General features: G+C 41.3%; 10 protein-coding genes across 16 annotated transcripts; 7 read left to right on the top strand and 3 right to left on the bottom strand.

Annotated features, from left to right (window-relative positions):
• The first annotated feature begins 23,163 nt into the window (after nucleotides 1-23,163).
• On the top strand, nucleotides 23,164-39,605 carry tlcd4b (TLC domain containing 4b). Its single transcript, XM_030735597.1, is given in 7 exon segments — nucleotides 23,164-23,346; nucleotides 26,339-26,428; nucleotides 33,138-33,196; nucleotides 36,316-36,345; nucleotides 36,348-36,409; nucleotides 36,562-36,635; nucleotides 36,741-39,605. Coding segments are annotated over 7 exon segments (810 nt in total). The 5' UTR covers nucleotides 23,164-23,200; the 3' UTR covers nucleotides 37,090-39,605.
• A 12,140-nt stretch (nucleotides 39,606-51,745) lies between these two features.
• Nucleotides 51,746-64,895, top strand: cnn1b (calponin 1, basic, smooth muscle, b). Its single transcript, XM_030735589.1, has 7 exons — nucleotides 51,746-52,007; nucleotides 59,750-59,871; nucleotides 59,978-60,044; nucleotides 61,041-61,178; nucleotides 61,383-61,499; nucleotides 61,763-61,906; nucleotides 62,543-64,895. The coding sequence occupies exons 1-7, from the start codon at nucleotides 51,948-51,950 to the stop codon at nucleotides 62,786-62,788; spliced, it is 894 nt and encodes a 297-aa protein (XP_030591449.1). The 5' UTR covers nucleotides 51,746-51,947; the 3' UTR covers nucleotides 62,789-64,895.
• A 379-nt stretch (nucleotides 64,896-65,274) lies between these two features.
• Nucleotides 65,275-67,800, bottom strand: elof1 (elongation factor 1). Of its 2 annotated transcripts, none has more exons than XM_030735615.1 (4): nucleotides 67,732-67,800; nucleotides 66,573-66,695; nucleotides 66,424-66,494; nucleotides 65,275-65,957 (listed from the first exon to the last, which is right to left on the bottom strand). In XM_030735615.1, exons 2-4 carry the CDS (start codon nucleotides 66,686-66,688, stop codon nucleotides 65,893-65,895), a joined length of 252 nt encoding a protein of 83 aa, XP_030591475.1. In that variant the 5' UTR covers nucleotides 66,689-66,695; nucleotides 67,732-67,800; the 3' UTR covers nucleotides 65,275-65,892. The 2 variants fall into 2 exon arrangements, with proteins under 2 accessions (XP_030591475.1, XP_030591476.1); XM_030735616.1 differs by having other exon boundaries at nucleotides 67,661-67,774.
• A 2,067-nt stretch (nucleotides 67,801-69,867) lies between these two features.
• Nucleotides 69,868-72,942, top strand: tmem205 (transmembrane protein 205). Of its 2 annotated transcripts, none has more exons than XM_030735608.1 (4): nucleotides 69,868-69,990; nucleotides 71,428-71,535; nucleotides 71,624-71,787; nucleotides 71,895-72,942. In XM_030735608.1, the coding sequence occupies exons 2-4, from the start codon at nucleotides 71,436-71,438 to the stop codon at nucleotides 72,195-72,197; spliced, it is 567 nt and encodes a 188-aa protein (XP_030591468.1). In that variant the 5' UTR covers nucleotides 69,868-69,990; nucleotides 71,428-71,435; the 3' UTR covers nucleotides 72,198-72,942. The 2 variants fall into 2 exon arrangements, with proteins under 2 accessions (XP_030591468.1, XP_030591469.1); XM_030735609.1 differs by having other exon boundaries at nucleotides 69,874-69,990; nucleotides 71,409-71,535.
• A 2,184-nt stretch (nucleotides 72,943-75,126) lies between these two features.
• Nucleotides 75,127-91,653, top strand: rab3db (RAB3D, member RAS oncogene family, b). Of its 2 annotated transcripts, none has more exons than XM_030735600.1 (5): nucleotides 75,127-75,452; nucleotides 78,596-78,834; nucleotides 86,130-86,248; nucleotides 89,864-89,988; nucleotides 90,144-91,653. In XM_030735600.1, the coding sequence occupies exons 2-5, from the start codon at nucleotides 78,598-78,600 to the stop codon at nucleotides 90,329-90,331; spliced, it is 669 nt and encodes a 222-aa protein (XP_030591460.1). In that variant the 5' UTR covers nucleotides 75,127-75,452; nucleotides 78,596-78,597; the 3' UTR covers nucleotides 90,332-91,653. The 2 variants fall into 2 exon arrangements, with proteins under 2 accessions (XP_030591460.1, XP_030591461.1); XM_030735601.1 differs by having other exon boundaries at nucleotides 75,127-75,456; nucleotides 78,598-78,834.
• A 2,062-nt stretch (nucleotides 91,654-93,715) lies between these two features.
• epor (erythropoietin receptor) lies at nucleotides 93,716-97,567 on the top strand. The gene is given in 14 exon segments (XM_030735618.1): nucleotides 93,716-94,007; nucleotides 94,134-94,172; nucleotides 94,175-94,272; nucleotides 94,466-94,583; nucleotides 94,586-94,630; nucleotides 95,002-95,153; nucleotides 95,267-95,423; nucleotides 95,565-95,652; nucleotides 95,787-95,874; nucleotides 96,004-96,432; nucleotides 96,435-96,606; nucleotides 96,609-96,682; nucleotides 96,684-96,712; nucleotides 96,714-97,567. Coding segments are annotated over 14 exon segments (1,626 nt in total). The 5' UTR covers nucleotides 93,716-93,904; the 3' UTR covers nucleotides 96,748-97,567.
• A 2,330-nt stretch (nucleotides 97,568-99,897) lies between these two features.
• Nucleotides 99,898-102,138, bottom strand: swsap1 (SWIM-type zinc finger 7 associated protein 1). Its single transcript, XM_030735593.1, has 2 exons — nucleotides 101,632-102,138; nucleotides 99,898-100,503 (listed from the first exon to the last, which is right to left on the bottom strand). The coding sequence occupies exons 1-2, from the start codon at nucleotides 101,890-101,892 to the stop codon at nucleotides 99,934-99,936; spliced, it is 831 nt and encodes a 276-aa protein (XP_030591453.1). The 5' UTR covers nucleotides 101,893-102,138; the 3' UTR covers nucleotides 99,898-99,933.
• Nucleotides 102,139-102,240: 102 nt separating this feature from the next.
• Nucleotides 102,241-112,867, top strand: znf653 (zinc finger protein 653). Its single transcript, XM_030735525.1, has 10 exons — nucleotides 102,241-102,545; nucleotides 103,089-103,129; nucleotides 104,351-104,668; nucleotides 104,789-105,303; nucleotides 105,396-105,573; nucleotides 108,356-108,440; nucleotides 108,551-108,668; nucleotides 109,159-109,273; nucleotides 109,356-109,455; nucleotides 109,687-112,867. Exons 1-10 carry the CDS (start codon nucleotides 102,241-102,243, stop codon nucleotides 109,862-109,864), a joined length of 1,953 nt encoding a protein of 650 aa, XP_030591385.1. The 3' UTR covers nucleotides 109,865-112,867.
• A 4,395-nt stretch (nucleotides 112,868-117,262) lies between these two features.
• Nucleotides 117,263-124,094, top strand: tspan34b (tetraspanin 34b). The gene is made up of 8 exons (XM_030735598.1): nucleotides 117,263-117,468; nucleotides 119,083-119,160; nucleotides 119,427-119,642; nucleotides 122,758-122,832; nucleotides 122,933-123,040; nucleotides 123,154-123,273; nucleotides 123,385-123,477; nucleotides 123,589-124,094. Exons 2-8 carry the CDS (start codon nucleotides 119,104-119,106, stop codon nucleotides 123,646-123,648), a joined length of 729 nt encoding a protein of 242 aa, XP_030591458.1. The 5' UTR covers nucleotides 117,263-117,468; nucleotides 119,083-119,103; the 3' UTR covers nucleotides 123,649-124,094.
• A 6,105-nt stretch (nucleotides 124,095-130,199) lies between these two features.
• Nucleotides 130,200-139,084, bottom strand: LOC115784345 (uncharacterized). Of its 4 annotated transcripts, XM_030735551.1 has the most exons (8): nucleotides 138,923-139,084; nucleotides 138,073-138,106; nucleotides 136,640-136,716; nucleotides 135,381-135,486; nucleotides 134,289-135,272; nucleotides 133,455-133,607; nucleotides 132,573-132,665; nucleotides 130,200-131,290 (listed from the first exon to the last, which is right to left on the bottom strand). In XM_030735551.1, the coding sequence occupies exons 5-8, from the start codon at nucleotides 135,270-135,272 to the stop codon at nucleotides 130,970-130,972; spliced, it is 1,551 nt and encodes a 516-aa protein (XP_030591411.1). In that variant the 5' UTR covers nucleotides 135,381-135,486; nucleotides 136,640-136,716; nucleotides 138,073-138,106; nucleotides 138,923-139,084; the 3' UTR covers nucleotides 130,200-130,969. The 4 variants fall into 4 exon arrangements, with proteins under 4 accessions (XP_030591411.1, XP_030591407.1, XP_030591410.1 ...); XM_030735547.1 differs by lacking the exon at nucleotides 135,381-135,486; XM_030735550.1 differs by lacking the exons at nucleotides 135,381-135,486; nucleotides 138,923-139,084 and adding an exon at nucleotides 138,602-138,904.
• Between the last annotated feature and the right edge of the window lie 2,703 nt (nucleotides 139,085-141,787).

Here is a 141,787-nt window from a genome sequence, read left to right as displayed (position 1 = left end):
TTTTTTTTTTTAAATAGGTTGTGGAATCTTACAGAAAAAGCAGTGAATATTGCCTGCATTGATTTTGCATTTAGCGCCAATCTGATGTAAATCCAACATTTTCTTTGGGCTCTTTGTATCAGCCGACTATCATCTACTAGACACATCGCCGGTAACAAGACAAAGCTAAATGTGAACATAACTTTGTCATTTCTTTCTCAGGTATCAAGAATCAAGTTAAAATATTCACTTTAATGGTGGTGCTGGATGAGAAGTCGGTCTTATCCTAACAATCGTGACTGTGTGAATTCTCATGGCAATCCATCCAACAGATCAAACAGACATTTCAGCAAAGCAACAAATCTCAACGAGCCATGTATGCCTTAAAGACTGAAAGGGAGAACATCAAAGTTATTATAGAAGGCCAATTTTGATCAATGTACATATACACGTGTTGCAGCGTGGTAAAAATTCTTACTTTGAGTGTAGAACAATTTAGCCAAAAACCTGACAAGCTTTAAATATTTCAGAATGCTACACATCACTCATTCTTCCTGCTCAGTACACAAATTGCGGTGTTCAATTTAAGACAAGACAAAGCCTACACTGTCAAAATTCAACCACGATGCAAGTAAGTAAATCATGCTTGAGATTTTGTTAAAGTAGCCTAAAGTTAAAAAAATAGTAAAGTAGTGGACCAAAATGACCAACAGAGCACTATTGAGCCATGATTGTATATGAAGGAATACATCATAGGCAGTTTTCTATAGTCCATATTCATGAGCCCTGCTACCTCTACTTGCTGTAGCTCAACTCCCATCCCTGTATGTGTACAATCAGTAAAATGACCACATGCCCGACATTCAAATCAACCTTATTTCTTCATCCTTCACTTCCCATAAAGCTGCTGCTGATGAACCTGATTAAGCATACATTTCTGCATTACAATAGCAATCTGCTTCTCAACAGCAATGGTGCTAAACATGGCCGACAAATAGTCCCCCATTACAATCCGTGACTGAGCTTACATCAAAGCAACCCCCATCAGAATCAACAACGTGGTCAGCTGAAGCACCACCCACCCAACCCCTGTCTTCCCCATCTACACTGCCCCCCCCCCCCCCCCCCCCCCCCCCCCCCCCCCCCCCCCACCCCCCCCCCCCCCCCCCCCCCCCCCCCCCCCCCCACCCCACCCCCCCCCCCCCCCCCCCCCCCCCCCCCCCCCCCCCCCCCCCCCCCCCCCCCCCCCCCCCCCCCCCCCCCCCCCCCCCCCCCCCCCCCCCCCCCCCCCCCCCCCCCCCCCCCCCCCCCCCCCCCCCCCCCCCCCCCCCCCCCCCCCCCCCCCCCCCCCCCCCCCCCCCCCCCCCCCCCCCCCCCCCCCCCCCCCCCCACCCCCCCCCCCCCCCCACCCCCCCCCCCCCATAGATCAGTCGTACTACCACAGTAGCCCAACAAAACAGAGACAACAGGCTATGAATGAATAAGTATGCCTCGGGTTTGGCCGCGCAGTGATAGTAAGTAATTTCCTCCTCGATGGGTCACTCCATTACAATTACCCTGGTAATACTATCCAGGCAAACAACGGCCTGGTGTGTGCAGGGGTGGCTGCAAGTATCTGACGGATAGATGGAAGGAGAGAGAGGAGATGCTGTAGGTATAGAAGGATGGATATAAGGAGTTGGGGGGGCAGTAAGGGAGATGAAGGGACGCAGGGAGGGAATCACAGCGCAATAAGAGCCCTCTCATTAGGGCCTGTCTTTATCACTGTGCAGCTCCTATGAGACGTGGCAGATGAGAGGAGGGAACAGAAGGCCAGGAGGAGAGCAGGGCTCAGATTAGGATCCTTATTGCTATGATAATCACTGTTTGTCATCCAATGCGCACGTTTCACACCTGTGGTAAATGCAGATGGGTTAGCTAGTTAAGGTCTCAGCCGCGCTTGTGTGTGCGTTTCTGCGCGCGCGTGTGCGCGTGCAGTTCATGTATTTGTGCTTGTGAGAGCAAGAGGTGAGATGAACAGAGGAGAACTACGAGCGTGTGTGTGTGTGTGTGTGTGCCTTTCTGGTGCATGGAGGGTGCGCACGTGAACGCGAGTGCAGACGCATTTAGAATGAACAAATAGATAAAGATAGAATTAAATAAATAAGTAACAATCACATGCATTGCTCTCGGTGCCTGGCAACCGGATCTCTCCGTTGCCTTGGAAACAGTTGCTACAGAAAGTGAGGTGATTGGCAACCGTGACAACGAGGAGGGAATAACATTTGACCCCGCTCGCTGACGAGGGGAGGCAAGTTGGGGTGGGGTGGACTGGGGGGTGGGGGGGCAGAGGAGAGAAGAAGAGACATAGAATAGTAGATAGAAGATGGTTATCACATGTGAGCACATTAGAAATTCAGCCTTGAAGCCACTTCGCTCTCACTCCTTCCTTCACACACAACACAACCACACACACACACAAAAACCTCTTCCCCCTGGCTCAAACACATATGCACACACATTTACTGATACTGTAAGACCATGCATTTAGACACACACACACACACACACACACACACACACACATACACACGCTCAATGCTTTAACATACCAGCACTTGTGCCAACCTGAACTCACACTTTGCCACCCACCACCATTACACACACTCACACACACACGCACGCACACACACAGTTGTCGTCAGGACTCAACACATTTTTTACACTCTAAATCTACACCTCCCCTATCGCATGTAAAATCTGCACAGGGTGTGTTTTGAAATTGCATGAAGGTGTGTCTGCGTGCAAAGTGACAGCATGTTGTAAAACACAGAACCCACATTTAGGAACAAATATAACCCCCTACGCTATACACTACAGCCACGTATTAATCTGGGAAGCGTTGTTTTGCTCCTAAAGCGAAACGACGCTTCCCTGTGAAATCACAGCCAACTCCCGTGCCAAGAGGAGAGCCTCTCTCTTCCCCCTCTGTCTTTCCTCTCCACTGTTGCACTTTCCATGTCTTTCCCATCCCTCTCTTCACTCTTCCCTTCTCTCTGCCTGGCTAAACTAATAAGGGTGTGATTAATGGTCTGCTAATTGCTGTAATCTCAGTTAATTAGAGTGGAGATTCTTCAGTTGTGGAGTGCTTAGGGAGAAACGCATGTTGATCTGGAGGTAAGGAACTGGCAACACTCCTCATAGACAGAAAACGAGATGCACGTGCAGCCACAGCAACACTGAGTAGTATAGGAAAGTGGTGCTATCTCATTCCAAGGCTGCTTTTGATACATCCACGCATGCACTCAAGTGATTGCTTTTAAAACATGAGAGACATAGATTTCAAAGATATACATACTTTGGACAACAACTCTATGATGTACTGGATTTTGTTTGGCATTCGCCAATCTTCTTGACCAAAAAAAAAAAAAAAAAACCCAAGAGCTCCTCTTTTTTTTTTTTTTTCACCTCAAATATCAGAAAATTGTAAACATTCACGTTTTCCCAGAGCCTTAGGACGAAGATACTTGGACAAAAATCAGAAAGCCAGCAGCAAACATTGCCATTTGAGAAGCAGGAACCGGAGAACGTGATGCAATTAACCAATACATGATTGATCTGGTATCAAAGTATTAGAGAAAAAAAGCAGCGAAATTTCAGCTCTTTGGTCATTTCCGTGCTTCTTATTGGCAATCTGTGACAACTGTTAAATAAAAAATAAATTAGAGTCCTCTGATTTGAAATTCATATTTTGTGATACATGTTTTGTGATATTTGTTTAATCTTTGCAACTGTTGTTGCTGCCTGTCACAAACACCCTGACAAATAGATTTTACACTTCACACAGTCTTCTAATGATTTGTAAAAGACTGTATGACAGTTTTGGGGGTAAAGAGGGGGAGGATGAAAATGCTCTAAACACCTTGGTTTGTCTGATTGTTGACTTCTTGACACTTTTCTAAATAAACCTTGATGACACAGAAAATTTGTAGTTTTTTGATGTTAGATGTTTGTTTGCTTTGATTTTTATATATTTATTTAAATTTTTTTTTTTTTTTAACAATCCGTCTAACCAAACGAGAATGGAATAAAAAATAAATCAGGGCTGAGAAAAATGTTGAAGACACATCCCCGTGCTCTCCTGATCACAATAATATCCGTCACTAGAGAGGAACACACAAACCTCGCTGAAGAGTGATACATACACTCACAACCACTTTATTAGGTACACCTTAGTCGTACTGGGTTGGACTCCCTTTTCATCTTCAGAACTGCTTTAATTCTTTGTGGCATATAGATTCAACAAGGTGCTGGAAGCATTCCTCAGATTTTCATCCATCAGCAGATGCTGCAGATTTGTCAGCTGCGCATCCATGATGTGAATCTCCCCCTAAGGTGCTCTGTTGGTCTGAGCTCTGGAGACTGTGGAGGCCATTTGAGTGCAGTGAATTCACTGTCACGTTCAAGAAACCAGTTTGAGGTGGTTTGAGTTTTGTGACCTGGTGCGTTATCCTGCTTGAAAAAGCCATCAGAAGATGGGTACACTGTGGTAATAAAGAGATGGACAGCAATACTCAGGTAGGCGGTGGTTGTTTAAACAAACTCAGTTGATACTAAGGGGCCCTAAAGGTGCCAAGAAAATATTCCCCATACCATTACACCAGCAGCAGCCTGAACTGTTGATCAGAGGCAGGATGGATTCATGTTTTCATATTGTTTAAACCAAATTCTGATCCCTACCATCCAAATGTTGCAGCAGATGAATGAAGACCAGGTGATGTTTTTCCAGTGCAAATTGTAGCCTCAGTTTCCTGCCCGGTGTGGTCTTCTGCTGCTGCAGCCCATCTGCTTTAAGGTTTGATGTGTTGTGCATTCAGAGGTGCTCTTCTGCAAGCCTTGGTTGTGACGAGTGGTTATTTGAGTTACTGCTGTCTTCCAATGAGCTTGAAGCAGTCTGGCCATTCTCCTCTGACCTCTGACATCAGCAAGGCATTTGCTGCTCACTGGATGTTTTCTCTTTTTCACACCTTTCTCTGTAAACCCTAGAGATGGTTGTGTATATACATCAGCAGTTTCTGAAATACTCAGACCATCATGTCTGGCACCAACAACTGTGCCACGTTCAAAGTCGCTTAAATCACCTTTCTTCCCCATTCTGATGTTTGCTTTGAATTTCATCATGCATACATGTTTCCATTAATAAGCAATTGAATGGTGTACCTAATAAAGTGGCTGGTGAATGTATTTACACATTTGATTGCAAACCTAATTTAATACTGTAATATCACTCACAAATTTGTTTTTTGATCTTCTCACTGCCAAAGCTTTAGAGAACATTTTCAAAAAGCCCAAACTTGCCAAAAGGTGACATATATACAATGGAAATAATAGTTATATATAACATTCATATCAAAAACACAGCGGAAGTCTGTCAAAATTCAAGTTGTTTTCTATGTTCGCTCTGGTGATGCACAATGTAAAATATCTGGAAAAAAGAAACTAAATTCGCTTCAGGTCAAATTCAAGGTATTTGCATTAGAAGTGACACAGCTGGTTCAAATACATCCCCAGCTTGCTCACTCACTTTAACACTAAGACATTACATTATCATTCATAGTACCATAAGTCTTTGTTACTATTCTTAAATATGTTTTTCTTGTTTGCTTCATTTTGGAAGCGTGAGCTTCAAAATCTTCCCTCTGAAGCAAAGTCTTTGACCCATATACACAATGTGGCTACAGTGCCTGGTGTGTCTTTCTGGGTGTGTTTTCAACTGAGAGGTGTGAAGACTGGAGCCTCAGCCCTGAGGATATACATGTACCCAGTGTCACACACACATTCACCAACACACAGCTTCTCACATGGACACAGACACATATACGTGCACGCTCCGATAAGCAGTCTCACACATACACACACCCAGAGCAGATGTGGCAACGTGGATGCACATGTAGCCAGTGTCTCGCCTCTAACGGTGAGGTGGGCTCCAGGTAACCCGGAGTGACAGCTAGGTGTGTGCAGGATGCTGTCCAGACGTGTGAGGAACGGGACAGCTGGATTGCCTCCCAGATGTGGCAGGACTCGTCAAATGCACGCCCGTAAACAGACACACACACACCAGATGTGGCAGCGGGAGTCATAACACAGAAGGCCCCAGCTGTTCACATGTCAAGAAAAAGAAGGGACCAGCTCTTCTTGTCTGATGCCGCTCATCAAACTTCCCAGGATAGAGGACAAGTGGGGTTAAATCATACTGACAGTAGGTGCCAGTCTGGGTAAAGGATGGCAGGTGCATATGAATCTGAGCGTGTGTTTGTACCTTTGTGAATCTGAACACGTTTTGTTTACTCTTGAAAAGCTTTTTCTCCTGCATTTTGTTAGTTGTTACAGTAGTTAGTTTAGTTGTGTGGGTGTAGAATGGAATAGATTGCACACAGCACAACACAAACTTATGGCACCCCCCCCCCCCCCCCCTTCCCTCCCCCCTCCCCTTGTAACGCCTCCGCACACCCCCACACACACACACTGGGACCTGGCATAGGCTGTTCTGTTACCCATTCGAGTCTAACTGCTTTACATTAGCATCACCAATATTATGTAACGTGGCACAGAGATACATGTTAAAATTCAGCCTTGCAGGCTGATGGGTTCTATCTGGTGGGATTTGGAAGTTTTAGGATTTTCTTTGCTCACTCTTTGCTCTCCACTTTCTAATAAATGCAGGCCCTTGTTTAGAGTATTGCACTGATGTAAGAGCTGACTGAAAAGGAAAGCTACCCCTCTCTGGGCCCTCTAAAGTAACGTTACTGGAGGATAGTATCAAGTATGCCATCTTGTGTTCATCATCAGAATAACAACAACTTCAAAGTGTTGATGGAAAATTGGAGGGATTTCTTCTAATCCCACTCTTTACTCTACAATGCGCACTCTTGTTCTCCTTAAAAATGGGTAGGGACAATAAAGAGAAATGTTGAATGATAATGTAGTTTCACTTATTTGGGACAGCAATATTTTTCCCCATGGTCAATAGTGACCACATCTGGATGACTACATGCAATGCTAATTTACCAGCTAACAATAGCAGCGTCCTTAAACTGAATGGATGCAACAGAGAAAAAGGCATACCTGCGAATTAGTGCTAAGCAACAGATTAATAAAAGACTAGAATTTCTCCCACCAAAACTGAAGCATGGACCCATTCAGCAGCCTGTACCACACAGGAGGCCATATTATTTGTCAGATAATTCTATCTGGCATCCTGCGGTCACCTGACAGGTTGGGCAGTTGTTGCTGGAAGTTGCTTCTTGCCGCCAGGTGAAACTGATCACAAAGTGAGTGCTGCACCAAAAACCTCCTTGTGATTGCATCGGTCGCTCGCAGATTGCGCACGTAACCCATAGTTTGAATGAAAGAGGCCAACTTATCTGCAAATGCTTGCTAACTAACAACTGAGCTGTAGTGAAATTTGAAAACGTGCGACACAAAAGTTGTTCCTTACTCTGAAACCAATGTTTCAAAACACTGGAAGAGGAACAGTCTCCGTTTTCAGTTTGCATTGCACTTTGCACAGTTTCACACTTAGCAAGTAGTTGGCAAGTGTTTGCAGACAAGGCGGCATCTTCTATACAAACTACAGGTGACCGCGTCAATCTGCTAGCAAACCACAGCCAGCAACCAATTGCCAACCAGGAATATATATATTTTCCCTAGCAACTGGTGGTCAGCAGCACCTCACTGATGAGTCTCTAGGCCAGCAACCTCTCACAACCAGCTGGACAATACACATCCTTCCCTTCCCTGGTTGCCAGGCAGTTACCAACCAGTCTCTAGGCCTGTGTGACTGGGCCTAAGTTAAATCCTTAAAAAGAGCTATGTACTAGAGCTGTTTCAGTCATCACACCTGTGAAACAAAGCAGCCACACCCATAACTTTAAGCCTTAAAATAATCTACACAGGTGAGTTATTAAAAAAAAAAACAATGAAAATCACCTACTACACATTTATTATGAAGGGGAAATATATTCAGAAGCCAAAACCCTTTTTTGCACCAAGCTATAAATATGATTTTTAATACTGTAAAGTTAGTTTTTTGAATATGGGAGTCTATGAAGATTTACTCAGATTTGGAACGGACCTCAAGTGGCCACTCCAGGAACTGCAGGTTTGGGCAATTGTTCACTGGCTTCATTTTTCAACAGATTCTGCTTCGTATATCCAGACACATTAACATTAAGCAGGAATCAATTAAATTCCAGGTTCTGGATTTTTTATAATACAAGTTTTATAATACAAGTGATAAAAAGTGATAGAAATGAGTCTGAAGCTCTAAAAATGTTTCGTTAATATATTCTGAATCACTCATGCTCCTATTTGGCTAGTTAGAAAGCACTTTGTATTATTCATGCACCATTAGCTGGAGAAGCACTTTTACTTCCAGGGTTCTCTGGACAAAAATATCCCTTTTAGCATGAGCCTAAACCATTTGCATTTTTTTCACATTTTAATTTCAAATCACATCTTCAAATAATCCACCAAATATCATGACCATATGAGCCTTTAAGTAGTGTGTAATATCTGTGAAGAACTGAAGAAGCTGCCGTTAAACTTAACACCTCCTAAATCAGATGAGTGGGATGACTTGACTTCATTCACCTATGGATATAAAAAAAGGTATGAAATAATTTGTCCAAAAGTGCTGCAGCACATCAGTAATTGTGCTTTGAACAGAAATAACTACAAGAAGTAACAGGTTTCCGACAAAGATATTATATCAGGCTAAAATTATCATGATGTGTGCTTTGAGACTGTTGCTACATCTTGACCTTCTCCCACGGCTGAAATGAAACAATTAAACTTAAGATGGATTTAAATTGCATGTTTATTTGTTGAATAATAGCTGTTCTTAACTCACTACCTGCAACAGAGTACCAATTAGTCTCCTCCCGAGATAATGAAATATTTTGAGCCTTGGTAAGTTCAAACACTGCTCAGAGGGCCCAAGGGAGGTTAATAATTACTGTAATTGACTAAGGAAGGCAGCACAATGATTTATTCTTCCAAGTGTTTTCTTGGGATTACAACTAATTTTATTGCTTTATAAATTCCAAACACTCATAAAATGGAGAACAGAGGAGCATTCATGGCATTAATATATTAATAATACACTATGACTACAATTTGCATTGTACTCTCACACAGATAAAGATGTGTTTCTGCACATGTGCACTCATATACACTGCCAGACTATAATATTTCAAGCTGGAAACATGCTGCATCTGGTAAAATATTTAGGTTTCTGCTGTAGATAGCGTTGTCTGTTTCCAAACATTCTGATACTCTTTCCTTTCTGGAACAGATGGCTCAGTATTTCCTCATTATTCAGTATGCTCATCCATGTCAAGTGCAGTTCTGAGTAAACTTTCATCCTCACTTCTATTTTTTTTTTCCACTGGTTTTTTTATGCGTGCTATTTGGATAATTTCATTATCCTTTGTGGCCTTCTCTCAGAGCCTGATTGTGTTTTATAGGTTATCTGAGGAACGATCCAATCAAGGCTCCAAATGCCCCTGACCTGAGGGCAAAGCCGTTGACATTTCCTGTGAGTCTGGACCTCCATCTCATGACTGTGTCTGCTTCAGTGGGAAAGAAAAGAAAGTGGCAGTTTCTCTGCTTTGCCCATTTTTTTTTTAAAGCCATTTCTACTGAAGAAAATTAGCAAAGACTTTGATTACTTAACAGTTCTGAGTCAGACACAAAATTATATCCCTAAGTAGCTTTCTGCACAAGCTGTGCAGTGCAGGGCAAAGGTTCAGAGACAGAAACAGCTTTAATGCAGAAACTACAGTCATGTGAAAAAGAAAGTTTTCAAAGTCCTGTGAAAACCTAAGTGTACCCCGTGATTTAGTAGCTTGTAGTAACTTTAGCAGCAATAACTTGAAGCAATCTTTTTTTTTCTGTGTGACTTTATCAGTCTCTCAGAGTATTGCTGGGGAATTGTGACCATCTTGTGTTTACAGTGTTGTTTCAGTTCACTGAGGTTTGAAGGGATTCGTTTTTGCACAGCGGTCTCACCACAGCATTTCAATCAGTTTGAGGTCTACACTAAGGCTGGACCTTTACAGCACCTTCATTCTTTTTTTTCATCCATTTCATTGTAGATTTGCTGCTTTTGACTGAGCCTCACTATTTCTATTTTTTTTTTTTCTTTTTTTAAATAGTTGTCACTTGCGTGGAAACACTTTGGTATACCGTGCCTTTTCTGGCTTCCTCTTTGGACATAGCTATTTTAGTTTCTTCAGTCTGACTTTCTCCTGCTTTGTTGACTTAGAGGTACAGGCTTCTCTCTTGCAACATCATCACCACTTTCTCCAGTTCACCTGGAGGTAAACATGTTTCCTCAAATAAAGAAATGGGGGTGTAGCAGTGTGCAGATTGTATGCAGATTCCACAAGCCTATTAGTTTATACTATGATTTACTAACATATGCATGGGGTAAGAAGAAAAGGAGGCTGTGCACAAGTTTCATAAATCCCAGGTAAGTTTGTACACAGGGTCGTTGTTCCCGAACTATTGTGGTTTCTTTGGATGTAAATTTGCAAAGTTAAGCCAGCAGAAGGTAGCCTGCTTCAAGTACATTCTCACTAATGGAAATTCTCAATTTAGAAGGCAGGTCACAGGAAAACAACTCAAGTTTACACATTTTCTGTTTGCCACTGGAGTACCAAAGTCAAGTTGCCATCAGGCTAGGCTCTGCTTCAGTGTTCATTCATGTGTATTCCTGGTGATAATTGTCCATATAATAACACGAATTATCACTCACCAGAAGAGTTTCAATAAAATAACTGGCACCTTTGTGATTTTAATAAGGTTGAGAAAAAAAACAGCAGCCTGTATGAATACACACAAATGTTGGCCCCCATCTTAAACTTGGTTCCATATCCATAAATCTCAACAACTTTGTATTCTAGTAGTTTAACTACAGATATGCATTCACACAAAAATGACAGAGAATGTGACCTCAGTGTTCTCAAAGGTGGCTGAGACCCTAGTCAACCTTTTTTAGTTGAGATGTCTTTAGCCATCAAAAACAACAACCCCTGCAGTTACTGCACACCTCCCATAGTTTTTTCCAGTGATGTGGATACACAAGACTCTGCAGGCACTTTGTTCACATCACCGCATCTTCTCCTCCTGCTCAAATAAATGCTTTACCAGCTCACCTCACCACAAGCAAAGGTCCAGATTATAAGTGATCTGCTCTGCACTCTTGACATTTTAATTTGATATATATCTTGCCCTGCTCAGCATATGGATGTCCACTGCAGGACTACTGGAAACCAACTGCCTCTTTGTCCTGGGCTACAAGCCAACAACCTTTCTCCTTCCAGCAATTGCCCTCAAGGTTGAAAATAAGCCACTACACCCAGACTTTATGCTTCATCCAAACAGAACCAACAGGGATGGCAGTGGCCCAAACACTAAGCCGACCTGCAGATTGCTACACTGCCCTGCTGTGGCTTGCCCTTAGACCTTGATGAGAACACCCCTCTGTCCTGCAGAGAGATGAAGTAGCCTGCTGTATTCAATTGCGCTTGTAACATAATAAACAATGTCACTGTTGGACTCATTATCATCATCATTACGGGTTAATTACAGTCAGTCATCAGGGACGTGAAATTTCCACGCTTGAAAATGTAAATTAAGGATTTGTTTAGTGAATCTGACTAAATTAATTAAATCTATCAGATAACAAAAGCTTTCAAAAACCCTTCAGAGATTTTTATGAATCCAGTGGAGAGATGCCTGGTTTTGTTTGTTGATTATTAACAGCCATCTTGTACCTGTTTACCAATTTGGCATCAAAGTGCAGTAAAGAATGTAAATTACATCATTTTTGCACCCAGTTATGAGTCACTCTCACTAATTTCACACCATAGCTGAGAATCAGTTTTTCACACCCAACAACACAACAAGAGTGTTGGAGATCTGCAGCAGGCTATGCAACACGATGAACATTTAAGTGAACCTATCATGTTTTTTTTCCCCATAATACAGTGTTACAAATGTGGATGCTCATATAAACATGGCCAAGCTCCAGATAATGAGTTCAGTATATGTACAAGCAGTCCCACTGAAGTCAGGCTTTAGACTCCGAGCTCATGCCTGTGACCACAGAAGCCCCGCCCAGCTGCCTTTCAAGACTTCTGATTGCGAGGGGCAGCCAATCGGAAGAAGGTTTGCTCAAAGGGAGAGGAGCTAAACCTGCTTGTTTCAGTCAGTGGATAAAAAAAGATACTAAGATTTAATAAATAAAAAATATTTGAACTGCAAATCATGCAAAGCTAATAAAGTCCAAAATTAAAATTAAGGAGCTGGAAATGAGCAGAGCAGGTTTAATCCCTGGTTTCAGTCTTTGTGCTAGATGAGCAAGTAGCTGCTGGCTGTAGCTCCATATTTAGAATTTTTTTTTTGTCATGTCATTCTTGGCAAGACGTTTATCATCCTTATTAACCTGCCTCTATATGTGTGTGTGTGTATATGTGTAGGCTCACCTACACACACTCATGCAGTATGTAGCCAGAACAGCACGAGGTCTCCGGCTGTCTCCACTCTCCCTCTCCTCCGTCAGCAGAAGCATCATTCCTCTTTGCAGTTTTGTTTATAATTATTATTTGAGCTGGGAGTTAACCTGTTTCCAGTCGTGGTTTATAGTTTAGTTTGCTAACGTTAGTTTAAGAGAGAAACCTGAGCCTGAAAGCACGTTGTGTGTTTGGTTTACGGCCCTCTTTCTCTTTTGTTTGTTTTTTGTTGTGGCTCCCATTTTCTTACTGGATTTTGATTTTTGTAAGTAATCATTATTGCATGATTAAACTTTCTTGAACTGCTGCAACGTTGTGCCATCTCATTTTTTTAGGTACCTTTGAGCCATGGATTTAGTGTAATAAAGAATATTGATTTTTTTTCTTTAACGTACGCTCTGCAGGGTCATTGCATCCAAATTTAAAATGCGATGGCAGTTTTGGTTTTCTTTGTGCAGGTTTTCAGATACATGAGATTTCTGCCTTCACTCCCAATATAATGAAGTCAGTAAAAATGTGGCTGCGGGTAGTCACAAAATGCACAGATTACAGCGTTTTCATCAGGACTTTTGGTGGAAATTACATCCCATTAAACCTTCTCACAGCAAGATCAATGAAAAATTCATAGCAGTTTTGATGCTGAGTTCAAAATTTCAAATTGTCAGTTGTTTAGATTGACTTTTCTTTCATACAGATAAAGGTGCCTTAGTACTTGAACAACACTACAAAGAACTTTGAAGAATTTGGAAAAAGTAAGCACACCTTGAGCCTCAGAGGCGTCCTTTAGCAACATTAATTCCGGTTGTTCTTGTGTTTCTGTAAGTTCCCACCAGTCTCTGATGTTGGCTCACTGAAATTTTTTTATTCATTTTTATTCTTGCAAAATTCCTCCCGGTGGAGAGGTCTGGGGGTTTTGTGGTATGTGCTGCTTGTTTCAAATCCCCTCTGCAGAATTTAAATCTGAGCTTTGACCCGGTCATTTCATAACCCTCCGTTTCTTCTTTTTTGAGCCATTCCTTGGTGGATTTGCTGCGAGATTAGGATCATGATCCTGTTAAAATATCTACAGTATTTCTGATTCAACCTTAACGTTTAGAAAGGTGGCCTCACATTATGTTCTAGCACTTATGTGGAATTCATAGCCCAGTGATGACAAGCTGAAATCCCGGAGGCAGCAAAGCAACCCTAAACATTACATTTCCAGCTCCATGCTTCACAGCAGGTTCTTCTCCCAAGGAGCTGTCTTTGATCTACACTAAACATGCCTGTTACTGAGGCCAAACAGCTCTATCTCTGATTCATCTGACCAGAAAATGTTTTTTCTCAAAAGGCCTGCCTCCTCCCAAGTGGCAGAGACAGCAGTAAATGTTTATGTTTTATATATAAGTCTTTAATTCTGTGTAAGCCTGTATATGTGGCTTCATACTGTGGTGTTTTATACATTTGTCTAACAAGTGAAAATTCCCCAGATTGATCCTGTGAGGAGAAACCAATCCCTTTGTGGTTGCGTCAGGAAGGGGAATCCAGCGTAAAATAAATGTGCCAAATCAAACACGCGGAGCTGCCCGCTCTCATGATTCCTCGTGAATAAAGGAGCAGCTGAAAGTAGCTAGCATAGAAGTCTCATACATAAAGCTGCATGTCTCACATTATGATGGTCTCATTAATGATGTTCCCTTTTGCATTTTCTCATACAGAGTAATATTTACCAGGTTTATACTTAATTCTTATATATAAAGAATTAATTCTTAATTCTTTATCTTGCATCAGAAAGATGCAAAAGGGGCCTCTTTAATGAGCGAATCATAGCATGAGACTCATGTGCAATGACGAGAATGCATAAAAAACTTAATATTTACTAAGCTTGTTTTTTTTTCTATATAAGTTTGTTTGCTGGCAAACTGTGAGGAACTTTAATGTTCTTTTTGGAAAGCAGAGTGTTTTCCTGGCCTGAATCCAGTGACTATAGACGTGCACTTTGACACAAGACTTTGCAGCAGCTACCTTCAGATTCTGTGCTGAATTCGATTGGACAGCCAGTCCTGAACAAAGAAATCTATGCCACATGCCAAATCTCTTACCAGACTCATTTGCATTCACATTGGCTATTTGCTATTATGAAAATATATTGAAAAGCTAGTTTAATGTGGTTGTACTTACTCTTTTATATGGTTGTTATACAGCTAGATCCATAAGTATTTGGACAATGACATAATTTTCATAGCTTTGCCTCTGTAGACCACCACAGTGGATGTGATTGAAGTGCAAACTTTCAGCTTTAATAAAGGCGTTTAACAAAAGCGTTGCACTAACTGTTTAGGAATTACACCCATTTTTGCGCAGCCACGTTCAGCTGCTGCTTGTTTGAGGGTCCCTCTGCTTTGAGCCATTATCCATTTGCACTGTGAAGTGCTGTCTGATCAGTTTTGCAGCATTTGGCTGAATCTGAGCAGAGCATAGCGCCCAGTGCACTTCAGAATTCCTCCTGCTACTTCTAGCAGCAGTCACATCATCAATAAACACTAGTGATCTGGTTCAGCTGGGCAACAGGCCTCACCTGGCCATGGAAGTGCTTGCCAGTCAATTGTCCAGTTGCTTTTAAGCTTCTAAAAATGAGGGCTGTGCAGCAAAGATTATACTGTATATGCTTCGCTCAGAGTAGGCCGCTACAGAAGCTAAATTCAGTTGTAATGGTGTTGAGGCACGCAGCTGGAATTTCTGGTAATGACACTGACACACTGTAAGCCAATGCCACTGGGAAACCAAGTGATGGCACATCAACCACTGCTTGCATGCTTGCCCCTGTCATACTGTCTGACATTATTTAAATGCATTACTTTCCCCTTGCCTCTTTATTTCCCTGTGCTACTCCCGTGATTGGCATCTGATCTGCTCTAATTACCAGCTGATGTTTAGTAAATCTGCGAGGCTCTTCATTGTTAGAGAAGGGATTAGATTCATCCTGTCTCAACACACTCTTTCAGTCAACACAAATATCATTTTCCTTCTCTGGATGCTTTCTCACACACCTACTCGCCCAAGCAGTCAGTCGCTATGTCCTTTGTTTCCACTCTGCAAAGCTGAAAATTAAAACCTAATTCTCTATAAATTTTGATTCTTCTGTGTCGCAAAGTAATTTTGTGCTTTCTGGTTGTAATCAACCCGTAATTCCTAATATGGGTGAGATTTCATCTTCATATACAGTCCATAAAACCTGCACAGAAATTTCCTCCTACATTGTTTCAGGGAATCTATCTCTGCATGTGTTCTGGTCTGATACATTTTTAACTCTTTGCTTTCTTTCTTACTGTCTCTTTAACACAAATTCAATAAAAACTATACCTTCATAACTTTCTCATGAATAATGCACCACACAATATAACCCCACGGCTACCGACTATGCGCACCAAACATGCCGGTGCATGAGAGTGAGAAGTGAAAATTCCTGTGGTGCAGGTATTACTGATGTTGTGGGGACCTGCAGCCATTTACTTACTTTCATTATGAGGACATTTCTCCCTTATGGGGACAATTATATAAATCATTACTTTTTAGGGTGAAACTCTTTTATGACAGGGTTAAATGGGTAGTACGTATGCTTAAGGTTGGAGTAAGACTGTGAGCTTTTTTTATCCTGGAAGAACAGGATGGACAACCTCGACTCAACAAAATGACTCAGAGGCCAACACAACGAAGAGGTCAAATAGTCACCGTGCCAAAAGTAACACACTGAAAATAAAAAGAGAAGAAAAAAAAAGGACAATTAAAAAATTCAGTGGGCTGCTTTTGGCATGGTGTCGTTTCGCATGAATTCACATTTTCCTCCAGGTGTAGCCATGTCTTCCTTCAATCCTGAACCTAATGGTGACTGGAGCTGTTTTCCTGCTGTCTGTACAGTATGCTGGTATAGGCTGGACTCGGTTGTAACTGCCCTAGTGTGTCTTTCCAGCTTTAGCTGAAAAAAAAACAAAAAACTATGTGTTGTAGGACTGTCAAACTGCTATTTGAAAAGACCATATGGGTGCTTGTAGCCTGCTTGCAGGCATTTCACTCAATCTGGAAACCTGCTAAAGCACTGTGTGATGTCTTTATATACACACCATGGAATAGAAATGCAATATATCACAAAAGGACTATTTTCTTTTTACAAAAAATAAATAACACATTAATATAACCACCCACCCCACCCCCCAGCAGAAAACAGTTATTACATTACATAAAAATATATTGAGAAATAGAGAGCCGTATAGTAGACAAAGGAATTAACTCCAATCCCCTGGGTGTGTATCGCCTTTAAGTTTCCACAGTGAATCGATCGTCGCATTACCCCAGGAATCTAAGGAAGGCTTTTCAACCCTTTGCCTGTTTGTTTCATTTGTTAAGGATGAGACATGCTGATAGCAACCAGCAGAAGGTCTTTTACATCTGCCAACAGAGAGAACTCCAGTATCTTGCATGTGTAATATGCACAAATTGATCATTTTCTTTTCTTTGTTTGTTAACCCGCTGTCCTCTGGGTACAAATAAAGAACATAATGCTTCAGTCAATGAGGGACTGGTTTTAAGATCATTTTAGAGATACACATTAAATGTTCTTTCCAGAAGGAAGGATTTTTTTTTCATGAGATCTTATTTGCATTTATTTATTTTTCAGTTTACTTAGAGTTAGTGGCTCCATGGTGTGGTGGTTTACACATTTGCCAAGCGAGCGAAAGAATCCCAAAAGGAGACACAGATCCCTTTGGGGATGTGTCAGGAAGGGCATCCAGCATAAAAACCTGCCAAATCAAATGTGCTGCTCTCTTGTGAATAAGAGAGCAGCTGAAAGCATTTTTTATAGTTAGTGTGTTTGCACTTTTTTTATTTATTTATTTTTAATGCTTGGTTTTAGTTCAGTTTTTTATTCGTTTCAGTGTTAGTCTTTTGTTTTAATAATAATATATCTGTTTGGGTGTGTGTCAAATGCAAAATTTAAGAAATTCTAATTATGTATTACAATACAGGTGACAGCACTTTGATTATTAAGTGAAAAATTTGACTAAACTAACAAAGACATTTTTTTAAAAATTGAGACATTTCCTGTGCATTATTACTGTTTTTTTTTTTGTTTTGTTTTTTACATTATATTGTATTTTTTATTTTAAAATCGATTTTTTACTTTCTGCTACTTTATGGAGTAACATAAATCCTCCTGATCCAGTTATGATGATTAGGTTTCATGCTCGGTAGCTGAGCCCTTGAGCATATCTCGGTCCACTCTCTCGCTCTCTGAGAGGGATCTTCTTGCAAGTCCATCGGCTTCTGAAACAGAGCGGCATGACTTGCACACTGTACGTCTCCACTACCTGCGCTGCAGCAGATCATCATCAATCATACTGTACTGTGGCCTTTGTTCACGATGGGTGTAACCCACAGATTGTAGCGTAGCCTGTCTGGTTTTTTTGTTTTTTGTTTTTTTTTGGGGGGGGGGGGGCGTGTGTGTATGTGTGGCGGGTACGTGCCGACGTCACCGCTGGCTGCTTACTGTCAACGCCAAATAAAACGGGTTAAAACTTTTCAAGTGGACTCATGACAGCGGGGGAAACGGGGGGAGGCTTTCTTCTCCGGGCTGTAATGGTTGTTCGGTCGCGACACTGTTCACGTAGCAGAGGAGGTTGTTTTTGTCTCCCTCCTTTCTCGGCTCACACAGGGAGAAGCCTGCGGGCTGCCTCCTATTAGCAGACTTGCTAGCTAACGTCAAGTTGTAAGAAAGTGGGGGGGGAAGACGCCGGGCGAACGGGGAGCTCATCCGCCTACACAGACCTATGCGACGGATAGCAGGTAAGCGAGCTCTCCCTTCTCCTTCCACCATATCAGACACACTGCGGACCAAAGCCTCTCGTTTTTTTTTTATATTAGTTTAAGTATTCTCCCTGCACATACCTTGGGACAGCAACAGCCCTGTGTCCCTCTGTCCTGCTGCCTTTTCTGTGGCGGCAGAAACAACAGGACACGTAGCAGTCCTTACAGTTTTGAGCCTTCTTCTGAGTCAACTTTGCTCTCCTGAAATGAATCTGCTCCGTCTTGGCGGCTGGCTCGTCTGTACAGCTCCTTCCACACCTGCCTGGCTTGTATGTTAAGCAATGTTTTCCCATTGTTAGTAACAACCGTATTTTTCGGCACATTTTCCCATTCCCCTTAGCTGTCTGCAATGCTTTACGATGCATCTGCATATACCCCACCAAACATACTGGATCTATTTGTGGGGGATGTTGCTGTTACATAGCCCCTTTACTTTGAACCGAACCCCGCCAGTTGCCAGCTGGGGTGGTGCAGGCTGCACAACGCTCCAAATCAAAGAGGAGAGCGTTGCTAAATCTGGGCATTTCTTCCAGCTTCAACGGCAGTAGCCACCAGTTATGTATCAGTATTCTTGTCATGGTCCGGCCAGCCTGCTTGCTTGCGGGGTTCGGTGTCATGAAGCTGGCCAAGCCTCAGCTCGGAGCGAGCCAGACCCATCCCTCTGCTGTAGCAATGCGGTAGACAGGGGCCGGTTTAAATTTCCAAATGAATAAGGGGATGGGGAATTGAAGCGCTATTATTTATGTTTGGTCGATATGTCACGGGGTCACGGTTTTGCTGACAGCAGCAGGATAGTCCAGCGGACCAAGGTCGGACGAGGATGGCAGAGCACGTCTCCTGTCCGAGCTGTCAGCCGCAGTGAGGAGGCTCCGTGCGCCGCTCCATCCCATGGGGCGGTATGAACCAGCCTGCCAGGTGAAGAATGCCAATGAATTATTCAGGCACATGCTGCATATGATCAACGTCGCCCAAGAATGTGCGTAGCTGCTTTCTGGGGACAATAAGAGGCTCCCCCCTCCCCAAGAAGAATGGCCCTGCCTCAGCTTCCCTGCTGAACATGCCAGATTTTAGAGAATGGGGCTTTGGAAAGCTGAGTGGAGTAGGAGTTGCACTTCTTACAGCGGCTTTGATTCGTGGTAAATGTGTATATTTACTCGGATCTAGAGTGAAGTTTATTCTGCCGGTGGAAATTTGTGCAGAAGATTACCCCCGGTGGCTCTGAGCAGAGCTGTAATCTTCGGGGTAGATGGTTAAATTGATGCAATTTGCTCGTGGCAGTTGGACTGGAGGTGCTTAGGTTTCTTCAGTAGTTTGTTCTTGTGCTTTTCTTCCTTGTGTTTTCCAGAACAGTGTGTATGCACGGACACTTTACTGTAGAGTAAAAATAGAACTTAATGTCGGGTACATGCTAGTGTCATGGTGCTACCCAGGAGTTTAAACTGCTTGTGAACACAATGATTTAACAAGCTGTACAGCAGCTGCAGTCAAAAGTAACATTTTTCCTGCACAATGCTGTTTAGCATGCATAATATTTGTGATTTTATCAAAATAGGATATACAACCCAACCCAGCAGGGCTGCCTGTGTAAAATGTAAATGCATATAAATGTGTGAATATAAAATTTAAAGTAGTTTCCCACTCTGTTTCTTCTCCTCTTCTTTTATCAAGGAGACCAGTTGCTGTAGTTTTTAAAAGTGAACTGTTTTTCCATTGTGGCTTGATTATAGGATTTCATAATCCAAATGAATTGGACTGCTGTAGGAATATGTGCAAAATATGGTTTGGCTTATTGCTGAAATAAGCAAGGCCTTCTCTGACAGACTTCATCTTAGCAGCTGTATATGATGCTCCAAATAAATAAATAAATGCATCAATAAATAAACAAAAGCTTGGTGTTAATCGTGGCATCTCACACGTGGCATTTACCCATGCTGTTTCCACGAATGCACCCTTATTGGCTTTTGACCTTTGTGCTGATAACAAGCAGCACAGTTCCTCCTCTTTCTGTAACCCTGAGGATTATATGTCCAGAATTTTAAAATGAATTTAAGATTTTCCACTCGGCTTCACTCGATCTTCAATGAGCCCTGGCCCTGAGGATGCATCAGCGAGTATTAACTTACATTTGTGGATGCAGTGCTGAACTGTGTCCACTCACACGGGTTTTCAGTGTTTCTTAGCCCGCACAGTGAGCCCTTCAGTCCTGTATCACAGCCACTCAGTACTGGTTTTCAGGCTTGTCCCTTGACTTCACCTGCTTCTCTTAATTTTTTAGTAACATTAAATAGTAGATGATAAAATGCCAACAATGTTCAGCCGCATCCACATGCATGCACCTTTTAGGTTATCCAGGTGTAAACACAGAAACTACGTTTCTTAATATCTTCAACCTGGAAAGAGTTTTTCAAAAGCGGAGTTGTAAGTGCCTAAAATGCTGTTTATGTATGGGCACATGGACAAAAGCGCACAGGAAAAGCTACATTTACCTAAAATAAAAATAAAAATAAAACTTTTTTTAAAGTTAATTTATCAGTATTAATATTTAATATGTTGTGGCCATTGTAATTTTACAGTCAAATATAGCCTTAAACATTTTTAAATCTAAGAATTGAAATGTCTTTTTGCCACAGCATCCCAGCTTTTTGGAAACAAGGTTACATCAGGTTTAGTTCAGAGTCCAGATCAGTGCTGACAGTCGTGGTGATGACTGATAACAGGTCATGATGTGAATGCACTTCAGTAACCTGTGTTTTCCATGAACTTGGACTGACACCCCCCCTTTTTTTAAATCAGTATAGCTGTAATTGCCATTGTGATGTGTTTAAGGGGAGGAATCTGAGAAATGCAAATAATTTTTGTTTGCAGGAAATGAATAACAGGAACAAGGAACATGCAAGCTGATAAGTGTCGGGACTCCTAGTACCAAGTTCTTGCTAAGTACTCTTGAGAGCTGGGACTTCTATAAATGGTTAGTTTTTTCACTTATGTGGAATGTAATAATGTGTGAATGTCTTGTTCTTTAACATAAAAACCAATAGGATTACAGTCTGAGCTGTGATGTTAGTCTGTAATGAATTGACAAAAGACTATAAGGACTCATTTCCTCCTTTTTTCTCATTAAAGTCTTTTTGATTTAGTGGTTGTAGTGAACATGGTGCCAATCCCTCACTGATTACCTGCGGTTTGAAAAGACAGGTTTCTGGTTTGATGACTTGAGTCAAAGTAAATAAATCTTTAAAGCGACTCAACTGCAGTCTGTACACAGCGTACATTTGCAGTGTGCAGTTTGCACGTGGTTCCCTGGAGCGGCTGCCTTTAGTTTAACTCGCTTTGGTTTATCATTTTACGATAAAGTGTCAGCATATGGAAACAAAGCAGAATAGCTAAGATTGGATACACAAGGTTTAAACACAAATGCAGCCGTAACAACGAGCATTGTTTGAGTAAAATGCAGCCTAGAATTCTTTATGCAATCCATGGAGCTGGACTTGTTGCTTCATCTGAAAATCCTCTTTTGCTCAGGCTTTGTTTTCTTCTCAGGGATTTTTGGTGTGTCCTAAACAAGTCTCTGTAATCCCCTTGCAAAATGTGCATAATAACACAGAGCCTTTTTTTTCTTTCTTTTTTTAAATCCTAATGCTCAGATCATGTATTCACACCCAGTAACTTATTTTTGGTTCTGCCACTCTGTTGCCTTTAAATGCCTTTTACCTCACCCACCCCTTCCACTGTGTCCTCCTTGGCTAAAGCTGGCAGGTCACGTGCATGAGACAGCCCAGGGCGGCAGCGGGGATGGAGGTAGTGGTAGTGGAGTAGAGAGAGAGAGAGAGAGAGAGAGAGAGAGAGAGAGATAGAGAGAGAGAGAGAGGAGAGAGAGAAGAGAGAGAGAGAGAGAGAGAGAAGAGAGAGGAGAGAGAGAGAGAGAGCGAGAGAGAGAGGCGAGGAGAGAGAGAAGAGGAGAGAAGAGGAGAGGAGAGGAGAGAGAGAGAGAGGTAGAGGAGAGAGAGAAGGGAGAGAGAGAGGAGAGGAGAGAGAGAGAGAGAGGAGTAGGAAGAGAGAGAGAGGAGAGAGAGAGAGAGAGTAGGATGAGGAGGAGAGAGAGAGGAGAGGAGAGAGAGTAGAGGAGAGAGAGAGAGGTAGGAGGACGTAGATGAGAGGATGAGAGAGAGAGAGAGGGAGAGGAAGAGAGAGATGAGAGGAGAGAGGAGAGGAGAGAGAGAGAGTTAGAGAGAAGAGTGAGAGAGGAGAGGGAGGATAGAGAGAGGGAGAGAGAGGAGAGGAGAGAGAGAGAGAGAGGAAGATAGAAGGAGAGGAGAGAGAGAGAGGAGAGAGAGGAGAGAGAGAGAGAGTAGAGGAGGAGAGAGGAGAGAGAGATAGAGGATAGATAGGAGAGGAGAGAGGAAGAGGAGAGAGCGAGAGGAGAGAAGAGAGAGAGAGGAGACAGCGAGATGAGAGAGAGAGAGTAGATGACGGCGAGAAGTATATTATATTATATAATATATTATTATCTTATATATATATATATATATATTATATCTATTATAGATTATATATATATATATATTATATATATATATATATAAAAATAATTAGGGTTTTTTTTTTTTTTTTTTTTTTCCTCCATCTGTCTCTTTCCTTTTCCTTTGTGCACTGGATGAACCGCACAGCTTTTCCCCGCTCTTGCTGCCACACTCAATTTCTCTTCTGGCGCTGTCCAGGATGATTGACAGCCATTGATTGAACCTGTCCATGTGTATCAATCCCTGTGTATCCCCCGACCCCCTCCTCCCCCCTCCACTCCCCGCTGTGCTTAGGTGAAGTTGATGGAGACGAGCGAGTTGACCGTGGTAGCTGGCAGCTTTGTGGGTTTCCAGCTTCTCTTCTCAGTGGCCAGCCCGCCGCTCTCCTCCGCCATCACCCCAGGTTACGGACGGCTGCCTCCCACCCAGCTCACTGAATGGAACTCCAGGTATGTCACAGGAAAGCACTGCTTGGAAGCAGGCCCTTTCTATACTTCTTTACACCAGCGCTGTGCCAGTGCTCGGTACTAATACAGACACATTTTAACAGGAAGAGGACCGATTATGTTGCATTACTATCAGAGTTAGATGTAATATCTCTGGGAGGAAAATCATGATGGACAATCATTGGTGAATTTTTTGCCCCTGAACTCAGTAATTTCATCATTTGGGCCCTGCAATTTCGTGCTACCGTGCCAGTGCCACATACGTGTGTGTAATTATTATTTTTATTTATTTATTTTTGGTGGAAATGCATGGAATTGATTCTAGATTTAGCACCAGCACTGCGCTGGTGGAAAATGGGTATAGTAGGGATTTTTTATTTTTTTCTTCCCCCTCACTCAGAATGGGCTTTTGTGAGGTGATATAACATTAAGAATGATCGATAAGAATGATAAATGTTGAAACTTACCACACAAAAGTCTTGCGAAAATCCTCATTTCTATATTTTCCTAGCAAAATATAAAGAAATGAGGGGTGGCTCAAGTGTTGGCTCTGATCATTTACCAGAAATTTGTGTTAAGTTTCAGTAAATTAAACCGCAATTCTTAATACTAGTTAAACAAAATTATTTTGAAATCTGGCAGTTTCCCTTTGACTCTTCACTCTGATTTTCTATGCATGTCAAAATTTATATTTGGCATCATAAAACTGTAGTGAGATGCGCTTCCTCCTGCATAATGTTACAAAGCCTCGACCAAGCTAACCTCTGTTGTTTCTGGTGATGCGGCTCTGCTGAGATGAATCTTGATGTGCCTCGGGCCACCTCATCATTCTACACAACTACAGCTGTGATGTGAACGGCTGGCGGAGCACGGAGTGGTTTAAAGTTTCAAACTGAGACCTCAGGGGTGAAGTTCAGAGGGCAGTATTTTGTAGTTGCATAACATCTTTCACTGACTTTTTGTTTTCCTCTCCATCTGTTTTCTGTAATGTACTGCTCAGAGATAACGCTTTCTTCATACAACTATGGTTTACATTAGCCCGCTTCCCCCTGACTGAAAGAACTGAGTGCACTGACCAAGGAATCTGAGACAAGTCAAAGGCAAAGCACCGACGGTCCGCTCTAGAGTGGTCTGCTGTTGCATAACGGCCAGCTCTCACTGTGTCACTGTGTTGTTTATGTAACCGCAACTTAAGTGCAGGGAGAGAACGGAGAAAGGATTTCCAAGGAAAGGCAGTATGGCTTTGAACAAAGCAGCATATACTAGAACAAAATAATAGTCCATTTATCTCATGTCTTTTTTTTATACTTCCCATCCTCATATTTATTATTGCACATCCTCAAATGGAGTAACTTCTCCATACTGCATCTAGAACTTCCTCTAACAAAAGCACTCCATGACTTTTCTTTTAAGACTAGAGTCATACAGTAGCCTGTTGTCAAGCCAGTTTTGGCCAAAGCTCAGGCTGGCAGCTGCAGCCCGTGGATAGAGGCTGCTGTGCCCCAGAGGCCGCACGGTGACACTGGAGGAATTGTGATTGTAGTAGAGAAGAGATAAGACCCACTGGACCTCTGGAGTATCTCTTCAGTGGCCCAGATAACCACTCCAAGGTCAAAAGAGTTACTCCCTTGAACACAGTGCACAAAATAAATGTAACTACCATAGACCATGTGTAAAAATAAATAATAAAAATATGGGCACAGGCACCATGAGCTCACCCAGTAGGTTCTGGTCTCTGCATTTTGAAGCCACAGTGTTAAATTTAGACATGTTTTTTTTTTTTTTTTTTTTTTTTTTGAGTAAAGTTGATCATATTTAGAACAGATATTGGAAAGCTAAGCTTCGTCCATAAGCTACATGGGATGCAACACACAGACGATTCAATTAGCACCAAGTAAGAGGCCAATGAAATGGTAGAATTTCAGTCACAAAAATTCTAACACAAATCTATTTGTTGTGCTGCAGAAATGGCACATTCTAGTTTTTGTCAAATAATTCTAATAAACATGCATCCAAGGCACCGACATCACAAATGTGTTTGGGTGCAGGGCCCTGCTCCAGAAAGCAGGTTTAGTGGAATCTCTGTTAATCCTGAGATGAGAAAATATGGGGTTTTCTGATTGCTAGAAAGCAAGCGTGACATATCGAGGTCTTTTTGTTTTCTTTTTCTTTTTCTTTTTGCTAGCTGGCTCAACAAAACCTAAATCCCCAGTCAGAGATAATTGGTATCATGATGATAGTGATCAGCTTTTGTTGTTAGCCTAGGCTTCAGGCTCTGTGTATTCATCTAAATGGTGGTTTTTCATTTGAATTGGTCACAGTGATTCTCCATTACTGATGTACATACTCTCCTCAGGTCAGCATACTCGGAGTTGACTGACGTAATTCCGATGAGCTGCTCTGGAACCAAAAATTCAGTTTCCAATCTTGGAGTAAACTCAGAGCTTAGGGTTTAGACATAGTTTAGACTCAGTTTGTTAAACCTGGTTTCAGGAACTGGCCGCGGTTCAGTGACTCAAACCCGAGGCAAAGCCTAGGAGACAGCAATAGCTGCCTGTGTCGGCCCAAGTGTCTATCAAAGTCGCAACGTTCTTAACTTTAAGCCTCAATTAAAATCCAAATAAAAATTGTCTAGTAGTTCCCCCCCCCCCTAATAACAATCTACAGAGACCAAACCATCTTTGTAAAAGGCTGTAAACATCTTATTTTCACGGCTGAAATTGGCATTTTAACACAGGAGTCCATGTGGATGGACTCACTTTTGGAGCCAGCTTCCAGTGGGCATCACTAACTGCACGCTTTAGCGATTCATTTTCCAGCCCCAGAGCTTCCCTCTTGGTAAACATGTGCTGTATGCATGTATGAACAGACATATAAAAGACTGATTGTTCCTGACTGTAAACCTATTAGTCTGTTGTCACCTTTACTAAGTGTGTGTGTGTGTGTGTGTGTGTGTGTGTGTGTGTGTGTGTGTGTGTGTGTGTGTGTGTCACAGGTTGGTGTCTACAGTGCACGCCTTGATTGTGGGCTTGTTCTGTTTGTACATCCTGTGGTACGACGACGCAGTCAACGCCAATCCTGTCTGGTAAGAGGAACAAAAGAAGGGGCGGGGGGGGTTTGCTCATGCATAAGCAAAATATTCGTGAATGTCCTGTCATGTATATGAAATAAGGCAGTATTTGTAGCATGCAACCCATACAACCTTATAAACTTTCATGACTGTAAAAGGCAAAATATTGGAACATTGTTAACGCTCTGGGTGCTTTTTAGAGAAAACTGTGTTCCCACGTCTGCCTTTTCAGACTGGCAGCCTCAACTTTCTCACATGGGAAGGGTGGAAACTGATAAAGGGGTGAAGAGGGAGGCAGGGGTGGCAGTGAAAAATCGTCAGGATTGGTAGTTAATACCTTTTTGGCGCGACAGAGATGGCATTCCCTTCATGAGAACGAAAGGGGGAAGGAGGGAGGATGGATCTAACGTGTCAGTGGAGTCTCCAGAGAGTTGTTGAGTCGGAGGATTTAGACTTTGATTTTTGTCTTCGCTGTCTTCTCTGTCTTCACTCTCCCCACTAGTGCTGACTGTGTTATTTGGATCAGTGAATCCTGAAAAAGAGAAATGGTAATCTCTCTCCCCTTTTCTTTCTCCTTTCTAATATCTCAATCAGTCGTTGAAAGGCATTTCTCCGCAGCTTTCTCCCTAATTTTTCTCACTTACAACACTACTTCGTTCCTTCCTTCCTCCTCTCTCTCTCCTCTTTTCCCTTATTTTCTGTTTCACTTCCTCTCTGACTGTCTAGCAGACGACAAGTCCCACCAACAAGACTTCTTTTCATAACAAACAGCAGCAGCTTAGTCTTCTGCCCAACCCCCCCACCCCCCCAATCTCCCTTATGCCACCAGACCTCACTATCCTCCTCCTGCTTCTGGCTGCCTGTTGAATCAATGCAGCACACCTCCCTCTTTTATTCTCTCTCTCTCTTTCGATCCTGGCTAGCATCACTGATGGAGCAAAAAAGGGGAGAAAAGAGAAAGTGGGAGCAAGTAGGGGACGGGCAAGGGGGATGAGCTCTCTCTCCCTCCCTCCTCCTGCTTCTAGCACCCCCCCCCCCCCCCCCGACCCTTCCCGAAGTCTCTTTGCTTTTACAAATATTTTTTGGGGTGCAGGATTTTTCTTCTATCACACAACTTCTGTCAGCCCCCATGAGGAATAGGTGACAGGCATTTCTCTGTTTAAATCGTTTCTTTGTTCCAACTTCATTTCTTCACTGCTATTGTTGAATTTCTTAAGCTTATCCTCGTCACCCACCAGCACCTGGCAAATTCCCAGAAGTATCCTAATGCCTGAAAGCTCATCTCATTGCAACACCGGAGTGGAGCAAGCCTTAATTCTCCAGTCAATCTGATTGCATTACAGCATCATTAAGGCCTGTCACACAGCAGCATTGTTCTCTCGGTGCTGTGCTAAATGGTGGCGGAGTGGTCAGAGCCAAACTGTTAGAAGCGCGCTTTGTTTGCAGCTGCTGCTCAGGCTCTTTCAGGGTGTCACTCTGGCTGTCAGCTTGGCTTTGGCTGTTATCATAATCCATTCGGTTAACAAGCACCGTGTCTGCCGGCCTCGCCCCTGCTGCATGTTTTTGATTGGCTTATCTGGACATGAACTTAACATGTGCACCTCACTCTGAGGAGAATCGAAGACCACGTTTCAGGTTGTGTGACATTTAGGACAACCCAGTGTACATTTTTGACATTGAAGCTGACGTTGAAGACGCTTGGCGTTGTACAAGAACCTTTATACAGTTATTTTAAAGCGCACCCTGTGTCAATTCTAAGGTTTTACATATCAGGGCATAAAATGGTCTTAAAATGAGGTAAATACAACAACACGTGACATATTACACAGTGTCATTATTTATTTATTTATTTAACAGAAACTAAGCCGAAATGGAGCAGTGTTTGAAAAACTAAGCACTCCCTATGAGTCAGTAACTCGTGGAACGACCTTTAGCAGCAGTAACTTGAAGTAATTGTTTTCTGTGTCTCTATCAGTCCCTCACATCGTTGTGAAGGGTGTACTTTCTTTTTACTGTGACTGTGTTCTTGTGTTCCTTATCCAGGATGTTTGGTTCAGTGAGTCTTTCTGGTGAGATTACATGGATGTAATTACGTAGTTAAAATTAGTTTGTTAAGCAATACATTGGAAATTCCTCACAGTACTGTGAAAGAGGCAATGTCGGCAGCATATGGGCAGGTCTACTGGCAGGCAGCTCACTGGCATATTGTACAAAGAGCAAGCTATAATGTTAGAAAACTGCAGAGGTTAGACACATAATACACGCTACACAGCAACACAGCTTTTGCAGCCAAAGCAGTAGTGTGAGTGCGTGTGATAGGAAAAAGTTGCATCTCTTGCTATAATAAAAAAAAAAAAGTGCTGTATTTATTTAGAATGTTATAGATTGTAGTTTAAAGCAATCAATGAGCCTGAAAAGGCATCAGTGCATCAATCTGATGCAAGAACACGTGTAAGTGCATTAAAAAGTATTTAAACCGTTAAACAAGCTGGCTTGCATATTTTGCAAGTAGCGTCATTCAGTCTCCTCTGCTGAGAATCTGTACCTGTCACTGATGCTAATCAGAAAACGACAAAGGGTTTAGATGCTGTCTAATAGCTAGAATTCCTCCAATGATCTTTCAGGAACAGTTACACTGTTTTTCCCGTGAACCGATTGGTCTCTGGGCAATGGTACGTGTTGATCTCTTATCTCAAGCACAATGTGCCCAGGAGCAGGTTAGGTATGCAACAGAAGGTAGCATGGTGATGTAAGCAGATAAGAGAAGTGCATTTGTAACGCTGAAAATCCAGAGGAACTTACTGGACCTAGCTGAGCCCCCAAACCTGCTTTACAGCACTAGCCTCTTTCCTGAGGAGGTGAGCACGTTCCCATCAGCGTTCTGCTTCGGTTTTATTCAAAGAAGTGTTACCCTGCAGATAAGAGATTTCAGACCACACAGCTTAAGTTGTTGCTTTTAAAAATCAGCAGAGGTGATGAGGCGAGAGGTCCATCAACTGTTTTTTTTTTTTTTTTTTTTTTTTTTTAGATGTCAGATTCAACTCATTGTCATTGTGCGCACAAGGCACACAAAGAAATGATCGTTCCAGATCACTCATCCAGAGACGAGCATCTGCGGTCATGCAGCCAGAGACCGGCGCTACCGTTAGGCAATGTGATTTAAGTGTCTTGCCCAAGGACACAATGCAGCGCAGGGACAGGGGCTCGAACCAGCAACCCTCCAGCTGCAAGGCAAACACCTACCCACTGTGCCACTGCCACTTTTTTGTTTGTTTGTTTTTTGGGTCATCCACCTGTATCCCTGCTCTGTGTGTGTGTGTGTGTGTGTGTGTGTATGTGTGTGTGTGTGTGTGTGTGTGTGTGTGTGTGTGTGTGTGTGTGTGTGGATTTTCTTTTCTCTTCATTCAAAAGTGTTACCAGAGTTTTTATTTCTTAAATCCCTTTAAAGATTTTATTTGTATAAAAGGTCTATTACATTACACTAAATACAAAAAAATCCCAGTGGTCTAACAAATGGAGAAATTTGTACCTTTATTGGCTTAAATTGGACTTAGTAAAGGTCAGGAGTAAAATCTGAATTAAGTATCGGATGGAAGAAGTAGAAATCTATGCTTATTTATGTAGGGTGGATTTCAGAGTACCATCATCATCATCATCATCCTTGGTCGTAAGAGCAGAAATAAAGTTTGCCTCCTGGTTCCTTTAGCCACAGGCTAAATAAGAGTCCTTGAGAATTATCACCCAATAATATGAAACGGTATTTCTTTATTTCCATCTTAGCAGAATCGATATTTAAATAAAAAAGAAAACAGAAAAGGACATTGAATGGAATCTTTCTTGTGAAAGGATGATCTTTGAAAAGTGCTTTGATACATCAGACTCAGAAAACACAGCTCGAAGTCCCACCATTGTGCTGCTGTCTGTTTGTTGAGAGAGACGTCACTCTCATTCTTGACAGTAAAAACCTTGAAAAGCTGTTTCTTTGAATCGAAATAATGGCCCGCTGAAACTCAGAGCCAGCAGACCGCTCCTGATTTGTCTGTAGACCTAAGCTGTTGATAACCTCTCTGGAAAGACTGAACTGAACGGTTCCAGACTAAGGATGAACAAAAAGGTTAAGAGTAACTGAAAGTCTGGCCCTTCTATTTTCATGCTGCCACAAGTTTGTTTCAAGCTGTCATTTGTCATAACAGCTCCAGATCAGCTGCTGGTGAACAGAACTCATAGTCCAAACATTTTATCACACTTCCCTCATTTTTGTTTGACGACTTTCATCTCAGATGGCCCAAAATCACACAGAGCGGGGGGAGTGTTAAAAAGCGGAACAGTCAGTGATTAAGATGGGAGGCAGTCAAGGGTATGCAGCTGCCACAGAGATAAATGATACAGAGTACAGTACAGAACATTGCAGGTAATTCTATACTTTGATGTGCCGGAGAGGATGATCTACTGAACAAAGACAAACTCTGAAGAAGGATTAGCTTTCTTCTACAAACAGAATTGCTGTTGCTGTGCTAAAAATACTTATAAAAGTCAGGGTCGTTTTTATTTTATAAACTCAGCCCTGTTTGAAGTCAAAGAGCGGATATCCCTTATCCCCTTCGGTCATGATACGGGAATTTTGATGGGGGAAAAAAATCATCTTCTGCCTACATAATCTTTTTAAGTGGGAGATGTCAGCAAATTAATATTACAGGACAGTATATAACTATAGACAGTGATGCACACAGTTGTGTATGCGGTGACTGAAAGGGGTTAAGTGGTCGTCTCAGGCACACTAAACCTTCTGTTTGCGAGGGGCAGCTAAATTGGGTCGAAGTAAGAAGAGCTGCTTGTTTCAGACAGTGATTGTTTATGAACTGCGAATAATGTGAAGCTACTCTAGTAAAGTTCAAAAATAAAAATAAACTTTGAGTTTAAGTTTTGCCTTTTTAATAAAAAAGAAATCTAAAAGAACTTAAATATTCTGTTTCTTATAGGAAAACTTTTATCTGTAGCCCCATGAAGAAAGACTGTATTTATCTGACAGTAAGGTAAACTGAGTGCATCGAGCTCTCTCAAATGATTTCTGCTTGCCACTTAACAGCAAATCGTTTGGTTTGAGTGTTTTTTGCACGCGGCTCGTTCGAGTCAGCACTATTGTAGCACTTCCTGTTTAAAAGTTGTTGTATCACTTTCTGGGCCAAATTCCAGTCGGTTAAACATTCATGAAGAGAGAACGTGAAAGAACTGTAGATGTGCTTAATCGAATGTGACGATCATGAGGCATGTGGATTTTCAGGTTCAGAATGGGCATTGGCCCACCTGATAGTTGCTTGGTGCACTTCTGTGCAAGTGTGATGGTTAAGTGATACAGTTGCTCAGTTAATAGGAAGAGCACTAAGATAAAGTAATGGTATTTAAACAGTGTGACCAAGCTAGTGAGAAACTGCTGGTTTAGTTTTAGACCAGGTTGCCTCAAAGTGTCAGTAACGTAAAATACACTTATGTCGAAACTGCTTACTAATACAGAGGTTTTATTTTTACTCATATGTACACAGTGTGTGTACAGGACCTTAAAACATCCCCAAGTTTGACTGGGGGTCCATTCAGTCTTTAAAGAGGTCTGCAGTATTCTGATGGAGACCCTAAAAGTGATGATGAAGAAGGATGAAGGCCTCGATAGCCACTGTGCTCATTAGTCTATGGAAATGGGGATATGCAAGTTTAATGACAAATGGCTTGAGAATAACAATTAGTCTTTGTGGTTAAATTTGGCACCTGGAAATGCTCATAAAGCAAACTGCACTGCTTCCAGTGTGCTTAGAACAGCAATGATATTTTCATTTTTCTTTTCACATTAATAACCATGTTTGGGCACTATTCTTAAACTCAACCAAAATACTCTGACATCAATGTGTCTGTGTCTCCATCACATTTGCTCATTTCATTTGATATTAAAGTGGTATTTAAAAAAATAAAATAAAGTAAAATTCTTGAATTTAACTTGGTTATGTCTCTATACATTCATTGTACTCAGTTAAAGTACTTATATTAAAGTGTGGCAGTCAAAATTTACCTTAGAGCTAAAGAATCCATTTTTGGAAGCAGTGAGCTCAGGGTCGTGTTGTTAGTGTGGGTACAGTATACAGTAGAGCATGTGTGCTGTGAGGTCCTGTTACACAAGCAGTCAGCCAGTCATTTGGTATACGATACTTGTGGCTGATACAAGAATCGGATCTCTATTGAATCAGACACACCTCCGCTGTCGCTTTAAGCAGATGTTATTTGCAAGGACACCTTAACGTCAGTGCAGCAGGTCAAAGGTTTATGGCCTGAAGTACTAATCGCTGTTTAAACAGAAATGTTATCAAAAGGGAGGGGAAACAAAGAGTGTCAGCATCGCGATATCTTCTCTTCGGAGCTATCTCTCGTGGAGTCACCACAAGCATTGCTCTTGTCAACATAGTTGTCTTCTTACCACATTGGGGTTGATTGTCTAACCCCGATGTGTCGTCTTACCACATCGGGGTTAGACGATCAACCTTAAGTGACCTTTCATTTTTAATCTGCTAAGAAATGCAATATTGCTGACTGTCAATAAATGAAGCAATTAAAACATCTTGACGTATTTCTAGAACTGAAACTTCTCTCTCCTGGCTTTTTTTTGTTGTTGTTGTGTTGATATTGAATGTTATGGCTTTGTTGAATGTGCTTTTACACTGTATCCTTTGCTCTTCTACAGGGGTGACCCCAGTCTTGTCAAACTAAATGTAGCCATAACCTGTGGTTACCTCCTATACGGTGAGTTTTTTTTGTTAGCTTTTCTCTCTGTTTAATGTTTTTTTTTTTTTCCCGTGGGGCATAAAGAGCAGTCATTAGTCTTCTGTGTGTATACTCATAGAGGGGCTTTTGCTCTACAGTAGCTTGATTACAATAAAAATATCAGTTTAGATTAAATGCATATTACAAGCTATAAAGGGCACCGGTGGTACATGAATACACAGGGCCACCAAAAAGAACAGCATATTTGAAATATCAGGCTTAACAGAAAGTATTTATTTCTTACATGGATATTTTCTTACCATTTGATTTGAAACTGATTTGAAAGCATACTGTACATAGTTTCCCACAGAATTCAAACCAAAAGGAGGCACACCCACATGTATGTCACAGTGCTGAGCTCATGACGCATCTAAATGACACTCTTAAATGAAAGAAACAAGACTGAATGACCTTAGAGATATGACATTCAGAATTCAAATGTTCCTCAAAAATAATACCAAGGTTCTTGGCAGATGATCTGATATTGCTGGAGAGGGGGGGCCAGTGTAATGACTGTCCGCTTTTAGAGAAATTGTAAGAGCCTGTTACAAGAGCCTCAGTTTTGCCAGGATTGAGATGGAAGAAATTTATAGACATCCAATCATTAATGGCAGAGAAGCATTCTCTGAGGTAGGAGACATGTATCATCAGCATAGCAATGGTGGGAGATGCTTTTTAGAAGCTGTTTAATAGATCACCCAGAAGTAATGTATATAAAGAAAGCACCAAGGACTGAGCCCTGAGGAACTCCACATACGAGGAGCCCTAATGATGACATAGACATGGTAACACAAATTCTGAAGTGTCTGTCAGACAACTTTGATGAGCACCATTTGAGTGCAGGTGCCAGAAATGCCAACCCGATTCCATAATCTGTCAGTAAGAATATGATCAGTGGTGTCAAAGGCTATTAATTTGGTTTGATTTCTTCAAAAACCAGGTTGAAATTTATCTAATATGTTGTTTCCTTCGACCAGTCCAAGTAGAAGATATGCAACAGCTTTCTCAAGGATTTTAGAAATAAATGGGCCTGCAATTTTCTAGAACCGTGGGATCTAGGAGGGTTTTTAAGCAGAAGGATGGCGTTGGCTGTTTTCAAGTAATCTGGTATGCAGCTAGATAATAGAAACTGACTATAGAGAGAAGCCGGGGAGATTACAGGTAGAACCTCTTTAAGAAATTTGGTAGGAATAAGGTCAGTTGCCCAGGAAGAAGTGTGCATGTGAGAAACTATAACAAACAGATTTATCATGGAAATCAAATGAAACTCTGGTAGAAGAACAGATCAGAAACTTGGATAAGTTGATAGGATCCAGGCTTGAACTGTGACCTGATACTATTGAGCTTACCCGCAAATAACTGAGACTGAGCAGGATTAAGGAGTCTGCTGATGGTGGTAAACAAGAACCTTGGATTTTTTTGTTTGTCTGTTTGTTTTGCTAATCGAGCCAGAGAAGTAGAATGTCCATACACCGTGATTTGTAATTTTCCCATCTCTGTTCAGCTTTTCTGCACACTCCTCTTCTATGATGACAAATATAGTCATTGTTCCAGGGGGAGGGATTAAAAGCTGAAGCTAATCTGAATTTTTAAAGGGGCTACATTATCAAGAACTAATGTACACAGATTATTAAACCAATTAAGTGAATCATTGATGTTTTAACACGTGTGCTGAGATGGACATAAGAAGAGAGAGCTGAAAATCTATCTACTGAGTTCTCATTAAAGATGCAACTATATGGTTCTCCTCTTGGAAAACAAGACTGTTTAAAACTGTGCCAAAAATGGTGCATTTATGGCCAGACAGTTAATCGGACATACAGAGAGAGTCTAAAGGTAAACCAAGAGTAAAAAAAATACCATCCACAGTATGCCCACCATATGTGTGGGACCATTAACGTGTTGCACAAAATTAAATGACTTTGCAATATTAAGATATTCAGTGGCAGTACAATTAGAGGAATCATCAATGTGCAAGTTAAAGTCACATACCAAATGTGTCAAATTTAACAGTAGGTGAAAGCAGATTGGAGATCCTATTAAGGAAGTTGGTAGCAGATTTAGGTGGTCAGTAGATGATAATACAGCAAACTGGATTTTCAGAGTCAATTTTGAACAAAAGTAATTTGAATGAAAAGAATCAGGAGGAAATGGAACACAATTTAAGTGACCTTTTGTAAACGCTGCTATTCCCCCATTGCTTCCTGAGCACCTCGGCACATTCAAGAATTTATTTGGTAGGCAAAGTTCCACAAGGTGGCAGGTGTCCCCTGGTGTGAGCCAGCCTCAGTGATGCAGAAGACGTTTATTTTTTTGAGCGTTAACAAAATCATTAAGAATAAATTATTTATTAGATAAAAATCTGCTCTTTTTTTAACAGGGTGATAATTGCTAGCTTAGGAGGCTGGGCACCGTAATGAGGTAATTAAACCTGAGTGCAGAAATTTGATGAATATGAAACCATTTCCTTGAGATTGGGGAATTGGGCATAGCAGGGGCAACTGGAATGAGACTCATTATAGATGCAGCTAAATAACATTGTGGATGACCACATGAGCAGGTTGGTCATCCTGATGGTATATCAGTTCTGTTATTCTCTCAAACAGATGAGGAATAAAAACAAATTGCAGAACGTATGCGGCCTGCCTAAGTAAAGTCTACATGGGAAATGCTGCGTGACTACTGGATGGCATTAAATTTTGTCCTTCACTTTCTTTCTTTCTTTCTTGGTCTTGACGTCTTGATGGCTTGATTGTGCTCATGAACGCATTGTCAGCCCCAGAAGCTTTTTAATATGTTAAATAATGTGTTTACTTGATATGTTCAAAAGTGAATGCTCATTAAGTCAAAGGGAATTTGTGTTTGAATATGAGTCAGTCCTAAATGTTCTGTGTGCATCTCAGACCAAATTCAGACTGCTTTAGACCTTAAGTTAGATTTCAGATGACATTTGTCTTTAAAGTTGTCTCAGATAAGACAACACAAAAGTCCTAAACTTTTCCCTCTTCTTCTGGAGTCACCTCTGGGCTTTGTTCAGCTGTATAATAACATGTAATATTTTGCCAGCATTGTGACCAATGTTTCCTCTTCCTCTCTAGACCTCGTGCTGCTAGCGTGTAACTGGAGCACTATGGGGACAGCTTTTTCGTCTGCCACCACTTGGCGGCGCTCTATGCTTATGGATATGTTTTGGTGAGCCGATCATCCTTCAGTAGTAGGCTGGAACGTGTCATGCTGTTTTTGTGTCATTTTCCTTCCTGAACTCCTGGTCGTGTGTGTGTGTGTGTGTGTGTGTGTGTGTGTGTGTGTGTGTGTGTGTGTGTGTGTGTGTGTGTTCTTCACAGACCCGTGGCGTCCTTCCCTACTTTGCCAATTTTCGTCTCATTTCAGAGCTATCCACACCGTTTGTGAACCAAAGGTGAGTCAGCCTGACTTGTGAATATGTACTTGTCAGGATTCCCTTCACACCATATGGCAGACATATCTTCTGCCCTGACATTTCTTAATCACTCTTTCCCTCCAGGTGGTTCTTCGAGGCATTGAAGTACCCCCGCTCACACCGGTTGGTGGTGTTAAACGGTGTTGCCATGGCTGTGGTGTTCTTCCTGGTGCGCATTGCAGTCATGCCATCCTACTGGGCCAGTGTATTTGCCACTTTCGGCACTCCAGAGTTTGAGCGGCTAGGCTTGGGTGCCCAGGTGGCATGGATCACCTCCTGCATTGCCCTGGATGTCTTGAACACTATCTGGATGTATAAAATCACCCGGGGCTGCTACAAGGTCCTGACTGGGAGAGGAGGGCGAAAGGTCAAGGTAGAAGCAGAGGCAGCATCTTCCTCAGACAAGAAGCACACCAACAATCATACAGACTGAGGAGATGTAGAGCAGAGGATATGTAGACACAAACATAAGCATGGAAGGAGGCTGGACACCCAGGAACCTCAAAGCCTCTTTTGCAAAAGCCTCAGCGTCCCTCTCACCCTCAATCTCAGCCTCTGATCTTCTTAAAGTCAGCTAGTGGCCTGGGCTAAGAGTCCTCAGGTTCTCACCCTGACACGGGACAAGCACCAGCGTTCGCAACCTTTTTCACTGACAGATTAGTATCCTGCTGGGTGATAGCTTTCAGACAGCAAGGTAGAGCTCAAAAGCACACTTTTAACTCCGTCTGTTGCTTCTGTCGCTACCACCAGTCCTCTCTCATCTCCCCCACAGTCTGCTCTCACACTCAACTTCAGCCAAAGCCCAATCTTCTGAAGTGCCTGTGGGGGGGAGGGGGGTAGAGAGGAAAAAAAAAAAAAAACAGGAAAGCAATAACAGTGGAGGAGTACATCACCCATTCTAAAAGAGCTTAGCCCCTTCAAAACAACAAGCATCTCACTCACACTTACAACTAGAGGCTTCCTCTCGTCTTCATTCTCCGTCCACACTCGTGGCTTGCAGAGTGACAAACTCTCACATCAGACCCATACAGTGTGAATCTATAGGGCTCTTGTCTTAAACTCATCAAACCTCACAAAAAAGAGAGAGAGACAGGAAAAACACCATAAATGCCTCTTCTACAGTATCACCTGCTGTGGCCTCCTTGTAACAAGTGGCACCTACGTGTATCACCAGCCATGCCCCTCCAACCTCTTTATCATTTGGAGTTTCTGTGTAAAATGCTAAGAATATGCATGCAGGAGAGAGAAACTCACTCTTTCACATTTAGCTCCTCACGGGACAATTTAGCCTTTTCAGTATTCTTTGTTATGGCTTTTTTCTTTTTTTTTTTTTAATTTAAAACTTGTCATTAGCAGTTAAAGGAATACCATATTCATTGCAACCCTCTGCCTCACTGGGTAGGGCTCCACTATTGAGCTCCAGCATTTTTGTTCTACCTCTCCCCCTGCCTTACAAAGAGTCTGTCGATCCCTTCCTCATGAATTACTCAGCTGTTTATTTTCTTTCCCTAGTTAAAAAAAAAAAAATCCTTCAAGACATGTCCTGTCTCAACATTACTGGCTCTAAGGGACTTCTCCCTCTGTCTTCAGAGCTTATCCCAGCCAATGCAGTGCAGCATCACTTTGCTCGCAAACTGCATCCAGTCACAGTATTTTTCTAGTGGGACACCCCCTTAAGCTTCTCCTGCTTATCCGCTCTGTTTTCAGTGACTCTAATAGTGGAAGGGAGTCAGAAGACTCACACATGTTCACTTGTTTGCACATGCACTGCATAGCGTGCAGTCTATACACTGTATTCGGTGCCCTTTTTAAACACCATGGTGGTGCTTGTCCTTTTGCAGAATCTGAGCAATAGGAACGGTAGCAATATACTTTTTTTTTTTTTTTTCTCCCCTCAAAATTCTGTCAGATAAGGAAATTCATTCAGATGTACCCGTCTGTGAGAACAGAAAGTAATGTGGCAATCTGCATGATTTATTTTTCTCTATAAAACATATCCTCACTGTTGAGCATGGTAAGAGTGACATATTTCTGTAATGCCTTAGTGAATAGGTAAATAGATGACTAACATCTAAATATTAAATGCATTAATCTAATGCTAAAGAGGGTGGGGGGAGGGGGGTGTCTTCCAAAATGTTTTCCTCTCAGAGCATACTCAAAGCATGTACTTCTTGTATTTTTGATTGTTTCTCCACTACCTGCATGTCTGTACAGTGTATACACATACAGTAGGTAAGTTGTGCGTACTGTATGGCTAAGTCATTAGGTGTTTCCACACTTTCTGTAGGCCAGTTGGCATTACTTGGTTTTACTAATTCATCAGTTCTTCTGTCAGCAGACTCTAACAGCTGATTTCATGACAGACAGAAACGCAGCAGATGTTTCAGATTTTGGATTTTAATTTTTTTTTTTTTTTTTTAATTGAAACTAGAAATGACAGGTTTGTACTTTGCCTGCGTGTTTACTCATGTTTCTTCTTTGCTTAAAAGAGCAATCCACCAGTTTAGCATAGCATATTTAGCATTGTTGGACTTATGCTGGGCAGTTTGAGATGACACGGTAACCAGATTTGCCTGAAATCTGCGCAAAAAAAAGTTTCCATATTTGTACAGTAGATAAAAGTACAGTCAACCTCAAGTGGGTACATGGATCCAACAGAAGAGGCCTGATTAAAAGATCAGCAAACAAGTTAATACTGTAATCTGCAACAAAAGTACAGCATTTGTGTGTTCATTTGAGGACTTAGTTTCTTTATCACTCTACACACACACTTCAGTGGAGCCCTTCCTACCCACCATGTAACAGGCAGCTGCCAGTCTCAGCCAGAGATGAGGACTGAGCTACAGTTATAAGCACACCTGTTTCTAACTCCACACCCCCAGTTTTCTCTGTCTGGCTCATTTTAGCCTCAGCTAACCCTACCTCGTGTGACATCACCAGTCCCCCCCCCCCCCCCCCCCATGTTTCACATAATACCCAAACACTACTTTCACATGCAGACTGTGAAGTGTTAAACTGGTGGATTTCTCCTTCAGGACTTTGTACGCGTCGTCGTATCGATGTTTAAAATAGTCTGAGAATATCTGCTGGTGTGTTCACTGTGGAAATATAAAGCACATTCCCTGTGGGGCTGTAACTCTCCTGTGTTTCTGTCTGTCACCGCAAAGGAGGGGCTACAGTATCTTGTGCCTTTTTAGACAAACAGTGGATGTGATGCAGTCAGATTTGAATTAGCATGAACTTTCTCATGTAATATCCAGTGATTATCTCTTCTATATTCCTTATGTATACTCTGTGTATATAGTTTTATAACCTGCCTGCACAATGATTAAACCGGCCAAGTATTATAATCCAAAGCCGACCCCAGCCGGGGAGCCTGTTTCTATGTTGATTTTTGTGCCCTCCTGAAAACTGGGGTATATCTGAATGTTGTGAAGGGTTATTTAGTGGCATTGAGATGATCTTGCAAATGTCTGAGGTGAAATGGAAATCTTTTTATTTTTATTTAACATAAGATCTTTAAGCTGTACGTGTACAGTAGCGGATGGGAAGGCTAACATCTCATTTCTCCAGCCTTCTGAAATCAAAGCTGTGAATATTCAGTCGAAACTACAGAGCAGGGGAGGCTTTACTGAGACGCCGCTGAGCAGTGATGCTGGTATGCTTCTTATTGCAGCGTTTTTTTTTTTGTTTTTGTTTTGTTTTTTTTTTGATGAGTTTAGGCTGAGACTGCTCTCTGGTACATGTCTCGTGCACAAAGTAAAAGGACACAGATGGGATGTTTGTTGCCTGGCTGTTTGCAAACTGGACAAATAGAGTTTTTGTACCTGTCAGGGTTTTTCTACAGAATATATTTCAAGATCTAATGTTTGTGCTTTGTCTCTCACTGTGGGGCTGTTTGGACAGAGACAGTGAATGGAATGATATGAGGCCATGATCGGTGTTATGTACTAATTATTTTATCTGTTTACAGCAACCAAATTGCTGCTGTTTGTTATGGCATTTAATAAACATAAATTGCTCAAGTATATGTATATAAAGTTATCAAAAATCATCTTGTTATCAAATTATTGATATATTAGTGGGAAAATGGCAAGTTTGGCAGTGAACCTCCACCAGTTTGCTGGGAACACGGTTAGGTTATCTCTGAGCCACGTGCTCAGCAGGCACATTTTTCAAAGACTAGAAAATGTTCCGATGAAGTTCGTTTTGGCCTGACAACTGAGCTTTTCCATTTGGGGATGCAAAATAAACAAATTTTAAAAAAGGAAAAAAAGCCCGTTAACCTCCTGCTAATGCTAAATGGGTTGCCTCTGAGCTGGTGGAAGTTTAAATGGTGTGCGTCTCAGTTCCTTCCAGTTACACATGAAGCAAAACAGTTTTTCCTGTAGTTTTGGTCTTCTGGTGTACAATGAAATATGAGATGAATCTTAAGGATGACTGTTTTTGTATAATGATAAAGAACAGTGATAATCAAGTGATGTGCCAGTGTGGCTTCTCCTTCTGCCCCTCTGTCTCACACAAAGCATTTTGTGTTTTAATGCAATGCAGTTTCTTGTTATGATCTTGTTTATGTTTTCTGGAGATTTTAATGTGAAACAGCCTACACTACACACAGACACACAGCCCTTGGGGTCCTTGTCTGAGCATTACCTTGTGATTCAGGCTGCTGTTGTCTACAATGACCACTACTAATGATCATGTAATTGTAGTGCTGAAAGCTGAGACTTACTTGAAGTGTTTTTGGGGTTTTTTTTGTTTTTTTGTTTTGTTTTTTTCCTCAATAAAGCTGAAAACAAAACAAACAAAGATGATGGGCTCTTATTTTGACTAAAGTTATAAAGTTGGGACATTATGTTAACCTGTTTGTTTTTTAAAAAACACAATGATGTCAGCATGAGAGAGACATGATGTTTGTAGTGTAATGCACAGGCATCAGTGTAGTGAACCTGTCCAGTCATTTTTCAGCAAAGCAGCCAGTAGTATGACAGGTCTACTCAGGCAAGCCAAAACCAACTACTGGTAGCTGGCGGCCCTGCACTGTTTTTCTTTTAAAAAGGTGTTTGTGAGTGATGGAGATACTCAACAAAAAAGGAAAAGGTGAAGCGCAGACTGAGACATTCACAGTGAAATAAAAAGGAGGAGAGGATTGCTTGAAATGGGGATGAAAGAGACGCGTAAAGGAGCATGGAAAGGGAAAAATTTTGGAGGAGGGGTCTGAATCGCTGTAGGTCTGTGATTGAAACCATCTTCTGTGTGTGTGTGTGTGTGTGTGTGTGTGTGTGTGTGTACCAATCGGTCAAGGGGCTTGGTCAGAGTCCGTGCTTGAGAAGCTTTACCAAAAATGGTCACATAACAGAGACTCAATGAAAATTTCCTCTTGCTACTACAATGCACATTCACTGTACAGCTCCAGTCGTGCATGGGCTGAATCTCATCACCTGCGTGTTTTGTACACAGAGAAAAACACCTGCATGTTACAAAAACACATCATCTGTCAGCACCTTTTTTTTTTTTAAAAACATAGGCTCTCCACTTTTCATAGCACGGCCAATTCTGCAAGTCTCCTAAGGGTGTCTACCTTACGTCAACTGTGTGTTTGTAAGACATTTTAACTTAATGAATTCATGTCTGTAAATGCCAAGTCTCCTCTTTCCCTGTCTTTACAAGGTCCAATATCTGAGCTTGCTCCTAGTATGCAGCACAAGCCAGACACAACATTGAGTAAGTAATAGTTATGTAAAAATAAATAGATTATAGAGAGATGCCTATTTCAAGAGGAATTTATTCTGAAGACCTTTCCCAGACACAGAGAAACAAAAACAGACATAAAGAAAAAAAAAGGAAAACAAATCAACATTCCAGGCTTTAGAGGAGTTATAAACGGAGCCCACTTTTACAAGGTGCTTAAACCCCTGGCCACAGCATCACTTTCAAGCATATGTTAACAAGCAGCACCTTACTGACACAAGCAATCGTAGCCAAAGGTGTCATTAGCCTGTCCTAGTGTGTGAGTAAGCACAAAGATTAGGACATGGGGAAAACAGCTGAAAGTACGGACAGGCTTTATGTTTTCTGTGGTGCAAGTTCAAAAAGCAGGAGTAAAAGAAATTCAAATTTCAGGTTAAGTTTTGTTTGGTGGATCTGATTAATTGGCAAAGTTAAAGGACTGAAAGGTGTTGGAGGTCCAGTCACGGCAAGCAGTTTAGTCATGAAGAATCCAGACTGCTGGTGCATCAATGCAAAGGTGTCGACTGATATGAAAAGAATAAGCGCTGAAAGCGGTTGAAGTGAATTGTGCATAAGCAGCGGGCGCTGGAGGGGTTTCTATTCACACGTTTGTTGATGGGTGATGTTCGGAGATCTGAATGGATATGAGGTACCATTCGGAGTGTGAACACTAAAAGCAGCGGAAACGTAAGTTAAAGAGTAAAAGCTGAATAAAGTTAACCTAAACTGAATAAGGCTTATAACTGGAATCTGTTAAGAAGTAACCCAGTAAAAGGAGTTGATTTGCCAGTTGATGAGTTGCTTAAATCAATAATGATGAGAGCTAGCTCAAGAAAGCATAGCTGAAGTGGAGTGTCTATAAACGGGGGGTATTAAAGGAATTGGAAGAGTTAAAGGAGTTTAATTTTTTAACCTTATTTTGAAATGTGAAGACCTGAAAGCTCAAACAGTTTGAGGTGTCATTAAAAGGAGACTTACAGTCATCATAAGATTAAGGTACAGCCTCTTTCAAGGTTTTAAGGTTTTATATTTCAGGCCATAATTTAAAAAATTATCTCGTCCTTACCAGGTTTAAAAATTATTTAGATACAACCGCAGATGAACAGCAACACGAGATATTACATGCTGTTTTTACTTAACAGAAATTAGGCCACAATGCAGAAGCAGTGTGTGAAAAACTATGATTCAACAGACTGTAGAACCAGCTTTAGCTCCAGTAACTTGAAGTAATTCGAAGAGATGGATTTTTCATGAATGTTATCAGTCTTTCACACTGTTTTGGAAGAATTTCAGCCCACTCTTCTTTGCAGCGGTGTTTCGGTTCATTGGGGTTTGCGGGCATTTCACCTCTTTTGCGCAGCATTTCAGCTGGGTTGAGGTCTGGACTTTGACTGAGCCACTGCAACACCTTGATTCTGCTGTGCTTGGGATCATTGTCCTGTTCCATGAACCAGTTTGGGCCAAGCTTTAGCTGTCAGAAAGATGTCCTCACATCTGACTCAAAAAAAGGCCCAAATCCTCACCCCTCCACCACCGTGCTTGACAATTGGCAGTTGTTCACAGATTGATGAGCTTCATAGACTGACAGGCAGCTACAGCTGCTTCTATAAGATCATTGCTGATGTTTTTCCTCCTTGTCATTGTGTTAACACACACCTGAATGCTCCAGACCAGCAAACTGTCAAACCTTCTGCTTTTATAGAGGCGCTCACACTCACTGATGATCATTTAGTCAAGTGCATTTGATTATCAGCACCTGGTTGCTACTTTCACAGCTCTTAATTCCTATGGAAGCAGTGAGGGTGGACTTAGTTTTTCCACACATTACATTTTAGCTTTTGTTAAACAAATAATGCCATGCTCTAATATATCATATATATCATATATATCATGTAAATCTAAGGTGTTATTTATCTAATTTTCAAACCTGCTAAGAACCAGATTATTTTCATTATATCCTGATACATAAAGCTATAGAATCTTGGGGCATACTTTCTTTTTACCATGATTGCACATGTAAGTCAATGTGAAAGACATGAACTTAGCTGAGAGTGTTAAATGTTAATGTGTAACCACTAAAAGTAGGTTAAGTGGTAAAAGTAGCAGCAGTTCCGTTCTGCGCTGTGTCAGGTACACTGGCATGTAAAAAGTGAAAGCAGTGGAAGTGAATTGTGTATGAAACATGGAGACTGAAGGTGTTCCCATTGAAATATTGTTGAGCCATTTAGGTGACGTTCAGAGCGTAAGCACTAAAAGGACGTGAAAAGAGAAATGGAAGGAGTGGAAATGTAAGAGTACTGTAAGGATCACTGTTACACTGGCCTGTAAAAAGTGGGAGCAGTTGAAGTGGCAACTACTTTCACTGTTTAGTGCAAATGTAAGCAATGTGATTAAAGTCCCAGAGTTAGTCAAGTCACTTTGAGGAGAAAGTTTTTGTTCTTCATTTTGTAGTTCCAGAAGGAAAGAGATTTTTTTTAAGAATACCAGAGGCACAAATGCAAGAATATGATTGATTGAATAGGTCTGAGCTGACGCCTGGGGGCTTGTTGACCAAATCCAGGTATGTTTGGAGCTTCCTGTCCTACTCTAGCGACAGGTTGGAATTATGATGCCATGAACTCAGCCTTCAAGAAGTCCTCAGAGTTGCGTAGGATCTTGAGGGCTTCTACCATAAATAGCCAGACCCAAGTGGAGCAGAGAGAGGGGTTGGTGGGTGGAGGGACAAACAGCTTACAGTGGAAATGCCCTTCTGAGTTTCCAAAACTGCACTGATTTCCTCTTTCCCTCCCATTCTGCATTTTTGCATCTTTCTTCCTAAACAGTTTCAATCCTTAAAAATTTGCCGTTCTGCACTTTGTCAAGTTTAATGACTCAAGACTTTTTCTCAACCTTAAGAGCATGTCTGTACAATCAACCCAGATCTTTTCAGCCATCCAAGATACCCCTCCAAATAAGTTTGTCCGATGATGTATCCACTGACTTTAAAATACTTTCTCTGAAATGTGTCACGCGTGTACGGTATGTTTCGACCACCTGAGAAATTGCAAACTATAAATCACTGAAGACTTAAACTGTTCCTCTGTCAGGAGGGGGGTGATTGCTTAAAGAAAAAATGTACAGTCATAAAATACGACCCACTAAAATACTTTAAATACAAAGCACATTACTCCGATACTTGTCCTCTGAGTTTATGAAATTGTGACACCATTATCCCTAAATGAGGACTCTAGTCATCTGTTACCATCCACATGACATTCTGTAACACAATAAATGTGCCCAGAAGCAGCCAATTAGCCTAAGTGTCAGATGAACTGGAGCCAGTGTAAACAGTCCACCGTGCAGTAAATACCTGACTGTATTCTGTTATTTTTAGTGTGAGGGATTCCTCTTTCACAAGACATTACATCTCTAGCCTTATCCCAGTCAGCCTAGGCCCTTCCCTTCTCCCATCATGCCCAAATAAAGTGTCCAAATTCCATGTGTGTGCTTCTTCTTCTCCCTGTGAAATGTTTATAAGACCCTCGCTTAGTTTGTGTGTGTGTGTGTGTGTGTGTGTGTGTGTGTGTGTGTGTGTGTGTGTGTGTGTGTGTGTGTGTGTGCGTGTGCGCGTGTGCGTGCATGTGTCTGGGCATAAATGAACACGTCTCATAGGATGCAAAATGAATCCAGAATTCCATATTCTAACAGGCTGTTCATGGTAATCTGCTGTGCTTTGATAAGATATGATTTTGTTTCAGGTTAGGAATGTCACCTTTTGCTGTGTTGATACAGTTTACGGTAGTGCTTTAACCAATTTATGAGGTCCATTATGATGGGGTTTTTGGGGTTTTTTGTTTTGTTTATTTGTTTTGTTTTTTGTTATTTGTTTGGGGTTTTTTTGTTTGTTTGTTTGTTTGTTTGTTTGTTGGGGGGGGGGGGGGTAATCTTAATGTCAAGCCAGTTATTGATGCACAGTGCCCAGCAGGGCCATAGGCAGGATTTTTATAAAATACAAATTTTTTTGTTCCCCTTGTCCCAGTATTTTATTATATTTCTGTACTTCCATGGCATAATTTTGGTGGACAAATGCTAACTATTTTTAGTATATTTTTCATTAAAACTATAGAAATAAAGACATTAAGTCTTACATTCTAGAAAAAAAAATGTTGCTATACAAATTTACTCTCACCTCACTAACAATCATCTGTTTGAACAATTTCAGTCTGGCAGCTGACTCTGGGCTTGTTAACCATACTTGTGCTCCTTGATCTGAGCTCTGTCTTTCATACAATCGCTCATGATATTCTTTTAAAGAGAATAGAATCTGTTGTTTTCATTGGCACTTCACATGTCTGGTTTAATTCATATCGCTCAGCTTATAAACAGTATGTACAGTTCAAAAATTTCAGATCATAAGCTTATCCAGTTGTCAGTGGTGTTCCCCATGGCTCTGTAATGGGCCCCGTTCTATTTATTTTTTTGTTTTTTTTTTGTTCTTTTAACTTTAGGTCACATTTTTAAGAAATTTAGTATACACTTTCATTTTTGCGCTGATGACACCCACCTCTATCTGTCCACTAAACCTAGTACCACTTTCCCACCTTCTTATCTCACTGACTGCTTATATGAGATTAAATCGTTGTTGTCTGCTATTTTTCTCAAATTAAATTGTGACAAAACAGGTAGGAATCAAAACTGTTTTGGATAAATGTGGTAAATTCTCTTGGTGTATTGACAATTCTTTTATATTATTATTAATAATAATAATAATCTAAAATGCTTGAATCAAACTTCAGATCTGTGTATAATCACAGCTAAGGAGCTAATGCTTCACCTCTTTTCAGTGCTTCCCTACCATCTGTAACATCAACTGACTGCAATCCACAGACTTCATTCTCAATGGAGGTTTCATCTTGATTCATTTTATAATTCAAGTGCTTTTATCTCTTACTCCTAAGTGCTGAAAGCAACCAAACTGTTAGTTTAAGACACTTTGAGAAAGCAAACAGCATCCATGGTGCTCCATTGCTGCATTTATGTAGTGCTTTTATCCAAAGTACTTTACAATTTGCCTCTTTTTCACCTGTACTCTCACACACACACATAAAACAGGTGGCAGTAAGCTGCCACACTGAGTGCTGCCTTTGACCTCTAGGACCAAACTGCAGTTTAGTGTTTTGCACAGGAACACTTCCAGAGGAGACTGAATACCCATACCTGCATCTGGGTGCTATAGTTTGCTGTTTGGCAGCACCTGAATGCTTCAGGTGACATTATAGTAAATTAGCTGACAACAAACTTTTTAAAAAATAATTGAAAGTCTTCTCTGCAAATACAGCAGTTAATTTGTCGTGTACAGTTTATATTTTTTCCACAAGCCAATCTGCGCCAAAGAGATATTTATTCCAAAAAACAAATCTGTCTTCAAATCACAACATGTGGAATCTGAGCAGAACACATTCTTTACATCACTGTCTGACCTTATAAATGCTCTTCTGGATGAATGGGCAAACATTCCCACAGACCCACTCCAAAATTTTGAAGAAACGCTTCCCTAAAGAGTGGAAGCTGTTATAACTGCAAAGATGACCCAAATTAGAATGAATGTCATAAAAGCTCCTGTAGGTGTCATAATAGTTCTGTTATATAGTGTACAGTAACAAGGAACTTGTTTTTTTAATCCAATTTGAATCAACACACGGTTTGGATTCCTCCATCAGCTGACACAGCGGTCATCCAAATGATTATGGCTGTGGTTGATGCTGTGAACAATGACTCTGCACGTGCATCAGAATGCTTTCTCGAAACATCCCTTTCAGCTCCACTGCTACAAGGACAGATACAGAAGGTCTTTACCACAATACCTGCATTCATTTTAGATTTAAGCTCCTTATTGTGGGTGGCTGTGGCTCAGGTGGTAGATGGGGTTGTCTACCAATTGGAAGGCTGGTGGATTGACCCCTGACTCCTCCAATCCGCATGCCCAAGTATCCTTGGGCAAGATACTGAACCCTGAGATGCCTCCAGTGCATCCATTAGAGTGCAAGTGTGTGCAAATGTCAGAAAGAGCTGTAAGAAAGTGTGTGATTAGGTGAATGGGTTGCAGTCTAAAGTGCTTTGAGTGCTCAACTTAGTAGAAAGGTGCTATGAATAACAGTCCCTTTGTATCATATTAAAATTTTGATTTACTGAGGTCTTCACTTATTTTTTCTATGTAACTGAACTCCTTCTTTAGTGTAATTTTTGTAACTTTCTAATTTTATTTTATACACAAGGTTATTTACAAAAATTCAGAGCAAAATCAGGAGTAGCCTCTCATTAAAAAAAACAACCACATGGCTCCTTCTCCACATTCATGATGATGCCTTTAAATTAATTGAATTTAAACCATGTCCATGATTAACAGAACCAGTTGTGCCTCCCTGTATATATTTACCATTCTATATGGGGACAATTTTGCCATTTGACCCACTCTTTCCCTTTATCAGACTGGCCCATCAGGATCAATATTATTCAAGTTCTAAACTCCTGAAACTGAGAAAGAACTTTTAGATCTTTTCTGCAGAAAAGGTCTTGTGATGTGTGTTTTCAGTCTTCAGAGTACCATGACAGATCGCAGCTATGTCATGCCAGATTGTGAACATGCCAATCCCATTGTGGTGTGGGAAAGTCTGTCATGCAGGCCAGTGCTCTGCACTAATTAATTTCAGCTGTGTCCGTATAAATCCGCCACTGTCTGATTGAAGCCCTTTGCATTGCTGCGGTGTGACAGTGTATGTCCAGTAGTTATTTGCACTCTTTTATTGTGTATCCCAACCACCACAGCCACATATACTGCCCTGTAACTCTGCCCTCTCTGTTCATCTCTGGCCTTTCCAGAATGTTCCTCTCTGAGTCCGGCATGCCAGCCATGATATTAACACACAAATACACTCAAAAGAGAAAAGAGGGGATGAAACATGCTGTGTGTCCTCTGTCCTCCCTGACTCCCCCCCCCCCCCCAAAAAAAAAAAAAAAAAAAAACTGCTGCATGCCTTTCCTTGTCATCTGCCTGCCTATGGGGGGAAAGAAGAGTTAACACTCCAGAATAAAACAGGAAAACCACCTCATTGTTCCCAGGGTGACATCAGGCACACTACAGTAGCTTTTTTTATGCGCAGTCAAACACATGTCAAGCATGCGGAAATCAGTCCCACAACAGTGTATGGGCATGAGCACTCTGAGCATTCTCTGACATAATGAAGTATTTTAAGAACTTCTCATCCATGTTGGCTTGAAAACTAAAACAGAAACACTCATTAAATACTGTCAAATACTCCAGATCTGCTCTGGAATGCTGTGTCCAAGATCAATAACAAACTTTCCATTTTAGCCAGATCCCAGTCCTTTAAGTTTTCAGATTAGTGGGAACTCAAACAAGCAACAATTCAGTCAGCTGAGGAAGATTGTGGGATCCACTGAAAAAACCACAAACCTTGTGGTGAGGTTGTTTTGACATATTTAAATTCACACAACATGGTTACCTTGAACTAAATAGTTCATTTGATTGATGGTAAATTGACTGGTACTTTTCTACTCTGGCTGAGCACTCTAAGCACTTTCTGCCACAAGCCTCATTCGCCAGTTCTCACACACCTTTCATGCAGTGCTTTTATCCTGTGCCTTTAAGTGCTTTGTCTAACATTCACACACACTCTCTCCAACTTGAGGTTCAGTATCTTGCACAAGGGCACTTCAACATGCAGACTTGAGGATCCATGAGTCAAATCACCGACCTCCAGATTAGCAGATAACCTGCTCGACCTCCTGAGCCTGATATCATGTACAGCTTTCTATGTTACGGTCTTTTCAGTTCTCTACTAAATATGGATACTTGTTTGAGTTAACTGATACCTGATATATGCGCGCAACTATTTCTGTAACATTTTTACATTAATCAGGTCCATTCACTCTAATCTATGACAACACCGGGCTTATGCTGATTTTTGGGCTAAATACAGTCGTGAAAGTACACTCTCTTTTAATTGTAAGGTTTTCAGGGCCTCAGATGAACAACAACGAGGCACATTACACTGTCATTATTTATTTAACAAAAACTAAGCCAAAATGCAGAAGCAGTGTGTGGAAAAACTAAGTGCAAACCATGAATCAATAACTTGCAGAATCATTTTCTGTATGACTTTATCAGTTTCTAAGGTTGCTCTCCTTTACAACATTGCTTCAGTTCATTGAGGTTTGTGGGTGTTTATTCATGCAGAGCTCTCTTAAGGCCCTGCCACAACATTTCAGTCAGGTTGAGGTTTGAGGCCATTGCAACACATTGATTCTTTTCATTTTCAGCCACTCTGTTGTAGATGTGCTGCTGTGTTAGGGATCATTGTCCATGACCCAGTTTCAGCCAAGCTTTAGCTGTCAGACAGATGGCCTCACATCTGACTCTGGAATACTTTGGTATAGAGAGGAGTTCATGGTCAACTCAGTGATTAGCAGTTGGTGTGAGGTGTTTGTGCTGTGTTTGGTTTTCTCCAAATGTGTGCCTGCACACAACAAACATCTCCACTTTGGTCTCATCTGTCCAAAGGACTTTGGAAAACTTTGGAAATCTAAGCCATGCTGCCGTGGTCATTTTAGACAGAAGAGGCTTTCTCCTGTCAGCCCATCCAAACAACCCATGCTTGTTCAGTCTTTTTCTAATTGTACTGTCATGAACTTTAACATTTAACATGATAACTGAGGCCTGTAGAGTCTGAGATGAAGCTCTTGGGTCTTTTGCAGGCTTTCTGAGTGTTGCACAGTGTGAACACATAACATAAACCAGTAGTCTGACTTTGGGGCAGGTTTGCTGGGATGTCCACTCCTGGGAAGATTGGCAGCTGTCTTGAATGTTTTCCATTTGTGAATAATCTTCCTAACTGTAAAATGATGGACTTCAGATTGTTTGGAAATGACCACTTTTAGACACATTAGTATTATCACATATATAAGCTTCTACTTTTTAATGTTTTAACATTTCCCTTTGTCCTGTATTATTGTAATATTTCTGTTGCAATGAAGACTGAATTGTATTTAGGCTATACATTTATAAATATCAGTGCTAAATAAAATGCCTTTTAACACCTTGACTAAAATCAGGAATTCAGCTGAACATAACAGTGACATAACTTTAGCAAACTGCATATTAACACACGTGAGAATGATCCCTGACTGCCCTGAAGTTGGAAAAAGTGACACTGATTAAATCCAATACCCGAGCGGTGACATCACTGCCCTCCGTGAAGAGGCTGCGTCCGGATTGGACGGCGAGCCCGGCCAATCAGAGAGCACACACATGGGAAGAGTTTTAAAAAGATTCCGAAAAGTGCTGGAAAGTTGTCCAAAAGGCTCCACCAGCAGATCCGAGCACAACTGTGACGAACAATAATATTAAGAATAAAAAGAAAAACGAAAATTTGTTGGGATTTGTTGGGGACTTTTTCTGCGCGCTTCCTCTGCCTCGCTCGGACAGAGAGCTCTAACCTGCCTCTCCATTTTTAAAGCTCTCCCCAGCTCCACTGTAAATAGCCCCCCCAAAAAAACGACAGAATGACAACACATTTCAGGAGCGGCCCAGCCTTCGGACTTTCCGCCGAGGTCAAGAGTAAGGTATGTTTACAGTCTTTATATTGTTGGCCAGCGTGGAGACACGCTGTAGCTGAAGCATGTGCTCCTCTGGTGGGAGTCAGAGGTCCACAGAGGGTCAGTGACAGGTAGGTCTGCCCAGCGTAATAGCAAATAAAACCACAGTAAATAACCTCTCTGTGGCTGTTGTGCATAGGTAGCTTAACAGTGGGGTTGTGGTGGTTGCTTTTATAGCCTCACATCCTGAAACTCCTCAAGAAAAAAGTAGAGTATGCTGCAGGATAAATACACTCGCTGTTGGCCTGTAGCTCTGCATCAAACAGCTGAACAGGAGCTCACAAAGTCTCTTACATGTATCTTTGAGGCGGGGGGGGGGGGGGGGGGGGGGGGGGGGGGGGTGTAATTATCAGTGACGTGATCTCATTTCAGTTTAATTTCAGGTTGTGTGCGTGGGGAAAACCGCTCCTGTGACACACTCCTGCCTTTTGGTAGTAGATCACACAGTAAAGGTGATTGTTTTGGAGCGGAGAGCAGGCTTTAGTGGCCAAATTATGTAGGGTCAGGGCTTTTAGTCTGTGCGGGTGAAGTACAAGGTGGAGGACGTGCTCCATTATTCCTCTTTTGTTTGGTCACTGATCTCCCCTCGGAGAACTCAAACAGACTGTAACATGCAGAAAGGTGGGATTTTAATCAGTTTGAGCTTATAGGTACACTGTGCATCGAGAGAAGGGGCACATATGGAGGTGTTTGGATATATTTGTTTTTCCGGGAATGAACAATGAAATATAATCTGAATACATATCCGTCTGCAAACACTCCAAAACAAAACCTAACCTAAAAATCTGGATGGACACAAAAAATAAACACAGCTGATTGATGATGATAATAAAACTTGAACAGTCCCCAGGTCATATAATTTTATCTGTAGTAACTGTTGCTTTGTGATCTCACAAATGGAGTTACATTAAAATTGATATTTTTCTACCTTTCATGAGCTACCTTTTTCTAGTAGGTCTGTAGGTCTTATTCATCCCTTCAAAAACATATGTGTGTAATCTGGAAACAGAGTACATATGCTGTACATCATTGCACGTGACACAAGCTTAACAGGAAGTAGTACATTCAGCAACCTTCTAGAAGAATGTAGTGATTTTTTTTTTTTAAAAAGAAGCAGGAGGTCAGCAGGAGCATTTACTTTGGCCTGTGATGTGGAATATTGTTACAAATATAACAGCTAATACAATATCATATACATCACTAGCAAAAAATAAATTTCTCATTATTTTGGCAGGATGGGGCCTGTCTATGCTGTACCATTGCACATTATATTGTTGGATTTTGAATTTAAATGCACCTTTATGTAAGCATTATGGTGCCCCGGCTACAGCTGAAGCTTTTTTTTTTATTTTATTAGATTTCATAAACTCAAAGATAGGGCAGGCTAATATACCTGAAAATCTATTTGTGTTCTCGAATAAAAGCACTGACTCACATTCCACCTTTAAATCAGGTAGTACCCAGGAAAGCGCAAACACACTCAGTGCTGTTTTCAAGCACTTATGCTGTCACCATTGTTGGCGACAGCATAGGCGACGATCGTTCAGCGAGTGTGAATAAAATTACTGGGATTTTCTGCCTCTGCGGTGACAGTGGTGACTCTGTGTGTTTGGATGAGTCACAGCTGCTAACAGGCAGGATGAGAAAGGTCAGTCTGTGACTGTTCCAATACCCAGATCATCATCATCATTATAATTGTCATTGCCCTGGCCTCTTCCCTGAATGGTGCCATCTCTCAGCTGTGCTTTAGTCTCACGCAGAGGTGCAGCGCACTCTATGAAGCCCACATTCCTTTCAGCAGTCAGGCTGTTATTTCGCTGGCACTGCTGCACCATTTCCAGGCCGATCACGTACACACAGTGAATGGAAATTGAGAAGTGGAGTCGGTGGGGAGAAATAAAATTTTCATTTAAGTCGAAGGGCTTTGTGGGTAATGGCGGGATGCTGCGTTCCAGCGGCGTGACATCAGAGAGGGGCAGAGATGCGGCAGGAAGACTGGCAGGTACATGATGATCATCTAATGTCCTTTTAAGGAGTGGCCGGGCTCTGACTTGGAACTGGAGAAAGTGTCCTCACTCTAAACAGTTTATATCTGAGTCAAGAATGATACAACACTGTCCTGATGGAACACAGGTGGACAGGAGATGGATAGGAGATAGCAAAGGCCACGCCAGCAGTTCACACACAGGATCCAAGGAGAGACAATGCAAATAGATAATTGGGCAAATAATCCGCATATCAGGTACTAACAGCTCGACACGCATATCACTACTGTTATTTAAACATTTATGGCAAATGGTCAGTAATGGTGTACCAAAGCTTTGACCCGTTCTTGTGAGACTGTTTAATTTTCACACTTCAGCTGCAATAGCCCTACTTGGTCTGGAATGACCGGGAGCTCATGGTGGCAAATGTTGGCAGTTTTTCTCCTGCCAACTGCTGTGTGGCTGCCACTCCATGGCGTGGCTTAGTCAGTTTACTGACACGTCTTTCCTTATCCTAATGTTACACTTGTTTTGGAATTCACCTCCACAGAGTGCAGCGCAGCAGCCGCTTGTGCACATTTTAGGCCCAAGTGCCCCATTGTGCTCCAAAGCAGGCTATCAATGAAATGTTTAAGTGTGAAGTTGATATTGGGTGTTTCAGTATCCCACTGAAAGGACTATAGATATGGTTTTTAATAAATCCACGTTTTAGTTTAAAAAAAAAAAAAAAAAAAAAAAAAAAAAGTGCCTAAACACAAGCCAGTGAACAATAAGACTGCCTAAATAAAACTGACAAGATACATTTTTTAAAATGTAAATAATTTGAAGTAGGAAACATCCGAAAAATGATCAGGCATTACGAGGCATTTTACACGCTAAAAAGAAGCAATGAACTTGAAATGCACAATACATCAATAAAGATAAAGGCAGCATTTCCTAACCTGGTGTTCTTATTGATCCCTACAGAAACGCTGGGATTAGTAGGGGGCTTCTTATTATGTTCACTTTTAAGTTTATTGTTCAAAAAATCTAAATATAAAGTAATTCAAACCAAATGAGTCTTTTTTTGTTTGTTTGTTTTATTAATCATCCTATGATCTCTTGTTATTACTTTTTTGATGTCTTGTGGCCGACCCCTGGGTTTAGTATCAGTGTGCTGCACTGCCTGCATAACTGTATATGAAGTGGATAAAATAGGCTCTATCCCAGCTGGCTACAACACTGGCTTTATGTATTAATGCTGGACATCCACTCAGGATGATTCGCACTTGCATTACAATGATTTTATTTAGTATTGGACTTCATTCATTTTACTTTTGGCGCTATATCCGGACACATTTTGCTTTATTACCCAATTCCTTTGTTTCACTTTTTTTTTCTTTTTTTGGAATAAGGGAATGTTTTAAACTGTTGTACTGGTACAGTATTTCAGCTTGTAGTGACACTATTTAAACCTTTAAAAAGAACACACAACCAGATCAAATAAAGAGTTATATTCATTAGAAATGAAACACCATTGCTGAGTTTAGGACAGGCAGAAGCTTTACAGCCACAGCCTTACTTGGTCTGAACAGTCACACATGATGGATACTTTTAGTTAATGCTGGCTAACCTCAGACACCTAACAGATTTTCTGATAATCCTCTCCTCATGCTATGATCTTATAGCAGCTACAGTTTTTTTTTTGTTTTTTTAAATTGCCGGTCATGGTCACAGCGACCGCTCCAGAACGAGTGTAACATGGTCTCGATAATTCCATCAGTAACTGGTCGTGGTTGTTCTGTGTGCCATTTCTCTGTTTGTGTTCACGTTTAAAATATCTTTTACTGTGACTGTGTTCTACAATAATAATAAAAAAAAGACAGCACAATTAAAAACAAATCAAACTACGCCGACTTGGAGGCAGGACCTGTTGACTTGGCGTGCCTTCATCAGACACCAGTTGCCTGAATAGTCAACTCACTGTAAAAGGGCAGATTCTGGAAAACCCAAAGGGAGAGAAGAAGAAGGAGAGAGATTGTGAGAGAGAAATATGAGCTCAGCCAATCAAATACACACAGCGAGACAGTCAGAGGGAGGGGGGGGAGTGTTTAGGAAAGCTGTTTCTCCCAAGTTTGGTGTGATGGACTGGAGTCCACGCCATCCCCTACTGCTTTGAAATACTTGTTTGTGTTGGCTGCTGATCCCAGACTGTGAAGATTTATCTGCAGAATGTTCAGGAAAAGGGGCTGTGTGTGTGTGTGTGTGTGTGTGTGTGTGTGTGTGTGTGTGTATGTGTGTGTGTGTGTGTGTGTGCGCGCAGTGAGGGGGGGGGCAGCCTTAAAGCCCGTGCCAGAATTCCAAGTATTAGGGCAGCGTGTTTGTGCCAATAAGGAAATGCATGGAGAGAAGAGAGAAAGGGGCCGATGTGTTTGTGCATGCAGGAATGTCCACAGGCCTTTCATTTTCATTTGTCTTCCTGTTCTTTTTATACACCTCAGTTCTTAGTTTACAGTAAGACTTTCAGTTATGGTGTGCCATCCTCTGTGAGAGAGGAGTTGGGGAAACTGAGTTATTTTAGGAACTGCAGACCTGCAATTAGGCATCAAAGAAAGTGTTGTGCACGTATTTGAGGATTTGAATGTTGTGTGTGTTGTAAATGACAGTCTTCTATTCACATACTAATTTCTCACATTATCTTTATTGTTCCCACAGATAATTAAAAGCATTGCACTTTATTTTACAGGTGTGTGTGACGTATTTGTAGTTTCCTGGTGAGTTTTCAGGAAAGCACTGCATAATTAAAACCAATTTAAGAGAAAACAGAGGACAGTTTTCAGGTAGTATACTCAAATAATTAATTTTAATTTACTACTACTGTAACTATTTTTTTTTTAACCTTTGTGTGTTTTGTTGTTTTAAATGTATACATTATTATTATTATTATTATTATTATTATTATTATTATTATTTGGGGGTTTTCTTTTTACGTTGGCTCTTTTTCACCCATTTTTGCCCCAGTACTGATACCTGACCATTTTCAGAACTTTAAAAAAAAAAATCTACTGTTTGTTTTAAGCCACTTAAAATAAACACAGGAGGACAAAAGAAGTGTCAAGTCTTAACTAAAAAAAAAAAAAAACTATCTACAACAGACAAACAATATGTGAAAGTCACATCCTTAAGGAAAAGGAAAAAAATCCAACAAAGGGCTGACACAGGACCTGAGAGATGTGTGTGGCTCTTCGGGTGGGGGCTCTGTTGTGGTTCTGGGCTGCATTTCAGCCAGTGGTGGCAGCGGCTTCATTTCATCAAACACACTGCCAGTGCAGTAACATCATACCTGCGTAGAAAGACACACAATGGAACACCATCAGTCAGGGATTCATTTGTTTGCATGTTTCATTAAATCGCTGCACTTATTTCCCATTTCCCTAGAAAAATGTTAAGAAATGTGGCTCAAGGCTTCTGCACAATATTGTATTTACGACCTATATGGAGACAGAAATATGTGAATAAAAGAGGGTTCTTTTTGCTACAAGACAAGTCAACCCCTACTGGTCATTAGAAAGATTGCAAATTTAAGGCACTTCCGCATTAGCTTCACTTTTCAAACCTGGAAGCTAGAACACTTGAACTGCCCATGGAAATGGTTTAACAGGGAACGCAACAAGAAAACCTTGAAACACTGAGTGAACTGAAAGATGCCTTTAGGATGTAAGGGAACTCTAAATTAACACACGGTATAACATTTTTCTGAACACTATGCATCAGTTTACAGTCTTGAGGAGAGAAGGTATCAAATGGATGATCTAAAATAAATAAATAAAACAAGGCTTTAACGTAAACCATATGCAATAACCAAGGGGTGGACAACTCCAGGCCTCGAGGGCCAGTGTCCTGCAGGTTTTACACACCTGAGTCAAATATAGAAGTCATTAGCAGGACTCTGGAGAACTTGACTGCATACTGAGGATGTAATTCAGCCATTTAATTCAAGGGTGTTGGATCAGGGACACATCTAAAACCTGCAGGACACTGGCCCTCGAGGACTGGGGTTGACCCGCTGAATGAGGAAATGGATTTAAGTACATCTAGTGCTGAATAATTTGAAATGGTATCACTTGCAAAGTGGCCGTGATTTTTCTGTTCTATGTTTTGTAATTTGTTTAGATGTTTTACAGTTTTGGCCCTGCATGAGATTGAGCATGGGTGGACCTTGTTTTAAATGCCCAGACTGAATGAAGGCTCCTAATACCCTTGCCATTGCACTGTTTTAGAGTGCCTGAAGAACATTGTCTTAAATGAATATTTACAGCTTGCACACAGTTACATTGTTTTGGTCAGAGCAGGTAGAGTCTAACTGAAAACACTAAACATGATATAATTGTTTAATGTACACTGATCAAGCATAACATTATGACCACTGACTGATGAAGTGAATAACACTGATTATCTCTTCATCATGGCCCCTGTTAGTGGATGGGATATATTGGGGATTAAGTGAACATTTTGTCCTCAAAGTTGATGTTAGAAGCAGGAAAAATGAGAAAGCATAAGGATTTAAGCGAGTTTGACGAGAGCCAAATTGTGGTGGCCAGACGTCTGGGTCAGAGCATCACCAAAATTGCAGCTCTTGTGGGGTGTTCCCGGTCTGCAGTGGTCAGTGTCTATCAAAAATGGTCCAGGGAAGGAACAGTGGTGAACCAGCGACCGGGTCATGGGCAGCCAAGGCTCAATGATGCATGTGGGGGAGTGAAGGCTGTTCATGTGGTCTGATCCAACAGATGAGCTACTGCAGCTCAACTTGCTGGAAAAAGTTCATGCTGGTTCTGATAGAAAGGCGTCAGAATACACAGTATGTAACAGTGTGTTGTGTATGGGGCTGCATAGCTGCAGACCAGTCAGGGTGTCCGTGCTGACCCCGTCTCCCACCGGAAGCTCAACAACAGCGTGTGATCTTCAGACCAGGCCATCTTCTTCTATTCCTTTGTGGTCCAGTTCAAATCATGTTCTTATTTATATCACATATATACATATATCATATGGATGGTCAGATGCGTGTGCGTTGCTTACCTGGGGAACACCTGGCACCAAGATGCATGATGGGGAAAAAGGCAAGCTGACAGAGGCAGTGTGATAGTTTGGAAAATGTTCTGCTGGGAAACCTTCGGTCCTGCATCCATGTGGATGTTACTTTGACACGTACCACCTACCTCAGCATTGTTGCAGACCATGTACACCCTTTCATGGAAACAGTATTTCCTGATGGCTGTGGCCTCTTTCAGCAGGATAATGCTCCCTGCCACAAAGCAAAAATTTGAGGTGCTGACTTGGCCTCCAAATTCTCCAGATCTCAATCCAATCGAGCATCTGTGGGAAGTGCTGGACAAACAAGTCCGATCCATGGGTCCCCCACCTCGCAACCTGCAGGACTTAAAGGATCTGTTGCTAACATCTTGGTGCAGATACCACAGCACACCCTCAGGGGTCTGATGGAGTTCATGCCTCGATGGATCAGGGCTGTTTTGGCAGCAAAAGTGGGACCAACACAACATTAGGAAGGTGGTGATAATATTATGCCTGATTGGCGTATATATGATCCACTTGGTAATATTTCACTGTACACATTAATAGTGGTGCATAATTTAGTTTTAAACTGCCTTTTTTTTTAGTGTCATATTGGTTTGTTACAAAGAAACCAGAAAAAAAGCTGAATTCATATCACTCATCTCTGCTTCTCAGCTTGCAGGAAAGTATGACCCACAGAAGGAAGAGGAGCTGAGACTGTGGATTGAGGATGTGATTGGCAAAAGGATTGGAGACAACTTCATGGAGAGCCTGAAAGATGGAGTCATGTTGTGCGAGTGAGTGTACAGACGCTGGTAGGATGTTCTAGCACAGACACTTGTCAGTAATACTTTTTTTTTTTTTAATAAAAGGAACTTTATGTAATTCTCTCTCTCTTTGTAGGCTCATTAATGTTCTCCAGCCAGGTTCTGTGAAAAAGATAAACCATTCCAGTCAAAATTGGCACCAGGTAATACTCCAGCTCTTAAAGTCAGGGCTGTTTTCTACAGCATATGGAACTTGGTTCGTCTCCTGCACTGGCATTGACAACAAAGACTTTTATTTACCTTCCATAAAGTAGCTGCCATATCAAATGAGGCTCATCTTAGCGTGGCTTTTATTAGCCTCTTATTGGACTGAAAAAGCAAACAGAGCTCTTAAGCGTTGATTAAAACGCCTTTGAAAAAGTTCTCGCTCTGATATTGACACTGCTGCATATACACATAGACCGTCAGTCAGTCGTACACTCCAAGGGCATGGCGCAAATCGTGAGAGTCAATATTTAGCAAAAGTTATTAAACTGGATTCTTAATACTAATAATAGCCATGGTGCCAAGGTAAGCTAACTTCCCACAAGCTGCAGCTTCAGTTATGACATAAGAGCACAAAAAAGCAAGTAAGATCATTTCCGAAACTGCAGAGCGATTGTGTTACAAGATGGCACCTATCACAGATTTTTTTTGTATTGCTATGTAAGGTTTTATTCAAGGTAGAAAAACAAACTAACTACTCAGACTGTTTCGTAATAGGTGTGCACTGATTATGAAATTCAGGGCAATTACTGATGTTTAAAATAACAATTTGGCCTATGAAGACAGGTAATTTTAATTTATTTTAGTTTTGTTGTTATTTGTTCCATCTTTTGTGCCAGGAAAACAAACAAATCTAGATTTTTTTTTTTTTTTTTTTTTTTTAAGAACTGTTTTAAAGTCTTTCAGATCTTTATTACATTATTTTTGGACACTCAGCCAGAGCAAAATGAAATCAGATCAACAGATAAACATTGGCCACTGGCTTTGGTAAATGTCATTATTTGCCGATAGCAAATAGGCTGACAGCTGTCAGCAGGGCCAGATTGGCCAATACCATTGTTCTGCCAATGTATCCATGCATTCCTAGCATGTAAAATGCCCAAAAGATGCACTTCTGATCTTATTCCAGTCTGTCTTCTTGGTCTTTCTCTCAGCTGGAAAACATAGGGAATTTTGTCCGTGCCATCACAGAGTACGGCCTGAAGCCACATGACATCTTTGAGGCCAACGATCTGTTTGAGAATGTCAACCACACTCAGGTCCAGTGCACACTCATCGCTCTGGCTGGAATGGTGAGGACGGCAGCGCACACGCATTCGCATACGTCGGTGTCTCACTGAAATCACCACTGGCTGCACATTATTATTTGATCTTGATACATTTTTGCTTAGATTTCCATGGCAACAGCTCAGATCTAATAAAAGCAATATGGGTATGAAAAGTGCATTCTTATTACCACCATTTTCCTTTCTGTCTCCACCGCTTCTGTTTCTCAGGCCAAGTCGAAAGGTTTCCACTCAAAGTACGATATAGGGGTGAAGTATGCAGAGAAACAACAACGACGCTTCGCTCCTGAGAAGCTCAGGGAGGGACGAAACGTCATAGGCCTGCAGGTCAGAGTGGCCGAAAGGCTAAACATGTAATGTACAATTTTTATGGCCAAGCTGTCATAGTGCAGTGTTGTTCTGCTGGCCAAGGCTGTTCCTTGTGTGTTGTCATTGTGCCCCCTGCTGGACTCTTGCTGAATGAATATTCCCCAAACAGCCGTCTCAACTTCTCAACTACACCAAAGATGTGATCTTCAATTGTGAAATTATTTTTAACTTTCGCAAGTAGATTTTATGTTATTTAGATCCTTCCATTTTGCTCTGTTTAGATGGGCACCAACCAGTTTGCCAGCCAAAAGGGCATGACCTCTTACGGGACACGCCGCCATCTGTATGATGCCAAAATCGCCATGGACAACCCAGACCAATCTACGATCAGCCTACAGATGGGCACCAACAAGGGAGCCAGCCAGGTGAGAAGAGATTGATCATTTAGACTAAAATAATGCGTGTTCATCACACGGTTCGTTGGCGATATGGTCCTCGCATGGTTCTGATTGTAAATGTATCCATCGATACTTTAATTGTAAAGACGCATCAGGAACATGTTAATTAGCACTGCAGCTTGAGTTGATCTGGCAGAGTGTATTCTAACCACAGCTGCTGCACTCCTGCAAGTCACTTTGCAACCCAACTCCACCTCAGCTCTTCACTTTTATTTCGTGTTTGACCGAACTGATGCCACATCTGTTGCCACCGATGTCCGATCAGTTCTGTTTTGCTGCTGCTTTCCCCCATTTGACTTTTTATGAAGACTCAGTCATCCTACCAATATCTGCAGATGGAAATGGCAGTCTTCTTTTTGACTATGGTGGTTGTGACTGGACTACAGTATTCACATTCATTGTAATGAAGAAACCAGTACAAGGAAGTGACAGTTTTTAATAGTATTTGGACAGCTGTGTCAGGCTGAGATGTAGAGTTGTGTGTTGCTCAGATTAATTCATTAGTTTTGGTCATTTCTTTGGCTTTGTTAACACATCTCTGTAATGTATGCAACAATATGCTGTGTTTACATCACCGTACCCTCGTTGTTTTCTGTTCTCCAGTCTGGCATGACGGCTCCAGGAACAAGGAGGCATATTTTTGACAAGAATCTGAAGCTGGAGGACTGTGACACCACCACCATCTCTCTGCAGATGGGCACCAACAAGGGGGCCTCTCAGCAGGGCATGACCACTTACGGCCTGCCCCGCCAAGTCTACGACAACAAGTACTGCGCCAACCCCACCGAGGCCTACTATAACAACGGGAGCGAGGTGGAGTTTGACGGCTACAACCAGTACTCTGACTAAGAAAACCACGGACCCCACCCCCTTCCCCCAACACCCACCCACCCACACCTTCTCTTTGCTTTTACTTTAGACAACCAGCCACGACTGTCCTTGTGACGAGCAAACCTGACCAGACTTTTATTTAACACCAGCTGACGTCACTGTGGGCTTCATTTTCCGTCTCTTCTAAACTCTTCAACTTATTGTTTGCCTTTCCGTGAGTAAACGAAAAAAAATGTTTACACTGACCTTCTGTCAAAAAAAATTCAGTCCAGTTCAGTCGCTCCAGCTAATGTTATTATTACAGCTAAAAATAACCACACTCTGAAGTGGAGATTTTTTTGACCTTTTTTGCTATTTATAGATTTTTTTTTTTCTCCTCTAAAGCTTTTTATACTTGCATTGTAATTTAGATATTTTTATCAATGTAACGCTCACCACCTCTTCCAGTCCAGTTTGAACACTAATGAAGCAAAATATGAAAAGTTCCTCGAGAGCAAACACGTTGGTGCTATTGAACTCCGACCCATTTGGAACACGTCCACATTAGGAGCTCTGCAGGCTCTTGGATGCCACTCCTTGGGACGACAAACAAGCTCCGGGTCCACAGACTGATCACGACGCAGGACTTGCAGCTTTGTGCGGACTTTGCTTTACACTGCGAGCACCTGCGCTAACAAATAGTCACGATAAGTCTGCCAAATTACCCACTGTGCTATTTTTTTGCAGGGCTCATTTACATGTCTTGTTGTGCAGCACTTTGGTTTGTTTACTGAGAAAGCATTTTTGAGGGTTGTGAGAGAAAACGGTACACTGCTTTTATAAAGGAGGAAATGCAGGTGAGGCAGTATCCTGACTGAAGTTCGGTACACTTAGTCGCCAACTGTTTTTATGCTGCAAGAGTCCTGTAACCTGTTCTTCCAGCCTTTAGGACACATTTCTTCTTGTGTTCTGATTTTAGTGACCTTTGGCTTTACTGTTGTTGCTTCATTTGCACTTTTACCCAGCCTCACATTGTGTGCAGTAAACAGCGGTGGACTGTAGGTCAAAACATTTAGTTACACATTTGGGCACTTAAAAATGTTTCTATTTGATGCAACTTTAAACTCCTGCTGTACAGTTCAGATAGTGTTATGGTCCTTTTGACTCCATATTTTTATTATAGTTAAAAGAATAAAATGCAGGTAGTTTACCACACACACACACAGGGACATTTTTCAAAAGCGGGAACTATAATGAAGTATTTATTCTGTTCACCACTGGCTGGAAAATGCAACAGGAAAGCAGACCCATGCGCTTACAGATTTTTCTTAATGTGAATCATGCCAAATATGCAGATGTCTCATTTTAAAGTTTCTGCAGCATACTGTTAACCCACCGAATGTCTTGAATGTAGCGTTGTTTGTAAAGCAATAAGTCCCACTGCCTATCACAGGGTTCATGTGTGCACAGGGTGTCAGCATCTTTTAAAGACTTTTTTTTTTTTTTTTTTAATGCCACTTTAAATAAAAATTAAAACCATACTCTCTCTCTCCAACCCTCACTGATGTCAGTTTGTGCCTAAATAGGCTGGAACTTGTGGCTAAACTCCTGTTTTGCTATTTTATGTCAAAATGACTGCTGTGAACTAGGCCTGCTGTTCCAGTCTACACACACAGCAGTTTGCATAAGCACCAACACTAACAGTTACTCTTAAGTCATTTCTTATTAACCTTCCATCTTCTCATTTCCATATATAAATGGTCAGCAAGGCCATCATCTCTTCATCACCTCCAGAGTTTCTGCAAGTGTCACTGCAACCCCGTTAGGCTGGTGAGCATAACCATCAAGGATTTATTTAGCTATTGTGTGTTAGCTATTGTGCGTACTCCTTCATTTAACACATTCAGAAACACTGTCAAACTACTAAGTGACCTTCCTGGTACAGCAGAACAGTTTGAATGTGCAGAGGGGGTGAAAATGGCAGCATTACATGCTGGAAACTGTTTTACTTGAAAACCTTTCAATCCCATTCAAAATGAATTTAAATTTGTTCCCACTCTGACACATTTTAAATGCCAGTTTAGACTGTAAATATCTCATAAGCTTTCCCAACAAAAAGAATAATAAAAGCATGAGCAATTGTTCTCGCTGCAGCAGACCCCGTGTACAGTTACAGAGACTGCTCACACCCCTGTCCTACACTTTCAGACTGGCTTTGGATTACAGAAAGAGGTGCATGCGTTCCCTCCTCACAGCTCCCCGTCCTTCAAAAGCTTCCATGACTTGTAGAAGTGCGCCACCTACTGTTGTAAAAGCTTTCCAATCCAGCTGATGTTTAAAATACAAGAATGTTTTGTTTTTTTAACAGCATATTAACTTATCATTACTAACGCACTGATGAGTACAGATTCATTAACATTTCACCCTAACATGCTGGCTTTGTTTCAACATTGTTCAAACTACAGCTCTTGGTTTCTTTATATGCTTTTCACTAAATGACATTTGTGCAATAAAAACACACAAAGTACTGTTTTGACTTTATTTTCTCTCTACAGTCAGTACCTTAAAGTACACAAATACAACAAAGTAGTGTACAGAAGTTAGATGTTTTTTTTTTGTTTGTTTTTTTTTTTTAAAAGGAAAATCTACAAATATATATATTGGTCCAAAAAAAAAAAAAACAAAGTTTTGTCAAAAGGTTCTGAGTGCAACAGTGACAGGGTTGGTAAAAATAACCAAAATCTACATGTGACAAACGTAATTTTGCGGTCGTGTCATCAGGATTTAAAGACATCTACATCTAATTGTCATCAGAAAAGAATCAATTTCTTTAAACAGGCATTACAAAAAAAATGGTTGGATGGATTCTATTTTAAACTATTATTTGACAGTTTGGTCCAGGAGGGGGTCCTAAACTATGTCACTATATGAAATTGATTTACGGAGACATGTTACTGTCAAAACAACATAACCACACTCTGGCCCAGCCAGAGAAATGTGTCATAGTCGGCAAGAAAAAAATGAAACTTAAAAATCCAACGCAACTCGAGAGAAAGACAAAATGTTTGGCTACATTGTGCTAGCTCAATAGGAATTACTTCAGGGAGCAGAAAGTGAGGTTAGAGAGAAGGTCGTTAGGAACACTACTGGTTGGCTGCTTCACAGGCATCGATCCAGTCGCTGTAAACATCCACCGGTTCAGACAGATCTGTTGTGAAAAGGTTAAGAGCCAAGCCAGGTGCACAGAGATATGACACAGACACACACTGCATCAGAGTTAATCCATCCCTGACTTTATTACTTAGTTAAATAAGTGTTTTTCCTGTGCATCCAGAAGTGTACTCAAGCACAGAGTGCACTAGTAATATTGTTTTTAACCTTCCAAGGTCTAGGTCATCATCACTGGCAACCCTAACCCTAACCCTATGCATTCAGGACACATTTTTATTCATTTGTTCTCCAAAGTTTTGTCAGTCAGGGAACACAGAAACTAATCGTTCTCACTGACACGCCAAAAAATACTCAAGTTTTTCACAAAAAAATATCTGTTTAAAATATATAATTAGTGTAGGGTTACCACGTGCAATAACTTAGACCTCTTGTTATGAATAAAAAAGAAGCAAAAACAAACATCCCTAGCAGCAGGCAGCATCTTTTGTTGGTTAAAAGGATACAGGTTATAGGAGTCTGAAACTCCTCCAAGCAAACGCTGCAGGATATAATTCCGGTGTTGCGGGTTCGTTCCCTAGAAAACAGTCACTTTAGCCGCAACGTTCCTGGTTCATGAATGCTTCGAGGATTTGGAGTGGCAAGAGATACTTACATTTTGACATCACAGGATTTCTCGTGGTTGCAAAAAGGGCAAGTGAACTGGGTGTCCAGGTTACCTGTCATTTTTTTCTTGGGAGGTGGCTTTCTTTTTGACTTTCTGCGCCCCATTGAATCTCTGCAGAGACAATAAAACAGCTGTTAGACTTTCACATACTATTTCCTTTGAAACACTTTCTTAGATATGCATCTATGTGTGTGTTGCCTAATTTACGAGATTCTCCACAAGTTATGTAACTAATTACTGCAGGAGTAGCTTGCAGACACTCCTCCCCTCCATTTACCGTTTATGAGTTTGGAGGTTGTGTTCATGTGTGATTAAATTGAGGTTAGATGGTGTGTTGAACCAGTATACTGCTTCCAGTATATAAATACTGTATGAATTGTTATAAGGTTTGCTGTTAATAAATAACTTTACTAACTAATCCAAGTGGAGAGCAATTATAGTATATTGCAATACACAAGTTTGAAATAAGAATCAAAATGAAAACCAATCATTTACTTTTTTGTGTAAGTCAACGACTCGGTAACTTGTATCACATTTTTCTCAGACTTTCCAAGTTGTTTTCTCGGCCTGAGTGTGCGTTCGTGAAATTTTCCCCCTAGAAATCTCGTTATTCCGATTATTTGAACACGACATGAATGTTTCACAGCTCTAACCCATCACTTACACATCTTACTGTTAACGCAGCAGGCAGTACAATCCTAACACACAGCTTTTTTTTTATCAGTAAAAGCTTATTTTTATAAGCAATGACCACCTGGTAAAGCCACAAGACCAACACATAAGAAGACAGCATAAGATGTGAGCTACTTTATGTTGGAGGCGTTAACCAACGCTTTTGCTTCTGTCTACCTGAACTGTACTTTATTACAGTCATGGTCCCTGTTTCGAGGTGGACGCTCCTGCAAAGAGCTGAGATAATGAAAGACAGGATGCGACGGTCCTGCCACTATAAAGCGCCAAAAAGCTACCGCTACGCGCTAGCAGCTAACACGCTAATAATAGCTGCTAGCGCGTATGAGAAGTCTGCCTGACACAAAAGTTGCTTATCGAAGCAACCTCGAAGGCAACAGACAAACCTGAAGCGCGTTTTTCATTCGTCTCTACAGTGCAGCTTTTGCCATTTGAGCGCCAATGCGACAGCTCTTACCGAGGAGATGTCTTTCTGCAGAGGATGCTCCGCTCGTTCAACTCGGTGCGTGTGCAGCGTCTCACTGAGGCCGCTTCTGATTGGTTAGTTGAGAATTTGGTCAGGCGCTGATTGGCTGACGTCTTGCGGCTCTGCTTCCACCTCCAGAGTGGTAAACAAGCTGATGCTGTAAAATAATAATGAAATGCACGCATTTAATAATGTGGGTCAAATAATAATAATAATAATAAACATTTTGTGAAAAAAGGATTGACTCTCAAATGTGATGCATGTGGGTTGAAAAGTCTGCCAAGCAGGTTAGAACCATGATGCTGTGGTGGCAGAGTTAACTCCTCGATCACTGTGCCCTCCTTAATCAGTAGTTCCCTATATGAATCACTATAGTAGCTTTAAACTTAGAGCATGACATTAAGCCAGCACCTCCTGTTTAAAGACAGGCTCTTTAACCCACTAACAGTACCTTCTCCAGCTCTCGTTATGGTGCTGTCCTAGTGCTGAAAACTGTCCGTTAAAAAAAAAAAAAAAACGACATGAGGAATCCTGTACTCATAAAAGTACTCCAGCTAATATTTACTAAATTTACTCTGAGTAAACATTACAGCATTACATCCTCCAAAATGTGTAAAGGGGGGAGACTAGTTTAAAGAGCAATATGCAGGAAGGTGAAAATAATAATGATATAGCTAACAAATTAGAGGTAACTGGTTACTAAAAGGTGCATTAAAATTTTCTGTAAACAAGCACTTTGTCTCCTATGCAAACCATTATTAAATACTTAACTTCCCGTCTCACTTTCCTGTGAAAATATGTAACATGCAACAATTTCAAAAGGTTTAGTATTAAGCTGCACAGGGCTAAATCTCAGGCCTGAGAGTTTGGCCAACAACAAAAGCCCTAAAAGAGTTACCTGGAAAAAATGCAAAACCACTAGAATAGGTGTCCTCAAAAGTCCACTCAATTATGCATAAATCACATAACTATTCAATTCTACAGAAGGAAGAAAACAACTAAAGCTATCATCTCTGTTATGCCCTGTACTACACCTGCTGAGGAGACTGAGGTCCTTCAGTGTGTGCAAGGCTCTGCTTCGGACATTTCATGGCACTCTGATGGCTTCTGTAGTGTTTTATGCCATAGCATGCTGGGGACAGGGCAGCACAGACAGAGACAGGATGAGACTGAACAAACTGGTTAAGAGAGCCAAGAGGTGGTCAATCCCTCCCACACCCTGCACCTCACGGTGAAGTCCCTGAGCAGCTCCTTCAGCACAAGACTCTTACATCTCCAGCACAGGAAGGAGCACAACCGCAGACCATTCCTGCCCACAGCCATCAGACTATACAATCTATCACAATCTCCACAGAAATGCATGAAACCACATCATGTATCAATGCTCAACATTTATATATATATATTTATTGTGTAATATTTTGTATATTTTTGTTCTAGTTTGTTGTATTTTATTTGTTTATTTATTTATTTTGGTTGTTGCTCTTGTTTTCTCCACTTTGTCTATTGCTGCTGTAACAGGTGAATTTCCCCACTGCAGGATTAATAAAGTCCTATCATATCATATCATCCTGATCCCTGCACCAGTGCCTAAAGCATGTTTCAGTAGCTATAAATTTGATCTTTTATGTGTAAAAGGAGAGTTCTATTATTTCTTGCTTCCAAAGTTGCAAAGCAATGATTATGCATACATTGTACCCGCATTAGATAGTAAATCTTTAATCCATGTAGGCCTATAATAATTACTGTACCCCCTGAAAGATGAAAAAAATCGGCCGATCAAAAAAAAAAAAAGAAAGAAAGAAAATACACAAACCTAATACCCTAAATTTAAACATACACATAGCATCCATCTATATTGTAGTGCATGACACAAGTTTAGCAAATGTTAAATGTATTGCACATACAACAACCCTGAAATGGGCAAAATTTACGGGTTTTTTTTTACCAAACCAAAGCAAAACCTGCTGTGTGCCCTGGTCCAGTCATCACACAGACACCTCCTCAGCTGCAAACAGGGGGTAAGTCTAGGGGAGGGGCCCTGAAGGTAAACATCACAAGGGAACCAATGATAAACATGCATATCATTTTCGTAGATTACTATTGGCTCATCTTTTGGCGGAGGGGCGGGGCGTGCAGGCAAGATAAATTGACAGAGGAAGCGCCTAGTGACCTGCTGGACCTCGGAGTGTTTTAACTTTCTTGGTTTGTGCTCTTTTTCTCGGATTAACGCAGAAGAAAGGAAAACAGGTAAGTGCAGGTTTGTGTAACAAGTACTAAGCGTTTGTATTTATCCCAGTGAGGTCCAAAAAGAAGTCAGCGCCGCCGCCGTGATCACACTTACGCAACTCTATTAGCTCAGAAGCTAAACCTGGCTAGCTTGACATAACGTTAGACTATGCCTGCTGTTATCAGAGGACAGGCTCCCCGCTTCTCTGCCAGGTTTTAGTCTTTATCGCTGTCTTTTGAGAAGCTGTTGCATTCGGGTTGCTCACTTGTCTGAAATTGATTTTTTTCCTGCTCCGCCTCTCCTCGCTTATCTCATTCTGTGGACTTTATCAGGTCTGCTGCACATGTGGAGGACCACCCTCCAGTGATACACATTTACCTCACTGGCGCGGTTTTATTAGCCCTGATGAATATGTGGGCTCCTGCAGACCTAGGACCCTTTCTAATTGCTCAAAAACAAAAATCTAATGTTTTATAATGTGAATTTGGTCCCCAGTTATACAGTACTGTGTAAAACTCTTGAATCGCCCCTTGTTTCTTTACATTTTGCTTCCAAGCAGCCAGATTTTCTTGTAAATTTTAAAGTGATCTAGAGGAATAGTTCCCCAGGATTTCTGAAGAGCCTGGATTTCAGCATTATTGAAGCAGTGTGGGATCATATTGACAGAGAACAGGACAAAAGGCAGAAACATCCAAAGAAGAGCTTTGAATGTCCTTCAAGAAGCCCGGAGAACTATTCCTGAAAGAAATGACATGAACGCATGTCTAAAAGTTCAGTTGAAGAATAAAATATTGACTTTCAAGCTCTTCAGAATTCTTCAGACTCTGTTTTTGCCCTTTATACTGTATTTCCATTTATGATTGTGCATGGTTTAAAAAAATAGCTGCACCTATTTCCCATTTTCCTAATAAAATATAAAGAAGTGAGGCATGACACAAGACTTTTTTTCACAGTACTACAAAAGATTTGCCTATGAAACATGAAACCACTGATGTGACACAACTGATTTCCATAAGCAGTGATTATGTATGGGATCTGCTACATACATGTGACTACTTTCATGCAGCAGTACTGCTCCTAAATCCTAAATAAGATTTGGATTTGTTTTTGGAACTGTTCTCTGCATATATATCATATATATAAACTCAGATTGTAGCACAGGGAAATGCTTTAATAGTGTGTTTTTTTTTTTTTTGTCTTTTAAATCTAAAGTAGGTTTTAATGAAATCTGGGGGGAAAGTATTTGCAGTTTGGCTGACACACTATTCGATTTTTGTTTTGTTGTTTTTGTAGGCAGTACCTTATTTGAATGAGGGTGGAGTACTAAGTAATCACCTACTGATACTGAGCTTGGTTAGCAAGCTGCACTGTTAACTTAATCAGTGCCAAATGGCACAAAGCAAAGTAACAAACTCCTTGGCTGGACTGTACCACACAGCAGGTCTGTTTTTTGAAAGGTGGCACCATGGTGACAGAGGGGGAGCCAACCGATCTTGTCAAAGTGTTGCACCTCCTGGTTCTCGCTTTCTCCTGGGGCATGCAGCTCTGGGTTACCTTCATTGCAGGTGAGTGGGGCACAAAGCAAAGAGTCGTGGCTGCGACATACTCCATGCATTCCTGTTTCAGCACTGTATTTGACATCTGTGCCTGCAGGTTTTATGCTGGTTCGGCAGGTAACCCGGCACACCTTCGGCCTGGTGCAGAGTAAGCTCTTTCCAGTATACTTCTATTGCCTGCTGGGAAGTAACTTTGTCAGCCTGGCTGTGTATGCTGTGTACCACCCAAGAGAGTTGCTGGACTGGCATGAAAGTGTGCAGGTCAAATATCACACGCTGCTAGAAAAAAGCACTAAGCACCTTTGGTCGGTAAATCAAAATATTTTGCAAGTAAATCATATTGTAAGCTTTCCCTCCTCGTCTTGCAGATGCTTCTGTTCTTCGTGGCACTGATCACGGCAGGTCTGAACGCTCAGTGGTTTGGCCCGGAGACTACTGAGCTGATGTTCCAGATGAGGGAGGTGGAGAAGGAGCACGGCCTTGGTGAAGAGATCGGCCTGGGCAGTCAGAAAGAGGCTTATGCCAAACTCAAAGAGCAGGACCCAAAGTACAAAGCCTACAGGAGCAAGTTTGGCAGTTACCATGGGTTGTCCAGTCTCTGCAACCTGATAGGGTTCCTCTGTACCACAACTAATTTGATCTACACAGCTCTGAATTTATCCACCATTTAAATACAATGTTTTGTGTTTTGGTTTATGAAATAACCAAAAAGTCCTGCACACTCTTGTGTGCTTATCTAGCAGTGTTTCTGGTTGTGAGTGTGAGGACCAGAACATTGAAAAGTGAGTACATATTGTGAGCAGTATGCAGGATTTGTTGGTCCTTTTTATGGTCACTTTATGATATAATGCACCCACTCATGTCTCCACAAGTGGAAGAATTTTAGTAAAAGAAAATCATCTCACCATCTATTTCTGTATCATGTCAGTATTGTAAATGAATAATGTGACATTATGCAAATTTAATTACACATAATTTTTGCATCACTTCGTCTGCCCAAAGTGTCCTTATGTGGAAAAACTGTTTCCGGTGAGTATCCAGAACTCACCATGTGCTGTTCACTGCTCCTCTGGCTGTCAGTTAAGTGATTTTGATCTAGTCAGTCACAAAATACAATAATTTTTTATTATTTTTTTTTAAACAATTTTATATATATTTCTTTCAGTGTAGCTGATTATTTCTCATGATCAGGAAAAAACAAATCAATTCCCCAAATTTCAGGAAGCAATGTACATCTATGCCCAGCAGGGGGTGATATTTAGACCTTTCAGCTCCATTGCTGCACACAGCATATAAACGCTGCATATCACGTGTAGCTTGCCTTTCTTGATATTGTAATGCATTTTAAATTTGTCACCACTGTTCAACGAACACTATGACTGGATGATTAAAGTGTTTTGATTTTTTTCCATTTGACTCCACTGAGAGATCTTTGTGCTGTTTCGACTAGTGAAAGCAAACACTAGTTTCGTAGAACTGGTTCAGAACTAAATGTCCCTGTAACCCTTCTGGATGAATAAAGCCAGACCAAGCAGCCAGCGCCTGGTTTGGGAATGAGAAGGGTTTTAATTTAATTCTCTGACGCACATCAGGTTTTGAGGAGAGCAGCCTTGAATGCAGAGAACAGAGCTTTGCTGGCCAACTACAGGATGAGTGCTGCACTGTTCCGATTACAATATGAGCACTAATGGACTGTAGTAAGATCATTTCAATATAAAAAGCATGGGCTGACAGTAAATGGATTACCTTTTCACAAATGCAATTAATGTTGGCCCTTTTAAGGCTGTGATCAGGTTTTTAATGTTTTCTTCCAAACCCATGAAAACAGCGTTGTATAAACTGGCAGAATTGCTATTGAACATACTGCTTTGTCTTACTAACACACTGATGTGCCATGTAGCCAGTTCACAAAATAAACAAGGAAGTTAGTCCAAGAGTCTTGAGGAAGCAGAGCAGCTACACATGTTGAACCTTTTGAGGAATGTAAGAGCTTTACATGTGCGGTGGCATCAGGAAATAAATCTTTTTAAACCAGAGAGCACGTTTATTCACACATTACTTCATGGTGTGGAAGAAAAATTAACATCCATATGTTTAATATTGCTCATGCAGTTGCAGAGCTGTTAGTGATTACCTCAGTACTGTATAATAATACATGAATTCTTTGGATAAGGAAAAAAAGTGGATGGTGGAACATAGATAATTGCTGCATATTAAAAACTGCTAAAATTCCTCAAGTCTGGCTCTGCAAAAACAAAAGGAAGTGTTGGGCACATGTGGCAGACCAGTTCAACCATTCCTCCCTCATTCCTGAGCCACAGTTGGAAATGAATCTGTATTTGTTTTGGAGAAAGTCAGAGCCTCTGCGGCAGTCACTGTTCTGAAAACTCCTGCTAGTTTGGGCACCATCATTTAGAGCTGCGGTGGCACTGCAGTGCAGCCCTGCAGTAATACAGTGTGTTAAATTAATTATGAGTCTGGAAATCTCAAGCTGCTTTATTCCATCTTGTCTAATGTGGAAATAGGCCCAATTTGCAATTGTCTGATTTCAGTGATGGATAATGCACCTGTGCATCATAAAACATTGAGCTCCTAATAGAAGGTATCATTTGTCAAAGGACTGGGCTGCTCACTTTGGGATAAGCATTAAGGCCAGCTCTGAGACACCTCTGCCTCAGCCATTATCAAGCTTTCTGCACTGAGCACCAGAAAAACAAAACACGCAAAGCTCTGTGTCACAAATGTTTGTGATAGTACTGTAAAGATACATTTTCTCTCTTAGAATAGAATAGAATGCCTTTATTGTCATTATACAGGATGTACAATATTTGCACCACTCAGAGTATCTATTTTTATACTTAATGGGTTCATGTGTATGTAAGGTTAAAGGGCTAATCATGAGGGGGGGAAAGGGGGTAACTGCCAACCTGCCTCTGTTTACAAGTAACAGAAGATGCCTGCAAGCACAGGTTAGAGCTCTTTCATTTAACGCGTACAATAACTGAAGTATGTAACCAACACATTGTTTGTTTTATGTGCTATTTCTTTCCAGATGCAGTTTTTTTTAAAAGCAACAAGCTTGCCAATAACTGGTGACTCCTCTTTGCTGTTAGTTTAGTTTAAAATGACAGAGGCCTGTGCTAACAGGCGCTTGTACAGGGATTACATTTATTAAACAGAGAGAGGTTAGCTGTTTCCCCCAGTTTTAATCTCCATACTGACAACAGCTGCTTTTAGTAGGCCTACCTTTATATTTACTGCATAGAGTGTGTAGTGATCTTATCACCCAACTCTTTGGGGGGAAAGGAAGATACCCTATAGCTTCTTTCACAAAAACGGAACAATTAATGTAAACATCACAGGGTCACGGAGTGTGGGAGGGCTTCCCTACCACTTTAATTTTGCACTGCTGACGGTGAAAATATAGGAATAAGAGGAAAATGACAGTCTACAATGAGTTACAATGGGCTATAATATAATATAGCAACTATTGAGCCCTTCACATCTGGATAGGCACCTGTAGCCCGCGTAGGGATATTAAAAATTGTGCTGTGTATTCAGGGTGTGTGCTTAAGTGCCGCGGCGGCGCACGCACGGACAGCCCTCTGTGCACCTCGGGCTGGAGGCAGACCTACACAGAGTCGTGGCGTTTAAGGCTGCTTCAGAGAGCCACAGCTTCAGAGTCAAGCTTTGTACACAAACCGAGATCCGGGAGCAGCTTTTTAGTCCGTGAACACCGGAAAAGAAAGCAGCCTGTTGAGGAAGGGAAACAGGTCTACTGCGGGTGCTGCTGCCTCTGGAACTGGAAGGGACATTTGAGGTGCACTTAGTTGGAAGACTTTGATAGGCTCTTTTGCTCCGCATCTTACCCGGGCGGAAGATATCTAGAGCCGAGTTGGACGTTTCCTTTCTTCCGCAAAAAAAAAAAAGGTACGTTTCTTACCCTCAGGCTGTTTTTCCTGCACAGCACTTCCTTCATGTCCGACTACTAACTGGGAACCTTCACTAAAACTTCCATGTTGCCTGTTTTAGGACTAATAGGCTTATCCCTACACAGTAATAATAGCTGTTATTTTTCCTCGCACTAATTTTACAGGAAATATGTTTGACATGGAGTAAGCTGTTATTTGTTTTTAGCCCCCCCCTCCAATTATTGAAATAATACTCCTGCCTAAGCCTGAACTGCCCATCTGTGTTTGTGTCTCGGTCCTTCTCCTAATGAGAGAACAGATGTACCGCTGCCAACTAATCGATAACGGTCATTTCCTGTTGGTTCAGGCAGCCCGCTGGCTCCTGGCTCAGCAAACAATGCCAGCTGAGGGACCCGGCCGCACTACCATCAGGCTCTATATCCCGTAATGGCCTCTATTTGTTTTACTGGGGATAATGACGCTCCTTTGTGCAATAAAGGAGCTCCCACTCTCATCCACTCTGCGGCTCACTGAATGGCCAGTTTCACTTCATGCAAGGATGGCAGTCTGTGGAGTGAGAGCAGGTGCTCGTGTTAGTCGCCCCAGCTGTTCAAGTGAGACCTGGTCAGGTTATGTTATGGTGTTTGAATAAGATGCTTTTGTTGCCTCTTATTGATCTACTGCTTTCAGAGACACCATCAGGCGCTCTCAACATGCAAAGAAGGCTTTTATAACTGCGCTGCCTTGCAGCTGCCTTTTTTTTTTTTTAAACTAATTTGCATACTCATAAGTCACTTGACACTGCAGATCTGAGCAACACCACAACAGGAAAAACGCTTTAAATTCTTGTCATTTCTACAGCATGTAATGAGTAAGTTAAATTTCAAGAAATGCCAGCAGCCTATTTGAGTCCGCTTCTGCCTGCAGACACTCTAGGCTGCACAGTAAACACGAGAGACATGTGACAGGGTTTACCTCCAGCTTCAGCTGAGCTCAGTAGAGTGGAAGTTTCATCATTTTAAAGTGAGTGAATCAAAGTTATGTGCACAAAAATGTACCTCGAGTTGCACGGGCATCATGTGATTTGGGGGTTTCACAGCCACTGTCCTGAGAGATTAGAAAGAACTGGGAGATGTGGTTTGGGCCCAAGCCTTTAATACCCAGAAACACAGTTTTCAGTTTAAAAGGATTCTGGGGGTATTACACAGTATATTTGCAGTTTGAAAATTGTAATTGAGGCATCGTTTGCAATAATAAAGGTTAATAGTCTGTGACAACACGTATGTGTTGCAAGGAGTTTCAGGACAGTGTATGAAAAATATTAGAATATATTCAGGTTTGAGTGGCGTGTCACAGAGGGGACCAAGAAAATGAAAACTATGTTATGAATTTTACTCAACCCACTGAGGGAATAAAAAGTTTTTTATTCCCTCATAATAATAAGAGGAGGGGACATTTTGTACTTGGATACGGTGTTAGTTTCCTATATGCAAATATCAAGGTACAGGTTTGCCTGTTACTGAATGGAAGACTTACTCCAGCCACGTTACAGATCATTTCTGGCTTTTGGCTAATTTATTATAATTTATGACATTACAAAAGAAAAAGAATCAACATTTAATTACCAGGTCATGAAAATTTGGCTTTAATGCAATTAAAAAATAGATTCTCAGCTAAATGTCTCAAATCTCATTTTCAACTGTGACCCTGTGGGTATAGCAAGTATGCCTAGGTCTCAGCACAGTGTTCTACTATACAGTGTGCTGTATAGAGGTCATTTGAAAATGTTCAGCTGAAATGAGGTTTTGTCTGGATGAACTCTTCATCTAAACTGCAGCTGCTTTAAAAACAAAACAAATAATATATATTTTCTGTTAGCAACCAGAAAATAATTCATAGGTGAAGGCTTACAGATACGGATGCATCAGTTTTATGACATAAGTTCTTGACAAGTGAAAAACATGGACTTGTCCTCTTATGCCCTGGACTGCAATTACTGTGACAGGACAGAGTGAAAGCTGTCTTTGCTCCTCTTTCTTTTTGTTTTAGCCTTCGTGGTAATATGTCTGTCAAGCTCTGGAGACCTCCATCTGGCCGGTTAAAAGCTGAGCGTACCGACTGCTTTGACCGCTAATGGGTCTTGCGGGCAGCTGAGTCAAAGTCTGGTTTCCACGGAGACGGGTCTCACCAGAGAGAGGCAGGGCTGAGCTGCGGCGATTGATCTGATCCGCCGTGTGTGCGTGTTTGTTTGAAAAGACACACACGGCCAGCTCTGTGCTCGCCTTTTCGCAGCCAAAGCTGTGCGGCCGCCCTCCTCCTCCTCCTCCTATCTGTGTTTGGTTGACTGACAATAAAAGGTTAATGGCAGGTAATCTCACACCTGCTTCCAGAGGAGATTACACTGAGATTAATGAAGGGTCTAATGAAGCCAGTGGACAGATGGCAGAACTTCCTGTAATTTAGTTGAAATGAAACTTTCAGTATGTATATGTGTCAGAACTTGATTATTACATATTACCTCCATGTTGGGACATACATCAAACTAATATATATCTCAGTTACAGTTTCTTTTAATTATGTTACAACATAATTTAATCTCATCAACATCTGTCAAAGACTTTTTATTCTAATGCTGGTTTAAGTATGCGCTCCAAGTTAAGGCGTTAAAGGTGCCTTATGGGGTATTTTACCAAACATTTTTTTAAATTACTTTAATTCTACATTGTTTGAAGCCATTTAAACAATATTCATCTTTGCTGGTGGGCTGCTATGTGACTCTGTGAACTGCTACCCTTCACGAGTTCTTAAAAAAAAAAAACACCACAGATTTCTTTTACCCTTGAACTGAAACCTTTGGCATCCAAAAATGCCGATCAATTCCTTGTCTCTGCTGCTTTAAAAGTATGATTTCCTTTTTTCATCAGTTGAAATCTGTAATCATACCATTGTAAAGTGAACATTTTTTCATGCCAGTGACAGCTGTGATCAGAGGCACTGGGTCGACTGTCCGTCCATGCAGTGTCAGGCCAGTGCATGGAGAAATATTCTCAGCAACAGTGCAGTTGTTACGCTATTAGATGCTTTTAGTAAGGCGTTTTCAGCAAGTTCTTTAGGTTATCTTAATTTCTCAGATTGACTTTCCCTTCTCCCAACCCTCCAGATGGCATCAACCGAGTCGCGGCTCCAGCAGCAGCCCTCGCAGAAGGATGCGGCCGATCAGAACTTTGACTACATGTTCAAGCTGCTGATCATTGGCAACAGCAGCGTGGGGAAAACCTCCTTCCTGTTCCGCTATGCGGACGACTCCTTCACCTCCGCCTTCGTCAGCACCGTGGGCATCGACTTCAAGGTCAAGACCGTCTTCCGCAATGACAAGAGGATCAAGTTGCAGATCTGGGTGGGTAGATTTAAGATGTGTCACACTGTGGTTTTGACACGCTGCAGTATTTGTATTTGTAAAAGGCAAAAATACGGCCTAAACAAGAGGTTTTGTCTGCTAAACTACAGCAATTAGTTCATTCTGCTTTTTTGTTGGTGCTACAACTGAGCTCCCTGTGCACTCTACCATAAGCTGTTGTAAATCAGAGTGGATGCTCCATACTTTTTTGAGATTTTATTGCATCACTAGCAAAGAACGTGTTAAGTCTTTCACTCCTTGCCCTCTTTTTGACTTTTTAAAACATTTTTCTCGAAATGCGGTTGGGCAGATGTGCAAGTTGAATCTGGGAAGTTTCTAAGTGTAAAAAGCATGGCTTCCTCATGTCTTATACACATTCATATATCCTACCCTTTATCAAGTATCTGCTAAGTTTAAACAGATGTATAAAGGAGATGGATTGGTGGCATAATGGTTTATTATTTCAGGAGGGGATTTTCCTCTTGGAGAGCAGGGCTTGAACCCAAAGAGATGGGAGAGCTGGGAACCCCCCCCCCCCCCCCCCCCGCCAAATTCTGCATTTTTATATTTATGCTTACTGCAGCTTTAATTGGTGTTACGAATCCTGATTAGTAGCCAGGATTAAAGAGAACCTGTCTTACCTTAGATCTACTGGTACCGTGCCTTCATGAAAATTGCTGCAAGTGCGTTTTGACACAAGTTAAAATATGGTATAATTATAATATTCTCTAATATTTTGTATGGTGAACTTGTTAGCCTAAAGGATACAACTTCTACTAAATCTTATGATTAATATCTGGATGTTCAGCTGCTAAATGCAGTACATGACTGTTCACTAGCTCGCTGCAGACTTTGTCTGCTGATGATGGTCATCTGGATGCCAAGTTGGAAAGGCATTCCCTACCGTGGATTATAATGTCCTCTTTATTTAAATATAAAATGTGTTTTGACAAAACGATTCTAATTCTAAACTGCGGCTCCACTTAAAAATACTTTGGCCTCGTGGCAGCAGGAGGGGCAGCCAACTTTGACAGGGGCATTCAGCTCAAGTCAGTTTGCTATTCCATTAAAAACAAAGTGCTTGCGCTCACACATGCTATGCATAATTGCAACCATACATGCATAGTACAGTCATAGAGAAATGTAGCTGTGGTTATAAAAGTGAAACATCTCTTGTCTTAGATTGCAGAAGCAAAACAAGAGACAGACAGGAGAGACATTTTCTCTGGGTGCTGAAGTGGATCAATGAACTCGCCGCACACTAGATCAGTTGACTGTGAGCGCACAATATCTTCAAAAGACATTTCCATTTGTTTTGCGCCATGCTTTAAAACTAGCTGCATGAGCTGATGAATGACCTCCTTTTAGTTTCACAGAGACATGGGGGGTATTTCCCAAAGTCTGACCTGCGTAGGCCCATCTGCTTAGTTCCCTCCTCAGTCCTGCTGTTTACCATGATTGCTGCAGAAAAACACTAAACTGCTGTGCACCGAATAATTAAACTGAGCTTGCACTGCAATAACTAATCGGCGATGTGGGCGTTTATGTTTTTCATTACCAAACTGTATGAATTAGTGCAACTTACAGCTGAAGTGGATCAGTAGAATTCAGCTGAGAGGGCACAGTGACTTTATTGGACAGGTTTGGACCCCTGAGGTGCGTCCATAATGCTGACACTGGCCTCTTGTTTGGTGGTAGCAGGAGTGTGGGAACAAATTCCTTTTGCCAGTAAGTGGGTCTTATGTTTTCAAGGTTGAGAAAGTAAAAGCATTCATTTAAAATTGTTGTGTAATGTATCACATATAGAGTGTGATGCAATGTGTTGCGTGCAGTATTTATAGCAGGCAAGGTATTGTGATGGTATCATGAGTTAAACACCATCTGAAACAATACAATAGCCCTGCAGCTGGATTAACACATAATGTTTCCTTGTTGGTGGGACGTTCAGGTGTTGACTGAGCTACGCTATGTTACCATCAGTATTTTCTCGTCTGCCTTCACACACATATGATCTTGAGTGGCATCACATTCTTAATCCATAGGGTTTAATATGATGTCTGCTCACCTTTGCAGCTATAACAGCTTCAACTCTTCTGGAAAGGCTTTCCACAAGGTTTAGGAGTGTTTCTGGGAATTTTGTCCAAAATGTCTTGGTATGCTGAAGCATTAAGAGTTCCTTCCACTGGAACTAAGGGGCTGAGCTCAACTCCTGAAGAATACCCCCACACCATAATCCCCCCTCCACCAAACTTTACACTTGACACAATGCAGACAGACAATGCCAAACCCAGACTCATCCATCAGAATGCTAGATGGAGAAGTGTGATTCATCACTCCAGAGAACACGTCTCCACTGCTCTAGAGTCCAGTGGCAGCGTGCTTTACACCACTGCATCCAACACTTTGTATTGTGCTTGGTGATGTAAGGCTTGGATGCAGCTGCTCAGCCATGGAAACCCTTTCCATGAAGCTCTACACACTGTTCTCAAGTTAATCTGAAGGACACATGAAGTTTGGAGGTCTGTAGTGACTGACTCTGCAGAAAGTTGGTGACCTCTGTGCACTATGCACCTCAGCATCCACTGACCCTGCTCTGATTTTAGGTGGCCTACCCCTTCATGGCTGTGTTGCTGTTGTTCCCAATCGCTGACTGTGGAATATTTATTAGTGAGGAATTCACTGAGCTCTGAGAGTGACCCATTCTTTCACAAATGTTTGTAGAAGCAGTCTGCATGCCTAGGTGCTTGGTTTATACACCTGTGGCCATGGAAGTGATTGGAACACCTGTGAATACTTTTGGCAATATAGTGTATTTTTTAAGCTGCAGTTTGCAGCTGTTACTGTTGCTTGTTGTGTTTGACAGTTAATGTTGTTGCTTAATTTCAGACCAGTGTTCCTCTTTACTAACTCAGTTTGTCATACATGTTTAACACATGATTCTTGAGAATTTGTTGTTGCTTTTCATTCATTTGTGGTTTCTTTGGATGGCAGATGTTACTTTCCCTAGCAGCTATGCCATTAAGACAAAAAAATATTAAGTCACATTTATAAGTTGTTGAACAGTTTGGCTTGTTTTTTATGTAGAAAGCCTTACAGCAGCTGTATAATGTCTTCTGCAGGCCAGAATGTCAGTCTATATATAAAAGACAATGTACTGTAGAGAGGATGCAGCCTCTGAAAAGGTTTGGAAAGTGAAGCCAATGTGGGTGTCTTCTAAATAGGAGAGCTCAATTATGGAAAAAAAGATCATTATTATTTTGCTCACTATTAAGGTCTTGAATATATTTAACACAATAACCCAACTTTTGAAACCTTTGAAAACTTCACAGATAACAAAAATCGAGTTGTATTTCTTGTTTTCTGGATTTCTTTCGTTCTATCACCTCAGCTCAAGCTGAACACCACATGTTTTAGAGAAGGGTGAAAGCACACCGCCGTAAAAGAAGGGGCAAAGTAATAGTTTTGTCTAGATTATTTCTTTTGTTGGCCCTGCAACAGATGGCAGCCTGGTGTACCCTGCCTCTCACCCTGTGACAGCTGGAATAGGCTCCAGCCTCCCCACAACCCTGAAAAGGAAGTGAATGGATGGATGGATATTTCTTTTTTTCATAACATTAGAAGCCATGATTGTAATTTAATTTTAATTTAATTGCACAGTCTTACCTTTAGGGGACTTCCTCTCTAGTTGCAAAGAGAAGTCAAATTACACTGAAGTCTATGAAAGAATAACCCTGCTTCTCGCTTGATTTATGACCTCAGTAGACACTTCTTTAATGAGTTTACTGTTGTAATTATTCATTTCAGCACAATGTGATGTTCATTTGGTAAATTATTATCCTGTTCAGAGTGAAATACATGAGAAAGCAGGGCTTATGTTGACAAGTCACTACGATATGAGTCTGAGCCACGCCTCGCTTTAACAACAGACAAAATGCTCAAGTGGGGCTTCAGTGGGAACCTCAGTGGTTGATCTCACTTTTTCCACCTTTTTCATCCCCTTTGGTCACAATACGGGAACTTTCACAGGAACTCTTCTTCCTACATAATATTTTTAGGTAGGAGATGTCACAAAATGAATATTACAGTACAACATATGTCTGTGGAAAGCGATGTACACCGCTGTGTGTGCAGTGACTGAAGGGGTTAAAGTCTACAGTAAAATCCGGTGAAGTCACTCAAATTTAGCTGCAACATGGTGGCATTGTAAGGTTCTGTGTTCCAATGTGCCTGGTGTCTTTTCCATTCCTGCATGGATATTCTCCAGGTGCCACAGCCCAAAGTCTTGCCTGTAAGGTTAATTGAGTGTAAACTGGGCTGGATGTGAGTGTGAATGGCTGTCTATATCCATGAAGTGCTGCCTACATGTCCAGCTCAAAGTCAGCTGTGATAGGCTGAAGCCCCACCGGAGATAACTGGTTAAAATAAGTAAATGGATAGATGGTTGCATTATTGCATTACCGGACCGAGGTTAGGGGGAAAAAAGCCCCTGCTGTTGACTTGACTTGCTTGAGTTTCTTTTTGTTCTCATTTTAAAATCCCACCTTTAGAGAAACATATTAGGTACCTTTAAATAAATGTGCCAATTTTTTGAAACAGCACTTTTACACTTTTTACTGTTGAGAAAGAGCAGGAACCAGCTTCTACAATTAATTAGCTCCACTGACAGCTTTACTAAAAAACTGGACTTTGGAATTATTGTAAGGCTTCCATATTGTACTATAAGGTGTATCCCAGCACCCCTCCTTTCCTCACATTGCGCTACAAATCCTGTCGATATACGTTGTTTAGGCTGGTTAAACAGATGATTCATTTGAACCAACAATCTGTGAGCCAGTGCATGATCTACAAACAGTGACCAAAATGAATCAGCAGCAGAGAACACGCCACACCAAAGCACACACCTGCATGACTAAACATGTGTTTCTCATAAGTGACATGCAATGCTAGTGGTGTTATTCTAACAGCTGGTGAGGAGGAAGAAAAAAATGACTGTATACTTTCTATTCTGTAATTAGAGTACAGTGTTTTGTTTTGTTTTTTTTTAAAGAAGCAGCCTTGAAGTACTGATGGATGACAAAGAAACCTGGTATTTCCTGGGCTCAGGAAGCAGAGGAAGTTCCTTATCAGCGTCTGACTGAGCCGTAGTGAGGATATACTTCAAACGTAGCCGTGTATTTAAAGGGTGTGGGAGCAGCAGGCATGTCTTAATACAAGTCCTCCCTTATGTTGCGTTAATAATCAACTCTGAAATAATTCAGGAATGCTAAACCGAAGTTGGCTACCATGTGTAAGAGAATTCACCGGACCCTTTGACAAAGAGTGTCGTAGATTAACCCACTGCGCCAGCTGCCAGCCCCACTGGTGTGTATCATGGAAACTGGCCTGACAACACACCACGTGGCCCGTGCACAGTAAATAAATGTACACACAGTCCAGGAACTCATGTACAATATGATCACACTGTGCACACATACTGTTTACATCCACACTCACATGTCATGGAAATACATTTCTATTCATCAAGCACACACACACACACACACACCTTTTGCACATTTACCATAAATACATCCACATATTTGTCATGTGTGCTATCCCAGGGGGCGATGTCCTGTGTGTGCCTCTGCTTCGTGCCGGTTGCTTATATCAACGCAGGTGACGCACATTTAAAGATCAGGGTCCCGGTGACGTCGGAGCCTCTGACTGTGCACAAGCCTAATTTAAACTCCTCCCTATCTGTCATCGCACATACACACACACACAAGGGAGCAGCTTTTGTTTACTGTTTGGGGTTTATTGTAGCAACCCTGGAGACTGACTGTTTGGTTAGTAATATCATTATGCTGCCAAATATTTGATCATCGCTGCGTGGATGAGATAAAGATGGACCTGGGATATATCACACGTTGCTAAAACAAAAATAAGCCCTGACAGAGCAGACTCTGGAAAGATTAAGGAATAAAGCTCAGGCTCTCTGCCGCAGGGGTTTAAGCAGCAGGCCGGCCTCTGTGCTGGTCATTTTGTAAAGTGAGAATGATCACCTTAGTTGTCCACGTAGAGCGGTCCTTGCTGTAATGGAACATTCATAACCTTCAATGGCCTCTGGTTACCTGGACAACCCACTCGTCCGCCTCAACAAAATGAGGAAAACATCAGACACGCACAGGCCCCCGATGCAAATTAAGGACTTTAGAAAGGTTACCAAGGCGCCATGAGAGTGGAGGCGAGGTAATCAGCCAAGTCAGTCTACCTGTTTGATGTTTTATGCCTCAGTCGTCCAATAAACGGAGCTGCTGTCTGTGATATTACACACCGCCTCCAGCTGCTTGGTAATCCAAGCCACGAGTCCTGGTTTGATGAGAAATGACTGTGGCAGGACAGGAGCTAGCATCTAAATGCCATCTTCCGGTGGACTGTGCAGAGCGGTAAAATGGCATTTTGAGGGAAAGAAGGCGGTTGGTTTGGAAGAAGAGAACCACAAGAAGGTCTCACAGAGTGCAGCTGAGGCTTGACCCAGCCTCAGATTTACCAGTACATGTCTAACTGGAACTATCTGTCTCATTTTTACTGCTTACTACTACAAATGAAACCAAATTCAAATCTAACATGAATTTAACTTAAAACAGTTTTAATAACTTGAATTGGAATCTTGACATCACAGGTCATGTCAGGTTTTTTTTTTTTTTTGGGGGGGGGGGGGGGGGGGGGGTGGCTTAGCTAACCAACACTGGTAAGGATTACTAAAGCTAATGATTCCCAGCTAGGGGTACTAACAGTGAAAATGCTTCTTTTTTTTGGGGGGGGGGGGCCATATACTGAGTCAGGTGACACCTGAACACTGAAGCCAAACATCTGGATTAAAACATTAAGTTACATCATTAATAACCATAACAAACTTCCAGTTAAAAATATATTTTATAATGAACATATTTAAAACATGGCAACAGTGAAGTGGTACCTGACAGGTATGCGGAGACATAGCAGGGCACCTTGTACCCCCACATTCTGCTTAAAATCTGCAAGAAGTTTCCAAATTATAGTGTTAATGCAGTAAACCACTTACTGCAATGGCTGACTGTTGGATTTGCTCCACCTGAACTGAGTAGTGTCAAGTCAAAGCTGACACCTTAGATAACTGTTGCTGCAAAAGGCCAAGGCTGCAGCTTTGACAGTACTGCCCCCTTGTGGTTTAAAATCATGTATTAAGAGGTTTTTTTAACTGTAAAAATGTGAAGTGTATGAAACATAGAATGAATGAAGCGTCTGACTGGCCGTGTCTGTGTGTATAATTACAGGATACAGCTGGACAAGAACGCTACCGTACCATCACCACAGCCTACTACAGAGGAGCCATGGGCTTCCTGCTCATGTATGATATCACTAACCAGGACTCCTTCAGTGCAGTTCAGGACTGGTGAGTCTTGGATGGCTGAAAAGTTTTTGTCTGTCAGTACCAGCTAGCTTAGGTTATGTTCTGTCATTTTGTTTTACCTTAAAAAAAAAATAATAATAATAAAAATTAAAAATCAAGTCTTTTATGCAAAGTGTGAAGTTGGGCCGTGGAATATGCAGGAGTTCTTGGTGTGGTAGTGCCATCGTGTGGACAGTTATGAAAGTAAAGTGAGTCATAAAATAATATGGTGTGCAAAGTACAGCAGCACAGTGGATTTTAAATTAAACACATAAGATGTGATTGAACTGCAGACTTTAATTCAAGGGGTTTAACAAAATATTTTGCATTTGCTTACAAATAACAGCCATTTTTCTGCAGAGTCCCCCATTTTCAGAGGTTCAAAATTAAATAGACAAGCAGTTTCTTGGCCAGGTGAGGCCTGTTGCCTTACTTTTATAGCGTTTTATTGTAATTTTAAATATGAGGCCAAAGATGATGCCAATGATGTCAGTGCACGTGATGGAGGCCATCATTGGGCTGAAAAAAAAAACAACTAAACATAGCAGAGAGACAGCGAAACCTTTAGGAGTGGCCAAATCAACAATCTGGTTCATTCTCAAAAGAATGAATGCACTGATCAGCTCAACAAAATCAAAAGGCCTGAAAGACCACAGAAGACAACTAAAGTGCACAATCACAGAATTATTTCCTTGGTTAAGAAAAACACTTCACAACAGCTAAACAAGTCAGGAACAGTCTTGAGGAGGCAGGAGGCTCATTGGCAAAGTCTACAAACAAGAGATGCCATCATGAATGGAAATACAGAGGGTTTACAACAAGGTGTAAACCACTGGTTACATTCAAGAACTGGAAGGCCAGATTAGACTTTGCCAGAGAAACATCTAAAGAGCCTGCACAGTGCAGAAAAAAAATATCTGACAGATAAAACCAAGATGAGCTTGCACCAGAAGGATGGAAAGAGAAAAGTTTGGAGAAGGAGAGAAACAGCTCACGATCTGAAGCAAACCACATCGTCTGTCAGACACGGTGGAGGCAGTGTTATGGCCTGTATAATATGCTCATACCATAATCAGGTCACTAATGTTTATTGATGATGTGACTGCTGATACAAGCAGCAGGATGAACTGTGAAGTGTACAGGTTATACTCTCAGATTCAACCAAAAACTGATCAGCTCGTCACAAAGCAAACTGCAAAAGCAGCCCAAGAGTTTCTCAAGGCAAAGAAATGAGATATTCTAAAATGACCAAGTCAGTCACCTGATCTCAACCCAACAGAGCCTAGGTCACCAGTAAATGGACCACGGTCCAGATCCAGACCCAGACCTATCAGATTTTGTACGATCATTTTTATTTTACTCTGCACAAATCCCACGTGATGCTACTCAACCAATCAAATCCTTTATGCAGAGAAAACGAGGAGCTGAGATGTAAAAGTCCACAGAAGTACGTCAGGGAAACAGAGAGAGGGGTTAAAGCTGCGATGGTTTACACATGAAATGTAGTTAAGGAAAAAGAAGAAAAGGGAAAATTCAAACTATACCTTTTCATCATTTTAAATGAAGCACTTTTTTATTTCTAAATGCAAATCTTCTTTTACTTAAAAAAAAAACAAAAACAAAACATTTTTTTAGATTCATTGTGAAAATTAATAATAAACATTGTTGAAATACTCTTGCATTGCATTTTCTTTGTGTTATATGATAGGCAGCTGCTGACTGTATACAGACCCTGATAGAGCTGTTAGGATGATTGAAAATAAATTGTAATTCATGTGGAATTTTATGATATTCTGGACCTTTGTTAAATTCCTCCTTAAATTTAAACTGAGTACCCCTGCAGCAGAGCAGCTTTTCAGTTACAAAGGTGAATGCAGAGAGACTCAAAATCAAGCAGCAGCTGAGGGTGGCTGCAGTAAAGGCCTCACAAAGGAGGAAACAGCATTTGGTGATGTCCATGGTTTCAAGACTTCAGGGAGTCACTGACTGCACAGCATTTCATCCAAGGATTTAAAAGAGTTTTTATTTTAAATTTATGCTCATTTGTCCCAATAAATTTGAACCTCTGAAACTGGGGGACTGTATAAAATGGCTGTAATTCATATTTGTATAACTTAGATCCACAGCGGTGGTGTACAGAGGCAAAGCTACACTGTTGTTGTCCAACACATCAACCATTGATCAGCAACAAATTCAGCTGCTTTTTACACTGAAGCCTGTATTTAATTAAAAATAGTACAAACAGTACAAAGGCAACAAATAGAATACTGAAACTAAGAAATTGTATACCTGCTCATTGTAGAAGGGATACCAGAAATCCATTCATAAACAAAACTGCATTAACAACAGGTACAACTAACAGTTGAAGTGGATGAGCTCAGGAACCCTTCTGAATACTATTCTCAGTGAACACAATTCATCACTGCAGCCTCATATGCAGGTTAATGTCATGTAACTGGCAGTCATTGGCCTAAACCATAGTCTAAGGTCAAGTGGAAAACTGTTCTGTGGCCTCAACTATTCAAAATGTGGAAATCATGAATGCCACGTCTCAAACTGCAGAGGGGAGGGACCATGTGGGTTCCTATAAGAACACAGTTCAAGATCTGTCACATACTGAAAACATTTGATGCATTATAAAATGAAAATGTTGCGCAGATGAAATCCTGTATCAAGCAAGAATAAGAAAACATTTTGCTTTCAAAACTACAGCATTGTGTTTTATTAACACATTAAACACAGTGCTGAGGTGCATAGTGCACAGAGTTCACCAACTATCTGCAGAGTCAGTCACTACAGACTTCCAAACTTCATGCAGCCTTCAGATTAGCTCAAGAACAGTGTGTACAGAGCTTCATGGAATGGGTTTCCATGGCCGAGCAGCTGCATCCAAGCCTTACATCACCAAGAACTATGCAAAGTGTTGGATACAGTGGTGTAAAGCACGCCGCCACTGGACTCTAGAGCAGGGGAGACGTGTTTCTCTGGAGTGATGAATCACACTTCTCCATCTGATGCATGAGTCTGGGTTTGGTGGTTGCCAGGAGAACGGTAGTTGTCTGACTGCATTGTCCCAAGTGTAAAGTTTGGTGGAGGGGGGTTATGAGGTGGGATTGTTTTTCAGGAGTTGGGATTGGCCCCTTAGTTCCAGTGAAAGGAACTATTAATGCTTCCAACTTTGTGGGAACAGTTTGGGGATGGCCCCTTCCTGTTCCAACATGACTGCACACCAGTGCACAAAGCAGGTCCATAAAGACATGGATGGTGTGGAAGAACTTGACTGGCCACACAGAGTCCTGACCTCAACCTGACAAAACACCTTTAGGATGAATTAGAGCGGAGACTGTGAGCCAGGCCTTCTCATCCAACATCAGTGTCTGACCTTAAAAATGTGCTGTGTGGGTCAAAAATTCCCATAAACACTCCTAAACCTTGTGGAAAGCCTTCCCAGAAGAGTTGAATATTAAATCTTCTGGATTAAGGGTTAATATTCAATTGTATAATATTCAGTATTTCATATGCATGTGAAGGCTGACAAGAAGATACCTTTGGCAAAATAGTGTACATCTTTTCTGCTGTTGATCATGTAGACATGGCAATTGTGCTTCGGTCTTTCAGGGCAACGCAGATCAAGACATACTCGTGGGACAATGCTCAGGTGATCCTGGTTGGTAACAAGTGTGACCTGGAGGATGACAGGCTTATACCCACAGAGGATGGTCAACGGCTGGCTGAGGAGCTAGGTAAAAACTCTTACTTTCACAATATTATTTGTCTTTAGTTTACAGACACATTTGATTTTGGTTCTCTGTATGATTTGAGATCCATACATCTATTTCTTCATAGCACATCAACTGAAACAACATTTAGTTTTGTCTGTGCCTTTGCTTCACCTCAGGTTTTCAGTTCTTTGAGGCCAGCGCAAAGGACAACATCAATGTCAAGCAGGTGTTTGAACGTCTAGTGGACGTTATCTGTGAGAAGATGAATGAGAGCATGGAAGGAGAGGCCAATCTCATATCCAACCACAGGAACCAAGGCCTTAAAGACTCACCTTCAGAGAGCCATGGGGGCTGTGCCTGCTAAACCATCTGCCTTCTTACAGTCTCCCAACACACATGCCCATTCACACACACACACACACACACACACACACACACACACACACATACACACACACACACACACACACACACACTGATACACATCTGAAGAATAACCCCTCTCTGTGCCTCAACTATGGAAAGTGCTTGCACCGAGCTCTGCCCCATCCACACATCTCCAACAGCAACTGCAGTACAGCTACTTCACCTCAGAAACCCACTGTCTTTCTCTCTCTGTAGACTTACGCCTTCATAATACACCGCTTTGACTGCTGCAGCCTCATTAAGTACCGTGTGAAATTTACTGAAACATTTCTTTTTTCAGTGGATTTCATTTGAGGTCAACAAGCTAGCTAGCAGGTTATCTTGATGTTGATTTGATTGATGAACTGTTTAGCTGTGTTACACTGTAGAAACCAAATGTGTCAAGTTCCAGTCGGACCTCTTTTTGGTCTCATGTTTATTTGCGTATTGATTTCAGATTAATTTCAGCAGCTCCAAGAAGGTTTGCACTTGTTGAGTCATACCCAGGATGCTTCATTTATATGACTGATTGAAGGGAGGAAGCGTGAATGAGTTTTGCACAGCATACTCAAAGGTTTCAGCATCACCAGCCCTCACGGGAAAGTTTCACAAGAACTTTACTTTGTTGTCAAGAGTAAAATAAGAAGGTATCACTGTTGTGTATTGTAAATAAAGCTGCTGCCTGCAGCTGCTTAGCTTAGCCAAGCATAAAGACACAAAAATACTAGAATATATTAACTTCATATTTAACATATGCTGATTTCGTTTTTTCTTTTTTTGTTCCTTTGGAAACAGTCGATCAACAGTTCCTCTTTTCCGCTTTCAGATGCAGGTGAAGCTTCATAATTACTGTACAGACACACGTGGCTCTTCAAACATAATAAACATAATTCATTCTATTCATTTAAGTCCAGCTTAGAGCTTCCCTGCACCTTTTCTGCTTCACAGTAACAGCAAATGTTTGCCCCGCCACAAAATGAGATCTCCTTGTGTCAGCACGCCATTCATGTGACCTGCCTCATGCTCTCAGTCACCCCACTGTGTCACTCTTTTCTTTAGCGTCTTCTGTCTCACACACACGCACACACAAACAGACACACTGCTCCCGTAACTGTAGCACGGCAAAACAGTTGGCATGACTAACTCACTATGCTTAATAACTGAGCAGTTACAATGTGGCGAATTTTCTTCTTTTTGTTTGTTGTCACTGACGCGACTGTTTTGTAGAAGTGCAGCACATTGTGTGTGTGTGTGTGTGTGTGTGTGTGTGTGTGTGTGTGTGTGTGTGTGTGTGTGTGTGTGTGTGTGTGTGTGTACTCAGAAAGTAGGAAACACACTGATCTGTGACAGCGATAAGTCAGCGCCCCAACTGTGCTGTTGCAACTATAAAGAAGAACAGTGAGCTGGTGCACAGCATTACTTTACTCCCCCATTACTGTAATCATTTTTCATCAGTGTAAATAAAAGTTTTAGAATGGCTCCACATTTGCCAACAGTTAATTGTATTTTATACATCTTATGTTGTTCCTTTATGCTGTTTGGATATGACTTCAGTACTGAAAGGTCAGCTTGTCCTGATGGGAGAAACTGAAATTTGAAGCACGTTTGGATTTCGCCACAAATCAGGAATGAAAAAAAAAAAAGTGTTTGTATCTCTTTGTTTCATTCATCATTCGTAGTGCCATTTTACCATTAGCATGTGCAGACTACTGACTGCCAGTCAGTATTAACCATAGCCTCTGTACAACAATAGCAGCCTCATGCTGCTAACTGCTGGTCAGCCCACTCCCTGCTCCTGTATGAGCCTGCAGTCAGTTATCGCTCCTGTCAGTATGTGCTGCTGGATAGTGATATAGTTTGACAGATATTAGATGTTATCACAGCACGTGTCTGCAGCACACTGAGCTTTGATGCAGGGGTCTGACAGCAGGAAGTTGTGTGCAAGATGAGTGATTTATAACACTATTCGTATTACACCGTGCAGTTTCCCAGTGTATTAAAACGGAATGCAAAAACGTATTTCTCTCACTGAGCTTCTGATGGTGACTGCTGCTGGAAACATCCTGTTCTGATCTATCCATTGATATTAGATTTTAGTTTGTCAAGTGTCTGCCACTGTACTTGGACACTCTTGTACAAACAGGGTTGTAGCAAACAGAGCTTTTAGTCATAGAGATGTCCTTCTTGTGCTTATGATCTCTTTGTTTTATGTGTTGCATTCCTGATTGGTAGCTTTCTAAAGGATGGGAGATCAGATCCTTTACTCCCTTTATTTTAAATTCTGAATGTGCAGGATGAACACACTGTTTTAAAAGAAAAGGTGCATCTTATAAACAAGGATAAATGTGGAAATGTGTGTATGAAAATAAAGAATATATTCACTACAAAAATGGAGTGCCACAATATTCAGTCCTTTTTATAAATGAGTCCTGAAACCTGCACACGTCTTTGTGGTCACGGCTGCGTCTAAGGTTTAATATATGACCAGGAATCCTACATCCTAACCCCAAACATCTGTTTTATCTGAAGAACCAGAGAAACCACACTCTGCCCTTGTCCTCCGCCACAATACAGATTTCTTCATCCTCTTCTTCCTGTCACAAGACATAACTACCTTCCTTATACAAAGGCCTCTACTTACAAGCAGAACTCTTAGTTAACTGGCTCAGAGGGATGTGAAAATGAAGTGAACAAATCTAGCTCAAATGTTTCATCAGCTATAGCTGAACACCGTCATATACCCAAAAAAAGAAAGGCTTTTCTTTACATCAGTGCCCGTCTCCGTTATTCTCTCCTTTGCCCGTCATGGTGATGTAAAGACGCGCTGAATTGCATTTAAACTGACGGGGATGGGCCAAGGCTACTTATCTTGGGTGAAGAAACAGGGCTGTCTGCAGCTCTGATAATGCTAGTCAAACCAAGAAAACAGGGGGTGCAGTAAGTAGATAAGGGACCGTTTAGTTCTGCTTCTTAAAGAGTAGAGAGTGAGCACTCTGCGGTTTCTGTTCCATGGGCACATGTGAGGATTAAACTGTCCCAGAGGACAGCAGGGGACTAAAGTTCACCTCCTCGGGCCAGTGGTGTCTGAGCCCCACCTCCTTAAATCGTGCCCTAATAGTGGTTCTATCTATCTATCTATCTATCTATCTATCTATCTATCTATCTATCTATCTATCTATCTATCTATCTATCTATGCGCGTTTTTACGCAACACTTATCTCAGACTTCGCAAAAAAGTTGTAAACATCAATGAGCGCGTGATTCCCGCCCATCAGGCCAAAAAGTTCTGAAAGACTTTTTTTTTGCCCCACCTCTTCTTTACTCACTCAGGGAGAAAGTAAACAGCTCGGCCGTACGCACCTTATCGCTCACAAGCAGGCGCGTAATAACCGCGCCGCGCTATCCATGGTATCTAAACACAAAACAAGCGAGAAGAGAGCCTCGGCAGATGTATTTGTGGCAGGTTGTTCTCCGGTGATGCAGGTGGACGGCAGAGGACCGACGTCGTTCTGTTCCCAGAGAAGGCAAAAGGATGACATGTGAGCTCCTGAGCAGACTGTTGGCTCTTAGCGTGATATTTTGCGTCACGCAAGCAAGTTCCTCCGTCCAAGACGCACGAGATTTCGAGGAGAAAGGTAAGCTAACGTTTCTGGGCTTAGTTATTAGTAATCTACCGAAAAGGTGGGGGGGTGGGGGCTTAGAATGATCCTGACATGCCAGTCCACACGGTGCTCTTACACTTTCCAATTTTACCCCCTTAGTGTCGATTCTCCTGAAAGAAGAAGGAGAAAACCCCAAGTGCTTGCTGAAGGGAGGAAAGACTTCACGTGCTTCTGGGAGGAAGATGAGGAGAGAGCTGGCTCTGTGGATCAGTACTCCTTTACATATGCCTACCAGTAAGTCACAGTCATTATTAAACACATTCTTCATCACTATGTGGTGATTTCCTTTACTTTTTCATATTGCATAGGGTTTTTACAGATCCTTGGTTTTCAGTCTAATATTTTTTTTAAAAATCCACATATGCTTAGATAAAAATAGTACAACGCACTATTACTGTCATTCTATTTCTGTCTTTCTCTGTCCTGAGCAGAATGAAAACAGCAGCAGGTGCCCGCTGAGCGCTGTTCCTGCAGCAGGTGGAAAAATGCTGTTTGTCTGCCATCTGATCCGAATTAAGATGTTTGTCCAAATGGACATCCAAGTTCATCGGGAGGAATACTGATCCACAATCGCAGCCTTCTCATCGAGCTCGTCTGTAAGTGATTTTATTGCAACCTGTGCCAATGCCAACAAATTCTACTGAACTTACAGCTAGATTAAAGGGATTTTTAAAATACATTTTTAGTCATTGTGCAGTGCATGTATTGATTCTGCACTAACATGACTCAAAATGATGGCTAATTAGGCTATCTACTTATAAAAGAAAAAAAAATTGCTATGTGACTTTGTTTTGCGGTATGTTTCTGCCTCCACAATATGCAACAAACTCACTTACTGTAGGTTGAAAAACCTGCAATCACACACTCGTACCAAGCATGCATGCAGCATCAAGGTAGTGTTTCAGAGTGTGACTTTTTGTGGGGAACACTCTTTCCCTCTCTGACAACTACATCTGTTCTATGGCAGTTCTTCTGGACCCTCCTGCTAATGTAACAGTGAGCAGCACAGGTCAGCAAGGTCTGCTGAATGTCAGCTGGGTGCCACCTCCTCTGAAGTACATGGACGACAGCATGATTTATGAGGTCTTCTACGCTCTGGATGACAGCCACTTCGGGCAGGTAAAGCAGTTTTTTTAATAGCCTCACCAGTTCAAAGGTTAAACTTTGAGCAGCAGATTTAATGGCAGGGCAGCACACTGATGTATACTGATGAGTTAAGGGCTATTTTGCAGGTTGAAGTGGCCCGAGCATGCTCAGAGTACATCTTGAGAGGCCTGCAGTCAGGTAGAAGATACAAGGTGCAAGTCCGTGTAAAACTGGATGGGGTTAGCTACAATGGCTACTGGAGTGCCTGGAGTGACCCGGTGTTCATGGAAACTCTTCCTGCAGGTGGTATTCACACACATATGTGTAATAAAAAATGCATTATATCCCGAAAGCACCGGCATTGCTTGAAAGGGGCTAAATGATGCCACATTTTTACTGTATTCAGAGATCTAATACACGTTGATCATTTTGTTCCCCCCCTAGAATTTGATCCACTCATCATCTCCCTGACGCTCATCATCTCTTTCATCTTCATTGTGCTGTGTCTGGCTATGCTCCTGTCCCATCACAGGTCAGTCAGCCTGGACCACACACAAACAGATGGCTTATTGTCTGGTCTCAGAAAATGTTATTTGGGAATCTTAAGCAGTAATGATGGAAAAGACAATTTGCGAGTTATATTTTGAAAGTCTGGTCCTCTTTTAGGTTTCTTATAAAGAAGATTTGGCCAGTTATTCCAACTCCTGACAGCAAATTTCAAGGTCTTTTTACCATTTATGGTGGGAACTTTCAGGTAAGAACAGTACCAACAGTCTACAGTCGTGCAGGCCAAGCCTTAGCCTGGCACAATGATGCTTTGAGCTAAATGCTAAAGTAACACGCTCACGTCAACGATTTCATATTCTTTTGTATTTTTGTACAGGAGTGGTTAGGGCAGACCAATGGAAGCTTGTGGTTGACGCCAGCGTTCATCTACTCAGAAGAATGCCCCTCTCCTCTGGAAGTACTCTCAGAACTCAGCCTATGCCCCTCACTGCCCTCACCACCTTTGCCACCCAAGGCCTCTAGAGCTTTGAGTGCAGTCAGGAACGACGACAGGGACTTGCCAAATGGACTTGAAGAGAGAGCGCTGTTGGACAGGGACAAATCAGATGGTGAGACAGGTGGGCAGAGAGCCACACTGCATGACCACTGGTTATTGGACCGCTTACGGCACTCCACCAGCACCCGGGTCCCTGGTTCCCAGTCTTCTCTGCTGGAGTCTCAAGACACCTACGTCATCCTCAGTGCCAACAACAACGGTGAAGATGAGCGTGTGGATAGCAACCTTGAGGAAGGTTTGCCCCTTGAGGTGCTTTTTTTGCCTCCAGAAAGACAGCATCATGTGAATCGCACTCTGACCTGGGATCAGCGCCTCAAAGATCAGGATCAGGTTGCATTTCTTCCCAGTCCAGCTTTGAATATCCAAACCATGCCTGGATGCCCAAAGGCCCTGGATACACCTACATGGCAGTTGCAGACTCTGGGTCTCTATGGATTATAGCCCGATGAGCAGAGTTGACGACAATGGAAAAGTGGCTATCTACGCCAATGAGTACAAGAAACGCAATCCCTTCTCACAGGAAACCCTCCTGCGAGGCAGTACCCTGTCCACGATGATGGCTGAGAGGGAGCTGAACTGTTTAAGGCAGGCTCGGGTAAAGGGAATGTGGATATTCACCCAAAGGCTACATCGCTTCCCATCAACTGTTAGGAACGTAACTGGGGAGCTGACTGATCTCAGAGTGTAAGCTGAAGGACTAAGGGAGTGAATTCAATGAGGAATTTTGTAAAACTTTATATTAAGGCACACATATTCACCATTAAGTTCTGATTAGCATGCATACTGGTTATTCATCATTATATAGCACTTATTAATGCTTCATTCTGCACCATATTCTACAAATACAAGTAATTCTTAGACCTAGAGATTGGTTGGCAATCACCAGTCGCTAGAGAAAAATGTGTAATCCTTTACGGTTGGTGAGTGGAGGGGCCCTTCCACACTAAAAAGCCTGTAGGTTGATTAATGTGCATAGGTTCCATTCCCACTCGGTGGAAGAAGTACAGTAGTACTCTATCTCCTTTATTAATGGATAACATATTTTGTTATCATATTATGCTTAAGGCTTAGAATAACTATACTGCTTAAACATGTATAATTTTCAGCTGACAGCGCGTGTCCATTTAAACTGCACAGAAAAAAATAACTTGCTCTTTGTTCTGTATTTTAGTTAAAGTCGAATTGTCAATATTTCATGCTTCCAGTGCAGCATAACAGAATTTTAGGTGAACAAAACAGCGGGAGTTGGCCTCTGGATTGCATGTCTTGTCAAGAGGAACGCGACTTTCACATTTCTTAGCTTACTTATATGATTGTCATTTGTAGGATCAAACGTCAAGATTTAAGTGTCTGCAGTCTTTAATAAATTGTGTTGTTTTCCACATTTTAGAATTCAACTGTGAAATAGCATCACTATACTATAGATATACCAGGTAATAAGCATGGTGGTGAGCAGTTCATGGCAAAGATGTGTCTTAATATAAAGTGATACCATGAATGGCTGTGGAGGTTTGAATATGCAGTAGACAAAAGAAAGGCTAGAAACAATATAAGCTAGCTTTTTCTCTGCTCCTCTGATGTCTTCAAGTGTGTACTCGTGAGTCAAATTAGTTCTCAAACTCAGCAATGTCCTTGGAACGACTAAAATCAACAGTGAATAGAAACAGTTAGCCTGTGTGTATCAAAGCCTGCCATACACCACCATTTTTGTCCCAGTGTACAGCCAAGCTAGCACTGTGACTTTGTGCTAAGCTGTATTTTTGATACACAGTAGCGTAACAATGTTTGTCAGGTTATACTTAGCATGCTAACATGTTTTTTGTTAGCACTGAACACAAACTATACCTGAGTCTAAAACGCTTTGAGTGCTCAAAGCAGAGTAGAAAAGTCCAGTTTATTATCATTTACATCTAATGGGGATTCGATAGTAATTTTTTTAAAAAGCTGTTCACAAATGATCCAGTTTCACAGCAGCCATTCTGATATAAAATCGTAGGTAAACACAGGTGTACTTCGTCATATTAATTAAGGCTTTGCATAATAAACCTTGTCATTAGTAACACCTGCTGTTACCTACTATTTCCTGTCACAGTGGCTGCTGTGGAACAGGTCTGTAACTGTTTTCATACATTAGGCAACACCAAATGCATATTAATCCAAATTACAAATAAACTTAGCTTGGCTAAAACCGACAGAGCCATCTTTTTTTTGTAAATAATACATTTATGAAAATCTGGCAATCATCGACAGCTGTGAAAAAGTACACCCTGTTTCAATTCTAAGGTTTTAACAGGTGCAAGTAGTCTTTTACACACTGCTTCTGCATTTTGGCTTAGTTTTTATTAAAGAATTAATGGTGTAATATGTCACTTGTTGTTCGTCTGAGGTTTATTCATTTAAGAACTGGTAAGGACCAGATACATTTTTATGTCCTGATACATAAAACCTTAAAGCTGAGATAGGTTGTACTTCCTCGTACACATAACTGGACATCTTCAGTAGGAACCGGAAGGACTGGGATTAAGTTGGAAGTAATGAAGTATTTATAAATGGACATTGAAATGACTTTTTTCTCCCTGATTTTGTTTAATGGTGAAAAAATATAGAATTATATAATATTTCAAAAGACACCAAATTTATTTGACCCCTGCGGTCATCATGTTGGTATCATTTCCAAATGTGAAACTCACTGTACTTGTATATAATGCTTATTTTTCTTAAATGTTTTATCACAGTTGTGTGAGAGAATGATCAAATCCATAAGTTGCTGCCATTCCAAAAACACAAAATCCTGAAGTAAAAAACAAAGTCCACTCGCCACCGCTGATGCAGGCTGTGCAGAGAAGCTTTAATGTTCATTTTCTGCAGCTGTGGCTGTTGGTACATTTCTCTCTACCAGTCATGTTTTCATGTTATTTCATTACTGTCATCTGAAGAGCACAGTATACTTGGTGCAGTTTTAAAGTCAAAATGATTTCCATACTTTTGCAAATCCTTGTTTGCTTTTGTTGCTTAAAAATATCCTACAACTGAAATTCTAGTTACTCTGAAAGTATCTTTATGAACACTGTTGAATTATTTTAATCCAGCAAAGCGTGAACAAAGTTCATGTCTCAAAAACTGACAAACTCACCATTTTTCACACTTATAAGAGCTTTTTTTAATGATATTTAAAGTCTTGTCAACCACAAACAGGATCTAGCTCTGACTAGGAGGAACTCTCTAATGTGTATTTCTTCATGCTTATACCGATAGAAACTTTACAGTTTTATTAACTTCTGTCTTTAATATTCAGAAACACTGAAAATAATTTTTTAATTTATTTTCACTGTGATATCAGCTACTAAAGTCTCAAGTTTCACATGTGATAAAAGAAAAACAAAAACAGAATATTACATGTGTTTATTTTCATTTACAGGTGTTTTATAGACTTTTTTGCTTTCTGTTGTTTTGCCTTGTTATAACGCACTCTCAGCTAAAAGTGTTGGAAAAGCCGCTGTTTAGTTAAAGACAATTTAGAGTCTGTGTAAAGACTGTTCATGTGTTTGATGAACCTTCATGTCATTTAAAATTCAAACGCATTAAATGTTGTACAGCTACAACTGTTGTGGTCCTTTTAGCTGATATCTGAAAGGCAGAGCAGCAGATTTATGTTCCATCAGTGATGTCAGCTGGGGGTTTTCTTTTTTTTGTTTGATAATCCCATGACACTTATGGAGATGTGACAGCTGTCTCTACACAAAATTCTCATTAAGCCAACTTAAACTCCATGAAACCATCAGGAAAAATGAAGAGCTGCCACTCTTGGGCTACACCTGAACTGTTACCACAGTCTTTGGTGAAAGAGGAGTCCGTGATTCCTCTCCCAGAAAAGTAAACGTGCCACACTTCCTGTGGTGCAGCTGCTGCAGCTTGATAGCCTCTGTCCTGGTCCAGAGTACAGCGTACCTGGAAATAGCGGTTGAGTACATCAAGGATAGGATCGGTCGCAGAGGGATCCCCACCAGTGTGCCCGATGTTTACCTCCGACAGGAAAGAGGCAATGATGCGGCAGGGGGCTGAGCTCGACCCCCGCTGCTCCAGGACTTGCGTGAGAAAAGCAGCAGTGTCGCACAGCAGCGCGGCAAGGTGTGCGGCACAGGACTGCTCCATGGGGTGAAATCCACTTTGGCTGCCACCCCCAGGACCACTCAGGAAGCTCTCCAGTCTGTCGACTATGATGAGTGAAGGAGGTGTGGGGGATGTGTTGGTAGGCTCGTGAAGGCTGGCCACCTGCTGGAGGAGCTCCTCCACTGTCCTGGGATAGGAAAACTTGATTTTCTTTAAAAAAAAATATATATATAAGAAAAATAAAATTAAAAGCTAAATTAGTCAACCACATGATTTTTTTCAAAATAAAAACCTTTGTGGTATACTCGAGCTACAATTACAAATTTGCTTTCATTACTGGGTAATTGTTCAGGCAATGAAATAACACACTGACAATGATTTTTTTTTGTTTCAGAGAAAAGAAAAACTTATTTTTCACATTTTAAAAGCTAAGACCATCACCATTATTTATCACAACATCTGCTCCTTCATTTTCTGTCAACTGACAGCTCAGAAAATTATTCTGACATTGTTGTCTGCATTGTAATATAATCATAACCTGATACACAATATCTACAAACAGACAACAATAGACAATTCTAACACTGTACCGTCTTCTTTTTAAGCCAAATTCATCTGACACATTGTGATAAATGTTCTGATTGGTGTAGAGATTAGAGACGGGCATTTCAAGCAATAATACTTTATATTCACAAAGGGAAATAAATGCTCAATTATTCAGTTACATGTTATTACAATTAAAAAAAAATGAGGGGACTGAGTTTCTGACTAATTGCCATCAAGCCTTTAAAAGTCATCTGTAATCACAGTCATTGATATAATCTTGTAAATGTGTATTAAATGACTTGTACAGTAATTGTACCCGTGGCAGTGGCTGGTGTCTGTCTGTTGTGTTTCATCGATTTTAGTGGCCAAAAGGCAGTTTGACAAAAAGCTGAGCTACATTAAAACAGTTCAGTTATTTAATAAGATTTATTTGTTTCCCTGACCCAAAAAGGTAAATAAATATCAACAAAAACGGGAAAAGGGTATCACGCCAGCTAAAGTGTTATTTAAATGATATTTCAGCTGGCGTGATACAGGCCCATAACGTTGGTATATCCCTATTATAAAATGTAAATAACATTTGTGGATCAGATAACCTGCAACTTCCTAAATAATGAAATAAATCGCATAAGAACAAGAAGGGAGGGCGATGACCATCAAAACATGCTCAAAATTGGCACTTGAGTCACTAAATTATTGTTTACCATGAATACAGTGCCTTTGCTCCAACTTTAACACTATTCATATTACAAGACTGGTATAAAAACCAGTTTGACCTAAAGCGATCTCTACCTTAAGACTTTCAGGGCTCAGGTTGGGAACACATCTCTGCAGAGACACCGGAAGGCTCTGAATCTGAGTCTGGGTGAAGAACATCACTTTTATGCCCATCTCCGCGGCAGCTGTCACGGCCGCCAGCAGCAACACGGAGCGGCTGATGCTGTGGTCTCCGACCACCAAGGTGCTGCAGGTCGGAGGACTAACTGTTAAGTCCCTCTTTAAACCGGAGTGTGACATAAAAGTCCTAAAAACAAGTGTCAAAATATCCGCCATGTCTCATAATCCGATAATCCGCACTTTTCTGCCAGATGGTGATACTCAGGATCAAGCTTCCCGCGTTTGTTTACATGCTACGCGGTGGTGTTCGCGCTACTATGGTCCGGGTGGAACCCACTGTATTTATCGTACCGTTCCGCCACGTGTCCCGGTCTACATAGTGCATATTTCTATACGAATTTCACCTGTATGTTCGCGTGTCTTCTTACAATATGTTCGATATCGCTAACGCAAAGCTTACCAACCTATAGCGGGGAAGACGAGCTCAAAATGCGTTAATACCAGTGCTTCCTGTGAAGCCTGACACAACTTCCGGCTTGTCGGCTAACCACAGCATCAGCTGTTATGGCCAAGATGGCGCATCAGCTGGCAGAGGTAGAGGGTCCCCTGGACGCTAACCAAGCCGGGGAGCACGGAAAAGGTGTTTTGAGGCGCTGCAGGGGGCGACCCAGGCTCACAGACTCCGACCGAGCACAGAGGCGTCTTGAATCCAGAAAGAAGTATGATGTCAGGAGGGTGTACCTCGGAGAGTCGCACAAGCTGTGGAGTGAGCTCCGCAGGCGGACCAGTCTGAGCGACGCCGGGCTGGCAGAGTACCTCATCCTGCTCAACTCTACCTATGGAGAAAAATACCAGCAGAAATACTGCGGGTAAGAATGTGCTGTAGACACGTTATCTAACCAAAGCAGGTGGTATACTGACTGGTTGTTTATTTCTGTTAGATGATAACTAGTTTTCAGTTTTCTTCTTCTGACAGGACTCTACTAGAGTATATTATCATGACGCACAGTTCAAAATAACCCCTGTTTATCTTATACTGGGCCTTGGTGCAGTCGCTTTGTTCATCCTATGTCTGCAACAAGCTCTTTTATTCTCCGTCCCGTTGCTACCTATACCAAACAGAAGGTTTGAACGGCAGGTGGGAGGGGCATCTGTGCTCACAGCCAGGCCTGTGTGAAAGCTGACCATACTGGGGATATCCACTCTTACTGACATCATACAGAGCCAAGAGTAGAAGGAAAAACAGCTGGAAACAAAGAAGTCTGAGCTTTTGATTCACAGGGGTCACTTGGACATAGACTGACTTCATTTTTTGAAGCAATAAGTAATATGAGTACAATTGGTCAACGTTAAATGAGTAGGTGATTTACTGTACCTAATCTGACTTGTCCAAATGTGTTTCTGTATTACAGAAAGAAGATTGCCCCAGAAGTCTCAGTAAAACAGAAAAGAGGTGTGTGGAGCCATTATTACATGGACATATTTCCAAAAGCAACTACATAGTGTTTGGGGTTGGTAGCTGGTAGTTCTCAAGCTGATTACCAGATCCAAAGTTTTACATTTCACAAAGACCTAGAAGAACATTGTTACTGAAAACAGGGTCATACTCCTTGTTGTACTACTTTTGTGTTACTAGGTAACATGTCCTAAAATGCACTGTCACATAATTACCCATTAACAATATAAACCTTAGGCTGCAGTCCCAGGCACCCCTGTGCTAACCTATTACAGTTTATATACAGTGTTTCTTTTACTGTTTAAGTATGAAAGCAAATTTTACTGCATTTTCTGATATTTGATAACCCAAAATACGTAGTTCTTAAAATAATCAACAATATTTGATAATGAAAAAATGAATGTTAATTACATAACTATATACGAGATGCAATCAAAGTACTCAAAAAAAAAAAAACCTGCACCTTATTTAATTTTTGGCTGATTTCCTCTTTAAGGTGGTGTCCTTGTGCACCTCTTTCAGTGTTGCTACTCTTTATTGATCACTCCCTGAAAGTCTTGTTCTGAATGCTTGCACCTTCGATCTGCAAATTTACCCTGGACCTCAAACTTGTGGCATAGAGCAAACATTCATTTCTAGACTTAGAGCCATGTCTGTAGCTCATGTAATAAACAATGGTGGAAAGAAGTCTTCGGTGTCCAAGCCTGAGTGCAACCAGGAGCATGATGGCACATGATGAATTCCTTCAGTAAAGGTCCAGATCTGCGGCACTGTGGCACTCGTTGTGCCATCATGCTGCTTATGGCAGATTGCAATGCAGCAGCTTTTAGGACACATTGACAATATTGTTGTTCACCACCTGCAGTATTTGCCAGATTTACATCCCTGCAATTTCCTTTCACCAAAACTAACTTGTAAATGAAGGGTTGCTGTTTTGACTCAGTTGCTGTTTTGACTCAGTGGAGGAGGTAATGGTGGCCAAATTTAAATGTGCTATGTTTTTCTGTTTACATTTTATGCATGTTTAAACTGACATTTTCATCTTTTATTCTTCTTTGCTAGGCAGAAGTCAACTTTCATATGAGATATTACTATGTGTGTCAAATGTGTGTTAGTTGCATGAAATGTGGTTAATCGCACTCTCTAAAATGTGTGCGTCCAGCAAAATTTCATCCACCATTCATCTGTCAACTCCTGTTATGCCCCCACCCTCCACAGGTAGGAAGCAGCGTGTGTCCAGCCTCCAAAGTCTGGTGTGTTGGTACCAGGAGCACTCGCGCTCTTGCCCCCACGAGCCCCAGCTCAGAGCTCTGGAGTCCCAGTCTAACTTCTCCACCTCTGCAATCTGGCAATGTGAAGCCAACCACTCGTTTGTGCAATACCTTTTCTCGCCTCTAGGGGAGGCAAGTGACTCTGAGCATGAGGAGGGAGTGAACGGGGACAGCGATGGGGAGCGTGCAGTCAAAACAGACGTGCCTGTAGCAAAAACCATAGTGAACAGGAAGAGAAGGAAGGAGGCTCACAAACAGTTTAAAGGTGTGTGTACACTCATACTTTAAGTATTTGTTTTGTTTTGGAGACATCACAAGTAGTTCAGTGAATCCTAAAATTCTTAATGATCAACGTTCCCTTTTATTTATCATCTTCCTTTTGTAGATGTGGGAGAAAATGTGGATGTTTCTGAGGTACTTGATGAAACTGTGAGCCAGGTAGAAGAGGCTTTAACTCCAAACCATGAGCCCAGCATAGTGACCTCTTCCAAGGATGCTTCACTGACAGGACAGCCTATCTGGGAGGTGGAGATGGTGCAGCAGCAAGGCTCCCTCACAGGAGCTTTTCACTCTGTCCCTGCAGACCAAGGGGAGGAGACTGAAGATCTGAGGGAAGGGAAGGATGGAGGGGAAGGAGAAGAGGAAGTCAGGACTGTTAGGCATGATTACGAGTGCGTTATGACGGCATCCTTAGCCGATGAACTTGACAAGTCCGATGAGGACTTGGTGCTGTCACAGAGCCTGAGTGGCTCATTGCGACTGGGTGCTCAGCCAGAACTGTCAGTCCCACCACCCATGGAGGCCCAAGAGCAGAGCGAACTGTTTGAGCCTCAGACTCTGCAGACGGTGGTGACCAGCTGTGAGATTCCTGACCAGAGGACAGCTTTGGAGGGCTCACAGGTTGGTAAACAAGTATCTCACAGAGATGAGACTGCAGGTATCAAGGAATATATTGCTCTTTTTCATTAACTATGTTTCTGCGTCATCCCTAGTTAATTATCATCACTGGCCCCAGCTATGAGGCCCTGGCATCTGAGGGAATCCAGCTCAACATGGGAGGTGGAAATGTGGAGGAAGTCACCTGCACTGTCATCGGGGGTGTCACCTACAACCAGGTGTGCACGTCTGACTCAAAAATCAGGACAGCAGAGGACGAGGACTCCATGACAGGTGCGCTACTCTTGAACTTGAATTTCGTGGACTTTCAGATGAAATGCAGATTATTGAACTTATAGAAAACATATATATACATTTAAGGGCCCCTCACTTGTCTGCTGTGCAGTAAATAATGCAGTAGATAATTCCATATACTTATAAACACAGCTGTTTTTAGACAAACAAGAAAGTCACCAGTGAGGCATCAAGATAACACACTTCTGTCTAAACAAATCTAAACAAACATCTGTTTGTCACTTTGGTCATTAAGTATCTGCCTCAAGGCTTCTGCAGCAGTAAAGCTGTTAGCTGTGATTCACTGAAAAGCATTACAATGTTGTGATCAGAAGTAAAAATTACAATAGAACAAGCTTATAATGTCAAGACATACATTTTTCTGGGGTCATAAATGACCCCACACAACTTTCCAATCACTAATGGATCAATTCCTGTAAAAAAAAATAAAAATAAGTTTGAAGGAGAATGACAAAATTGTGTCAGGAAATGTTTTTTTTACAATTAAACAGTCACTACAGTTCATATAAATATATGGCTGGGGTGATAAGTGGCCCCACTCAGTCTCTTAAAGTTTAAAAAGATTCTGAGTACAACTTTGCTTCAAGGTCAGCTGCTCAGGGCTAATGTGGAGTCCCTAAAAGAAGTTCTGCCTTTGCACAGTCATCTTTTTCACTCAAGTCCAAGAGTTTAGGTCCCCAACACTTTAGAAGAATGTGTTGATTTTTCATATCCTTTAATGTGGATAAAAGGATCACACAACAAGTTGGGATGTTTCATAAAATGTAAAAGAAGGCACTGGTTTTACAAATCTCATGAATTCTTATTTTATTCACAATAGAACATAGAAAACATATTTAAACTTAGAAAATGGACCATTTTCTGCAAGCAGGCCAGTTCAGCACCCAGACTTGTCTACTCTGCCACCATGCTGTTATAATAGCTGTAATATACAGTTTAGCACTGAGGCCTTCACTGAAAAAGGCGTCAGCACAGAAGAGTGCTCTTCTTTGACTCAGTTTATTTTAAATGAGCTTTGGTCCAGAGAAGACAGCAGCATTTCTGGATCATGTTCACGCAGAGCTTTAGCCTTCATTTGTGGATGGCACAGTGAACTGTGCTCACAGCCAAGGATTTCTGGAAGTGTTCCAGAGCCCATGCAGTGATTTCCATGACAGAATCAGGCATGTTTTCAATGCAGTGCCACCCGAGGGCCCGAAAATCACAGACATCGACAAAGAGCAATCTGAACTAATCACAGAAGACTTCAAACACATTTCTGCTCACTAAAGAGACACGCGAAGCACATTTTTGTGTCTGGTCACACCCCCACCTGCATTTCAGCAGGTTACTGTCGCTGCACACCTGGCTGTCATCAGCCCGCGAGGCCACAGTTTCTCCTTCCTAGAAAATATCAGTCTGTTCTGGGAATGCAGTCAGTTATTCAGATATGATGGCATACATTCAAACAAACTCGCAGTAAAACTTCCTCAAATGTCTCCTATGGTATTATCCACTCAGGTACTCCTACTGCAGCATCACAGCCCACTCAGTCTGACCAGTCCCACTACTACTGACATCACCTGGGTCCTAATGCCAGCCCTAATTGATCCCCACTTATTCCAACTGCCTTGCATGTGGAGGCAGGACCCTGTGTAAACATTATAAATTCTCATATTCATCTTATAACATAAATCCCAGTATCTTTGATCCTTTGAACTCCTCTTTTGGTGCCCCCGTCCCAACTTTTTTGAGATGTGCTGCTGCCATCAAATTTTAAGTGAGCTAATATTTCTCATGAAGGGCTTATTGCAAAGCATTGCAGTTTGTTTTTATTTACCTTTATACAGTGTCCCAACATACTCAGAATCGGGGTTGTACTTATCAACTGCATGCCTGTTATTGTCAAAGTAACTTTAGTTCCTTTAGAGTCCCTTCAGTATTGTAGTAAGTAAAGTGTCGTTAAAATGATGGTGTTTCATGTTTGAAGCGTTAACATTTGTTAAGTGAGACAAAAAAGCTCTGAAGAAGTTTTCGAGTTGTAAGTTTGACTTCTCCAGAGTCTCTGACACTGCACATCCTATAAACCTGCGAGCATTTTAAGGTTCTAATGCGAGGAACAAACACACAAATTTTGGGGCTCATTTCCACTTTTAAAAGATGCTCAAAGACTTCTGCAGGCTGATTCTGTGAGAGACGCCGTCACGTGTCGGTAACTAAACTTGCTGACTGACCTGCCACTGTTTTTGTTTTGGGTTATCTTCTATCAGTACATTCAGAAGAACCATGTTTGCATATTCTTCTGTTTTATGCAAAAATCCCTTCCTCTTTTTAAAAAAAAAAACAGAACTTGGCTGTTTTGATATAGCTGATCACTGGCTGATCAGTTTGTTTATTTGTTTTCCGCATACGGACAGTAGTTTTGATTGATATACGACAGTAAGGGATTGATTTGCAAAATAATTGTTTTGCATCTGTTTCAGGTGCATTTTAGCATCACCGCTAGTTGTGTTTATAAACTCAAGTTTAGTTAAACATGAAGTTCATGATTACCTTTACGAATCCTGTGCTCTCCTGCAACACTTTGACTAAATCCAGCCAGCACCTCGCATTCCTGAAAGAGTCTCTGAGTGAAATGCACCCTGATTTGCATTTTGTTTTCCCTGAACTTCAGATGATGACTTAAATTATTTGAATTTTGTTCCCTTCTTTATGCCCAGCACTGAGATTTGACTAATAGTCTGGATGTCTCTAAAAGAACTTCTCCCCTGTTTTCCTTCAGGTTTGAGTGACAAACAGCTGCTGCAGCCCAGTGTTGATACGTTGGAGCTGAGTAGTGACAGACAGCTGCAGAGGAGTCTGAACAGGTTTGAGATACTCAACAGTGTAACTCACTTTAAAACAAATGGAGAAAGTCCACGTGTTAGAAGTTATTCTCCTTCTTGTGCCGTTAAGTCCACTGCGTCTGTTTTTGCAGTGTCAGGTCAAAGAGAAGCAGACGAGGTCCGGTCATCGAGGCCGATGGGATGCTCAAGATGTTCCACTGTCCATACGAGGGCTGCAGTCAGGTCTATGTAGCAATTAGCAGCTTTCAGGTAAAGTTATTTAGTTGTGCTCTGCGTTTTCACCTCGCCCACCAGCAGGTGGAGGGAGGTTATGTTTCTACCCTGTTCATTTGTTTGTCTGTCTGTTAGCAATATAACTCACAAAGTTTTGAATATTCATATCTCAGCAAATGTTTTTTCTTTTCTCATTTAGTTTTTTTACAGGATGCTATTAGAACACTTAAACAGAATAAAATATATCCATATATATATACTGTTATCTCTTCATGTGGATCTCATTTTTAAATAAAACAATAAAATCATATTTTACAGGTTTTAAAAGCCAATAAAATACATTTCTAGTCTTTGCAGTGGAGTAATTTATGATGGAGTACAATATTGGGTGGTATCTATTGCAGCGTAGTATCGGCATTTGGGGTTGGAGAGGTTTGCGCTCTACTGAGAGTCCTTCTAGTTTAGGACAAGTCTTGTTTGTAGCTTCTGTTTCTTCATGCAGCATCTAAATGACTGTTCTCTGCAGAATCACGTGAACCTAGTTCACAGGAAAGGAAGGACCAAGGTTTGCCCTCACCCTGGCTGTGGAAAAAAATTCTACCTGTCAAACCATCTGCATCGCCACATGATCATCCATTCGGGTGAGCTCTCAAAGACGCCCCTGCGTATTGCCAGAATATCATCTGCATATGCTTCCATATGTAAACGTGGCTCTTTCCACAGGAGTTAGAGACTTTATCTGTGAAACTTGTGGAAAGTCATTCAAACGCAAAAATCATCTGGAGGTTCACAGGCGGACCCACACAGGAGAAACACCACTTCAGTAAGTTACTAATGCTGCAAACAGATCCTGTTGTTGGTGATTAAACCCTCAGAGGTTCAGCTCTCTGTTGCTTTATATTGGTAGTTAAAATGAGTGGTTGTTGAGTCACTGGACTGTCTGGGAGCTAAATTTATTATGTGGCCCCAAATATTCACATTCTCACTTGTTATTTCCTGTTTACATCTTGTCACCCTCGTCATCATCATCATCATCATCATCATCATCTGTCAGATGTGAAATCTGCGGCTACCAGTGTCGTCAGCGCGCATCTCTGAACTGGCACATGAAGAAACACACTCCAGAGGCCCACTACAACTTCACCTGTGAGTTCTGTGACAAGAGGTTCGAGAAACTGGACAGTGTCAAATTCCACAAGTTAAAGAGCCACCCAGACAAGCAGGCAACCTGAGGTGTTTGGACACTGCTAATACAAGCTTAGCCATTACTGGCTGGACCTTCTGAGACCTAAGGAAGACTTCCAGTGAAGAGAAGGACTTTGCTGTGTCTGTCTTGCCTTGCATGTCCAGGACAATGAACATCACCGGTGTTCTTACAGGCTGAGGATGAAGGCAGAAGACTAACAGCTGTGCAGAACACAAGCTGTGTCAGAATCAGAAGCTAATTTCTGCTTATTTTCATTTGTTAAACATCCAGAGTGATTTCTAAATGTTTCAAGCAATTTTTTGCTGACCAGACTTAGCAAAATCAGTCAGGATTAACATTAGTATGTTTTCCTTTATCAGGACTGTCTCCAAAATTAAAAAAGAAGTGTTTAAGCATAGCTGTGTACATTAGCAAGGCCAGCTAACTAGCTTAGTAGAAATCATTGCTTTCCAAGCTAGTAGTGTTTTACACTTTAATCATTATTTGGGGTTAGAGAAGAAAAGTGCACATTCATGACCAGCCATACACTGTGTAGTATTTCCCACTCTGTGGGAGCCGATTCAGGATGCTGCTAGATCTGAGATTGGCTAATTGTAGCACCTGTGTGTTTACTGGACCTGAGGAACGTTCCAGCAGATGTTTTTTTTGGCAAACGTACTGCTTTCCTCTGGCTTAGACCAACAGCCAAGTAAAAGTAAATCTTTTTGTAGGTCCTGGAAAGTGTTCTCCAGTTATGTAACAAATGGTATGATCTGTTTTAAAGACCGTGTCTGATTTTAATCTTTTTCATTAATGCATAACCAGGAAGATTTCCAGAAACAATTTGATTCAATTTTATTTAATTTATGTAGCACCAAATCCCAACAGCTGCTCCCTCGAGGCGCTTTATATTGTAAGGTGAAGACCCTACAACATGAAGCCCAGCAATCATACGACCCCCTATGGGCAAGCATTTGGCAACAGTGGAAAGGAAAAAAAACTCCCTCTTAACAGGACGAAACCTCCAGCAGAATGCAGAATGGTGTATAAACAGTGAAACAAGGTGAATGAAAAGAAACAGTGTATCATGAGAACCTCCCAGCAGCCTAGGCCTATTGCTGCCTAACTCAGGGAGGGTTCAGGGTCACCTGATCCAGTCTTAACTATAAGCTTGATCGAGAAGGAAAGTTTGGGTTTTTCGGCTCTGCCCATCAAAAAGCAACATCTTCACCTGCTTTAAATTTAGCTAATCTCAAATTCAGAGTCCCTTTTGAAGCACTTTGAGTTTACCAGCAGCATTTCTGTGTTTGAATCAATCCCCAGAAGTCTTGTTCTGAACACTTGCACTCTGCTATTGGACCTCAAAGTTGGCAAAATTTTTTGTGTCAGACTGACTAAGAAAGTACCTGCAGCTGCTTTGTTATATCCTAAGGGATTGCCACAGCAGATGGATCCACAGGTTTTTATTTAGCACAGATTTTATGTGAGGTTTCCTGGCACAACCCTAGCATTTATCCAGGCCTGGGACCAGCACTAGGAATACACTAGTTTGCGCCCCCCTGAGGCTGGGTTTGTGTCTCTTCCTGGAATTGATTCAGGGATCTTTAGCACGTAAGGTGAAGGTGTTAACCACTACACCACAGAGCTGCTAGACTAACCTGAGAATCATAACTGTTAATGAGAGCTATGAACCAGAAAACAAACTGCAGTTTTTAGCTTTCTTTGTCGTTCACAAGTTCGGCTGTAACATCCTGAGCTGTCTGAGGAAGAACATTAGTCGGAAACATTGGAATCCTCAAATAGCCAAAAAGTATCATTCGTGCTCTATCAGTGCAGTAAAAAGTTACCTTTTTTTTTTAACCACCCTGATGATCATCAACCTTCCTACTTGCTACATTTGGCTTCCTGCATCTTCCCCAAAGCTAAATTCAAAATGAAGAGAGTGGTTCTGACATGCTTGAGGAGAGTTGTGTTTTTTATAGGCAGATGGCACAACATGACTGCATGTATAGATGCAAATGTAGGTTTTTCTGTTTCAGTCACTCAAAGTGAACGCCGGCCGTGTTGGCCAGGACAGCAGTATTTATTTTACATTTTTCTTTTATCTGTTTTCACCATCCTAGTGTCCCAGGCACTGATGAGAAAGCACGTGAGATTAATGTGACAGTTTCTCAGGTATATTCACCTTTGTCCTCATGTCCTGTGATACAGTTTCTAAGAAAATGCACTTTTTTTTTTTTTTCCTCTTCTGTCACTTTTGTTAACTGGTGAATCACTAAAATATGTCAATATGACTCATGTTTTGTGCTGTACCTTTCTTTTTCTTAACCACACTTATATGCATATGATTAATATGCAGGTTATTTATGCCTTTTACATAATGCAGTCCAGTGTGTGCGTGTGTGTCTGTGTGTGGTTGTGAGGTTATGTGAGTCTGCATAAGTAGCAAGAAATGGCATAAAAAAGCAAAAGTGCCATGACACCTAGTCATGAAATCTTTTCACGCCTTCTTAGGCAGATGAATGTTGGACATGTGTAGGTGGTTTGAACGTGATCATTTCAGTGTAACATTTAGCTTGGGGGACATTGGACTTCTGGTCACATTAAAATACTGAGATGAGATGATTAAGAAAGAAATTAGACATTTTAAGAGTGAAATATTAGGTAACGTGTAATATCTTGTCTTTTATGTCTGTTGCACTTTAGCTCATCAGCTACACAATTGGCATGTCAGTATTTTTCTCGTGTAAATCATCTATTCTTTCTTGGACAGTTGAGTAAGTGGTTTCTCATCAAGTTATGTGATTTTTCAGGTAAAGCGAATGTGACAGTGTAAGCAACATGAGGCCAAAGTCTGAGGAGTGCTCATCTTGCTGACTGCCAACTTTCCACCTATTTAAAGTGAACCGGTTATGATTTCATATACACATACCGGCCTATTTATTGAATATACCTTGCTAGTACTGGTTTGGTCCCCCTCTTGCCTTCAGAACTGCCTGTATTCTTCTTGGCATAGATTTTTGGTCCATGTTAACATGGTAGCATCAGAAGGGGCAGAAGTACAGACATTCTGTACTTATGTAGAAGTAAAAATACTTGTTAAAAAATACTCAAATAAAAGTAAAATGGTAAAGGCTATGAAATGTACTCAAAGTAAGAAAGTAAAAGTAGCTCTTTGGAGGACATTTCTACCAGCTATTTTTGTGTAAAGCTAATTGAACCTGCTATATTAATTTAATAAAATGGTATAAACTGAGAATGCAAACATTTTTCCAGCCTAAATTCTAATGAACGTACTCAGCTTGAAGCTGCTACCTACAATGTAGAGTGTGACTCTGCCTCCACACATAAACACAAATATTAGTACAGTCAGGGGGATTTGGCAGGTGGGGGAACTCTAAGATTAGGTGTGGTGTCTCAGTTTAGGGAAAATAATCACAATTTCTATTGTGAGCTCCAGTAAATTTCTTTTTTTTTTTTTTTGCATTTTTGGCCACAGCGGCTTTTCTCAGCAGTGGAGAGAGACAGGAAATGGGGGGGGAAGATACGCGGGCAAATTGGCGACAGGCCGGGACTCAAACCCGCGTTGCCCGCACCATAATGCAGCATATGTATGTGATCGCCAGCTTTTGCCACCAGGGCGCCCCTTCAGTAAATTTTCTTTGGGTGCAGGCTGTGATCAGCTGACCTGAGCTGCTCCTCTGAGGTTTACTGCTCTTGGTGGATAAAGTGTCTTCAACAAGCTGTAACCCAGTATTTCACAAGCTATCTGGGCTGATTTCCATCCCCCACACTGACAGTATACTCTTTGAATAAAGGTTGAATTGAATGAATGAATATAAGTACCACCAGCTTAAATTTAAACTCATCTCTGCTACGCTTGATGTAACCTGTAACTATGACCATGAACACAGACACTGTGCACCAGTCCAATACAGAGCTCACTGTAAATACAGTACAGCAAAATAACCTGTTTATCCTGCACCAAACTGCAGAGCATTTGCATGCAGCCTTTGAATTACACAAAGTTAGTGTACCTCAGTTTGTTTAGAGGATGTTTCACAATATGAAAAAAAAAACATAGCCTCGCATCATATACAGATCAATATCTGATTTTACATGTAGGCTTTAAATTTCTAGTTTATCAAATGCCACTGAGCAGTCATTAACAACCTCTCTGCTCCCCCCAACATACAGACATCCGCACTCGGTCCGGCCCTCTGTAACTCCTGAGTACAGCACTATAAATGATACATTAGTTATCTAGTTTTGCCTCTTTCATTATTTCATATATGTGATAAGTCCCGGGGATGGAGGCTACTGCAGTAGGATTGGCTTTTGTGTGTTATTGTTCCTCCATTTAGGCTCAGATGGGTTTGGTGTTTGAAGGCGCAGTGACCGGAAATAAAAACTTCCCTAAACCTAAAGCAACGAGCCTGTTTTGAAAATGTAAGGAGTAGAAAGTACAGATATTTGTTTAACAATGTAGGGAGGAAAAGTAAAATGTTTTCAGAAAAATAAATACTCAAGTCAAGTACAGATACCTGTAAAATCTACTGAAGTACAGTAACGAAGTATTTGTACTTCGTTACTTCCCACCTCTGGGTAGCGTCACACAGCTGCTGCAGATTTGTCAGCTGCAACATCCATGATGTGAATCTCCGGTTCCACCACACCCCAAAGGTGCTCTGCTGGGTTGTGTCAGTTAAAAACTTTTCTGTTTAAAAGGCCATCTGCTGAGAATTTTTATTGAATTATTAATTTTTAGCTATTGTGGTGTTTAATTACTGTTTTGTTTTGTTTTGTTTTGTTTTACCATGTACAGCACTTCGTGACTGCTGTCTGTGAAAAGCGCTAAATAAATAAATTTGACTTACTTACTTACTTTTGCTGCTGTAGCCCATCTGTATCGAGGTTTGAATTGGTGTGCTGTGCATTCAGAGATGCTCTTCTGCACATTGTGGTATTAACAGGTGTTTGTTCGAGTTACTGTTGCCGTCCTATCAGCTCAAAGCAGTTTGGCCATTCTCCGCTGACCTCTGACATCAGAAAGGGAACTGCAGCTCTCTGGATGTTTTCTGTTTTTCAAACCATTCTCTGCACATGTCTAAATGCTCTCAGTTATTGCCATGTGTTTGACTAATTAGGCTGATATATCTGTGTTAGTGAGTTCTTGAACAATTGTACCTAACAAAGTGGGCAGTGAGTGTGTATGCTGTTAAAATTCTGGATGTGGCCAGAGGCTGGCTAAGGTTTCTGTAAGGGTTAGCCAATCATAAAAACCTGGCTTATATGGAGAACACAAAAGTGGCTTGTTTCAGACAGAGGTTGATGGCCCAGTATGGCATATACAAGCAAACTGTGAATCATGCAAAGCTACTCAAGAGTCAATTCATAAAAATATAAACCAAACTTACACACAATGATCAGCTAAGGGCTCTTCACCCAAATCCTGCTCCAGGTCTTGCAGAAAGACAAACTGTCACTGAAAACACACTTCAGTGTCAGTTTTGCGAAGTAAGTACAGGACATGCAAACATCGACAAATGTAAAGGGAAATAACAAGAAAAAACCCACCCACTCACAGACGCACACAAAGTCATCCACCTTGTAGACACAAACCACACAGACACCTTTAGTAAAACTACTAAAATGTAGTAATGAAGATGGTTTTAAAGGAAACCATTTACTAAATGAACACTGGAGGAATAGGTTTGAATGTGTTTATGCGTACATACAGAGCTGTGTTTAAATGTGAAGAAGCAGTCCTATTGTTTGAATAAACATCAAAGATAAAATCAGCTGTTCTGAGGCTTGTGCAAACTGCCACACCCTCACCACGTCATCAAGGTCATATATAGTACTGTGTTATGTATTGCACCTTTGCTGATGAAAGAAGATTTGATGTAATTATAATTATTAGCAGTACAAACCACTGGTGTAGCAGAGATGCACACAAAAAGTCAGGCAAGTAGGTTTTGGTGCCTGAACCTCACCAAACAGCCTCAGGTAATTCTAAGGTTTACATATTAAGACATAATAAAAAAATATCTAGACCTTAACAGGTCTTAAAATGACATAAATAGAGCCTCAGATGAACAACAACATATATTACACTGTCATTATTTATTTAACAAAAATCAATCCAGCATCAGTGTGTGGAAAAACTAAGCAATAACTTGACAGCTGGTATGAGGCGTTTGTGCTGATATGCTGTGTTTGGTTTTCTCCAAACCTGGTGCTGTGCATCATAGCCAAACATCTCCACTTTCATCTGCTCTGACCAAAGAACATTGTTCCAGAAGCCTTGTGGTTTGTTTAGATGCAGCTTTGCAAACCTAAGCCGTGTTGCCATGTTCTTTTCAGAGCGAAGAGGCTTTCTCCTGGCAACTCTTCCAAACACACCATGTCTGTTCGGTCTTTTTCTGATTGTACTCTCATCAGCTTTAACTGTAAGGTTTAACACATTTTTTGCAGTTTCTTGCTGGGATGTCCGCTCCTGGGAACACGGTGGCATTGTGTTAACACACATCTGCACACTCCAGAGCGGCAAACTGCTAAAACTGCTGCTTTTATAGAGGTGCTCAGACTCGCCGATGACCAGTTAATCAAGTGCTGCTACTTACCCCTTTTAATTAATATAAATAAAAATAAAAGCAAGTGAGTTAGGACACAGGCCACAGTCTATAGGTTCACAGACTTGTGATTTATGCCACCTGCCTCCTTATTCAGAGTTAGAACATTATAATAACCATCTAAGTAATGACTGAGCATTGGTGCTAGCACAGAAACCTGTGAAACAAGTTCAGTGTTTGGAAATACACCAGTGTCGGATGTGGAAAGTGTGGTTTTGGATTTACAAAACATCTATTCCTGTCCAGCTGATTTTACATTTGCTTTAAAGCACACACCTGTAAAATATACCGTGGCTGCTCACTTCCATTGGGCCGTGACCTTTTCAGGCGTGAGCTCATTTGGTTGTGTTGTTGTTTTTACACTGCATTAGCTATATCATGTCACAGTTAAACTCTCAGAGCTGTGTACAGATACATCTGAAACCACACTGGGAATTTTCCCGTGCGTAGAGAAAACCAGATGTTAATTGCTTGTTTCCTGTACAACTTTCAACAACTTTAAGATCAGTCTGTGGTTACTGATTACAAATTGTTACAATCACAACTGGTCACATTATTTTTTGTCATATTTACAGACTGTTCTCAAATTAACACCTTGAAACAGAGCAACTGTTAAATGGCTGGTGCAGCTATACACAGGTAATACAGGTGATCTTTGTCCCTCCCTCTTTCTCCTCCTCCCTCCTTTGGGAGCTCCGAGCGTGGATCCATGGCGATGTGCGATTACTCAGCTGCTTTGGTCACACCCACCCACTCCCTCCTCCCTTCACTGTACTTGTACTCAGCCAACAGCCTCAAAATAAGAGCAGAATGCTGAAAAAGTCCCTGGCAAGTTGTTTAACGCATGACACAGGAAGCAAGACGCACAGATCGCTGTGTGGGTCACTTCATGAAAACGGCAGAACAATACCCGTCTGTGCTCCTGTTACCTCGCGGTGCGCTCCTACAGCAGCAGCCTCCATCACAGTACTGAAGGTAGAAACTAAAGAACGTCCTTGGATAACAGTTGAGAAAGGTAAGCCAAAGACTTCACTTTGATTCACTGTGATTTAACTGTTGTATGAGGCTTGTTCTTGTGAGATTTTAGTCTGGTTATTTTTCAAGAGCTGTACCAACAAAGGGAGAGAGCCATCTGACAAAGATCCTTTGTCTCCTGAGACCTGCCTGCAATTATTCTCTTCAATGGTGTCCTATGAGATTTGTGTGTTTTTGATGGTGGCTGGCAAGTTGGAGGCAGTTTCAAGGTTTTTCTGTAGAAGAACAAATACACCACATCATTTATCAAGTGTAAAATATCTCGCCTCCAGACGAGACTTCTCCTTTCTGTTAGTAGCCGTTGGGTCCTGAAGCATTTTCATATTCTGGCTTATTAATACGTCACCAGGCCCACTTCTCAGTGTCAGAGTGCAATCACTGAGCACAAGGAAGCAGGAACAGGTCAGGGGAGTGAAATAGCTGAAGTTTGGGGGAGTCAAGGCAACAGCTCATGATCTTTGGGACAGCATCCTGGCCCCCAAATGTATGATTAACTTGATGACTACCAGCTTTACTCTAACAGAGCACGAGAGCGAATTTAACTGAGCAACTACTTCCTGGTTTTGGTTAATGTGATATGTGTGTATGAACGGATATCTGGTGAAAGGTGTTAGAGAATGAAAATAACCACAAAGTCTGCCGTGGTGTGAAAGAAACAACAGAGGCATGATTAAGATAACGCAGAGAGGAGGGCACCGGGCGCATATTCAGATTCCAGGAAACCAGCCTGTTGTTGTACACAGACTTCTGCTCGGTCATAGTTGTTAGCGACTTATCTGTTTTCTCACACCACACAAAGAGCACTTAACCATTCTGGGAGGTCTACACACATACACATATGCGCACACACATTTCTAAGTGGCAACCTTGAAGTGACTCAAAACAGAGGGCATAGAAAGAGGGGTGTTAGGAGAAGATTCAGTGACAGGATGCTGTTATCTGTGTGTCTGTGTCTGATGGATGATGCACTGGACTAAACATCCTTGTACAGAAGTTCCTACAGGTTGTTGCGCTAAACCTTAGTTCAGCCTAAACTGTAACAATAACTCACCCCAGAGTGCTGGGTGTCGGTGGCTGGTGTGCTGGCTAGCCACAGAGTTTGCTCCCTATGCAAATACATGTGCCAGAGTCTTTACTAGAGTCTGTATCCTCTTTGTAGGGATATAAATAGCGTAGTGTTTGCAGTTTTAATGCAGGAAGGGAAAGTCCAAGCAGAGGAATCATTTGCCTATCCATATGCACACTGCAAATGACCTTATAGTGTAAATGATAGGCCCAAGTGTTTGAGATAGATAAGTTATTAAGCTCACAAAGGATAAAAGGTGAGGAGCTGGTAAGATGGCAGGTGTTTGAGCCTCCCCCACCCTGCCCCCGCCCTCCTTGGAGGAACCAGCTCTGCCAATTCATCAGCTAATTTGCTTCTCATAAGGATGTAATGTAACCCGAGACAATACGTGAGCAAGATGATTCATGCTGTGGGCATAAAAGACATTTATGTGCATACAAAAGTGTTGGAAAAACGCTGCCTTACTTAAATTACATCAGACTAATGCTACACAATGTGTTTTTTCTGTCTTTCTTCTCCTAACTACAGGCAGAGGAATCAGCAGCAAAAATGGGATGTTTTCAGTTCCTCAAAACCATGATGGTTATTTTCAATGGCATCATCTTTGTAAGTCAAGACCTTCAGTGTTTTATTACAAACAACCCATAATACGATTTAATTTTGGAAGCAAAATGCTGACGCTTACTTACACTTTCCTTCAGAGTCAAAACACATTCTCTACAAGACAATTAATCCTTTATCGGACCCTCTCTGCCTATGCTGTCACAGATGAATCATGGCGGCAGTCACCGAGACAAGAAAATTGTCCCTTAAGCATAAAATCTGTGAAGTGCTCTTTTAACTTCTCCACCCTCCACATGTGTCTTCTTCAGCTGGCAGGTGCTGCCATCCTGGGTGTTGGGATCTGGGTGAAGGTGGATAGCGGTTCAGTCCTTAACTTTCTCGGGAAAATTCCAAATGTGCCACCGGAGCTTAATCAGGTGCTCAATGTGGGATACCTGCTGATTGCAATAGGGGTCCTGCTGGTCATCATCGGCTTTCTAGGCTGCTGTGGAGCCATGAAGGAGAGCAAGTGTATGCTACTGCTGGTAGGTTGCTGCCTGCTATTTTATACGGGCTTAAAATATACTTTTCATCTTCTGCACACAAGCTGATATAAACCTGATCCTTTATTACATAAGACAAAATAAATGGGAGATCTCAACAGCGGGTTTCAGTTCCACCTTTCAATGTCATACAAGGAAGTTCTCATTATTCTCTTAGTTCTCTTCACGATAATGTTGGCTTTGTGAATCAAAAAGCCATCAGTATCAGGTAGATACAAATGAAATCATAGTAAGGTTGTGCAACAAAATAGAAAAAAAAATCATCTTTAGGGTTTCTGCATTTATTGACTTTTTCATCTGAGAAGATTGATTCATCTGACATGTCATCAGGGTCAGTATTACCCTTAGAGCTTGCCAGCTGTCAGCTTCTGCTAAGCTATAAAACCAGAACATGTAATTTTTCTAGCATTTCTTATTGTTGAAATTTAGCTAAGGGATAACGACTTCACCTCAATATTTCAGAAATGCTTTGACCATATGTGCAATAAATGTTTTGGCTCTTAAACTTTGTTTAGACTAGAGAGAGAGAGAGAGATTTGTTTGACCAACTATGCCAACACATTAAAAATGAGAAATGTAGTTTGTTTTTAGTACAGATATTAATTAGTGGGATTTAAAGCTGCTGGCAGGAAGATTAAGTTTGTGTTTGGACCATAGACTGTATGTAAAAGATGGACCTAAGACCTCACCACTGGTTTTGGATTCCATATTTAGAAACCTCAAATTTTGTGTTTGTTTGTTTGTTTTTATAACAAGAAATGACTGTAACAGAGGTACTAAGTTATCAGCTATTGTGAGCAACCTTGGTTAGCAAGCTGCATCCAGAAACTATAATGGAGACTTTATATTACAGCAGTTTTGTCTCTTTGTGTCGATATTTCCATATGCAAAGGGGCTTACAACCTATGCAAATGTGCTTTGTGTAGTCCTCCAAAAACCCAGCAGCATGTAGCGCAACCCTGTGCACAGCTTGCATGCTGGTTGTGTCCCAGAAAGTGTCCCAGAACAGGGAAGGGAGCAAGAGAGGAGTCCACTGTGAATGGGAGAAGCACAAAAAAACAAACAACATTTAAAAAAAAAAAAAAAAAAAAAAAAAACAGCATGAGAAGCACAGATGGTGGCTGCAGCGAACACTTACTCAGTTTCACTTCAGTTCTTATGTTACAACTTTGCTTTTCTCCACGCTGGCAGGGGCCGACACCAGCACAAGCAAGAGTAGCCCACAGGCTTCATGTTTGTGACACTGCTCCCTGCTGACAGTAAACAGCTACTACATTTAGTCTGTGAAGCTTTTCATAGTCTGCGCATAGGACCACTGCTGAACCATGGTTTGCCCTTAAGGTTGCAACTGACAGAAACACATACCTACTAAACTAGTACTTGGGCCATTAGTACTTGAGCCATAGCTCTTGGAGGTCAGAGCTGGGAGTAACATCGCACACAAGCTGGTCAGATTCCAGTAGTAGTAGTAGAACAACGGGCAGTTGTTGTTCCAAGCAAGGTAGAGCCACTGAGACATTGCTAGCAGTACCTAGAGTAAAACACAATGCCTGTTTTTGTTTGTTTATTTATGTATTTGTTTGTTTTTTCACTGAAAAATAATGGTGCAGCAGGTTCACAGATAAAGCTGGTTCTGTGCTCCGTGTTTGGCTAATTTACCAAGAGATTCCCAATAAAGTTTCCGAGTTCCTCTGTTTACATGCGCTGCTGCCATCTTGGATTGCGACGGCAGTGTTGGTGTGGCTGCTCTGACTTTCTGAGTAAGAAGTCTGACTTTAGGGGGGCTTTAATCCTGAGTATTACAACTGGGATCTCATGATTTGTGACTTCCCACTTCAAATGGATCACAGCACAAGTAACAGGCTAAATGTAGTATTTAATCACCAAAAGGAAGAGCAAACCTTTCTGAAGTCTGTACCAGACAGCAGGCAAAATTATTTGCCAGCTAATTCAATTCAATTCAATTCAATTTTATTTATAAAATGGCAAATCACAACAGTCGACTCAAGGCACTTTACACTGTGAAGACCCTACAATAATTACGGAGATAACCCAACAATCCACATTGACCTTGAGCACTTGGTGACAGTGGGAAGGAAAAACTCCCCTTTAACAGGAATAAACCTCCAGCAGATCCAGGCTCAGGGAGGGGCAGTCATCTGCTGAGACTGGTTGGGGATGAGGGGAGAGAGACAAGACAAAAGACATGCTGTGGAAGAGAGCCAGAGATTAATAATAACTAATGATAGAATGCAGAGTGAGGTTCAAACAGAGTGAAACGAGGTGAATGAAAAGAAACACTCATGGGAACCCCCCAGCAGCCGAGGCCTATTGTGGCAACACTAAGGGATGGTTCAGGGTCACCTCATCCAGCTCTAACTATAAGCTTGATCATAAAGGAAGGTTTTAAGCCTAATCCTAAAAATAGAGAGGGTGTCTGTCTCCTGAATCCAAACTGGGAGCTGATTCCATGGAAGAGGGGCCTGAAAGCTGAAGGCTCTGCCTCCCATTCTACTCTTAAGTATCCGAGGAACCACAAGTAAGCCAGCAGTCTGAGAGCAAAGTGCTCTGTTGGGGTGATACAGTACTATGAGGTCTTTAAGATAAGACGGAGCGTGATTATTCAGGACCTTGAATGTGAGGAGAAGATTTTTAAATTCTATTCTAGATTTAACAGGGAGCCAATGAAGAGAAGCCAATATGACAGAAATCTGCTCTCTCTTGTTAGTCCCTGTCAGTACTCTAGCTGCAGCATTTTGGATCAATAATCGGTTTTGGCGCTTCAGCTTTGGCTTTATTTTCCATCCCCTGAGACTGCAGTTTGGCTAGAATAGAGAGGGGCTACCAAGCTCCCCCACCAACACTATAAAAACATTATTTTTGCTAAGCTAAGGTAGCCAGTTGCTATATTTACAACCCTTCTGACACTGGTATCAATCTTCTCTCTTTTGATGCAAGAAATAGAATTTAAGGATACTATCTTACAAGTCAAAGTATTTCTTTAAAATGCTCTCCAGCAATTTTTTTTTTTCATTTTTTTAAATCTGCACTTTAAGCAAACTCAGTGCAATAACTAACATTTTTATCTCTTCCATAGTTTTTTATCATAGTCTTGTTGGTCTTCATAGCAGAGGTGGCAGGAGCAGTGGTTATTCTGGCATTCAGACCGTTGGTAAGTCTCTAAAGAGCGGATCATCTGAGTAGCTACATTATCACGACAGTTGTTAACCTTTTGTCATTTGAATGCAAACTCTTCTGCGTGTTTCTGTTAGGCTGACCAGTTGTTTAACACGGTTGGCAAGGCGGCCGTTATGAACATCAAGCAGGACTATGGGAATGTTTCCGACATCACCGGACTGTGGAATACAACAATGAACACGGTACACAAATCTGCTCCCCACACGCACGCACGCACACACACACACACACACACACACACACACAGTTTCACCAACACCTTCATTAACATGTACTCTCTTTCTGTCCACACTAGTTAAAATGCTGTGGATTCTACAACTCATCGGACTTTGTGGATTCTCCTTACTATAACTCACACAACAAGACATTTCCACCAGACTGCTGTTCGGACACTGTGAGGTCATGTTCCAACGCGGTACGGACAATTGACAGCAGTAGAAAAATTAAAAAGAACTGTGGCTTTATTCAAAATCTTCTTAAAATTAAAACATCTGCTTGATCTACACTTGCTTTATATTTTCTTTAGACAGTCACCGGTTGCTTCCCAAAGATCAAGCAGCTGATTGAAAATAACAGCGCTGCTATTGTGGGAGTGGCGCTGGGGATTGCAGCCCTGGAGGTATGACATCAACTTTACTGAGGTGCATAGTAGTAAAGTTTTTTCCCCTCTCTCCAACGCTCTCTTTTTAACACATTTTCTTGCCTTGTTTCTTCATTTCATTCCCCTCAGATTTGTGCCATGGTTGTCTCAATGAGCCTTTTCTGCAGAATAAAATCCGGCAGCGTCTAACTCCAAATGGCAAAGGCCTCAGAGGAATCCTGAAATCACTGGAGTCCCTCTCCTTCCTATTTCACTTCCTATATAATGAAAGTCTTGTGCAATCACAATTAAAAAATGACAAATCTATTTTTGCTACATTATATAATAGATGCCATTTATGAATCTATGTTATCTGTATATGTATGTATTTTAGTATGCCATCTACCTTTTTATTTATAAAAGTAGCTACAAACGCTGTGTATTTGACCAGTGATTATTGATTGTTGCCAGTTAATGAGGAATTCAATGATAAATGCATTCATTGTGATAATGAAACAAAAAGCTGGCATCAATATTGAAGACTGAAACACTACTTTTTTTTGTTGTTGTTGTTGCCATGATTCAGTTTGTAAAATAGCAGCAAAATTGATACATTATATGTTCATATATTCTAAAAGTTTTAAATAAAGTCCACATCTACACGTCCAAATCCAGTCTCTCTGGGAGTTTTTGAACTGGTTGCAAGCATTTGTGCCATTTTATAGAAACTCTTAAAGGAAGTGCAGGTAATTTTTTTTAGCTACAGAGTTGAATTTATCTGAAACCATTAACACAGGAAACATAAGCACTGATGTGAACTCATCAGTCAGGTGTTAATATAAAACCCGGAACAATTGCTAGCTTTTAATTTTAGATAAGGTTAGCTTTGATATGGGACTCATGCAGCATGAAACTGTTAGGCGAGCTGCGGTTTCTCAGCCTGGTTTATGTGTACATGAATTTGGACTCTGGCTTCATTTCACACTCAGTCTGGAAAGAAACTTCCTGATGCTGAGGCGACAGTTAAACTTTGGAACGTGCTGGTTAATAAAAGCACGGGACACGGGCTAAATGACTCATCTAAGGCAATGAGCATCAAGTGTTTTCCACTGGCTAATCAGTACACTCACCGGCCATTTTATTAGGTACACCTTGCTAGTATCAGATTGGACTCCTTTTGCCTTTAGAGCTGCTTTAATTCTTCATGGCACAGGTTCAACAAGGTGCTGGAAACATTCCTCAGAGACTTTGGTCCACACTGACATGAAAGCGTGACACAGTTACTGCAGATTTGTCAGCTGCACATCCATGATGCAGATTTCCCATTCCACCACATCCCAAAGGTGCTTTGCTGGACTGAGATCTGGTCACTGTGGAGGCCATTTATGCTCAAGAAAACCATCGGAAGATGGATACACTGTGCTAATAAATGGATGGCAATACTCAGGTAGGCTGTGGCATTTAAATAAAGCTCAGCTGGTACTAAGGAGCCCAACGAATGTGAAGAAAATATCCCCCACACTTTTCACCATCACCATCAACCTGAGTTGTTGATATAAATCAGGATGATCCATGCTTTCAAGTTGTTTGCACCAAATTCTGACCCCATACAGAAAGAGACTCCTCAAAATATTTTTAATTTGTTACTTTGTTATTCTTTTAGACACTGATGCTTTTCAGATTACTTGAAGCAATCTGACCATTGTCCTCTGACGTCAGGCATCAATAATGCATTGTCACTGGACATTTTCTCTTTTTCAGACCATTCCCTGTAAACCCTATGGCTGTGCGGGAAAATCCCAGTGGATCTGCAGTTTCTGAAATGCTCACACTGACCATCAATCACCTTTCTTCCCCATTCTGATGCTTGGGTTGTACTACAGAAGGCTGTCTTGACCATGTCTAAATGCTTTAATCTGCTGCTGATTAAATATGTGCGCTAAGAAGCGGCCAAATGGGTGTACCTTATGAAGTGGCCTGTGATCCATCCAACAGCATCCATTCATGACAAAAAGAGATTTCATTACAATTCAGCCATCAGCACTAATTTGAATATATTCTTTGAGGACCAGAATGAATGAAATGGATTGAAAAAGGCCAGATTTTAATAAAATGAGAAAATATTTTAAAATAAATATATGTGGCACCAAAGCTCTCCACCAGCAATGCAATATACAGCTAAAGGGGTTTATAAAACACATAAATGTTGGTGTGTTATATTTTAATAATATCTCAAAATTAAAACCCTACAAATTAAACCCCTTCATCATCAAGCTGTAAACCGAACAAGAAAGAAAGTAACCTCTTCATGGTAACACCGGAAATTTTTATTGTATTACTTTCTGCAAACAGCTGCCGCTGCTCCACGTCTTATACTGCAGTATGACAGTCCAACCACAAGGAGGCACTACAGGCTTTGTGACACACAAACGCACCTTCGTCAGCACCCACGGAGAGTCTGGACTGTTTTGGTTTCACAAGCCAACACAGTATCAGGCAGATTTTATTATCGCGGCTGATCAACATATGCTCTATATAATGAAGCCTGTGTGTGATGATACATATTGTAAAGGCACAGTCTGTGGTCCAGGTGAATTTCTGAATTATTTATATGTTACAGACACATTCTTGAACTTTTGGGATAATGGCAACTTTCATTATGTTGCCTTTATGTCATCACAAGAGATTTGAAGTGAAATGATCATCAGGCAAAAATTTAATTAGAGGGGATGAAAGAAATACTGTACTAATTATTGAAGTATTACAGACCGTTTGTTTAAAATTTACCTTCCTCTATTTTAGAAAAGTGTTGTTTTATTAAAGATAATATTTATTAGATAGTTACTTATGGTAGTTCTGATGTTTAAAGGACAACAAACTCAAAACACTGGGTCAAAAAAGACCCAGGAAGAGGGAGGTTGATGGTTCAATTCCAAGCTGTTCCAGTCGGCATGCCTAAGTATCCCTGGGCGCAATACTTAAGTGCTGATATGTAAAAAACGCTCGAGTATTCAAGAAAAGCCTTATATTAACAGAAAAAAGTGTATTTATTTATTGTTATAACTTTGAATCTGATGCCATTTAGTCCACGTAAACTTTTCAGAAATATGAGAAAATCCATATTTACATATTTTTAAGGATTATCACATGCACGCTCGTCAACGACCGCGAGGGGTCGCTTAATTTAATTTTAAAAAGTACACCTTGGTCGTAGAAGGGGCGTGGACAGGCTCGTTGTTATACGCTCAATGTAATGTAGTTTGAAAAGCCACGTTTATCTGTGTGAACCTTCACGGATATCCTCCCACAATCGTGGAAAAACACAAGTGGGACTCCTGCCATGCAGGGGCGGACACATTAATATGCGCATATTAATGCCAAGACACACGAGGAGTAGGGACCGAGAGGGGAACGAAAATTGAGAGGAGTGCCTCAGCCATCCACAACGAGCCAGTGTTTAAACGCCTCTACACCAGAGGTGATTTTCTCATCGTGTTGTTGGTTTTCCATGTAACGATCCAGACTGTGAGCACAACACAGAGAAGCAGGTGAAATGACTGGTTGTTGCGGGGAAAGCAGACAGCGGAGACAGAGCCCGAAGCGCCGCTGCATAGTGCCGGCCTGACTTTATGTGCTACGGCTCTAGAGAGGAATCAACATTAACACAAGGAGAGATTTTTATTTTAACCTTTGTCAGCGCCGATGGCTGATGTGGATGTGATACATATCTGTCTTCCAAATGTTTCTGTGATGTCTGCCTGTTTGAATGTGGTGTAATAACGCGGTGTTCTGTTTGAATTTAAGATGTTAATTAAATGAGGAGAGCACCCAAAATCCGTGCGTAAAAACGCAAGGAGCACCGTTGCTCCTTGCGCAGCTTTCTTCATCATAAACGCTCGTTTGAATTTAACTTGTCAGTGAAATGGGGAAAGCACCAAAAAGGCCTCGATAATTCTCTACAGATTTTTGTTCCAACTCCTTGCTCAGGACAGCAAATGTGAATCTGCTTCATCGTAGACAAACTCAGTTGGCGCTCCTGCCATACAGGGGCGGCACACAGCCTCCAGCGGTGTTCTCTGAATGAGCTTCCTCAACGACATTCAACCCAAGACTCTATTCTCCCATATGCGCATATTAATGCCAAGACACATGACAAAAAACAACGGAATAAGGAGTCCAATTATTAAATTTAATAAAGCCATTTCAAACAGTTTACAGATTAATCCGGGTCAGAACTGCATACCATACTCGTGTGAGATGGCATGAAGTACTGGCACTTTCTAATTCAAGTTACAATTTCATATAGTCACAGCATATCAGTCTTGATTACATCATTTACAAAACAGAATGTGGAAAACAGAGAAATTCAACAACAGGGTGACCTCAAAGTCTCCATTTCTATCATTATTTAGTCTTCATCAGTGTGGTTCATTGTACAGTCAGAACACAAAGTTCATGATGACACGGAACATTATAAGCTTCTGTATTTTTAATCAGTTATGTTATTTTCCATGCAAATTTCTCAGAGAAGTAAACGTACATAAGATATATATGTGGCATATACCATGAATATCCCTACAAAACATAAGATTTGTTTGGCGCTGAACAAATCTTTACACCGGACGGTGGCGCTTCCGGTGAGACGAACCGACAATGCCGTCGGTTTCTCCGACTGACGGTGGCGTCACTGTCGGTTTAGCAGCGCTGAACTAATCTTTACACTGGACGGTGGCACTTCCAATGAGACGAAGCGACGACAGCATCGATTGCTTCAACCAACGGTGGCGTCACCGTCGGTTTAACAGCACTGAACAAATCTTTACACCGAACGGTGGCGCTTCCGGTGAGACGAAGCGACGACAGCGTTGGTTGCTTCGACCAACGCTTAACAAATCTTTACACCGGACGGTGGCGTTTCCGGTGAGACAAAGCAACGACGCCGCCGGTTTCTTCGACCGATCGTGGTGTCACTGTCGGTTTAGCAGTGCTGAACAAATCTTTACACTGGACGGTGGCACTTCCAATGAGACGAAGCGACGACAGCGTCGATTGCTTCAACCGACGGTGGTGTCACCGTCGGTTTAGCAGCTCTGAACAAATCTTTACACCGGACGGTGGCGTTTCCGGTGAGACGAAGCGACGACGCCGTCAGTTGCTTCGACCGACGGTGGAGTCACCGTCGGTTTAGCAGCGCTGAACAAATCTTTACACCGAACGGTGGTGCTTCCGGTAAGACGAAGCGACGACGAAGCGACGACGCGTCACTTCGTCTCATCGGAAGCGCCACCGTCGGTCAAAGCAATCGACGCCGTCGTCGGTTCGTCTCACAGGAAGTGCCACCGTCCAGTGTAAAGATTTGTTTAGCATGCTGCACAAACTGCTTTGATGACCGGAGAGCGGAGGAAAAGACCCACTTGGTTCACTGCTGTTTAAGATAGAATGACACATGGAGGAGAAATGAAGTGAATCCTGTTCTGTGTGCATGCTCACAGCCTTCTTAATTAAAAGCTGTGTGAATCTCAGACTTTGAATTTGCCCTCTTTCCCATCAAACAGCGGAGCATATCATCGGTTTTAACTACATAAATCATGTATAGAATTAAAAATGCACCACAAGTTGTTGAAATCATATTTACTTTAATCTTCCAGCTTTCTAACAAATTTTTTCATAATATATTTATTTTTGTCATTTCCCTTTTGTCTCTGTGACAAAGAAGGGTTGGCTCCAGTGTCATCAGCGTTTGTCAATAAGCAGAGCACTGCGGCTTGGTCTGCACAGCCTCATATGTTGTTGATCTCCCTTCATGAGATCCCTGCTCTCTGTGTTGAGAAGCAAGCCAAACTGTCAGCGCGCACACCAACCGACCCGCTCTGTCGCTGAAGGCGCTGTGATCACACCCTGCTACTGGGCTCCGTTCACGAAGAGCGCCACAAATATTCTAGTGAGGTAGATCACAGCAAGCCTCTCGGTGGCGCCGTGAAGGCTCGCGACCAGCCCGTGAGTGTCGTTATAATAGAAATGGAACCGAAGCCGAGAGCCCAAACACACAACCCACAGCGGTGTCCGCTGCTGTTCGCCACTGACACTTCTACTGTCTCCATCCATACACTCTTAACCCAAATTAGTTGAGTTTACTAGAAAATCGCGTGGAAACTCGTTGCCTTAAACCATTCTAGTTTTTACACAAAGATGAAACTAAATATGTTTAGTAGTCTTTACTAAAATTGATTACCTCATATAAATTTCTTCCCATTTATGTGAGCTAATCAATTTTAGTAAATACTACTAAACATGTTTGATACATTGTACTAAGGTTCTAAGTTAACACAACTAAACATGTTTAGTAGTCTTAACTAAAATTGATTACCTCATATAAATTTCTTCCTATTTATGTGAGCTAATCAATTTTAGTAAATACTACTGAACATGTTTGATACATTGCACTAAGGTTCTAAGTTAACACAACTAAACATGTTTAGTTTCATCTTTGTGTAAAAACTAGAATGGTTTAAGGCAACGAGTTTCCACGCGATTTTCTAGTAAACTCAACTAATTTGGATTAAGAGTGAAAATTACTTTTAAGCTAAACTGTAAAGCAAATAAGCAATTTAACATTTAAAGCTATTTATATTTTGTTAATATAATTAATAACATTTCCTCTTACCCTCTTCCTATTACCCTTTTTATGTTCAAGTTGTATTGAATGTAACACTAAATTGTAAAGAGAATAAATCAAATACATTTCAACATTCCAATATTTTATTTTTTGCAGAATACTTACGCAAAAGACAATTTTAACTGTAGTTTGTCATGTTTTTCAGAAGTATAAAAAAGTATCAAAACAGTAGCCATTCAAAAAAAAGTTTGCCATACAAAAGGCAAGTAAAAATAGGCATATGTGCTTGAACTCAATTCTAACATGTTTAGAGAAGGAATACAAATGCAGCAGCATTCAACAAAAATATTTGCATCCTTTTGAAAAAACTGGACACCTTAAAATAGGACACAATCTCCAACTTGGAAAATGAACAGATCAACTATGTTTAAGGGAAGATTTTGCATGTTTTATGTAAATGTACAGTCTGTGTTGTTAGTAAATGTAATCAACTGAAGCAATAAATTCCTGTGCTGCTATTGACTGAAAAAACCTGTAAAATAAGCAGTAATGTTGCTGTTGAGGAAGAATTACATTATTTTGAATTTACTGCTTCAAATGACTACATTTACCATCAACACAAACTGGACGTTTACATGAAAAGTGCTGAATTTTCCTTTAACTGTATCAACTAAATATTACTATGGAGCCCTGAGCATACACTTCTAAATCCTGTTTTTTAGAGTACAAGTGGCTGGACACTGATGTCTCTTATAACACTGTAAGCTGAACATTACAAACTTTCTTAAGAAATAAAAGTTGTGGCAGTACTGCTGCACTGAACTGCATTAGATAAGAGCAACTTTATCAACTCCATCTGCATTGAGTATATTTTCAACCCCCTGACTGTTCACTGACAACACACAAGACATTTCGTTACATCGCAAGCTGGTTTTTCAATGTTTGTAACTTTGGTTTTAGTTCAACGTGGCCCAGCTCAAGAAATACCTGTTGGATGAACTGGAACGTGAACTTCATAGAAATGGGGTAACTGAGATGCATTGCATATGCAAGTCCAAAGAGAAGACACATAGCTTTTGGCAGGTCTTGAATGTTGTCCATCACCACTTCTCCCTCAATGACAATTTTTAGTGAGGCTGGACTGAGATGCAGGGAGGATGAGGGCACAGCACCTTCAGGTTCAACAAGGAGGATCCCAATGTCAATGTTGCGGAAAGAGTCATCATCATCTGAGTCCTTTATAAATGACAAGAGCACAACAGTGATATTTCAGTGACCATCAATAATTGATAAAAAAAAATAACTTCCACAATCAAATTGAAATTTCTGTCATATCTGTTTTATCATGCTATGCAGCCCTAGTTTCCTAGTGTAAATGTTGAATGAGTTGGAGCTCCACAAAAGAACATCTATCCAGCATCTTCATGTGCTAGTGCTAAGTGGAACAATACCTTATCCTTTGAATTGTTTAAAACTATGCTCACAAGTTTTCTTCAATCACTGGAACTGCCATCTGTTTTCCCACGCCTGTCTGTCTATGCCCAAATCCTGACATGAACCCAACACAGCATAGCATAAGATATAAATTAAGATATATATATAAAAAAAAAAAAAAAAAAACTATCCCTTTAAAGTGGGTTGCATGAGGTGCTTACAGATGGTCAGCATACTTACCTACAGTAGATGGTGGTCAGCCTTTCCCCACTTTGGAGAAGCAGCAGGTGGATCAGTGTAGGTAGATAAGCAATGTACTGCTGCAACTTGTATTTTTAGATAAGTCAAAAAATTTATATCAGTTTTAGTGGACGCATACTATTTTCAGCATCTCAAACTGCTGTCCAACGGACCTATCTGACTAGAAAATTAAGTTACAGCACTCTCTTCATGCCAACCAAATGCCATAGGAAAAATTAGTAATTTTACCTCACAGAACACAAGAGTTGTTAGTCTAGCATGTCCTTGATCCTTAAATGTGTGCTACTGTGTGATTTTAGTGAATCCAAACCAATCAAATAATAACACAATCGAACAGACTGAGGCAGCAGTAGAAGAGCCGTTCCTCTGTTCAGCAAAGTAAACAGATTTTGTCTATGAAGTTTGGCAGGAGAAATCTATATACAACTTATATAAAAGTAATTTTATGTCAGAAGTCTGACTGACAGTAAGGTAATGCAGTGAAAATATTCTGTGTATAGTGTACATTTCACTGATCTAGATTTTTTAGGTGGCTAAAATAATGTTGTTATAAACACTGATCACAGCAGTATATTGCTTAGTTTCCTACACCAGTACCTCTGCTGCTTCTCCAAACCGGGGCCGTGTCAAATGGCACTTAATTCAAGTAATACACTGACTTTGGATAAATAGGTCATACAACACAGCTGCAAAACATTATTGCAAAGTAAATATTAAAGAATTTAAAGTATTTCAAAGACCCATGAGAACCGTGTATAAGAGTGAAAATTCAAGATTGAGTTGTTATTGTTCCTTTAGGTAGTCTTTAAGTAAAATTACTTACAAAGGCTGGTTTGTAGAAGTCTGTGGGGTTGTCACCAAGGATAACAGGAAGTCCTCTGAGCACCAGTGTTCGAGTATCAGTTGGCTCTGCAGTCTTTTGGGCAGTAAAATGACAAAAATAAGCAAGTAACTAAGCACAATTGATTGTATCAAAAAATATAAAGTCCCCACATCTTCTTAAGCATCGTTATTACGAATGTACAATATATCGGCATTAACATCGGTATCAGCCAATATTAGTCATTTGTTAACATGTGAGTATTGGTCCGATAAACAAAACTGGGCCAATATTAACAACCCATATCTATTTCCATCTTCTTGTCATTTGATTCCGGACGGGCAGGGGAGGAGGTTGGTCATGTGGTATTTGTTTGGTCATGTGACAGCAATGCAGCGCAAGATTGTGAGGAGTTCATCTGAAGCAGAGAATCAATGTCAGCTGTGGGATTGTTTTGTTTTTTCCAAGGTGTCGAAAGGGTAGTGAAATATATATATTGTATACATTATCAGTTATCTGCCATAACAGCAATATTAATATCGGGTATCGATATCATCCCACATTTTAATATCAGTGCATCCCTAATGGTAATCAAGGACTTTTGAAGGCACATTCCCTAAAATTTAAGAAATACATGGCTCATGGTTAATTAACCCACTGAGACAGTAACACCCTTAACACTGAGAAGAACTAGCAGGTTTTACTGAAGTTCTCTGAAAGTTTAAGTGAAGTTCAGAAACTCAGCCTTGTTTTTCCATCCCTAAATTCAAAATCTTTTAATCATTTCAACAATCTATGTGAAGCATGAAAATAAATACAGTTGGACTTAAAGCCAAGTCATTACATGAGCTGTTGCACACAATGCAAGTGATTAATAGGACCAACCTTTGTTTGTTGGGAAAGCTGTGTCAACATTTGGCCAATGTTCCCTCTCTTGGATCGAAAAATCTCGATAAGACGAGGACTGTGCCGATCAATGCTCTCATAGAATTCCTGTTTGAGATTCTTGCCAACAATCCTGTTGAACTCCATGCATACCTGCAAAATACAGAAAATGCTCCAATATTACATCTTTACAGCTAATAACTGAAGGTGGAAGCACCAGAGTGAGGACAGCAATAAAAATTGCACAGGTGTGGACATGGTCAGCTGTAAAACACAAAGCCCCCTTCAACTCACTCACTTAACACTTTAAATTTGGGGATATTTCAGTTATTCTAGTCAAACTTCTTTAACAAAAACTTTGTACCGCACACAACACAGGAGTTGCTTTTCTACTGCCCTGATTGTTTGTAGTATTGTGTTACTTTTGTGTAGCAGACCATTGCTACATATAAACAGACTATTAATATTTTGTGTCAAATTATATATTTTTGTTGGCAAGTAACCTTTTAATAAGCAGGATAGCGTACCGTGAATAGGGAATTAATAGATGATAAACCTCTTCAGAATAATCTGAAATCAGAGTTCTGCATCAGGGTGTTGATTTCACAATAACGACCAACTCAATATACAATATTCCTTACCAAAAAAAGATAAAGGCAGCTGTAGATAGCAACTACCATGTCCTGCATGGTAAAATTACTTTTTTTTTTGCTGACAGTGGGAATGGCTAACAGATAAATATTTTTAGGTTTTATAAAGGCAGTTTCCTAAGAGAAACACAGACACATATTTAAAAAAAAAAGTTCTCATTATTTTATTCATGAATGAACTAACCTGATCTTCTGTGAAAAGAGCAGGCCAACGTTCCACCATCTCACATACGGCAGGTTCTGACTCCACCACCTCTTTTCTTCTCAATGCAAACGTCAGATCCATCTTCTCTTTTACAAGCTGTCCATTTGGTGTTCTCTTCTGCATTTCATTAACCAAGTCTTTGCGGGCACCCTCAAGGGCTACCTGATTAAATCCGTCTGGAAAGTTGGGTAAGAAGTTGATCTCGCCTTTCTTTGCCTTCTTGATGTTCTTGTTGGCTGGTTCTCCTTCAGTTGAATGCCCTCCTCGTTTCCCTGCATTTACTGCTACATCAAGGCACCCTGATCTTCTGCGCTTTGTTCTGTAATTAGCCATTTTAAATTTTAGACTATTTTTCCAGCCGCTACAGCGACTGGTTGAGCCTCGCTCCTGGAGAGAGGGGTGCTTGCTTATGAGGGCTTGTGCAACACTTTCGAACTGAGCATTATTTGGGTATGCTGTGTAACTATACATGCTCTCTGCCAATCTTTCAAGAATCTCATGTTTCAGCTCTTTTGTTACTTTCAGGTGCGTACCATCACGAAGAAACTGAAGATCTGCTTGCCTAAGTCTATATGCTACATCAACAGAAAAATCTGGGATATCAAAACAATCTGGCCACTGTTTCTGTCGCTCCTGCGAGGATGTAGAGAGGATCTCTGTATCTGCTACACTGGGTGTGCCACTCAAAATTTCTTCAGATGTTGAGACAGATACCAACTCAAGTAGAGGGATGACCTTGACTGTTGGTTTTTCAGGAAGATCTTCGATATCTGTCAGATTGCACACTTCATAATTGAATTCAGGATCTTGGTACTGGAGACTGAAGTTGAAATTAAGTCCCAGTGATTCTTTAAGCTTGCCTATCAAATCCTCCACTGTAGTAGGTCTTGTATTCAGAACAACCTTTCTTATATCTGTCTCTGTGAAAATTACTCTCAAGGTCATCTTCTGGTGTGCTGCCATCTTGGAAATAAAAAAAATAGCTTATTAGAAATATATACACAAAGACATAGATATTCAGTTTAACATATGGCTTATCAAAAAAGATACAAAATTACCAATTAGGCTTACATTTAGACTCTATCCAGAGCAATGCTAGTACTGACAACACTTGTGGTTTCTCAACACAGAATATAGCGAGTGAGTGTCACTGCTGAATTTTCTCCAAATCTGTATGCTGACAGAGGGAAAACATCATTCAGCTCTTTTAGTTCCACCACACACAAAGAGGGATTTGCGCTGCCACAGAGTTCAAATGATCTGAAATGTTCATGGTACCATGCCGTCATTGTATTGCACACAAACAAGATCTCTGTGTTTATTGCCACAATCTGCTTGATCTGTTTGAAATTTGGGAGGCCTGAACATGAACCGACAGAGAGTATCATATCAGCACAATATCTAATTCCATCTACAGAGACTGATGATGCAACCAGAACCTTTGTAAGCTGGGGTACTCTCTTGCAGAAAACTTGTTGGACATTCTCGGGGAAAGATGTGATCAGTGCTGTGGTAACTTTGTCCAGCTCAACTGAGGGCTTGAAAAACGAACTTGTGTCCAAACAGTAAGCCATCATTTTCTGATGCTTTACAGCCAGTGTAAGTGCCACATGTCTGAAGTTGTGTGCATTACGAATGACCCGCTTGAAGAATTTATGTTTTCCCTCGAAACGCATTGTCCAGACATCTGACAGTGGGCCAAATGCCTTAATCATCTCAGGATAATGCTCAATGAAGTGGTGTTTTGGACGCAATTTGAAATTTGGGAATGTAGTTTGCAACAGTTCTCTGTGTTCTGACACTTTGCAGTCAAAGAAATGTATAGACTCTTCAGTGTGCCTTGTTGCTACAGCCAATTCAACAATATCTTTAAGGAGCATCAGAACGTTCCAGGCATCGTCCCCTTCAGGCACTTTATGGCCAATGAGAAGTGGGAGCAACCTGATTAGAGCCCAGTTCTCATGGCCATTTCCACCTATGGTCCCTTTGGTAGAGAAGCCTTGGGCAATAGGCTGAGGCTGGTCAGTTTTGTCATGAAAAGCATATGCAAAAGATTTGATAGCATGGTTCAGTGTTTCTAATGTGAAATATTTCTTAGAAATCAGTTCTGAAATGCAGAGTGATAACTCAACAGGAACAACCCCTTCAAAAAGGTCGTGTAGGATGTCAGGGGGATAGCCACGAGCAACATGAAAGTGCTCCAGACTGTCAGTTAGTACACATCGTCCCTTTACACCATACTGTTTTGCCAAAGTGGGATCCTGCTGTACCTCCTGTACCTGTTTGTTGTGAATGTCTGCAGTTCGGGGTTCAAAAGAGCCCGAGCTTACCTCCTTGTCTTGGATCTCACTCCTCGTTGCCATGCAGAACCTGCAGAACTTGTCCACTCCAAAGCTCTCAAAGAATCCTGCAAAAGAATGAGCAGCCAAGTTATCAGCAGCCACATACAACACTGTGCCTTTGACACATGCTCCCAACTTCTCAACATATAGGCCATCTTGCTCCAAAGAAACCAGATCCTGGATCAGAGGATGAAGAAATTTAGCATAGCCATATTCTTTTACATCAGAGGCTTTACATAAAAGAGCAAGTTGAATGGACTGGAGTGTGGACCTATATTTTGATGGCACATTGGCAAGCACCCAATACACTGCACTCATTTTATGTTTCTTCTTAGATGTCCCTAATGGATTGGACACTTCAAAATCATCTGTGTAAAGTCCAACAGCGATTCTGAATTCCTCGCTGTTAAGGAGGCCATTTCCTTTACAGTACAAACCATCTCTGTATGTACTGTACTCATGTGGCACATGTTTTTGTACTGGAAGAGCTTTATCTAAAATGTCTGCCCTGTTCAACATTTTCTGTAACATGGCATTTATAGGAACATATACAGCACTAGATTTCTTTTCCCTGGCAATAAAGTACTCAACTGGCATAACCACATCAAAGTTTTTGTTTACATATGCTGCTCTCCTTTTAGAGGTTGATAAGGAGCCACCCTTGCCACAATACTTTAGTATGATATTGCTCTCTGAGGCAGCCCTGACTACCTGTTTCACAGTTGAATCATCTACATCTGTGTGTAGCTTCAAAATGTCCTTGACTGAATTGTGCAGCAGTGGTTGGGACAGTTCACTTAAATGTAGGAGCTGTTGTATAACTTCATCGATAGAACTTTGTGGAATGTGGAGGATGGTTTGCATCTTTAAAAAAAGAGCAGCTAGGTTGTGCTCCAACTGTTTCCCAAGATCATGATGCTCTTCATTGCTGGACTCTTCGCTGCCTTCTAAATCAACAGTGTTGTTTGGGGGCCCATGTTCCTCTTCTGCCACTTCATTGGTTTCACTACCAGACACTATTTCTGGTTTGAACATCTTCCAATTGCCTGTTCTGTGCTGTTTACTTCTGTGTGCATTGAATGTGGAGTACACAGTAGTATGAAAGTTACACCCATTATATGGACAGTGGACTCTGTGATTAACTTTTAAATGTGTACTCCGCAAGTGAGTGATAAAAACTGCCTCTGTGCAAGCAGCAGAAAAATCACAGGACTGACAGTGAAAGGTCAGTGTTTCACACAGTTGTGCATCTTGGTCTTTCTGGTGAATTTTGGATAAGTGGACCCTAAGTGCACTGATGGACTTAAATGTGCATAAACACTCTTGGTGTAAGCAAGGAAATGGTACAGTTCTGGTGTAGCTTCCATGTTTTAGCCTGTAATGTTTTAAGAGGTAACCCCTTTTCTCTGATGTAAACTCACAGTATTTGCACTTCCACTGCATCTTCACACGGACCTGTAAGAACAAAAAATAATAAAAATTTTAGCACACTTGTCCACAACCATGTCATCAGTGATCAAGGAAATATGGTACTTTGAAATACTGTCTCCCTTTGAAATTTCTGTTCTCAGCCTGAAAATTTTGTTTTCCCATTTCACATTAGAGTTAAAATATTGCCAAATGAGTTAGGCTTACCCTTCTGTCTGCAGACAATTGACAGGTTTAATAACGTTTCTAACTTGTTGTCAGTTCTGTATTTTAAGAGTCTGGAGATCAGAGGTGGAGAAGAAGAACTGGCGATAACCTCAGCTTCAGCTCTTTAGTCATACAAGATTTCAACCTTTGTGTCCGACCATTACATTTCAGTACATACGAAACCGTATAGAAAAAAAACGTGGACTAGGTTAACACAAGCACATGCTGTTACGAACGATGTGAAACGCTAAGCTAACGATAGCATTTAGCTGTCTTGACACTACTGGAGCGGCTTTTTCGATTAAAAAAAATTACCCTCAGAGACAGGATACACTCGGCTTAAACTTGGTGTAATAAAGGTTTATTTCAGCAAAGTACATCTCTCCTAAAGTAACTGTCCGTTATAAACTGAGACTCGTCAGTATGCTAACACTAAGCCAATGCTAACATTCGCGCTCGCCACTCCACTCGCGATATTTAACTTCGATTCCAAAACCCCTCACTTTACCAAAGTGTCGATAATGGTGGCGGTAGGCTGTAACTATAATTTTCAGTTATATCTGCACATGGAACTCAGCTATCTTTTAAGCAAAGAAATAGCTAGAATTATTTAAAATAGTTATTCTTCACACTTACCAGTCAGGAGTCGTTGAACTTGCCACGGTGCATGTTGCAGCAGGACTGAGTTTGAATATGCCCCGCCCCTTCACTTCAAAAACATAATATCTTTAGTAATCTCTGCTTAACAAGTTCATTACACTCTATATTTGTGTAGAAAAGTACAGTTAACTAATTTGATTTAGTAATGGGACAACATTTTTACCAAACACGAAAGAATAAGTAATGATTACTAAAACGTTTAATTACAATTAATATCTGGGTTAAGAGTGTAGTTTGTCGTAGTTTGAGGGCCACAAAAGGTTTCGGTGCACAGCACTGTTTCACTTCGGTGTCCTCAACAAGGTAGAGATTTTAAAATGTCTTTCCTCTCCTGATGGCTTTCGTATCAGTCTGCTTTTCGAATGAAGAATCAATCCAGTCTCTCCTTTTATAGCGTAATCACAGCAGTCCCGCCCATTTCTGTGCTCCTCCTGTTCTTTGTACCTCAACACCAGCCTATCTCCTACCGACCTCCCGACCGTCCTCCCTGCAACCTACCTGCCTCTGACCAACCTCCCTCCTACCTGCCTCCCAACCGACCTCCCGTCGACCAGCCTCCCGACCGACCTCCCTTCGACCAGCCTCCCGACCAACCTCCCTCCTACCTTCCTGCCTATGACCAACCTCCCTCCCACCAGCCTCTCTCCAACCAGCCTCCCAACTACCAGGCTCCCAACCAACCAACCCATATTTGAAAAATCTTTCAACTGAGATCGGTCCAACCTGTGTGAAGATTTGTTTAGCACGCTGCACAGTCTCCTGTGAGCACAGAGCGGAGGAACAAGTGCGCCTGGTTCATCCACTGTTTAAACTATAAGCACACATGGAGGAGAAATACACTGAACCCTGTTCTGTGCGCACGGTCGCAGCTTTCTTCATCATAAACGCTCGTTTGAATTTAACTTGTCAGTGAAATGGGGAAAGCACCAAAAAGGCCTCGATAATTCTCTACAGATTTTTGTTCCAACTCCTGGAGCAGGACAGCTTCTGCTTCTCCCTCTCGCTCCGTAAAGAGAGCGAAAGAGCCCTGACTGATTCTAGCGGTCAGCCAGTTCTGGTAGGGGGAAACAAAGTAAAAATTCACTTCAACAATCACATTATCACTCTTTATGTCAAACTCATATATACCACGCGTGTTGATCCATTGTTTATGTTATGCATTTAGCTGATTATTAAAACACACTTAAAGCCATGGTGTGTGAGAGCAAAGCAGCATCATTAAATGTTAAGAGAAATTAAAGTGTCCGCATAGTCTGCGTTGAATTCATATTAAGTAAATGGTAAAATCACTCTTACAACGAATTATGTTTACACGGTGATTTCAGCTCCACATGAACTGTATGGCCTTTCACAGAGCGCCACTCTAACGTCTCTGTGTGTGGTTTTCTTTGAACATGCTGCTGTTCAGAATGATGAAGAGTTTACGGGAGAACTGTTTTACTGTGACGCAGTTTGGAAAATCTAAAGTCAAGAACTCAGAAAACATGTTCAGCAAATAAATGAGGAGAAGTTGTTCTGTGCGGACTTGGACGGGTATCCTCCCTCAAAGAGCACCGTGAACAAACTCAAATGGCGCTCCTCCCATACACAGGCGGCGCACAGCCTGAGTTGCGCACAGCCTCTCTCGGTGTTCTCTAAATGAGCTTCCTCAAACGCATTCAACCCAAGACTCTATGCTCGCATACGCACAGATTCATGCCAAGACACACGAGGAGCCGCGACCGACCAGAGGAGAACTAAAATTGAGAAGCGTGTCTCAACCATCCACCGCGAGCCAGAGTTTAAACGCCTCTACACCAGAGGCGATCTCTCGTCGTGTTGGTTTTTCGTGTAACGATCCAGGCTGTGAGCACAACACGGAAGAGAAGAAGGTGAAATGACTGGTTGTTGCGGGGAAAGTAGACAGCGGAGACAGAGCCTGAAGCGGCGCTACACAGTGCGGACCTGACTTTATGTGCTTCGGCCTCCAGAGAGGAATCAACGTTAAAACAAGGAGAGATTTTTATTTTAACCTTTGCCAGCACGGATGGCTGATGTGGATGTTACACATTTCTGTCTTCTTCCAAATGTATCTCTGTTCTCTGCCTGTTTGATTACAGTGTAATAACCCGGCGTTCTGTTTGAAATGAAGTTGTTAATAAAATGAGGACAGCACCCAAAATCCGTGCGTAAAAACACAAGGAGCACCGTTGCGCGGGGTCCGTTCCATCTTAGTGTGAGCAGCTTTTGTCAAAGTGGAAACTGGCGAAGAGAAGCTGGTGTCCGCCAGTTCTCTGTGTTTCAGGTGGGATCAGTCTCACCGGTGTAAAGATTTGTTTAGCGCGCTGCACGAACCGCTTTGATGAACGGAGAGCGGAGGAAAAGACCCACTTGGTTCACTGCTGTTTAAGATAGAATGACACATGGAGGAGAAATGAAATGAATCCTGTTCTGTGTGCATGCTCACAGCCTTCTTAATTAAAAGCTGTGTGAATCTCAGACTTTGAATTTGCCCTCTTTCCCGTCAAACAGCGGAGCATATCACCGGTTTTAACTACATAAATCACGTATAGAATTAACTACGCACCGCGAGTTGTTGAGATCATATTTACTTTAATCTTCCACTTTTATAACAATATTTTTTATTATATATTTATTTTTGCCGTTTCCCATTTGTCTCTGTGACAAAGAAGGGTTGGCTCCAGTGTCGACAGCGTTTGTCCATAAGCAGAGCACTGCGGCTTGGTCTGCACAGCTTTATGTTGTTGATCTCCCTTCATGAGATTCCTGCTCTCTGTGTTGAGAAGCATGCAAAACTCTGTCAGTGTGCACACCAACCGAGCCGCCCTGTCGCTGATGGCG

The sequence above is a fragment of the Archocentrus centrarchus genome, chromosome 8 (genome assembly GCF_007364275.1).
Source record: "Archocentrus centrarchus isolate MPI-CPG fArcCen1 chromosome 8, fArcCen1, whole genome shotgun sequence".
Taxonomy (NCBI): Eukaryota; Metazoa; Chordata; class Actinopteri; order Cichliformes; family Cichlidae; genus Archocentrus; species Archocentrus centrarchus.
The sequence above is the reverse complement of the archived record's forward strand: the minus strand, read 5'-3'. Positions and strand labels throughout refer to the sequence as shown.

Bases quoted from the DNA above. Each gene is read 5' to 3' on its own strand.
- rab3db (XM_030735600.1), top strand. From the start codon at position 78,598: ATGGCATCAACCGAGTCGCGGCTCCAGCAGCAGCCCTCGCAGAAGGAT. The intron at 78,835-86,129 runs GTGGGTAGATTT...GTATAATTACAG, and splicing joins GGATCAAGTTGCAGATCTGG to GATACAGCTGGACAAGAACG. The intron at 89,989-90,143 runs GTAAAAACTCTT...GCTTCACCTCAG, and splicing joins ACGGCTGGCTGAGGAGCTAG to GTTTTCAGTTCTTTGAGGCC.
- elof1 (XM_030735615.1), bottom strand. From the start codon at position 66,688: ATGGGGCGCAGAAAGTCAAAAAGAAAGCCACCTCCCAAGAAAAAAATG. The intron at 66,495-66,572 runs GTAAGTATCTCT...ACTGTTTTCTAG, and splicing joins AAATCCTGTGATGTCAAAAT to GGAACGAACCCGCAACACCG. The intron at 65,958-66,423 runs GTATCCTTTTAA...TTTTCACAACAG, and splicing joins GTTTCAGACTCCTATAACCT to ATCTGTCTGAACCGGTGGAT.
- cnn1b (XM_030735589.1), top strand. From the start codon at position 51,948: ATGACAACACATTTCAGGAGCGGCCCAGCCTTCGGACTTTCCGCCGAG. The intron at 61,500-61,762 runs GTCAGAGTGGCC...TGCTCTGTTTAG, and splicing joins GAAACGTCATAGGCCTGCAG to ATGGGCACCAACCAGTTTGC. The intron at 61,907-62,542 runs GTGAGAAGAGAT...TCTGTTCTCCAG, and splicing joins CCAACAAGGGAGCCAGCCAG to TCTGGCATGACGGCTCCAGG.
- tspan34b (XM_030735598.1), top strand. From the start codon at position 119,104: ATGGGATGTTTTCAGTTCCTCAAAACCATGATGGTTATTTTCAATGGC. The intron at 119,161-119,426 runs GTAAGTCAAGAC...TGTCTTCTTCAG, and splicing joins TTTTCAATGGCATCATCTTT to CTGGCAGGTGCTGCCATCCT. The intron at 123,041-123,153 runs GTACACAAATCT...TGTCCACACTAG, and splicing joins GGAATACAACAATGAACACG to TTAAAATGCTGTGGATTCTA.
- LOC115784345 (XM_030735547.1), bottom strand. From the start codon at position 136,672: ATGGCAACGAGGAGTGAGATCCAAGACAAGGAG. The intron at 135,273-136,639 runs GTAAGCTCGGGC...TTTATTTCCAAG, and splicing joins GTGAGATCCAAGACAAGGAG to ATGGCAGCACACCAGAAGAT. The intron at 131,291-132,572 runs GTAAGTAATTTT...TCATTTATAAAG, and splicing joins ACTTCTACAAACCAGCCTTT to GACTCAGATGATGATGACTC.
- tmem205 (XM_030735608.1), top strand. From the start codon at position 71,436: ATGGTGACAGAGGGGGAGCCAACCGATCTTGTCAAAGTGTTGCACCTC. The intron at 71,536-71,623 runs GTGAGTGGGGCA...CTGTGCCTGCAG, and splicing joins CTGGGTTACCTTCATTGCAG to GTTTTATGCTGGTTCGGCAG. The intron at 71,788-71,894 runs GTCAAATATCAC...CTCGTCTTGCAG, and splicing joins ACTGGCATGAAAGTGTGCAG to ATGCTTCTGTTCTTCGTGGC.
- swsap1 (XM_030735593.1), bottom strand. From the start codon at position 101,892: ATGGCGGATATTTTGACACTTGTTTTTAGGACTTTTATGTCACACTCC. The intron at 100,504-101,631 runs GTAGAGATCGCT...TTTTTTTTAAAG, and splicing joins TGAGCCCTGAAAGTCTTAAG to AAAATCAAGTTTTCCTATCC.
- znf653 (XM_030735525.1), top strand. From the start codon at position 102,241: ATGGCCAAGATGGCGCATCAGCTGGCAGAGGTAGAGGGTCCCCTGGAC. The intron at 102,546-103,088 runs GTAAGAATGTGC...TCTGTATTACAG, and splicing joins TACCAGCAGAAATACTGCGG to AAAGAAGATTGCCCCAGAAG. The intron at 103,130-104,350 runs GTGTGTGGAGCC...CACCCTCCACAG, and splicing joins CTCAGTAAAACAGAAAAGAG to GTAGGAAGCAGCGTGTGTCC.